At 48.0% G+C, this 113,620-nt stretch overlaps 1 protein-coding gene across 2 annotated transcripts; it reads left to right on the top strand.

Annotated features, from left to right (window-relative positions):
* Window positions 1–19,517: 19,517 nt before the first annotated feature.
* On the top strand, window positions 19,518–102,667 carry PDIA5 (protein disulfide isomerase family A member 5). Of its 2 annotated transcripts, XM_019738984.3 has the most exons (17): window positions 19,518–19,674; window positions 39,913–40,039; window positions 42,923–43,010; window positions 53,260–53,343; window positions 53,599–53,644; window positions 56,854–56,946; window positions 59,886–59,946; window positions 64,920–64,987; window positions 71,640–71,731; window positions 71,823–71,894; window positions 77,845–77,981; window positions 86,839–86,909; window positions 87,458–87,618; window positions 91,247–91,377; window positions 95,437–95,507; window positions 101,909–102,043; window positions 102,441–102,667. In XM_019738984.3, the coding sequence occupies exons 1-17, from the start codon at window positions 19,630–19,632 to the stop codon at window positions 102,519–102,521; spliced, it is 1,563 nt and encodes a 520-aa protein (XP_019594543.2). In that variant the 5' UTR covers window positions 19,518–19,629; the 3' UTR covers window positions 102,522–102,667. The 2 variants fall into 2 exon arrangements, with proteins under 2 accessions (XP_019594543.2, XP_074186943.1); XM_074330842.2 differs by lacking the exons at window positions 19,518–19,674; window positions 42,923–43,010 and having other exon boundaries at window positions 39,912–40,039.
* Window positions 102,668–113,620: the final 10,953 nt, after the last annotated feature.

Below are 113,620 nucleotides of genomic sequence, written 5' to 3'. Positions count from 1 at the left end.
GCCTCAGCCCTGTGGCCAGCCTGTCTGCCACAGTCAGTGCAATGCAAAGTGATGGCTGGGAAGCTGACCGGAGACTGCGTGGCTTGGAGGGACACCCCGGGCTTTGAGGCCACCTATCTCCTACCACTCCTGGCCTGTCTCCACTGAGCCCTAGTTGTGTGACCTTGGGCAAATTCCTTGTCCTTTGTCAATCTTAGTTTTCCCACTTGTAAAGCACAGATAACAGGACCACCTGCCTCAGAACATTATTTTAAAGATGAAAGGGGTTCATGTGAATGTCATGGATGCTTATTGTTTTGTGGATCCACATCCCTTTATCTGCGTATCCCCCTCACTCCACCTTCAAGGTTTCTGGGGTGGTCATCCTATTTGTACCATGACCTCTGTCCCTTGGCCACAGTTGATTGGTCAGAGACACAACACCAACCAAACTGGGCCAACTGGAGTCCTATCCAGGGAAGTTTAGGAACTGAAACAACTGAGAAAGAAGGACTAGTCTCCTACTGTAACTGAGGACAAACAAACTGGACATAAGAAGAGTGCCCTATCTGCAGAGCAGTGAGAAGGTCAGCGGTGAGAAAGAATAAGGAAAAGGAGGAGCCCAAACACCAGCAAGGAAGAGAGGAAGGAACTTTCCCTGGGTCGCCCCACCCCCAGGTCTCCAGCCTCATCCCCGTCAATTCCCAGTGCTTGGATTCCCTTAGGCATCCCATAAACCCCTCTGATGCATCTCCACGTTTGCCCAGCTTAGCAAGCATCCTTTTCTGAAATTAATGACCAACGGAGTCCTTCATAATGCAGCATCTTATCCAACAGAGGGTTCTCACGCAGTCATTCAACAAATATGTCTTAAGTGCCTGCTCTGTGCCAGGCGTGTCCTAGAGGCTGGGATATACAGTGCCCATCCTCATGGAATTTACATTCCCGTGGGGAGGGCAGGCATTTCACAGATAATCACGCTGATAAATACATGATGTAATTCTTGGTTCCTTTCCCTTGCGTTATTAGAAAAAGGCTAAATTATGTCCTATGTAGACACACTCTGGAAGACAGAGGGCATCTTAATGGAGTTAAAGGTCAAGTCCTGGCACTTCAACAGTTAAACTTTCGTCATGTGGAAAATGTAGGCATCCCAACAGTTTATTCCCTCCTGTCAGATGAGTGAGGCATAGCTGTGTATCCCTGGGCCTTACGTTTCCCATCATCACCTTTATTGCTCTCTTTAAATCCTGGGGTTTCAATTTCTCTTCCCATCAGAATGATTCCGCTCATAACAACCCCAGACCTTGCTCCCTGTTATTCTGTAGCCCCAGGCTGGTACATCTACATCATGTAAGAAAGCCATCTGTCCTGAGCGGAGGGCTGCACAGACTCCAAGGAGCTGTGTTGTCACTGATTTATGACTCCTGGTCCTCTGCCTGTTGAGAAAAATCACTTTATCAAGACGAGAAGTCAGTGGTGGGGGTGGAGCAGCGTTTCCTGTTTGGCTCCACACACGGCTGCATATTCCAGAGGCACTTATATTTACAAGTCATCAGGACTGCATGAGAGGGATGTGGGGAGAAATGGCCAAATATTGAACAGAGGTGTGTGATTTGCCTTACATTTATTCAGTTATGTTTTTCAGGATTTGAATGTGGGAGGAGATGGGGAGTGACTTTGATTATAGAAATAAGGAGCAGAGGCAACCTACCTGCGGTCGTTTCAGGGGAGATACTTAGCTGCCTCTTAGGAACTCATTCAATGAATCTGAATGCACTTGGGGTTCACTAGTTTCATCTTCTCATCACCAATATCACGGCTGTCACGTTTCAGAACTGGAAGGTTCTTGAGCATCCTCCTGGTGGAATCCATTGTTTCATAGATGAGGAAACTGAGGTTCAGAACGGAGGAATGATTTATTCGAGGTCATAGTGTAGAATTGGGGCAGGGGCTAAAAACCAGGTCTCCTGGCTTTGGATTCGTTATTATCAGGCCTTTTGTGCTGGATGAAGTGCTGGATGAAGCCTGAAGGGCTAAGTGTTGTCCAGTGGCCTCAGCATGGTATGTGGTCCCTAATATACGGTGCTCTCAGTCTGAGACAGACACGTAAAAAAAATACTCCATATAAGTAGTAATGTAATCATGTTATAAAACCCTGGGAAGTAGGAAAAAGAAAAAATTAGCCCTATCATCCAAATACAATCTCTGTTGGCATTTCGTTCTTTTCCTTTCTAATTTTTTGTGTTTCATTTAGTTTTCTCTGCATGCAGTTGTGACTGTAGTGTATTCGCACAATCTTGTATCCTGTGTTTTCATTTAGCTTTATGGCACAAGCATTTTCCATGTTATTGCTTTGTCTCTATAACTGTAATTTTAATGACTACTTAATTTTCTACTAAATAGATGTACCACAGTTTGCTTGCCCATTCCTGTATCGTTGGACATTTAGGTCTCTGAAGTTTTCCATTAATATAAATAATGCTGCAATGAACATCTCACACATATAGCTTTCCCCCCATATTTATGTAATTTCTCTAGGATAGCTTCCAACAGTGGAATAACTAAGCCAATGATTCTGAACAGTTTTATGGCTCTTGATACATATTGCCAGATTGCCTGCTAAAAGCTTCTTACCAATTTACATGAACAGTTTTGTATAAGAGTCCAAAAGGTGACCAAATGAGAAGTTAACAAGGAATTAAATAAGAACTGCTTCATGTATGCACCACGTATGCATGCTGGGTAAATGCATTCTGGATTGTATGTTCTCAGAGGGTGGACATCAGTAGAAGAAGAACGTAAAGGCACTTAGGCATTATTATCTCCAGAATTCTGGGCTATAGTTCTTGTGGCTGCACAACAGAATCACCTGAAATACTTGGCAAACTGCTGATGTCCTGGGCTGGTCCCCAGAGATTCTGGTTTAATTGGCCTGGGATGCGATCCAGCTCTGAGACTGTAGAAGTTCCCTGGGTGATTCTAATGGGCCAGCCAGCTACGCTGTATGAACCCAGAGGCAGGCGGGGAGGCTGAGGAGGTCAACAGGGGCAAAGACCGTGAGTGATGTTCCCAGACCTACTTCCTCCTCCGCTTCCTGTGCCCCAGGGAGCCCTCAACCCATGGGTGCCGATAAGTCTCCCGCTGCTCCTCCCATCCTGAGGCCGGATGTGCCTGTCTGCGTCCAGCTCCCACAAACCCTGACTTTGAAGACCCAGGGTTTCCTGTGAGGAGGAAATGCTGACAAGCACAGTGCCAGTAGAGTCTCCAAACTGACAGCCTGAGGTACCTTCAAATGTCCAAATTTGAGGGACATTCATAATATGTTCATAACGTGGAGTGTCATGCAGCCATTGAAGAGTTTGTGCTAAAATGAAAAGCTCTTCAAATACTGAATGAAAAAAGCCAGGTGCAGGAGAGATATACAGAATGTTCTGATTCGAAGGTAACAGAACCTGTTGCATCCATATTCACTTGCATAGGCATGAAAGGGTGTCTGAAGAGGTACATAAGGAATGAATAGAAGTGGTGGTCTTAGGAGGATGGGATTAGAGGCATAGGAGTGGGGGAATGAAGGGAAGTTGAACTGTCTACCTCAGGCCCTTCTCTTGTATTGTGCGTCTCAAGCGTGTATTACTTTTAATTTTACTTTGAAAGAATATTATAAGGTTATCTAATAGCAGAGATGCAGAGTAGAGAGACAATAGTAAGAATAATCTTCTACATTCCTCGTAGTACATCTGAATAGTTTCTAAAAGTGCTACCATTATTTCTTTTGAGATGAGTTGAGTCAGTATTTTTCCTGTTGTATAGACAAAGAAACTGAAGCTCAAAGAAGTAAAGAAATAGCAAGGGCTACAGGACCGGTGAGAAGTGGACTGGAGTCCAAGACTCTGACTTCCTGTCTCTGAACCCAGCATCCTTTTTACAATCCATCCGTCAGAAATAAACCCCGGAAGAGCAGCATTCTGATGTTCCAGAAAACACTGATGTCCATTTGCCGTGGGTTTCCCTGCCCCACCCCATACACATGGGAGCCCTGGAAGGGTGCTAGAGCACCTGGCTCCTTGAGGATAGAGCAGGCAAACAGCTAGGTAGCTCACCTTCCAGGAGGTCAATGGTAGAGATGAGGCCCAAGAGGAAAACAGGACAGTCCCCTGAACGTTCTATTGTTATGGCTCCTCTGCTTCCCAGGGTGTGGGTTGAACAGAGGAGAGAGGCAGTCGGAGGGTGAACCAGCTGCACGTGTGTATAGGGAGAGAAGGAAATACAATCATTGATAACTGAAAATGCAGCGTGCAGGATGAAGCTTACCAGAAGCACTTCAGGCAGCCCAGACCCATCATATCCTGGCAGCAAAGGGTTAACCACCAATCACCAGGCAGGAGATGTGGGGGGGGGGGAGAGAGATTCAAACTCCATCAGAGCCCCATAAAACACCACACCTGCAGAGAGAATCTTTTAAAGGTCATTTGTGTACCTAGCTTCCGCTGCACATTCTTCACCTCTCCTCACTAAATCTGGAGTGCTTGGGGGCTTGGGGAGAGACAGGACTTGCTTACCTCTGTGTCCTGTTCAGACCTTGCTGCTGGTGGCATAAAACTCCTCCATAAACCTATACCAAAGTAAATGAAGCAGGCACCATCAAAGATGGTGAAGGCCGATGTCTATTCCATTTCTCTAATTTATTTATAATTTTATACACTTTATAAATTACATATTATAGGATATAAATGTATAATAATATGCTATTGTATTGTATCAAGCTTATAAATGTCTATAAATTTTAATTAATTAATGTGTAAGTAATTTATTATTAAACTTGTGAAAAAGAAGCTCACCGTGACTGTCTCCATTGTACAGATGGAGACCCTGAGTCCTACAGAGGTCAGGGAACTTGCCTGAGGCCACAGCGACTGTAAGGGGACGCCAGGCCAAGCTGGTTGGGTGGACCCAGAGTCTGCTGGCTCTGCCACTGCCCCTACCGCTCTACAAAGACAGTGAGTTTGTAAGAGAGAAAGTGTTAAACCATATTGGTAAGCAGTAGGAGGTTTGCCACAGAAGGACGGACAGGATAGTTAGAGTGGTGCTTTCAGAGGTGGGTTTGATAGGGGAGAATTTGGGGTTATGTAAAGAATGAATCTGCGAGGTGTGTTCATCTGATGGAAAATCTACCAAGCCACACTTAGGATTTGTGCACTTTCTTGTATGTAGGTTATGCTTCAATAACAATTAAATTAAAACGAACGAGCTAGCAAGCAGTCCCTGGGGCTCCTGGGGCTCTCGTACATGCAAGGGTGACCGGTTAATTCTTTTCTTTCCCCATCGAGTGGGAGATGGCAGGTGTTGGCTCCCCTGAAATCTCTCCCTGCTCCACAGTCTCCTCCACTGCCACTCAGCTGTCATCCTCCAATAAAGACCCAAGCAGTTCCTCCTCTCCCTATACTTCCTCACTGGCTTCTTGTTACCTCCAGAATAAATTCCAGATTCCTGGGTAAAGCCGGCCACAGCCTCTGCATAACCAGCTTTCCCATTTAATCTTTCATAGACAAGGTGGCCTATGACCCTGGGTTCTACCATCTGCTGGCCGTGACCTTGTCAGGTCAATGAACATCATTTGTAAAACAGGAGCGATTCTGATATTCTGTGGCTGTGGTGAAGGTAGCAGAGATTATGCACGTGGGAGGCAGAAAAGAGCAGTGGGCACCCAGTTTGCCCTCAGTGAGTGCTTGCTGTCACTTCTCATTCTTCACTTGACTGCGCCGACACCATAGCTGATTTCCTCACCATTCTCTGACCCCTTCTTCCTCCCTCACCCCTACATCTTCTTTACTCATCCAAATTCTGTGTTCTCTCTAGGAGTAACTCAACTGTCACTCCTCCAGGGAGGCTCTTTCTGGCCCCTCTTCCCCTACTATAGAATTTTTCAGTCCTCTGTCACACTCTCCTACCTGTTTGTCTGCCTTTCCACAGGAGCGCCTATTCTGGGACACCTGCTCTGTTGTCCGTGCTTTCACAGGGACATTCTCCCCTGCTATAGTATAAAAATCTGCTGGCTCCTCTCCAGAACCTCCCGGTGAGTGACTGGCATTGTGCAGACTGGGGTGGACAATGCCTCAGATGTTTGTCCAGCAGGTGAGCCAAACATCCCAGCCCTTTCTCTGAGACATGCCCACTGTCTCCAGCAATTGTTTTATGCAGTGTGACTCCCTGACCCCACTGACCCCTCCAGCCACTGTTGATAGGACTCAGGACTCAGGATGAGTAATTGACCCAACGTGGGCTGATCAGAATATCTAGTCCTGGGAATTAGAGTGGGAGGAGACATTTGCTGTTGGTCTGGCTAGCATTGCCCCATCCACTCTGTTAGGGGTTGAATTGTGCCCCCACCCTCCAAAATAATGGGACCTTATTTGAAAATAGAGTCTGTCCAGGTGATCGAGTTAAGATAAGATCGTGAGGGTGGACCCTAATCCAATACAACTGGTATCTTTATAGAAAGAGGAAATCAAGACATGGGGTCAGACACGTACAGAAGAAAGATGATGTGAAAACACAGGAAGAATCTATGTCTACAAGCCAAGAAATAGGTAAGGTTACCAAAAGCTAGGAGGGAGGCCTGGAACAGATGCACTCTCATAGCCCTCACAAGGAACATCCTGCCCACATCTCGCCTTTAGACTTCTATAGTCCAGAACTGAGACAATGAATTTCTGTTCTAAGCCACCCAGTTGGTGGTACTTTGTTGCAGCAGCCCTAGGGAACTATACACGCTCCTTGTGGTGAACTCCTCCTCCCCTCTCAGGCAGGTGGTTCAAGAAGATTATACTCTTCTCTCTTTCCTTGTCATGGCTGCCGTCATCGTCATCATCATGATCGTCATCGCCAACACTTACAGAGCCTCACGCTGTGATAGGCACCATTCTAAGCACTCTAAATTTGATCTTAATCACAATCTGTGAGATGGGTCCTCTTGTCATCCCTATTGTACAGACAAGGCAGAGAAACTGAGGAAACTGAGGCACAGAATGTTTAAATGCCAAGTGTCACACAGCTAATAAGTAACAGAGCCAGGCTTTAAACCCAGGCAGTGTGACTCCAGCGTCTCTGTTCTATCCTCTACCTTTGTCTACTTCCCTCCTACCTAACCCAGGGATGGAGATACGCCCCAAGTTGGATCAATTAGAGGCCACTTGAAGGATTTTTCTTACATTGGAATTTGTGGAGTAGAGCTAATCTTCTCAGGAGGCAAGGTTTGTCAGGTGCCATCAGTGTCCTTTAACGTGTGGAAGGAGCAGGTCTACATTAAGGAAAGAATACTCACAGGCAGAGATGAGAAATGGAGAGATAAGTGACATCCAGTTCCTGTCACCTTCTGTCTAGGAGGCCTAGACCCATCCCTGCTCTTCCCAAAGCTTGTTTATCAGAGCCCATAAATTCTGCTTTTGTCCAGGCTACTTATGTTGGGTGTCCATCATTTGCAAGCAGAAGAGTCCTAAGTAGCACACCTGCAAATTGGAAACAGGGACTGAAAGCCTCCATTCCCACTGGGGAGTGGTCTCTTGAGTGGAGAGGATAAAAATAAACCTTGGCTCCTGTGAGGCAGCCATCTTCTACAAGGGGATGAGTACAGAGAGAGCTGGGATCTGCAGGGGAGATGGAGAATCAGATGTTGAGAAAGGCAGAGAGGGGACGGAGAGAGAACACCATGGAGTCCTGAGAGTTCTCCAGTTCTGAGGCTTGGCTGCCATCTTGCCCTTGGATTCTGTAGGATCCCCCTGTATCCGTGTAATCAACTCCCATTTTCAGTTTAAAGTGGCACATGTTGGTTTCAGTAGGTTGCATGCAAAGAATCATAAATAACACACACGCAGTAGGAACTCAATACTGTTGGATATAATTGAAGGTTTTTAAGCGAAGCGGTAAGTGGGATGGGGACTATTCCTTAGGAATATTGCCCTGGAGCCTGTATGTAGGAGAGATTAGTTGGGTGAGCACAGATGGGAAGCAAGTGTAATAATAAAGAGGTACCCGCAGAAGCCAGTATGAGAGGTGAACAGGGCCTGAATGACCAGAGAGAGACGTGGGGGTACCGAGGGAAAGGACTTGAGGGGGTGCAGCAACTGAAGAGATGTGGGGGTGAAGGAAAAGAGGCTGTCACAGAGCACTGGGCATTTCAGCCTGGTTTCCAGAAGGAAGGATGGTACCATTAGTAGAAGGAGGGAAAGCTGGAGAGAAGATGAACGGGCTCTCACACACTGATGTTAAGCCAGTGACAGAGCTAATTATAGTGACTGAACAGAAAAGAAGTGTGTCCTGGCTTTCAGGAGCGGAGTGGGCTTTAGACGCGGAGGCTGGGGAGTTACCCTCAGCCGAGAGCTGAAGCTGGCAGAGAAGCCAAAGCAGCTGAAAAAGAGAGCACACAGGAAGGAAAGGCAGGAAGCACCTTACTCAGGAAGTGAGGGAATGAAAAACAGAGAAAGAGCGGTCAGAGGTAGGGCAAAACAGCATGTGCAATGTTGAGGAAATCGAGGAAGGAGACAATTTCCCGAAGGGGATGGAGGTGACTGGTGTTCAAAACAGCAGACAGACCACAAGCAGGCCGTTCTCAGGGGCATGAGACAAGGCGATTTAACTCACTGAGGAAGAGATCATGGGAAACCCCCAAGGGAGCAGAGAGTGGATGATGAGGGTAGAAGGCAGATGGCAAGGCTTGGGGAGAGGTGGGCTGTAAGTAATTTAATGCTGCAGCAGTCTGCAGATGCTTTTGCCTTCTCAGGGAGTGGTGAGGATGATTTGACAACTAGGAAAATCTTTGGACAGCCTACTTGAGTGAGAAAGGGGAAGCCTTCAGGACATAACCTGGATGAGCTGGTAAGATCAAAAGAAACCTGAACTACTCTACCTGATAAAGGGGCTGGGGATGAGAGGTTGGGGCTGTGGATTGTGGGTAGAAAGAGATGTGAAGAAGAGGTACTAGCCGGGTGCTTAATTCCAAACAACATAAACTGATCCTGAGTAACTTAAGCAGAAAAAATATTTATTGGAAGGCTTTTTGGTGGCTCACAGAATCCAGAAGTGTATTAGCTATTTATGCTACGTAATAAATTATCCCAAAAGATAGAGGTTAAAAACGACATGTATTTATTATCTCAGAGTTTCTGTGGGTCAGGCATTTGGGAGCAGTTTAACTGGATGGATCTGGCTTGGGGTTTCTCATTGGGTTGTAGTCCAGAGGTCAGGTGGGGCTTCAGTCAGCTAAAGTTTGACTGGGGCTGGAGGTGCTGCTTCCAAGATAATTCACTCATTTGGATGTTGGCAGGAAACCCCGGAAGGAAGGATGGTACCATTAATAGAAGGAGGAGACGGTAGATATTGGAACTATTGGCTATTGGCAGAGGGCGTCAACCCCTCGCATACAGGTCTTTCAATAAGGCTGTGTGAGTGTCCTCATGACATGGTAGCTGGCCTCCCCCAGAGTGAGCGATCCAAGAGAAAGAGTCAGGAAGAAGCTGCAATACCTCTTATGACCTAGTCTTGCAAGTCACACATTGTCACTTCTTCCATATTCTATTCATAAGAAGCGAATCACTAAGTCTAGCCCATCCTTGGGGAGGGAGTTAAGTCCCAGCTCTTGAAGAAAGGAGTGTCAAAGAATTTGTGGACATCTTTTTAAATGAAAACGATCACAGGAAAGTTGGACAACTAGACTTGAAAAAGAGGCTGGAAGCTAGATATCCAGTACCTCTAAGCCAAGGTCACACCGAGGGACAGCAGGTTAGAAGTGGGCACTGTGGGCCCTGCTGCGCAGGCGTGGGTGCCCCTCTTGTACACATTCCCTGCTTTTTGTAGCACTTGCTCCAAACACAAAAATCACTGGCCTAAGTAGCTGGTTGGTTGAGTTGGATCATGGTACTATACCCTGCACAACATGGCGTCTGGGGCTTCAGTAATATGAAGCAGGATCTTGACTCCCACCAAGATCTACATAGTCGCAGACCCCCAAACACATATACCCCACAAGAGCAATGCCCATCACAGAAGGACTCCTGTCTGATTCTCCAATGGGTGTCTGATAATTCAATTCTGACACTGACTCTCAGAGGTAGGGTAGACCCCGTGGGTCATAAGACTGCCCCCACTTCAAATGCCAGCCACAAATGGAGTCCCCAGGAGTCCAGCCAACTATAAGTGTGAGGATTCCCACCATCCTCTGAAGTTCTGGTAATTCACTAGAAAGACTCGCAGAGCACAGGAAAACACATTACTCATGCTTATTGACTTATTAATAAAGGATACCACTCAGAAACAACTATATGGGCTCGGTGTCCGCAGCGAAGGCGTGCAGTGTCCATGCCCTCTCCAGGGGCACCACCTTCCCCGGACATCAATGTGTTCACCCACCCAGAGGCTCTCCTGATCCTTATTGTTCTCAATCTCCGGCTCCCTGTGCCTCCCTGCAAGTGGAGGGGGCTGTGAATTCCACCCTCTAATCAGGTATTTGGTCTTTCTGGTGACAAATCCCATCCAGAAGCTGTCTGGGGCCTCGCCCTGAGTCACTCATTAGAATAAACTCAAGTATAGTCAAAAGAGGCTCTTTATGAATAACAAAGGACACTTCTGTCGCCACTCAGGAAATTCCAAGTGTTTCAGGAGCTCTGGGCCTGGAACCATTGACGGAGACAAATATATTTTTATTGTATCACAGCTCCTGAGAACGGCGATACAGCAGCGTGGTGATGGGTCTGAGGAGAAACCACAGCCATTGGGGACAGAACACCACGGCTTGTAGTATTTATTCCATTTAGGAAACTCACCATTTGTGGTGCTGCCTGATTGTTGCATGATAACATAACTCTCCTTGGTAATCAGTAAACCCTTTAAGAAAACTCTGCTATGTCCTTGCGTTGTGCTTGTTTTGGAGAATGAAAGGAAAGAGGGCCTGCATCGTATTTGTGGCAACACAGGGTGCAGAGAAACCAAAGTGCTACTGAGATTCAAATGCTTCGGTGGAAACCAAATATTGGAGCTCTCACTCCTGAGACTTCCTGGAATCCCATCCCTGACTGTCCCTAAGACTCTCCAGAGATATTTGGTGAGGGAACATGTTGGGCTTCCCGTCATATGTGGGATGAGGTTTTGAGTCATTTAAATAGAACCAATAACAGAAGGACGATCCCACAAGGTAGAAGACATGAAGATATCCTGAATTTTGACACTTGGATTTAAATATAAACTTGAAGTCTTTACTACTGTGAATGTTATTGTTAAAGAAGAAAATGCTGTCATCTGAGATCAACCCTGGATTTGGTTTTAGCCAAAGAGTTTTTTTAATAAGCTAGAGTCTGGGGCCACATAGGTAAAGCCAGTTTGGAGAAATAAGTTCTGAGAGAAAAAGAGAAAGTGAAAAACACAGAGAGGTCAGGGCTGTAATTCTCTAGGAGATCCTCTGACCAAGACCAAGAAGTCAGAATGCATAGTTTTAGGGTGCTATGGTTTCACCCAGGGCCCAGGCTTCTAAAGAGGCCTAAAAGCCAGGAGTGCGTGGCTAGGATGGCTGGGTAGCGCGTGTGTGTGTGTGTGTGTGTGTGTGTGTGTGTGTGTGTGTGTGACGGGGGGGTGATTGCATGGGGAAAATGATTTGTTCTAACCGAAGGCTGAGGGGTTGGCTTGAGGGGCCACAGGTCTAAGCAGCTTGCTAGCTGGAGCCAGGATAGACAGGTGGAAAGGAGGGTGAAACAGACGGCAGAAGGACCAGTGCTGGAGGGCCAAGCAGAAAGTGCTGCACCAACTTGAAAACCAGGGTTTTTCCTGTAATGTCTTCTTTTTTTTTTTTTTTTTTTTTTTTTTTTTTAAGATTTTATTGGGGAAGGGGAACAGGACTTTATTGGGGAACAATGGTCAAATTGTTGTCCTTTCGATCTTAGTTGTGGAGGGTTCTGTTCAGCTTCAAGTTGTTGTTCTTTCAGTCTTAGTTGTGGAGGGCGCAGCTCAGCTCCAGGTCCATTCACTGTTGCTAGTTGCAGGGGGCACAGCCCACCATCCCTTGCGGAAGTCGAACCGGCAACCTTGTGGTTGAGAGGATGCACTCCAACCAACTGAGCCATCCGGGAGCTCAGCGGCAGCTCAGCTCAAGGTGCCGTGTTCAATTTTAGTTGCAGGGGGCGCTGCCCACCATCCCTTGCGGGACTCGAGGAATTGAACTGGCAACCTTGTGGTTGAGAGCCCACTGGCCCATGTGGGAATCGAACCGGCAGCCTTCGGAGCCAGGAGCACGGAGCTCCAACCGCCTGAGCCACCGGGCCGGCCCCTGTAATGTCTTCTTAATGAAATGTCAGAGGGAGGCCCTGCAAATAAGTTTATGATGACATTCAGCCAATGTTCAATAATGACTTACAAATTATTATTCAATAACCAGCCACGCTCTTTTCCAGGCCAGCCAGAGAAACAGGGACTGACAGAGACCCCCTGAAGCTGTCCCTTCTATACCCGTTTTTGGAAGGACATACTCTAACCTAGCTCTGTGAGGATTTGTTTTTGGTCTTACAATTACTTGATCAGCCTGTTCTACTGTTTATCCATCTTAATGTTGAGAAGGCTTCCTTTTCTGTGTTGTCAAAACCCCTTGCTCAAGTTCATTTCAAACATTTAATGTGCTCGTACTATGTGCTAGGCACTAGCCTGACCACAAGGGGATACAAAGATAAACAAGGTCAACCAGATGTGGTCTTCGTCCTCAAGAGTTCACATCTACTGTGTGCGGGTGTGGGGGCGGTGGGGGTGGTGTATGAGGGTTAGGGTGGTTGAGAAACTAGACGCTATAGAAAATTGTAATGTATTGTGAACAGGGCTATCAAAGAAGAGAAAAATATTCATCCAGTACAAATGCTAGCTGGATATTTTGCATGTACAAGTTCATTTAATCCTCATATAACCTTGTGAGGAAAGTATTATTATTCCCATTTTACAGAATGGGGATCTGAAGTCATGTGACTTCTCTAAGGTCACACAGCTAGTAAGTGACAGAGACAGGACTCAAACTCATGCCAGTCTAAGGTCATAGTTCATGTTCTTTCTTTTTGTGGTAAACTTATATAACAAAATTTACCATTTTAACCACCTTTTTTTAAACTGGAGAGTTTTGTTCTTTTGGTTTGTTTTGAAATTTTGACATTTCCCTTTTTATAATGTGAATTTTTTAAAAATTGTGGTAAAATAGACATAACCTAAAATTTGTCATCTTTACCATTTTAGATGTACATTCTGTAGTGTTAAGTACATTTACGTTATTGTACAACCAACCTCCAGAACTCTTTGAATCTTTTGAAACTGAAACTCTGTACCCATTAAATATCAGTTTCCCATTTCCCCCCTTCCCCCAACCCCTGCGACTACCATTCCATTTTTTGTCTCTTATGAATTTGACTATTCTAGGTACTTCGTGTAAGTGGACTCATACAGTATTTGTCTCTTTTGTGACTGGCTTATTTCACTTAGCATAATGTCCTCAAGATGCATCCATGTTACAGCATGTGATAGAATTCCCTTCTTTTTTAAGGTTGAATAATACTCCACTGTATGTATATACCACATTTTATTTATCCATTCCATTTTTTGGCTATTGTGTTACTATGAACATGACTGTACAAATATCTTTTTGAGACCCTATTTTCAATTCTTTTGGATATATACCCAGAGGTGAAATTGCTGGATCACATGGTAATTCTATTTTTAATTTTTTGAGGCACCACCATACGGTTTTACATAGCTGCTGCACCATTTTATGTTGCCACTAAGAGTGCCTAAGGGTTCGAATTTCTCCACATCCTCATCAACACCTGTTACTTTCTCTGTGTGTGTGTGTGTGTGTGTGTGTGTGTGTGTGTGTGTATTTAATAATAGTCATCCGAGTGGGTATGAAATGGCATCTCATTGTGATTCTGATTTGCATTTCCATAATGATTAGTGATATTGAGTATCTTTCCGTGTGCTCATTGGCCATTTTGTATATCTTTTTTGGACAAATTTCTGTTCAAGTTCTTTGGCCACTTTTAATCATTTTTCTTGTTGTTGTTGTTGTAGCTCTTGTTGTTATTGAGTCATAGCAGTTCTTTATATATTCTGGATATTTACCCCTGTCAAAGGAAAATTCTGAAAACTTTATTTGATATGAATATTTAACTGAGTGAGAAACAAGCTGTTCAAGAACAAGGAGAGTTCAAGTTGAAAGTGGTTAAAAACTTGCTTTCAGCAGTTACAGCTCAGTGTATTAAGTATGAATGAGGGAGTACCTTGTTTTCTATTGTGATTGATTAGTAGAAACTTACGTTCCTTTTCATTGCATAAGCTTGCCTGTGTAGCGCTGATTGGCTGGGAAGCTATAAGATTGCATTGACATAAAGAAAGCTGAAGTTTTGTTTAAGGTCGGAGTCAGCATTTTGGGAAAATCAGGACAATTTCAAGTTTTGCTCATGTGACTGTGAGTGTTGGATCTAGGGGTATATTTAAATTGTGGCCTTTGTTTTTTGTTTTTCTTTAGTGCCTCTGATCACATATATGATTCACAAATATATTCTCCCATTCTATGGATTGTTTGTTTCACTCTGTTAATTGTGTTCTTTGATGCATAGAAGTTTTTAATTTTGATGTAGTCCAATTCATCTATTTTTACTTTTGCTTCTTGTGCTTTTGGTTTCATATCTAAGAAATTATTGCCAAATCCAATGTCATGAAGCTTTCCCCGTGTTTTCTTCTAAGAGCTTTATGATTTTAGCTTTTACATTTTAAACTTTGATCCATTTTGAGTTAATTTTTGTGTGTTGTATAAGGTAAGGGTCCAACTTCATCCTTTTGCATTTGGATATCCAGTTTTTCCAACACCATTTGTTGAAAAGACTATCCTCCATTTTTAACTATTTTTACGTATACAGTTCAGTGGTATTAAGTACATTCACATTGTTGTGAATGGTTATCACTACTGTCATTCTCCAGAAAATTTTCATCATCCTACCAAAATTCTGTTCCCATTAAACAATAACTTCTCGTTCTCTTCTCCCCCAGTTCCTGGAAACCACTGTTCTACTTTCTGTGTCTATAAATTTGTCATATTCCATGCTCTTAAGAACCACACAGCACATGGGAAATTGTGGGAGCACAGAGAAGGTACACATAGGCCCAGACTGGTGGGGGTGTTGGTGGGAGAGTGATAAGCCTCAGGACAGGCTTTTGGAGGATGGTGTGGAAGCTGGGTAGGTATCAGCCAATCAAGGGGAGTGTGGGTGGAGTAGGTGGAGCCATAGGCCCGCAGACTTGGTGAGAGGATGCAGAGGCTTATGAGCAGCACACGTGTTTTGGGCACTAGTAGTCACCAGGCTGAGTCCCTGTTTGGTGGGACTAGCTGCTCACCCAGGCGTAGGGATCACGGAATGATTTTCCAGCTGTCTCTTTTTTGGAATTCACCCCTCCTTTCACTTTCCTTATTCAGAGCTGACTCTTCTTCCTTTCCATCTTATTCCTCCTCTTTTTTAAAAATTGTACACTTCTTATTGAAATATAACATATGCACAGCATAATCCATGAAGGTGTGTGATGAAATTTTCACAAAGTGAACACATCCAGGTATCCTGTACTCAAATGGAGTAACAGAACCCCAGCAACCCCAGAGACTCCCTCCAGTGACTACCCATAACCTTCCCTCAAGGTAACCACTACCCTGACTTCTAATAAAATGATCATCTTTGCCCTTTTTGCAACTTCGAATTGTACAGAATTTACTCCTTCATGTCTGGCTTCTTTGGCTCAACATTCCTCTTATTTTATTCTGGCCAATTCTCATCCATGTTTGAATGTCAGAAAATGGTCATTGTGTAGTCCTCATCTCAGCCGGGATGATGAAGAGGAACTGGCTACACAAATACGAGGTGGCGTCACAATTCACAATAAACCGCAGGACAATAAGTTTCACTAGCCTGGCCCATGGGACTGCTGCTGGCAAATGGATGGTTTCCACTGAGGGCTGTAATGGTGGAGGGACAGCACTTGCCCTATGCTTTTCCTCTAATATTTCAAGGAGAGTGACACTTAGAATTGTTAAACATTCCCAGGAGGGCCATCAATCTCATTTTAGCTACTTTAGATTGCAGAGTGAAATGGCTTGTTTTCTTGGCCATTTTTATTTTTCCCTCTCTGTCCCTTGCCCTCTGGTTCTCTGGCTCACAGACGCATGGCTTCCTTCCTTCCTTCCTCTCCCAGAGTCCTTCCCCTCATGGCTATTATATTTCTGCAGAGCTCAGCCCTTCTCCAGACCTAGAAGCTTTTAGCCAGTTGTGGACTGAGGAGATACAAGAGTTACAGTTTCTTTAAGATTAGCTGATTCATCCCACCCTTCATTTCTGGACTTTTAAAATATTGAAATATGATTTACATAATGTACAAATATTAGCATACAGCTCAAATAATTCAGCTAAGTTAATTTTTAAATATGTAGACTGTTATGTAACCATCATTTAATCAAGATAGAATATTTCTGTATTGAGCACCAGAAGGTTTGTTCATACTTTTTCCCCTGTTGATCTCTCCTCCTCCCCCCACCCCTGCCACCATAGTAACCCTTATTTTTCTTCTATCACCATATTGCCTGTTCTTGAACTTGAGATAAATGGAATAATACATATGTACTTTTTTGTGTGTTTGGCTGATTTGGCTCAACATCATGGTTTTGAGATTCATCTATGTTGTTGCGTGTATCTGTAGTTCTTTTCTGTAGAATATGTTATTTATTTATCTATTTTTCATTTCAAGGACATTTGGATTGTTTCCAGTTTTGACAACTGATTTAGTTTGTTAGGGCTGCCATAACAAAGTACCACAGATGGAGTGGTTTAAACAACAGAAATCGACTTTCTTCTGATTGTGGAAGCTAGAAGTTCAAGATCAAGGTATCAGCAGGGTTAATTTCTTCTGAGGACCTTTCTTCTTGGCTTGTAGATAACTGACTTCTCTCTGTATTCTCACATGGCCTTCCCTTTTGTGTGTGTCCTAATGTCCTCTTTTTAGAAGGACAGCAGTCATATTGGATCAGGGCTCATCCTGATTACTTCATTTAACCTTAATTACCTCTTTAAAGGCTTTATCTCTAAATACAGTCACATTCTGAGGTACTGGGGATTAAGATTTCAACATATGAACTTGGGGGTAGAGACACAATTCAGCCTACAACAGCTCCTTTGAATAAAGCTGCTATGAACATGTTTGTACATGTTTTGCACATGTACCATTGTTGTTTGAACCAATACACAGAGAGTACAGTTGCTCTTCCTCCTCACTGGCCACTTCATTTTGCAGATGAGAAACAGAGACCCAGAATGAGAAACAGAGAGGAGGTGAAAGGCCCACTTTCCATATGCAGAGCATGAGCTTGAGGTTGCAGAGCACAGCATACATTGGAAGCCCTGTCCCCAACCTGCTTCAGGAATTTCTGAAACTCCCCAACACATCACCTCATTCAATTTTTCAGTCGTTCATCAAAAAGAGACCTGAGAACCACCTAAGGCTCAGGTCCTGTGCTAGACTCTGAAGTTAGGTGGCAAATAAGAAAGCCACACAACTTAAATTCCAGTTGTAGCAACAGACAATGAACACACACAACTAAGTAATTAATTGTAGAATGTGATAAGTGCTAGGCAAGGAAAAAACAGAACTCAAACTAGAGAATAAAGGGTTTCGGGGTGGAGAAGGTAAAATTTTCTTTTCATGGGTTGCTCTGAAAGGTCTGTCTGAGGGGGGACATATAGGAGAGCCCTAAAGGATTAGGAGGTGCCAGTCAGACCTAGGGACAGGGAAAGTATTGACACAGAGAAAATAAGAATACTAGTGCTGAAGTGAGAGCAGCTCCAGGGGGTGAGGGGGCAGGAAATGATGGTCTGTGTGACTGGATCTGAGTGAACAAGGGCAGAGGAGAGACAGGAGATGAGATCTAGAGAGCCAGGCGCACACCGTGCAGGGCTCACAGGTCATGGGGAGGAGTATGGGTAGAGCGATGGGAAGCCATCGGAGGATTTCAGGGGAGTGACAACCAAGATCCAACTGACATTAACAAATGGATTGTAGGAGTTATGTGAAGGAAGAAGTAGGTAAACGCCTTAGATTTTACCCTTGCCTTGGGGAGACATATTAATGACTTAGATTCAGGAGGTGGCAGAAGAGACATGGTTTGGAGGTAGAACTGACAGGACATGGTAATGGGTTGGATGGGCCTGTTGAAAAGTGAGGTTGAGTCAAGCATGGCTTCTAGGTTTTGAGCTTTGAACCTCTGGAGGGTGAGGAAAGATGTGTCAGTTATAACCTACCAACCCCAGACTGTACACTTCCTTCTCCATCTGATTCCTATATATCTTGAGCCTCAGGATATAGTAGGTATTCAATAAACATTGTTGAATGAATAACTGATTGCATGCATGAATGTTTTAGCACATGGAATGGGTTCAATAAAGTTTTTTCTTTTAAAAATTTTTATTGAAATAAAATTCACACAAAATTAACCATTTTAAAATGTACAATTAGGTGGCATTTAGTACAGTCACAGTATTGTGCAACCATCACTTATGTCTAGTTCCAAACTATTTTCATTACCCCCACTTGTACCCACTGAGCAGTCACTCCCATTCCTTTTTCCCCCCAACCCCAGGCAACCACTAAGTTGCTTTTCATCCCTATGGATTTACCTATTTCTGGATATTTCACATAAATGTAATCATATAATGTGTTGTGTCTGCCTTCTTTCTTAGCATAATATTTTAATAGCATATTTTCAAGGCATCCTCATTGTAGCATGTATTAGTAGCTCATCCTTTTTTATGGATGAATTAATATTCTTTTTCATGGACATACCACATTTTGTTTATCCATTCATCCCTCAATGGACATGAGTTGTTTCTATCTCTTAGCTAGTGTGAACAATGCTGCTATGAATATTGGTATACAAGTATTTGTTTGAATACATGTTTTCAATTCTTTTGTGTATATGACCAGGAGTGGAATTGCTGGGTCATATGGTAATCTATATCTAACTTTTTGGGAAACTGCCAAACTGTCTTCCAACAGCTCAATAAAGTTTTTTTTTAATGAAAAAAGAAAAGGTAGGTGGGAGACTGGGAGGCAGGCATCAAGGCTTTTACAAATATCCTTCACAAGCAGCGCTGGACTCTGCCATTTGCAGGCTGTGTGATCTGGATCAAATTACCTAAGTTCCCTGGGCTGCCTCCTCATCCTCAAAGTGGGGAAAACAAAACTTACCTTTGTGAGCTGAATGAGATCTTGTTTCTAAAGCTCTAGGCACAGAGTAAGCCCCCCAAATTAATTTCAATTTCTTTCCCTTACTCCCCGTATTCCACTCATGCTCCCACGTGGCATTAGAGTCAAGTTCACACCTGCCGGTTCTCCAGCTCAGCCTTACCGCAAACTACAATTCCCAGGGAACACTTCTTTCTGGCCGCCTCTCTCCGCCTGGTGCGCATGCTTTGGCAGACGTGGCACCGGGAACTCAGAGGCGGGGAGCGGCTGGGAAGTGGCGGTGGCATTTGGACCCGGCGGAGCTGTGGGCGCGGGAGCCCGAGTGGAGAGCAGAGTCGGCTGTGGGCAGCGGCGGCGGGGATGGCGCGGGCCGGGCCAGCATGGCTGCTGCTGCTGGCCATCTGGGTGAGGCTGTGGTGCGGGGGTCTGTGCCCGGGCACGTGCGCCCCGGGTGCGGGTCCGTGCTCCCTGCTCCCGGCCCTTTTTGGACGTGCGGGAAGATGCCTCCGGCTACCAGGGTGGGGGCGTACGTGCCCGGCTGGCAGGGGCCCGGTGGTTGCAGTGGAGACAGCCCCTGTGCCCTCCCCGTGAAGCGCTCCGGGGCGCAGGGGCCATAGGTAGCCCCGGGCTCTGGGCGATTTCTGGCAGGGTGCTTGCGACGCGGACACAACTTTGCGGGGGCGCAAGTCATGGGGAGGCCATCGGCTTAGGGCGGGACACCCGCGGGTTGGGGGATGCGCCGCGCCCCAGACTGCGGGCCCTACACCTGTGTGAGTGCGCTGTGGGAGGGGGTGCTTTCCACCTGCACTGCCGGAAGCCTTGTCTTAGGGCCACCTCGTTTTTGGTTTCCACCCTGGGCTGCTAGGACACTGGCAGTCACCACCTGAGTCCCTGCCTGCAGGGACGGCAAGGCGGGCGGGTGGGGTCGTGGCGGAGGAGCTCTACTCCCACACCCTCCTGGGGCTGGCTCCAATCTCGGCCACTTTCTGACTTTGAGTTGCGGGTATCATTGACATGTATCTGACTTAGTCTCCTCATTCATGAAATGGGGACGGTAAAGATACCCCTCTCATAAGATTGTCTGGAGGGTCGGAGGAGGAAGCGCTGTAAACTGCAAAATCATACAAGAGTGGAGGAGGGGTGGGCCAGGGTGCTGGGAGTGGTGGGCTCTCCAAGAGGAGTTCGCTTGGTGTGTGTGTGTGTGTGTGTGTGTGTGTGTGTGTGTGTGTGTGTAAGGGGGTCGCTCCAGGGCATCCCTGGGAGAGGTTGGAATGGGTGTGTCCACAACACCCTCGCTGGGGGTGCAGGGGGGGCGTTGGCACTGGTGTTGCTGTGGGTGTGTGATGGGATAATGTGGCCTCCTTCCACATCTTTACCGTAACTTCTGGTCTCCCTTATTTTAGGACCGTCTTGGCTCCTATTACTCCTGAAGTTTCAGGGAACTTCCTGTTGCTGGCACCCTCTCCAACCCAGATTTTTCCGTTTTTCTTCTGGGTGTGGCAAGGATGCTGGGCAAACATGAGGAGCAAAGGTCCAGTGTGGGTCAAGTTGCTTTACTACTTCCATCTTCCAATACCCTACCCCCTTGGGGTCACCTGTGAGGAGTGGCCTCTATTTTCTGGTTATCTGGATAGGGGAAGCAAGCCCTCTGTCTCCCCAGATCTGACCATTCTCCTTCTGGGAGAGAACCAGGTTGGAGTGGGGCAGTGTAGCTTCACCAGAATCTTTTTGACGATCTGCTTACATTCTGTTCACTGGGGCCAGTTGGCCAGGCAGGACTGCAGGACTATGCAGAGAGGACCATCTCCAGCTTGATTTTTCTATCAAGTCTTTGCAATTGGGCTGTTTTAGGAGGCCCTGCTTTCCTCCTTTTTCCCCTTTCCCCTCCCTCCTGTGACAAAGAGCTGGGGAATCGGACTGGAAAAAAGTTTCCTTCAGCAAACATTTATCAACCACATCGTTGGTCACTGGGTTGAATTTTGGGTGGAGAGCAAAATACACATTGTCCCTACTCTCCTGAGTTGTCCTGGGTGGGGCAGGGGAATCAGTCCTGTGAGCAAATAAAGACAGAACAGCGAGTGCTAATACCTCAAGTGCTGGGAGGCTCCAGTGAAGGCCAGCCATACATTGATTCAGAGGGAAGATCGGCCATGGCTTTCCTTAGACGGTGGGTTGACAGTCTGGAGGGAGTGTGGGAATTAGCTCTTGAGACTGCCCGGTGCCCTCCACCGGGAGGTGTGGAAGAGCTGGTGGCTTTGTCGAGAGCACTAGAACCTGGGAGTCCTCAGCAAGGAATTGACATTTTCTCCTTTCCCCAAGCCCTTGGCTTAGCAGGTGTGAGGCCGAGGTACAGGGTCGGTGGTGAGTGGCTGGTGGACACCAGGGAGGCCTTCTGTAAGTCTAAACTCTGTCCATCTGATACAGGCTCCCAGGTCCTGGGAGTGAATTGAGTTGCTTTGTTCACTCAATGTTTACTGAGGGCTCATTGTGCTCAGGCCTTGACCGGAGGGACATAACGAAGTATAAATGGGTCTACGGAGATTTGTGGACAGGGATGTACACCCACCATGTTTTTTAATAGCAAAAATATGGAAATGGCTTAAGTGCTCAACAGCAGCGGCATGGTTAAATGACTTCTGGCCCTGTCCATAGCATGGAAAGTGATGTTTATAAAGAATGTTTATATTTACTAGAATGCTATGTTGGTTACCAAAATAGTTTGTGATACTCATGCAGAATATCTAAGGACATGGAAAAGTGCTCGGGTGTGATAGGGGAAGAGCAGGCTAAAGCCATATTTCAGGGTGGCTGAGGATTGCTAAGAAAGTGAGGAATCAGCAGTGCATCAAAATGTGAACAGGAATTCTTCTGGAAGGTGGAGCTGTGGATGACTTTTGCTTACTTCTTTGCTTAGGCTTTTCAGTTTTTTCCAAGTTTTCTCCATGAATATATATTCGTTTTTGATCAGGAAAGTTAATAAAGGAATCTTTTTAAGTAGGTTCCTTTGGGGGCTCTCAGCCTTAGGGAAGAATACTGGGGTGGAAAGAGTCACAGTCAGCACTTGGGACAAGTTGGTTCCAGGCCTTTCAGGCTGCCCTCGGGGCCTGCAGCTGGGGGTGACCTCCTGTCTTGTCCCCACCCCTGCGGCTGATGGCCCTTCCTGCTGTCTAGCTCAGCTGTCCCTTCAGCTAACCTTTCCCCAGGGCCATCCATGCTGATTGCCCACAGTCTCCATCCTGTCTTCAAACCTGGAGAGGACCTGTGTCTGCCCCGGCCCAACTGGGTCCAGTGTCGGGCCAAGGCCTGCGGTGGGGCTGTGACAATGTTTTCACGGGTCCACAGACAAACTGGAAAAATAACAGTGCTGAATTCTTTTTTCGTGACTCCAAACATTTTCAGTTTACAAACTTCGTTTTTCTGACGTGATGTTTCTATTTGCAGGGTGGTGGGGTGGTGGGGTGGTGGGGGTGGTTTTATAGTATCCTTTTGAAAAAAAGAAAGTGATGGTATATAGTGATGTTTTAAAAAATATTTTCTTGGTAAAATGTGTTTTTAAATATATAGAACATTACACATATTTAAACATATATTAAAATATATTTTAAAAAATATATTTAAAAAATATATCCGCCAATCTGTGTGATTCAAAAGTCTGAGAACTACTAATCTAACTCAGCTCTCTCGTTTTATAAAAAAAAAAGGGGGGGCATTGAGAGGAAAGGGACTCACTTGAAGCCACCCAGTTTGTAATTGCAGAGCTGGCAGTAGAGCCAGGCTCCTGAATTGTAAGTCAGGGTTCTTCCCACCCCATCTCTGCATTCCCCCCACCCCATCTCCTACCTGTTTCCCTCCTCCCAAAGCACCGCTAGGGTCTTTGCCCCAGTGGAGGCTTGAAGCTCAGAACCTGGTGGGATAGTGGGCGGGGGTGCAGGAAGCAAGAGATGTTTGCCGGTGTTCTCTCCTGCAGGGCTTTTAATGTATGCGTATTCAGGTTTTACACCATTATATAGGCTTTAATAGGCTTCTGTGGGCTGGCCTAGGGACCTAATTGCCATTTATAATGCTGTTTGGAACCTGGAGTGCACTTTTCCCACAGAAATAAACACATTACTGAGGAAGTTTTAAAACAGAACTGGCATATACTCGTAAGTTGGAGCGATGACTAAGTGCTGTATGAGGGGCAAGCTCTGAGTGCTGTGGATTCTGGCGAGGGCCGGGTTGTGGGACACCAGGTGAGCCGAGAAGGGCCCAAGGAGGCCAGGCTCTGGGCTCTGGCAGTGGGGATCCTCCCTGTCCTGTCTGTTTGTGTCCCCAGCACTTAGCCTAGGACTTGGCATGCCGTCATCCCCAGTCTGTCTGATTGAAGGAATTTGTGTTGCAGGCAGAGAAAGGAAGACTCCCAGAAATGTGGGCAATGAGAAGTGATGGGCCAGGCTGGCTGGAAGGAAGGATTTGAGTCTGGAAATGGGGGCATAAGACTGGAAAAGTGGATCGTAAAGAAGCTTAAATGCTTGGCAAAGCTTATGGGACTTGATTTTGTAGGTAATAGAAAGACATGATGAAAGCTGCCCTTTTATTATCAAGATCAGTCAGACCACACTGTGCGCGTAGGGTTTAGGTTGGAGTGGGAGAGACTGGATTAGTTTTCTCAGAACAACACTTTCGTCCTCTTCCTTTCCTCTCTGTTATCTACAAGATAAAGTCAAGTGTGATGCAGTGGGCAGAACACGGGCTTTTAGCCAGCTAGGCACTCAGGAGCTGTGTGACCCGGGGCCCCGCTTCAGTTTTCTTGTTTGTAAATGGTAATAATAATAACCATCTTGCAGGGTTGAAAGGACCACGAGTAATTCAGGAAGCACCCAGCACAGTGCTTGGCACATGGGAGTGCCCAGTAAGTGGGAGCCACAGCAGTCATCTCAAGTTGCTGAAAAAGAGGTGCTGGGAAGCCAGTTAGGAGGAGGCGGAGGCAGTGAATGGCCAGATGGGGGTGTGAATAGAGGCTGTGAGACATGGATTGGGGGGGGGGGGGCTGTGCTGCTGCGATTCTCCCCAGCACAGTTCTTTGAAGCTGGGCTCCAGCCTGGCTCCTTGCCTCCCCACCTCACTTTGCCCCTGTGCTACCTCTGGATGGGAGGGGGGGTGAATTGGGGCTAAGGATTTAAGTGCTGTTTTTCTTCCCTTTCTTCTGAAAGTGGATCCTCTCTTGAGAATGGCGATTCCAACCACACCGCCTCCCTGGAGGGTTCGCCCCAGCATTGTGGTTTTGTTTCTGTAGGGCTCTTGTGTCTGGCTTGGTCATTGTGGTAGGTTTTGGAGGTTGTCGAAGTGACAGTGGGCCAGCGAGTGATGCATCAGATGTAAGGAGAGCCTAAGTTCTCTTATATTACCCAGACTTTGATGGTTTATTTGCCCTTCCACCCCTCTCCCCTTCTTTTTTTCACACCTGGTCACCTGGCATCCTAGGTCCGAGTGGGAGAGAGGAGGAGCTCACCCGTTGCTGGGCTGTTCTGTTCCTCCAGCGTGGCCCATCACGCACCCGACTGGAGCCTGTGGCTGCCCATTAGATCTGTTGATGAGAATTATGACCCACCTGGTACATTTGTTGCAAAGTGTTTCCACATATTTCCCATCTGTGTAGTCGAGTCCCATGTTAACTGGGTGAGATAAGCTGATTAGGTGCTGTTCCCCCTAGAGAAGAATGGGTGGGTGGGCACAGCGGTAGGAGGATGTAGACCATTAGACAAGAGTGGGGGTGTGGCCTGGAAGGCAAGGGGATAGATAGATGGGTTGGGACACAGTAATAGTTCTTAGAGGCTCACCTGAATATTTAAGTGGCCAGGTTGGCAGGTACTATTTTCTGAAATAGTAACACCAGCCATTTTTATGGGGTGTCCACGAAACTTGCTGTTTAGCTCCCTGATGGTCTGAGTAGGGAAGCAGGGGCAGCCAGCTGGGAGTGCTCACTGTTCATCCTTCCCACCTTTCCTGTCACCCTGCCTGCCTAGCTCTCATGTGCTTTTCCCTCTGATAGCTCTACATCCAACAGGGTCTCTTCCCACAAACCAGTTTACGACCACTTCTAAATAATGAGCTTTGCAGTCATGCAGTAGGGGGTTAAACACTCAGTTGAAGTGTGGAGTTAGAATAGCCATTTTGCTTTTTATTCCCCAAGGTTAAAAATACTGAGCCCCCAGTTTGATGTGCTTTCTTTTCCCAGATGGCCTGATGGTGAGCCTGTACCTGGCTTCAGAGTTTCCAACTCATGACAGCTGGCTGGGGAAGGGGTGGAGAATCCATCCCCCCAAAGAATCCCACCATTCTTCCAACCCCTTGGCATGAGCAGATGTCTTTAATTCATGAGCAGATCCTTTAATCCTTGCCTTGGAAGGTATTAATGGAGATCCAGGTCGAGGGCCCTACTCTGGGGCTTAAACATAAAGGTGATTTAGTATCTGAGCCGAGACGTGGGATTGGCTGGAAAGCTCTGCTCTTGGGCCAAGTAGGGCAGGTTCCTGGGGAGCAAACAGGTTTGCTCTCACGAAGGGGTCTCACCTTGCTGGGTCCTGGGCTGAGTGTTGTACATGCCCCTTATTTCAAAGAAAATGGGCCACGATCTGCATGCTCCACGTGCCACAGATGTTCATTCATTTCACAGATCTTTCTTTTATTTTTTAAAACATTTCTTAAGAGTCTTTTATAAGCCAGACATACCACGCTCTAAGGCACGGGGGTCATAGTCATAAATAAGATGGACACCATCCCTTCCTCCCATTACCTAGTGGGACAGCTGCTAATTTATTATTTAATTTAGGTAGAAAGTGCTAGAAGGAAGATGTATAAGGTGATAAGAGAGTGTGTAACAGTGGTTCCTAACTTAGTGCCTGGAGTCAGGAAAGGCTTCTCTGGGGACTTATGGATAATGCTTTTAAATGTATAAAACACTGCATAGGATTACAAAGGAAACCAGTGATACTGAGATACAGTTACCAAAATATAACAAATATGTGATAGAATAATATTTACATTTTAATGAATGTATCATATAAGAAGATCAAGTGGCAGGTTTGCTAATTTCTGTCATTTTAAGTAGTGATTAGCATAAACACTTTCAAGATTTCCGCACCCATTGCAGTATGATGAGAAAAGGTGATTTCTATTAGTGGCACAGTCACAGACACTGCCCGTGTTACTGGAATTTGTTACCTATATTCATAACACAGGGAAGGCTACATTTCAGTTAGAGGTTCATGAAAATAAAGGTGTGATGTTTCCCCATCCAACTTCATAGACCCCAGGGTAAAGAAAAATTATTCAAAAGTTTGGAAGTAAAAGATGATTTAGTGACTTTTTAATGTCATACTAGGGCATTGTCTGAGCTGCCCACCTAAGGGCCATCTGGTGCTCTGGGGAATGTAACTTTGCTTATTATTCTTTAGGACTCATTCTCTGTCAAGTTAGATTAGAGGCAAATCATTTGTTTGGTAGAGAAGAGAGAGTGGAAGGTGATTGCCCTGCAGGACGTTAACCACTTTGATATCTAATTTAGCAATCTTTTATCAGGATTCTTTTTTGTTTTTCCATCAACCACATGCATATTACTTTCTTATACCTTCTTTTTTAAAAATATCTTTTTTTAACCTTTTTTTTTAATGTCCTCTTTGGACATAACTTTGTCATTTTAGTGGGTCCCTTATTAATGAGTTCTGCATCACTTTGAAATATGCTCAGTACCTATTTGTATGAGTGTTAGGTTTTTAACATTTGAGAATTATACTTGCCCCTGGCTTGAGAACTGCTGAGTGAGCAGGCACTCAGAAGGGAGGTCTGAGCTGGTGATGTTAATTTAGGGGTGCTGCCTAGGAGGTGGGTGAGACCCCCGGGGGGAGAGTGGAGAGTGGGAAGAGAAGGTGGATTGAGTGACCCCCGAGGAACTTCAACATTTAAAGGATGAGAAGAGGAGGGTTTACAAAGAAGACGACAGGAAGGGTGGCTGGAGAGGTAAAAGGGGGTGTAAGAGTGTTCGCCAGGGTTCAAGAGGTTGAGCAAAACGAGAACTGGAGGTGCCCGTAGGGTTATTTATGTGGAGGTCATTGTTGAACCCCCACCAACGGTCCTTTTGGTGGTTGGGGAGCAGATCTGAGAGGGCTCAGGAATGGATAGGAGAGAAGGGGAGAGATGGAAAATTCTGGCAGTGACATGCTGTCCGGAGAGGTTTTTAAAAGACGGGCCAGTGGCAGAGGTTTTCCAGTTTGGCTATAGAAGCAAAAGGGAGAGGGTATGTATAAAAATGGATTTTCTTCAAGGATAAGGCCCAGGGATCTGTATGTCTGAACACCTGTACTTCAAGCTGTTGTGCAACTACAAACCAGACAAATTTACAAGTTAACATTAATTTTATGAGGTCGATAGTGTTTGGGCAGCTAAGGTTGCTGCTCTCCACTAAGTGGTGTGGCACCAGTTCTGCGCACGTCGTCAGCCACATACACGAGTGACACTGTGCAGCATCACTTGGCTGAGCATGTGCGTTTTTGCTTTTCTCTGAAGGCACGTGGGGAATTGCGGGCATGCAGGCAGCAGAGGAGAGATGGATCAGGTTGTCACTGCAGCTCTTTGCAGTTGGTCACGTTCAGTAGCCAGATTGGAAGGGAAAGCGGACTTGCTGGCCTCTCGGTCTCGTTCTGGGTGCAGCTGTGTGGAGTGGGAAGGATTCCCATGGACATCAGTGGGGAGAATTCACATTGATGGGCAAAGAGAAGAGCATCAGGTCTGGTCTTGAGTCCCGGTGCTGCCATTTTTAGGCTTCACCCAGGGCGCGTCCCTGAATGCCCCTGAGCCTCAGTGTTCACATCTCTAAAGTGGGGATAGTACCACCTCCCACACGGATTGTTTGTAGTAGTTTTTCCAGCATTTTTACTGTAATGCCTACAAGAACAATTATACATTTTACATAATAACCAAGTACAGATATACATAAATACAACAGATATGTTTCACTGAATACTTAGTTTTGCTACTTGTGGTACATACACACTGGTTTTCTATGTAATGTCATTTAAAAAAATGCCACTGAATTGATTTTTGTGACTCGGCTCTTGGGATGAGGCCTGAAGGGTGGAAAACACTGAGTCTCTCAACTTTAGAGGATTGAATGAGATACTGTGTGAAAGCACGGATGTATGCATGGGTCATGAGCACCCGAGTTGTTATTTTCTTATAAATGATCGGAGCTTGGAGGCACAGTTGGATTTCCGGCTTGGGAATTCACCTGCTCTTCCTGCCTCCCTGCCGCCCAATCCCCGGTTCCCTCTACCAGCTCTTTTTCGTTAGCTCTTGTCATGTGTACACAGGTTGGCAGGGACCCAAAGCCCTCTTGGCTCTCAAAGAGGTTTTTCAAAACATTAAAAACTTGAGAGACTTAAGTCCTGGCTAAATGCACTGCAGTTGCAATTTCAGGATAAGAAAACCAGTTTTTATAAGCTCTCCGTTCAGTTGTCCTGCCCCTGGATTGTCCCTTGTTGACAGCCACATTTGTGCTGTGGGGAATATAAGGGGCAAGAACGGTATTGTGGAGAAGCCACGTACAAAGTGAGCTTTTTAAAGAAAGCAAAATACAAGAAAGGCAGCTGGCTTTGTATTTACAGGAGCAAGCAGCAAGGTGTGCGTGGCGCCAGGAATCTGTCGTCTTTGCTGGAGTCTGTCAGACTTGGGTCTGAGTCACAGCTCTCTTACCTACTTACTGTGTGATGTTGAGCAGGTGTCTTAACTCCTCTTAGTCTCAGTTTTGTTATCTATCAAATGGGTATAATAAAGGAACGATTTTGTTCACTTGCCAAAATAATTAAATTAGATAATCATTTGAACTGCTTCGCTGGCTCTTGGTCACACAGTAAGCATAAGCACTCTGTACTTTGAGCTGTTGTGACGATCACAGGCTAATCCCTACGCCCTGGAATTTAGAAGTAAAGAATCTGCTCTTGGGTTCTATTCCCTTGCCAAGTTCTTTCCCATTTCTCTCTTATTCTTCATAAGCACATTTAGCTCTCTCAGCTGCAGCTGGGGGCCCCACATCCCAGGGCCATGCCAGGCCCCGCTTCTCTGTCGCTCTCTGTCTCTCTGTCTCTCTGTCTCTCTTTCACACACACACACACACACACACTTGCCATTCAGGGACTCATGGTGCTTGTTTTTGTTTGGAAAACTGCTGGGTAGACTTATGAACATTGGCGAGTATTGGTTGTGAAATCTCGGTGTTTAGCCGTGGTGGTTGGTGACAGGTGCTTAAAATTTGCCCTTTGAAGGGGCATAAATTACCCGTATTTTAAAATTAATGTTCTTTTATGTATCTCTCTCTCATCAAGGCTATTCTAGGCACATGTTGCATGAAAAAGACTTTGCAGATTCCATGTAATAGTTCTTATAAAAAACCGCATAATGTCAGGTGAGCAGAGAGGCAGACAGTCAGCTGGAGGTGAGAAGGGCAGATCAGCACACCTCTTAAGAAAGTGCCAGTGAATGCTTGCTGGATGGTGGAGGTTTCCCAGAAAGCCTGTGGCAGGCAGTATTTGGTTGTGTTCTCGGTGTCTCTGTTGGCGTGGGGGCGGGGAGGGTCTTCTTTTTAGGTAAATTTTTTTTCTAACTTATTTTGAAATAATTTTGGACTTATAGAAGCATTACAAGAAGAATACAAAGGATTCCCACCTGCCCTTTACCCAAATTCCACAAATATTAACATTTTATCATATTTGTTTTTATCATACTCTCCCTCTACATATATAAAGTTTACACACATGATGCTCCTTTGCTCCCTAAAAATACTTCAGTATTTCTTAAAAGGCAAGGATATTCTCTTACATAACCATAGTACGTACAGTGATCAAAATCTGGAATGTAGCATTTGGCTCAGGACCCAGTCTAGAAACACAGGTTGAATTTAATTGTCTTAACTCTTTAGTCTCCTTCAATGTGGAGCAGTTTTTCAGTTTTTGTCTTTTGGACTGACACTTTTGAAGACTGTCCCTTAGTTTGGTTTTCGGTGATGTTTCTGTTCAGTGCATTCTGTCAGGTGGCATCTGATTGGATTTGCCCCATTACTAGGGATGTTAACGTTAATCCCTTAGTCAAGGGGGTTTCTGCCAGGTTTTTCCACCATACAGTTATATTTTCTTGTGGGGAGATACTTTGAGGCTGTTACGTATTTCCATGATGGTGGCCAATTGGTGGTAGTTTTTAAAATATTAAATATTAAAATATTAAAATATGTAAATTAATATTAAAATGTCTAGTATAGTGAGTTAGAAAAATAGACATAGGGGAAGAATAAAATCTCTCAAAGGACAAAGCTTCACTTCGATGCGTTTTTTTCTTTCAGTCTTTTTCTGAGCATAATTTTGCATATCGTCATCGTACCATGTATATTTTGAATTCTGTGTTTTAAGACTTAACGTTAAAACAGTATTTCTTTCATTGCACAATCTTTGAGAACATCATTTAAATGGCGGTATTATTCTGTCGAGTGGCTTACTCTAAGTAGCCATTCCCCCACTGTTGAATATTTAGGTTGCTTACAACTCTTGACCCCTATGAGTAGGACCATGTGAGTCACGTCTGTGTCAGAACCTCTGCTAATTTCCTCAGGACAGATTCCCCAAAGCGGAATTACCGAGTCAAGGAGCATAAATACTTTTAAGATACTTGCTAAATTGTGCCAAATGACTTTCCAAACGAATTGTACTAGTTTAGGCTTTTCCCAGCACTGTATGGCAGACGGTGGAGCCCATATTTTAAGAGATTCACTAAGGGTGTTTCTCAACTTTTTTTTTTTTTTTTTAAACTGTGACCCACCAGTCAAGATTTGTGTTGAGATCAATTTCCTGCATTTTGAATAATAAAAGCATAGGTGTTTATTTTCCAAAGTAAATTATAGTTTAATGCAGAACATTAACTGCTCTTTGCAAGCCTGACTCGCTGCTCCCAGCATTGGGGAAGCTCCGAGAATCATGAGCAGGGCTGTGTCGAGCTCTGATCATTCAGGACGGTGAGGGAGTTGAGGGTCCATCTGAGGAATTGGGGTATTTCTTCTATAGACTCCTAAGAGGGAATGTGTTTGCCATCTTCAGACTATGATAGGCTGACAGAATGGCCTGGGAGCGGGAAGGCTTTGAACTTTCTAATGACTAGAGCTATCCAAGATGAAATGGTAGGGACTTCCATGGATTAACATATTTGGTCCCCACAGCCTTCTGGCCCCGCTAGGTTGAGCAGGCTTAGGCAATTTTGAGTCCTCAGCTCTGGGGGACTACCTGGAGGCCGGAGATGTCATGTGAGGACTGTTGCGAGGAGTCCTGTCCTGGGGATCCCACGAGCCCACCTCAAGCCTGTGCACTCCAAGGGATGTCCGGCCTTTCATTCTCCTGCAGTGGTCCCCTTCCGAGTAAGAGCTGAGGCTGTAAGGAAACTGCAGCGTGACTAGCTAATCTTCCTTTCATTTAGGGGTAGCTGTCATCAGGTGACCAAGATACCTGATAAGAACAGGCACAGTGGCACGTGGGTAAATACCGTAGTAGGAACCTAGTAAATCAAACCCTTGATAGTCTCTCTGCCTCCTTTCTTATGACAATTTATCTGAAGTATGATGCATGGTTTGATGCCTCAGACATTTAGACATATCCCAACCGAAGCAGATGTTAATATTTCTTTCTAGTAAAGCTTTTGTTCCAGTAGGTACTCAAGTTCTATTTGTATGTGTGCCAGAAACCCCAGAATGACAATGCCTTTAAAAGATTGTTTATTTCCCTCATGTAGAAGCCTGGAAAGGGGTATTTCAGGGCCATTATATCACTCTATGGTGTCAGGGACCCAGGTACTCTCTTGTTACTCTACATCTTTAGCAATTCCTTTCTCCTCATTATCTCAAGGTGGCTGCTTGAGTTCCAGTCGTCTTATCCAAATTCCAGCTGGCAAGGAGGAGGAGGGAACTAAGACTCTTACCAGGTGTCTCTTAGGGACAGTTCCTAAAAGTTAACACACAACGCTTTTGCTTACATTCCAGGGGCTGGAATTTTGTCACATAGCCACACTTGCTGCAAAGGAGACTGAGAGGTGTGGCTTTTAATATGGGAGGGGTTCCCGTACTCAGAGAAACTCAGTGGTTTCTCCATAAGGTGTAATTACCTCACTGTCCTTCTCTAGTAGTGGTCATGAGAGTAGATTTGCCAAATGTCACAATTGTAAAGGACGTTAGAAACCACGCCGAGCACCTTCATTTACAGAGGAAGAAACTAAGACTTAGAGAAGGAGCGAGGACTTGTCTAAGGTCACACAGCCAGTAAACATCAAAACCTGCACAAAACTTGGATTTCTTGGCTCTTTCCACCAAATCTCCAGCTCTAAATTCTCGGCCAAAGAACTCAAATTCTTTGACCTTACGTTCAGGTCATCTGTTTTTAACATTTTTCCTGGATCCCTTTACCACCAGCTTCTTAAGAGTCTAGGCTTTTAGATCCTGACATTTCAAAACTATTTTGAGCAAAATGTGGGTTATACACCAAATTAAGCTAGTTTCTTCACAGCTCCCAACATAAGAAGGGTATCTTTTTTCAGTTGACAGAGCAAAAAGGTCAAGTCCCACCTCCACCCTTTTTCCTAAATGTTAAACTTCTGTCCTCCAGTCTTCCTCCTGTAGCAAGCTGCTTTAACGTAATTGAGTACCTCTGGCTTCACCATCTGCATCGAATAGTGAGTCTGAAAGGACAGCCTCCCTGGCTGTAGAGAACTTGAGGATGCTGGCATCGCCCCCAGAGATCTGGGGCCTTTTAAAGCTGAGGGTGTCATGTGACAAGGACTGTTCTCCCTATTACTTTCCAGAATTGTACGACTCTTTATCTCTTTAGCCCGGTGGTGGTCGTGGGTGAGCTTAAGTGAAGAGAGAGGAGCTTGTGTGTGTTGTGTGTTAGAGCAAGAGGGAGATGGAAAGGGGCATAGACTCCTGTACACAGCCTAACGGCAACTCGGGGCTAATTGCCCCAGGACCCTTAGAACCAGGGCAGACCACGGGTGCTCTGGGTTTGCAGGAAGCAGAGGGTTAGTGGAAATCCCTGCTGAGACCCTCCTTGCCATGGGATTCTGGAAGATGATGGCTTTTCCTGGCTGCTTTGATGGGTCCTACCTGGGCAGGAGGTGCTCCTTTTTTGGCTTGGGTTGCCTCAAGTTCAGGGAGCTTGTGGGATTGAGAGAAGCAGACCACCACCTCTGGCCAGCAGCTGGGAGACCCAAGCTCTAGTCCTAGCTCTGCTGCTTACCTACTGTGTGACCTTGATAAGTAATTGAGCCCCTCTGAGCCTCAGTTTCCTCCCCTGTACCCATTCATCAGGGGCAAATGGGCACAAAACCTGGATGGAGCGCTCCATGTGTGCCGTAGCCTCTTGTCTGGGTCGCTGTGCAGATGGGTGATTATTCCAGGTTTTATGATGCTGAACGTGTGGACGTGCACACTTCTTCCTGCCTGGATGTGTGTGCTGTTTTGCCTGATTGCAAGCTGGGCCCTGGGGAGGAAGAGGTGGTTCCCATTTTACTGTTGTCCTTGCTCTGTGATTTGTCTCACTAATGGTACTACTAAAGCTAATTACGATTATTACGTGCTTCTGCATGCCAAGCATTATGTTAGGTTCTCTGTGTACTTTTCCCCCCTCGTTTAATCCTCAACCAACCCTGCCAGGCAGGTGTCAGCATTGTCCTCTCCACGTCACAGGTGCGGAAATGATGCTCTGAGATCATTGTGCGCTTCATGATGGCGCCTGGGTTTGACCCTGGGTTTCTGACTCCAGAAGCAGTGCCCTTTCCATGACGTCTGAGGGGCGGGAAAACCACAAAGGGAGCAAACGAGCGTGGGCTGCCAGGCCGGAGGGTGGTTTGTCTGGCAGGCCCTGATATGGGCAGCCGCCTGTTAGGAGAACACTGCAAGGAGTCCGGAAAATGAAGTGGGAACCCAGTTTCCTGCCCCCCATTGCCTCCCGCTGTGGTGGAGTGGAGGTGAGGTTCTGTGCCAGGGACCCTGGGTGCTGCTGGGCTCTGAGGAGTGGGGAGAGGCTTGGGCATGGAAGGGGCTGCTCTGATGGAGGGGTCTGGGGTTCTGAGTGGGGCACAGCACTGTGACAGCGGTTGGGAGCTAAGGGACTGGCACTCTGATGGCAGTGGCACTGCTCTCTGATGCAAGTGGGACCTGGCTTTGGGGTCCTGTGTTCCCCAGTAGCAGAAAAAGGGAGGCCATCCTTCCCAGCGGAGTTCTGCCCTGCACTGGTGGAGTAGTTTATGGGTCTCAGCCTAGCCCATGGGGGCGGCTCATCCTTGATGCAAATCCTGTTAAAGCTGCGGGATGTTGAGCAGAAAGAAAGCAATTATCGGAGCCCGTCAGAAGGAGTTCGCATGGTGAACAGAGCGGATTTTTCCCTCTCCTCTACGGCCAAAGAGAATGACTTAGACTGTAAAGAGCCTGCCAAGCCCAGAAGCACTTCCTTGGCTGGCTCCAAAGGCTTCTGAAGCACCTCTCAGCACTGCCCGGTGTCCCCTGAGGCCGTGACAAAGCAGAGGGTTTGTGCATCATTAACGTTGTTATTGTTGCGGTAGTTATTGTCAAGGTTTGTGGTTCGTGACTTAAGAAATCTGCAGGGAGGCGCTCAGTGCCATCCAAAGCTCACTGGAGCCGCATCTGAAGGAAAGGAAGGAGCCCACACACGGGAAAGGTTACAATAGACTGAAGTGGAGGAGAAAGGAGAATGTTAAGTGGCTGGGAGAGCGTCCCCTTAGGCTTAGGGGAGGGAGGGAATGGCCTCCCTCCTGGCTGTCCCTGCGGTTGCCTGCTAAGGTGAGGGTCTGTGAGAGGCCAGACATGGGCTTTTCATCCTCCCCACTCAGAGATGCTAAGCCTCACATCTTAGCTCTTTGCACCCCAACTCCCTGGGTCCTCCCAGATCCGGCTATCATGACGGTTTTCCTCTCTCACTCCCAAATCTCCAAAGCCTGCCTTTCCTGTGCCCACAGACGTGTGCCATGGAGACAGCCCATCTTTCTCCTGACCCTACTGGGCCACCTGTGCTCCTTCTGTGGCCACCCCAGCTCCTGCGCAGCTGTGCTTTCTCTTCTCAGCACTCTGGCTTCTAAGCCTCCCATGCTGCTAAGATCTTGTGTCCAGTGGACTTGGCCATGGTCTTTGCCTATAGATCAGTCACCTACTTTGTTGTGTGTCTCCTCCGTGGTCTGTGTTGATGCAACACTTCCTAGCCTCTCCTTCCCGACGTTCCTTCTGTCCGTCTTCCTCCCCTCACTGAAGTGTTCCCTCCCTCTGCTTCTCCTTCTGAACCTCGACCCCAGAGACCTCGTTGGCTTTGAGGTTTCCTCCTCCTCTCAAGCCTGGAGGATGCCTGTACTGGGGTGTCTTGTCCACAGGTCCACGCCTGAACATAAGACTAAGGTCTCTGCTGATGCTGCTTTTCAGGTCTTCCATTTGGGGCTATTGTTCCTCACTCCTAGCCCAGAATCCTTGGGGTCATTTTAACTTCTTCTCTCTTCCTGCCTTATATGTGAATAGTCATTGGGTTTTGTTGTTTCTCCCTGAGGCTCTCGGATTGACCCATTTCTTCCCACTTGGACAGTCACCCAGCTCGTCCCTCCACCTCTAGCTTCCTGTTGGCTGCCCCGGCTGAGGTCATGGCCAAATGAATTTCTTGAGCCAGGCTTAGAAGACCCCCAGCCTGACCTCACCTCTCCTACTATGCTCCAGCCCAGACCCTCTCTGACTGCGCTGGGGTCTGTCTGCTGTCACTGGTCCCTTCCAGGTCTCCTGAGAGCTGCCGCAGACTCACTGTGTAACGAGTTCTTAGTGGGTGATCTCTGCAAAGGTCAGGAGTGTGGTAACTTGTGTGCTTTGTCATGTTTATCTGCTGGACAAACATTTTCCTGAAGGCTTTCAAGGGGCCAGACACTGTTCTGGGCCCTGTCCTCCGAGCTCCTAGCCTAGGGGTAGGGTAAGGAGCGGGGAGGAGGCAGGCCCTCCATAAATACCCAGCCGCAGGCATTGCCCATGTGTAAGCCCCAGTGTCAGGCTGGTGATGGTATTCAAGCAGAGTCAGCTTGCCCGGTGTATCTCTGGTGGAGCTTAAGTTCTCTGTTGTGTGAGGGTAGACACTGGGTCCGAGGCTTTGGTGGCTGACTAGAACATGGATTGTGTACTCTGAGGGTTGCCGTTGGCTAGATGGCCTGAGGAATGCACTGGGTTTTATAGGAAGGAAGCTGTGCGTGTGCCGTGGGACTCAGCTCTTGTAGTTTCTGCTGTAGACACGGTGCTCTCTGTGGCCCAGGTGTGTGCCAGCATGCTGCCGGGGCAGGTGGGCACTGGGCTCGCCCTCCCTCCCTTCCCCTTTCCTTCTCCCCAGTTCCAGAAGTGTGGGTGCCTGCCAGTCTCAGGCGCGGGGCAGAGTCCCCAGGTACTGGGCGAGGGCAGTTGTTTTCTTGACTGCAGATTACCTGAGGAGTAAAAACAGAACAGAGTCCACGTGTTTTTCCCACAGATTCTTTTCTTGTTTTTCCTTTAATTATGTGCATTGAGCTATGGACTTTTTAGTCTGAAGTCGATCAGCTCTCTGGGAGCGGTAAATAACATGTAATAATAAAGCAAAATTAACATTTTCGTGAGTTCTCAAGGTGGGCTGCATAAAGGCCGTGGTCTTTAGTAGGCATCGTACACAGCTCTGGCAGGGCAAAGTGAGGGAGAAGTAATTCCTTAACTCCTCCTCCTGGACGGATTTACCCTGGGGAGAAGGAATCTTGAAATCTAATGGCCGATTATATTTAGAAACACTAGAATATGGCCGCATTTCTGTCTTCTACTCTGCTGAGATGGAAATTTGTATTATATATTATGGTAATGATACTATTGGAGTGCTTTATGATTCATAAAGCATGTTCGATAAGTTATCCCATTTCATCCTCACAGCAGTCCCACGAGGGAGGTATTATTATCTCCATGTCAGATGCGAGGCATTAAGCTTCTAGGAGGTTGAGTGATGTTGCTTGGGCTTCTCCGCTACCAAGTGGTAGAGCTCAGGCTCAACTTCAGACTTGTGGCTGCAAAGAGGCAGTGGCCTGAGAGGGCCTGGGGTCAAATAGGGACTGGGCTTCAGGTCCTGGCTCTTTCTTATTAGCTGTGGGACTTTGGCCAGATTATTTAACTGATCAATATGATCAAGCATATTAGATAATCTACAGTTGTCTGTTTTTATTGACCACATTCTCCCATAAGCCTCTGTCCTTGCTCCATTCTGTGCTGGCTGCTCTGTCGGCTGTGGAACAGTTGTCCTGGGCTTCTCATCACCGTCAACGTGGTAATTCTCCTTGCCTCTCCTCCGTTGGAGCCTTTGTTTCTTAGGTTCTATGTCTTTCTTATTTTTTTATTTATTCTTGTTTTGGTAGAGCATGAGTTCCAGTAGCTTCCTATTGTGTTTCCCCGAAAATAAGTCCTAGCCGGACAATCAGCTCTAATGCGTCTTTTGGAGCAAAAATTAATATGAGACCCAGTATTATATTATATCATATCATATCATATCATATCATATCATATCATATCATATCATACCCGGTTTTATGTTAGGTTACATAAGACCCGGTCTTATAGTAAAATAAGATGGGGTCTTATATTAACTTTTGCTCCAAAAGACGCATTAGAGCTGATTGTCCAGCTAGGTCTTATTTTTGGGGAAACAAGGTAGAAAGGGTGCATTGGTGGTAAATTTTTCACATGTGAGATCTTAAGTCTGAGTAAATCTGTACTCACAATTACCAGGTAGTCTGGCTGGTTATAGAAGCCCAGCTGGAAATCACATTGCTTGAGAAGGCAGTGCTTCACTGTCTTCTGGAGTGCCAATGAGCAGTCTGCCCGTTCTGACTCTTGATCTTTCATAGTGTTTTTCTTTTTCTTTGAAACTCAAATCTCCTCTTTGTCAGCAGTGTTCTGAAAGTTTTCAAGATGTACTCTGGTGAGAGTCTTTTTTTATTCTTGATGCCGGGCCCTCTCAACTGGAAGCTCACATCCTTCAATTCTGGGGTGTTTTCTTCAATTATTTCTTTGATAATTCTTTTCCTCTGTTTTCTTCTTTTTCTGTAGTTCCTTTAATTGGCTCTTGCATTTAATGGATCCGTCTTATTTTTCTTATCCTTTAGTTCGTTTTTTGTTTCTTGATCTTTTTGTTTTATTTTCTAGGAGGTTTCTTTTTCCCAATTCTACTTTCAATTCTATTGACATTTTTTATTTCTGTGAGTTTTTCTTTCCAAGAGTTTTTCCTGATTCTCTTTGACCATTCCTTTCTCATAACACTCAATTACTGTTTGATGGATGTACTGTTATTTCTCTGAGAATAATAATAGTTTCGTTGTTTTCTTCTGTTCTTTTTCTTTTCTTTTCAATCTAAGTTTCATCTTTCCCCTGGTTTGTTTTCATCTCTGTCATTTGCTTTAAGGGCTTTCCTCAGGTATCTGATGAACCTTGGCTTTGTCTGTATTAAAGAGCAAGGCATTAGCTCTGTAGGTTGGAGACCCAGTGTAGGAAGGGGTGGAGGGCCCTTGTTTACTTAGAGGGCCTCACAATGGGTATTTGAGTGGGAACGCTACTGTTTCATTGGAGGATCTCCAAGTCACTGTTTTTAGGTTGTTTTTCTGTGCTTCTCAGTTTCTCCAGAGAAAAATTGTCTAATCTCCTGCCTGCGGGAATAAGATGAGCCGCATTCTGAAAAAGGGATGCTGGGGGATGGGCCAGCTCAAGGTTCAGTTTGTAGATGTTCCTTGAATCCCCTGTTTTTTCTCAGGGTCTGACTTCCACCATCTTTGCCTTGTGTCTCCCAGCAGAGCTTTCCTTAGTCAGTTTCTCCACATAGTAACCCCGTGTTTTCTGCCAGCGAGGCAAGGGACTGTTGGCCAGCTGTGTGGGCTGGGTGTGGGGACTTGCTGTGTGACTGCTCCTTATTCAGACTTTACACACACACACACACACACACACACACACACACACGCGCGCGTGCGCGCCCTGCTTTTAGCCAACCCCTCACTGTGCCCACAGAGGTGCCTAGTACCTCTACGTGCAAGGTTTTCAGGGTTCTTGGGGACAGCTGGCTCATTTCTTGTTGGCTGGTCTCCTGAGATCATTGGCTGAGTGCGGAAAGCAGAAGACCCCTCACCCATCCATTCCCATCCTAAACATCAGAGGTGATCATACTTCTCTGTGGGTTGTGTGCTTTGGTGCTCCTAGGTGGGAGGGAGTTTTCACATTGCTTTGGTGTGTGGCATTTGGGGTGCAGTGCAGAGATATCTCGATTGAGTGGGTGGCAAGTGCTTCTATACAGCCCTATAAAGTGCACGAAGCAGAGGGTGACGTGGACACTGGGAGAGGGCTGGGAAGTGTCTTGGGGGGGTGTCTTGGGGTTGGTGACTTGGAGAGGGAATGAAGTGAAAAGGCAGTTACAGTTTTGTGAGAAGGGTACCCTTATCCCGCTGAATGGAGTACATGTGCTCTATGCAGCATGTCCGTGGGCCCCCGTTCTTCCTCGGGCCTGGCCGGGAGTGGGGGCTCAGGCTCACTGCCCGTGGCTCCTTGTCTTCCAGGTGGGCCTGCCGGCGTGGCTGTGCTCCACAAAGGTCTCCTCACTCATCGAGAGGATCTCTGATCCCAAGGACTTGAAAAAACTTCTCAGGACCCGGAATAATGTACTGGTGCTTTACTCCAAATCTGGTGAGTGCCCCGTCTGGCCCTGGGGTCATCCATTGGGGATGGGATGGGACAAGAAGGGAAGCAGAGGTGGGAGGCAGAGGCCTTAGGACCAGGAACCACTCAGAGAGGGTTTGAGGGACACCAGGTTTGTCAGCTTTCCTCAGAAGACAGGGGCAAAGGCACGGAGGGGTGGGAATGCTGCGCTTTTGGATCCCTGAGAGTTCATAGCAGTTCCCTTTTACAAGTATTTCTTAGGAAAAGCCCTTTGGAGTCCCGCAGTCACTCAGGAGGCAGATGGTGTATGTTTGAAGGAGGATAGAGGACAGTGGACCCCAGGAATGGATGTTCCTGGACAGGCACAGGCCAGCCCTACCAGAGCTTACATCACCAGAGCTGTTGATTAACAGCCTGGGCCGGCCTGTCGCCAGCTAACTTGGTCCCAGGCTTGGGGGCATGTCCCCAGGCTGGCAGCTCTGACCCTGCCTGGCCCCCATCTGTTCTGCCCTGGGATTGGAACACGAGACTGAGTTTGCAGTGGCTCTAAGCTCAGGACAGGGCAGCTTTAGTGGGGGTGAGAGCAGCAGCTTGCCTCTTCTGACCTTGGGACTGGGGAGGGCATGGTGGACGGAGAGAGGTTTGCTCGGCTCTTGGCTGCAGCTTTGAACATCTGACTGTCGATGTTTTTCCAGCAGAGTTAAATGTTTTCGCCGTTCCCAAGGATGCCAAGTTCTCTCTGCCCGGAGAATCAACAGCCAGTGGCTGGGCCAGTTCCGGGCACAGCTCTCCTTGCAGCTCATGCTTGACATTCATTGGCACTTGGGGCTGATGGATGTTTTGGACGTGTGTCCCTCCTGAAGCCTGCCTCCTCTAAGCACCCTGGCACTTACAGCTTTTCCCTTTCTGAGGACCTGGCAGATGCTTCCTCAGGTTGTTGGGAGTCCAGCATGTGACTAGCATTTCTCTGCTGTCAAGAATAGGGGGAAACTGAGGCAAGGGAGAAGCAGAGCTGCTGCTGAGGCCTGGGGTGTAGGGCCCCGAATAAGCAGGACTCACCCCTTGAGGACTCGCTGGCGGTTGTCAGCAAGGAGCACATTTGGTTCCTTCGCTGGGTAGTTCCTGTCATCTTGCAAGGACTCTGCAGCACACTCTCATTTGCTCCTTTGCCATGAGGGAGGCAGTGCAGGTTGTCAGATAACATCCAGGTTACAAGTGAGGAAACTGAAGCTGAGAGAGAACAGCTGGCTTGTCTGAGGTCTACCAGCTAGTAGATAATAGAGCTGGTGCCCTGTACCACCTCTGCCTCGTTCTTCTGCTGGAGGGTAGGAAGAAATGTATTAATTCTGCACTGACGGAGGCCTCTGTGACCAGGGAATGATTATGGCAAGTTAGAAAACGGGAAGGTGAGGTCTCTTAGTAGAGGCTTGTGGGGCACGAGGCAGGGCGGGGAGTGTCTTGCTTTCTCTGAAGCCCTCATTTGAGTACTCTCTCAGTCGTTGGCAGTGGAGCTCCCATGCTTCCCGCTTACCAGCTCCTCCCTGCTTTGGTGGGTGGCAACGGGTGATTCTTTTACCTTCCTGCCTCAAGACTTGTGACCATCAGTAGGCTTTCGGAGCAGTGCAATACCCAGGTTTTCTCCCTTCCCATCTTTCCAAGCAGTGCCTCTCTGTCTGCTGCTGAAAGGCAGGGGTAAGGAAGGCTGCTTCATGTTGCTCTTCTTTAGTTTCCCTGCCCCGCCTTCCAGAGCCCATCTGCGTGGTGGAGCCATGGCCTTTCCCACCTCCTCTGGGCCCTCCTCCTGTTGCCCTGGTGGGTTGGGGGGGTTCCTGGCATGGTTCTAGAATGATGCTTTTTGTTCACTTCCATGAAAGGCGCAGCACGCTTTGTATTCACAAACAGCTACCATTATCCACACTAGAAAAGGAGATCTGTGGAAGCAAATAATTCAGACATCATTTCTGTTTGGCTTTGGAATGTATCATATGGTCTTGGGCGGGGGAAGGCAGCAGACTGATGGGCCTTTCAAATGAGCTCATAGGTATGTTAGGGGAAGGTGACACACTGACCACAGCCACGCTGCAGGGGCCCTTGGAGGTTGGCAGGATTGAAATCCTGGCCACAGAGCTTCCATATTGAAGAACCTCTCCTCCTACAGTAGTTTCCAGGTGCTTTCGCCAGACACCTGGACCAACTGAAAACTCTTCCTTTCTTGTGTTCACTCCTTTCTGCCCCAAGGCATAGCCCGCGGTCCTGAAGCTGACCCCCGAGGTACTGCCAGGGCTGGCTCTTCCGCTGTCGTTTCTAGGGAAGTGGGCTGTGAAACGTGTATTGGGCACACTTGGTATTGGTCCACTGGAGACTGGTGTCACACGCCAGCTACATTTCATCCCCAGGTGTCCTGATCCTCTACATGAGTGTGACACACAAGTGAGGGAAGGGTCTGGTCCCTGCCCTCATCAGCTCCCAGGTTGGGCGCTGGGACACAAGTATGGAACTGGCAAACTCGTTCCCTACTTTAGTTATGGAATTGTATATTTGGTTACAGAATTTTTAGAATTCGTCCCAGAAAGGTAATGAGTCTGAGACTGTACTGGCAGTTGACTGTTTGGCTCAGAGATTCTTGGAAGAGGGGGGCGTGACGTGTGGCTTGCAGGACCGGTGAGGTGGGGGTTCTGTGTCTGTGAGGAAGGGCCCGGCAGCATGGCCGGAGCAGGGGTTTCTGAGAAGAGCCAGGCTGTGCTCACAGAACTGTTGAGCACAGGGACAGTGTTTTAACTGGTGCTCAGGACCTCACCCCCTCGGGGACTGGTCTCCTCCTTCCTTCCTTGCCCCTGAGGGAAGACGGCAGGGGTGACCCTGGTGCACTTGGGCACAAATGTTTAATTGTTAATTTTTTATTTTTTACAGAGGCTGCAGCTGAAAGTCATCTCAGGTTATTGTCCACTGTGGCCCAGGCAGTGAAAGGACAAGGCACCATTTGCTGGGTAGATTGTGGGTATGTCCTGGGGACATGGAGCATGTGGCTGGAGGGCAGGGCACTTGGGAGCTTTGGCGAGTGGGGTAGGGAACTGTCCCTGATTAACACTCTGGGAGACAGGAGGTGGTAGAGAGATGCTGCAGGAAGCCCTCTGTAGCAGTCCTGCAGGGTCACCCGTGGACGAGAGACGGGCAGGTTCCGGCTCTCCCTTCTGTCCTTCCCAGCCCCGCCCTCTGCCTCCCTTCTTCCGTGGTGCTTTTACTTCTTACTGTGTCATGTGCCACTTGATTTTGTCCTCCCGGTTGGTAGCACCGGGGGCCTCGTTTTATAGAGCGGGCCTTGATGGCTACAGAGGTAAGGTTGTTTTCAGGGTCACCTGGTGGGCTTGCTTGTGGGGGGGGGTTCTGCAGCAGGAACCTGGGCTTTCCGCCCAGCCCAGGCCTGTAACAGAGGTCTCCACTGCCTGCAGCCCAAAGGGGTGCAATCAGCTGGCCGATCCGACTGTGGCCTTGGCCTCGGAGGTGGCTCCGTTAGAAATGTCAGTCCTGGGCAGGTGGCTTAGTCTTTCTAGCTCTCTCCTCTGACCTGTGCCCCCCCCAAAAAAAATAACCTGTCCTGATGTCAGTGCCCTGAGCTCCTTTTCCTCCTTTCTGATTTCCCTCCTCCTCGACCTTCCTCCTCCAAGAGGCTTTCCTTCAGTGTGAAGGTGGCAGAATCCAGTGCTGGCTCATAGGAGGGAGTCCCAGGAAGTTGGGCTGCTGCTTACTGCGGGGCCGGGCCTCTTGGTGGGGTTCCTCAGGTTCTTTTGAGTTGGGGAGTTGGAGTCCAGAGTGCACCCAGCCGCCTTTCCTTTCAATCGTTAGGAATAATTTCCATGTCTCTATGTTCAGTGCTTTGCTGCGGGGACACACATGGACACACAGGCACACACACACACACGGACACACACACACATACACACAAACACAGATGCACACACAGACACACAGGCGCACACACACGGACACACACATACACACACATGGACATACACGGACACACACACAGAAACACACGGAAAGACACACACGGACACACACACAGACACATACACACACATACACACATGGACAGACACAGACACACATGGACACACAGACAGACACACACAGACACACACATACACACACAGACACACACATATGGACACACACACAGACACACACACACACACACAGACACACACATGGACACACACACAGACACACACACAGACACACACATGGACACACACACAGACACACACACGGACACACACATGGACACATACATACACACAGAGACACACACACATGGACACACACACATGGATACACAGGCACACACACGGACACGTGGACACACACAGGCACACACACGGACACACACACATGGACACACACATACACAGACGGACACACACGTAGACACACACAGGCACACACACACACACCCTTTTCCTATCTTGAGCTCTCAGTTTGGCTCAGACTGGCACAAACAGAAAAGACACACGGATAGTGAATGAACACAAGAGAAAAGGTAGCTAAGAGCAGGTTTGTCCTTTGTGCATTTACTGAACACCAGCTGTATGTAAGGCACTTGCTGTTCTTGACGGATCTCAGCATTTACTTATTCTTTTGACTGAGGACAGGAAATGTCTCTAGAACCACTGTGCCTGGCTACTTCTTACCTGGACTTAGGGTTTATCAGGAGCCTGGGTTTGGGAAGAGGAGGGGAAAGGAGAATTGCACTCAAGAGTATTGCAGTCTGGTTTGTATGGGGAAGAGGTGGGGCTCTGCTGGGAAAAGAGGCAGTTCTTTTCCTGGATGGCCCATCAAGGTCTTTTCAACCTTGAATAGCTGACATTGCGAGTCACCAGCCCTGCCACTACCCTGTGGATTAAGTGAGCTTTTATGGGCTCCACTCCAAGGCAACCTTCTTCCTCTACAATCTGCGTTCCGCTGTTTTGCAAATGAACTTGATGGCCTCAAGCTCCTCCTGCCCGTTGCGATTGGAGAGAGAATTGAAGGAGATTCATATTTTGACAAAGCACTGAATGAGTCCAGGGGCAGGGGTAGCCAAGCAGCCTTTACTGGACGGGCTTGTGTGTATGTGTCTGTGTGCGTGTGCATGCGTGTGAGCTCACACCTGCAGCTTTGTGTAAACACCACCATAATGGAAGAGACTGATCTCTAGACAGGTGGTGAGGTGATAGCCATTGGTTAATTCTAGTTTAGAGTTGGCCTGGAAGAGTTCTTATCTTCCAGTTATGTCTCTGTGTCCCATATTTCGCCAGGAGTATGCTGTGTGACTGGCAGAGCGACAGAGCCTATCAGGGGACAGGGTGCTTTGGACTCTCCAGAGCTGACGACGATGCCAGTTCTGCCCAGCCGATGGAGCCCTGTCGCAGGGAGTTCTTGTGAGGCTTATAGGTGGCAGAAGTGGGCAGGAGAGCTTTGATGTAGTCACCCCATCCACCTGGGTCCACTCAGCAAACATTCCTGAGCACTCACTGTGCGCTGTGAGGTACACACGTGGGTGACGGTGTCCTCAGTGTGCCGGGAGGAGGCAGACACCTAACCAGGTGACCACAATCCAGGTGCAAAGTGCTGTAAATGGAGGCTGTAGGTACAGAGGGGGAGTCACTTAATTCTGCCTTGAAAGGGTGAGAAAACTTCAGAGAGGAGGTAGAGTTCAAGTTGGGGGCGAAGACCTCAGAGTACCAGGCCTTTCCATTGCCCTGGCTTTTGTGCAGGCTGCTCCCGTGGTGTGGGCCCTGAGCACCGCCTGGGGTCGTCTGGCTGGTGGATGTGAAAGCCGCAGTCCCGCTCTGCTCCCCGGACAGGCAGGACTAAATGGGACTGGGGTTCCATGTGAGCGACAGGCTAAGAAGATGAGAAATCAGGACGCGCTGGAGACATGATGTCTGGAGTCAGTAAAAGTGCCAATGGGAGAAGTAATCTGGTGGCTCTTGTGCTGAAATGAAAATCAAGGGGTACCTGAGAGCTTAAAAGGTAACCTAAAGACAAAAAGCTAGATTGTTCCGCTTAGTTGCCACTCAATTTATCCCTCCAGGAGGAAGTATAAACTGAAATGTTAATTAGCTTTTAAAATAGTTTAGATAAGTAGGTGGATTGAGGCGCTCTAATGGATTATGTTGGAAACAGGAATATCTGGGTCCAAGTTTGAAATCAGAGGCAAGGTGTGGCTAAATGTTCCCAGAACAGCCCCAGGGACAGAACTGGGGGCTCTCGTCCCCACAGGCTGGACTGGGTGGCTGTCCACCGTCACACAAGGAGAGCCCCAAGGGCGTGAGCTCCTAGACTTCTGAATGTGCCCCGTGAGTCATTAGGGGCCCCCACCTCCTTAACTCCGGGGCTCCGTGATGACAGCTCTCGCTGTTCTAAATGCATTCAGCCTGTGTTTATGAGTCTGAATGAGCTGTTCTGGGGATGGGCAGAGGCAGCCTCAGGACCGCTTTCTGCTGCTGCCTGCAGTGGAGTGAGTCAGTGGAACAGAGCCAACATCTGCTCACATTTTATCGTGGCTGCCGCTAAATAGCCGGTGGGCAGCCAGAGCGCGCCTCCCCTCCCACGGGCCCTGCTGAGCTTCCCCAGCTCTTGGCCTTTCCAGCTTTGCTTCCTGCCCTGCCAGCAAAGGGTCAGAGGCTGGAAAGCAGGTGCCACGGCTTGGGGTGGGATGACAGGAAGGTCAGGGGTGAACAGACCACTCTGCTTTTCCCCCTTAAACGGCAGGTGAAGGGAAGGGGGGGGGCATCTCAGGGCGAGAGAAGGCTGCTTTGGTGCGAGGCGTTTTGGATGTGTAATGGCAGAGGCCTGGGTCGGAGGGTCAGCTTTGTTATGTACGAGCCCGATGACCTCGATAGGATGGTTATCTTGAGTCTGTTTCCCCACCTGTACATGGGACACTAATACATATTCTGCCGTCTTCCCAGCTGTGTGTTGAGGATCAGGTCAACAAAAGTTCTTTTTAGAATAGAATTTAAATGTGAGAGCCCATGCTGCTATGGTTATTTTCCATCTGGGCAAGATTGTTCAGGGCATTCCAAGAAGCTGGGGGAGCTAGAAATGGTGCGTTTGTTCTTTCCAGGATATAGACAGCTTTTTCTTGGGTGAGGATCCCTTGATTGTTGTGAGGATGCCCCTTAAGAAAGTTCTGGGCGGGAGAGTCCGCCTCAGCTCATGGGTGATTTGCTCTAACCCTGCAGAAGTACAGGGTGCTGTGGATTTTGTAGTACTGCAGGCCAGGCCACTTGGCTTTGAGGCCAGGATCTGATGGTAAATAGCTGTGTGACCTTTGGCAAGTTGCTGCCCCTCTCTGGGCTTCTGTTTAATGTTGTGTGAAACCTGGATTTGGATGTTCCAGGTTGCTCTCATCCGAAATAGCTTGGTTCAGAAAATCCCAGAAGCTGCAAGACTTGGTGTGTGCGTGTAAATATGTGGTGGGAGGGGTCTGTCTTCCTGTCTTTTGGGGGCCTTTCTGTCTTTGTGTCTCTCTCTGTTCTGGGTATCTGCTTCTTATATCTTTCTCCTCTTTCCCTGTGAATGTCCCTCCTCTCTCCCCCTTTGTTTTCTCCCTACGAGTTTTCTGTTGCCTCTTCACTTCTCTGGGCCCTGCTGCCCCATTCTTTTGGTCTTTTTCTTCCTCTCTTTTCTGTGTGGATTTTTCTTTTCCTCTTCTTCTCACATTTCTGGCTGTTTGCTCCCAATCCCTGCATGCGTGCTTGTAGGCACACATAACCCCTCCATGTTGATCTTCCCCCAGACCTCAGGAACTTGTCACTGTGGGATTCAGTGGGGTGTCTGGCTTCTGTCCAGGGATTTGTCAGCTCTCCCTTCCCTTCACTCCACCTCCTGGCTCCGACCACAGAAGCCACGCTCGGGTTGGCTGCTGGTCGTTGTCTGGCTGTTAAGTGGGTTGTGTATGAGGGAGTTGGTATTCCCCTCGTGCCCTGCAGCCTGGCATCAGGACTTGGCCTTGGCGTGGAGTGCTGCTGTCTGGGCAGCTGAGCTGGAGCCAGCAGGTGGGAGCTGTGCCGCGTATGCTAATTCCTGGGGCTGACGCTGCCCTTATCTGTGCGCACTGCTTGCTTTTCCTGGGGGATTAGGGTCATTTCTAACCACATTTTCCTTCTTCCCCGTTCTCTTCCTCCCATCTGCTTTATTTTCCCGGAGCAGTGCTTCCTCTTCAGATCCAAGATTTGTGGCCTGCCAGCGTAGACATAACATATTTTGCAGTCTTATGTTTTCTTCTAAAGAATATTTGAATGTAGCATTTGCTCCTTTATACGTAAGCATGTTTAGCATTACTTACCATGGAATCCAAGAGACTCCCAGAAGAAGTGCTCTGTTGATGTGTGTCTTCAGATACCTCCCAGCACGTTGCCGTGCACTCATTGGGGTGACGTGTCCCCCACTGGGGAGCAGAGCCTTAGAATTGCGGGGCTACGGAGGTGGATGGAGGAGGAGAAGGCACGCTCCTCTCTCTCTGTTCCCATCACTGTTATTAACTGTGCTGCATAATTCATATTTAATATGTGCCTTCTTAAGGGTGGGTACCAAGGAGAATAGCGAGGCCTGGGGGGATCCGTGCTGTATCCAGCAAGTCCCTTCATCACAGAATGCTACCTGACCACCGAGGTCTGTCCAACCTTAAGGGCCAGCTATTCCAGGACTGCTCTCTGTCTCCTGCCTGTGTCCTCCAGCTGTATTCGTTCATGTTGTCCTTGGTACTTGGCACTTAGCAGTCACTCTGACAGTATTTCTTGCTCACTTGCTCCTGGTGGTCTCCCATTTTCAAGTCTCTGAGGTAAGTCCACTTCCTACTTTTCCTCAGGGGTCACAGATCCATCTGCTCAGAATCCCGGCATGTCAGACCTGGCAGATGGGAGAAAGAGATCTAGCCCTTCTGTGATGGGGAAATGGAACTCAGGAAGGCTCGTGAGGCAAGGGCACACAGTGGCCAAGACAGGCTGGGGGCCTTGCCTCCGCTTCTTAGTGTAGTCTGCTTTCTCCTGGCTGCAGGAGGCTGCCTGTGCTCTGTGGGGACATAAGGAGGCCGAGTGGCTGACTGAGGATCTAGTCTGGGGGCTAGGAGAGAGAGGACGGAGGTTCGGGTCTTTTTGGGTCTTGGGGCCTTCTGCTGTATACTCTCAGCCCTCTCGATCTCCTTCCCACCCCCAGTTTGTCCCTTTTCTCTGGACTCCCTATCTTAAAATGCCCTCACAACCTTCGGTCCTGGTGTCTGGCTCCTGGTTTATCTGTCAGGATATAGACAGCCTGCTTTGGTGCTTTAGCAATACTTGACCCTGTAGAGGAATTGAAAGCTCCGTTCGGCTCACGTGGACAACTCCTGCATTTTGCAGCTCAGGAAACCAAGGGCCTCGCCAGAGGTCACAGGCTAGCTAATGGCAAAGCCAAATCTAGAAGCCATCAGTCACTGTAGCTGGCAGTGGCGTCTTCCTCCAGGGAAGGTTTGGTACTTAGGCTGCGACTTCCTGTGCCTCCAGCACCCTGTTTCTTCTCTTTCTTCCTGCTTCCCCCCCTGCTTTCATCCCTGGGTCTGACTCCCACAAGTGGGAGTTGCTAGTATCCCGAATGATTGTTACTGCACGTGATCTCGTAAACACAGCGCAGTGCACCTGCAGTAGCCACTCCGCACTGCAGCCAGCCACCGCACAACAAATGAAAATGAAAGCACCTACGTGCGTGTGTCTGTCTGGGCCCAGGCTGGGAAGGGAAGTGTGTACAGGCCTCTGTAATCTTTTTCTCCACGTGCTCTGTAGAGGAGAGCCAAAGGAGGTGGGATGGGATCGGATGTAGCAGGTCATGGGTGAGTAAACAGACAGAGGGAGGCAGGACTCCAGCATCCCCAGCAGCTAGAGTGGCAGGTGAGGCCTTTTGCATGATGAGTCCACTCCGTGATCCATGGATGGTTTTCTCCCTCCCTTTCCATTCCAGCAAACATCTCCTTTCGCTGCTCACTGCCTGTGTCCCCCTTCCCACCAAGAGCCTCAGTCACTGGCTAGGGAAGGGAAGGAGAGAAGGTGGTAGCCAGTAGATCAATTAATTGTGCTTAATCTCTCAACCCAGATCCTTTTAAGTTCCCGAACTGGGTAATTTCTCTCTCCTTCTTGAACTCTTATGACTTTTATTGTTTGTACTGCACAATTAGTGCAGAAACACACACACACCCTGAGAGACAGACTCATAGGAGGGAGGGGAGCTGATCTCAGAGAGTACTGTCAGGAAGTGTCACCTGGCGGTTTCCTGGAGCTCAGCAGACAGGGCCCAGAAAGCCAGAAGTGCAGAGCCTCCTCCCAACTGACAAGACAGCATCAGTCGTTCCCTCATTTCTTCAGGTGATTTACAGAGTGCCTGCTGCGTGCCAGCTGCGTTGTAACCCTGAAGACACAGCTATGAAGGAAACAAAGCCCTTGCCTTCATGGAGCAAACATTTCTGATGGAGGTGACAGTCAGGGGACACGGTCAGATATGGAGATGTGCTGTGGAGAGAGACCGCAGGGAAGGGAGTGCTGGAGGTGGGAGGCAGAGGCGCTCAGAGGGGACAGGAAGCCATCTGTCCACTGACCCCTTCTGAGAGCGTGTGCATTCCTATTCGTGTGTGTGTGTGCGTGTGTGTGTGTGTGTGTGTGTGTGTGTTTGGAGAGGAGACAATCCTATATAACATAAGGAGGGAAGACGGTTGCACGGAGTCTGCAGCAAGGAATCCTGTGGCAGAGGCAGCTGCGATTGGCTTAGCTGGAGTCGGGGCCAGAGATGTAGGTGGGAGAACTGCTGTGTCCTCCCAGCTCCACTCAGCCAGGGTGGGTGGTTTGGAGCGTTGCTCCGAAGCCTGGTCTGGGCTCACAGGGCGCCTAAGGCTGCAGTGAGACTTTTGCGGAGAGTGGGTTCTGGCAGAGCAGGCGGGGTTGGGATCAGGATGAGTCTGAGCCCTCTCACTCCTCTCTGCTTTGGGAAAGTCACAGGAAGAGGCCACTCGCCAGGCTTGATGGAAGAGAGAGCCAGTGTGGGGTGGCACTTCTCCCTCCAGTGGCTGCCTTGCAGAGCTGAGCGGCCAGCACAGGTGCCTCAGCGTGAGTGGGCCCTTCAGGCACCCCTGCTGGGTGTCAGGGAGGCGCTAAGGGGGGCCATGGTGACTGGGTTCCTGCCCCCGGCACTGTTTGCTGTTGCAGTTGGGTGGATGGTAGGTGGTCACAGCAACGAGTGCGGTAGAACAAAGCTGGACAAGAAAAGTGCCAAGTGAACAGTTGTAAACATCCTGAGTTGAGCCCTCTCTTCTGGGGAATTAACTCAGGCAGGGAAAGGGCACCTCAGACGCAGTTGTTCCCAAACAAACCCGCTGCCTATCTACGTGGCTTCACCACAGGCCAAGCGGGATGGGGCAGACGCAACCTGTAATAGACGTTGTTGGTGGAGGCGCGTACGGCATCTCCACAGGGAGGGCTTTAGGGTAAGAGTTTCCAGCGAGGATGCAGTGGGCTGCCCTTATAGGGGCCTTCTGCTGTATCCTCTCGGCCCTCTGGATCTCCTTCCCACCCCCAGCTTATCCCTTCTCTCTGGACTCCCTACCTTAAAATGCCCTCACCACCATGGGGGAGCAACCATTGCAGTGTCATTGGTCTTCCCTTTCTGAATTCATCACGCATTTCTTGAGGCCCCACTGTGCCAGGCCTGAGGCTGGCAGCTGAGTGGCCACAGTGATGGCTACCACAGGGAGCACTAAATAGGGAGGGAAAGCCCCTGGCCTGGGGGGAGGTGGGGCTTGGGGGCGGCCCTGACAGTGCCTGGCACTCCCCCCTCTGACCCACACACACCCCTCTTGGAAGCCATGCTTCTTGAATTGCAAATTGTGAATTTACACTTAAAATGAGGTCCCACAGTTTTGCTTGTGCACTGATGAGCGTTGCTTTTAGAATTGAGCTGAATGGTTTAATTAGTCCATCTGTTCTGGGGTTGGTGCACAGCTGTGTGAAGCTGACGGCTGTGGAAGGTGGTGAGGTCTGTACACAGGTGGGACATGAAGGCACTTCCCTGAGGTGGCTGTCATACCTGCCGAATGAAGTTTCTCCTGCAGTGTAGGCAGCAGAGAGCAGCTGGGGTGCGGGGTGGGGGGGCAATATATCCTCACTGAGTCTACTCAGATCTGGGGAGTGGGCCCTGAAGCAAAGAGCAAGGCCCTACGTGGCTGGGGTGGCTGGCTGGCTGCCTTTGGCTGGCAGTTGGGCACACTTGGCTGAGTGAGGTTTTGGGGAGTCTCTGAGATCAGGTAAGGTTTCTGAGGGGGCTGGCGTAGGGCCCAGGGGAAGCCAAACCTTGAGATTGGCCAGTGCAGGATGTTGGCATGTGTCAGAATCACCTGGAAGTTTCCTTAAAACACAGTTGCTCAAGTATCCACAGAGTTTTGATTCAATGGGTCTGAGGTGGGGCTGAGAGTTTACTTTTCTGACAGGTTCCTGGCGCTGCTGATATTGCTGGTCCAGGGGCCGTATGTTGAGATCCACTGGTCTAATAGGAGGGAAAGCAGGATTAGATGCGATCATGCATGAGCACTTTGTAAACAGTGAATGGCACCCGACAAACTTTTTTATTAGAATTGCAGACGCTAGCCGTTCCCTGAAGCTTATCCTTTCTCCTTTTGGATTTTGTCGGTACCTGGTCAGCTCTCACAACTCTTTCCACATTGTAGAACATTTTCCTCTGATGTTGGTCCGATGGTATATAGCAGGTGGCATATGGCACACATCAGAACCTGAAAAACCAAAGCTTCTTAGGCCCCAGGCAGAGATTCTGAAGTAATGATCTGGGGAGGGCCAAGGAATCTGTATTTTATAAACTTTCCCATGTGATTCTCATGAGCAGCCAGGAATGGGAACCACTGGTCTCTACTGAGTTTGTTGTTTTTCCTAGAATGGGCGACCCACCCTCTAAGCTTCTGGAGCACTTGCTTTGTCCAGACCGCTCTGTGTTGCCCCTGACGTGTAGTGATACAGCCTCCCCATCTGCTTGCCCTGTCTTGCTTGATCCTCCCATATCCTATTGGTTACTCTCCTTCCAGTTCTCTGAGGACCCATCCACAGTGAGGTCCTCACTTGCTGTTGAGATTCCAAGTTACCTGGCTTATTCTCAGTCTGTCAGCAGATTTTATGCTGCCAACTCCTTTGTGAGGACTCAGGTAACAAATGGTCGCCGACATTTGTGTCTTTCAGTGATGCAGAGAGTAGAAAATTGTGCAAGAAGATGAAAGTTGACCTGAGCCCAAAGGACAAAAAGGTCGAATTATTCCATTACCAGTAAGTACACGTGGTCATTTTCAATTTCCAAGTAAGTGCTGAAAGCTTTCATTGGTATTCTCAGTGAACAGCGATTTTTAGTTAAATCAATTTCAGAATGATTTTTTCCCCCTGTGTTTACAATTATTCCTTTTAAAAAAAAAAATCTTGAAATGTGTTTAATAGCTGAATCTTATTAAGATGCTGCAGGAAACCAAAGGTATGTATCTTCACAACCATTCCTAAAGTTAACACCTTTTTCTCCTCATTTGACAGGGATGGTGCATTTCATACTGAATATAACCGAGCTGTGACATTTAAGGTAAATTTACCTCCCTCATTCTCAGCAGAGCTGGAGTCTGAATGGATGCCAAAAGTCTGGCAGCTTCTCTCTGAGAGAAGGAAGGGCAGAGAGCACAAATAGCTCTTCCGAATGACCTGAGGGATTCTTATCTCCAGAGCATATGTCAGCAGAATATCAGGAAAAGTTTGTAACAGTTAACACAGCGGACGGCCAGCCTTGTTAGTGTGTGACTCTATCAGCAGCCGTCCAGGGAGGCATGTGACGTCACGCCTCTCCCCTCCAAAGGCCTAGGCCTGGGGCTCCCTCTGCTGTGGCTTCAAGCCCTCCTCGTCTTTGCAGCAGTGCCTACAAGTGGCTGCCCTAGGCGGGAAGGGGCTTCTGTGCCCAGGCTAGCACAGCACGCGGACACAGGCAGGTTGGCACCCGTGGCTGATGCAGCTTGTTCCAAATGAGATGCCGATGTCACCGAGACATTCCCTCCTATAAAGCCAATTTAGAGATCTATGGAAAAGCATCGGTGGACATGTGAATAAGTATGGAGATCCTGTGACCTGTCAGTGCTGTCCTGCTATCACAGCCCCACCCTGAGCCCTTCTCCTGCCCCTGGATTCTGCTCCGTCACCATACACATCCCCTTCCTGAAACCAGCCCTCTTTTGCTTCTGGTCCAGGCAGGATTCCCTTGCCCTGGTTGGGGCCACGTATTTCTTTTGTTTCCTACATCTGCTGGGCTCACTCTGATTTTCCTGCTTCTCAGACTACACCCTGTGCTTCTTTCTCTCTTTCTCTCTCCATCTGTATCTCCTTCCATTCCTTCCTGTCTGTCCATCTGTCTGTGCAGGTGTCAGTGCCCCTCTCGCTTGCCGCCCCCCCCACAACCCCCGCCCCCCCAACCTCCCTGGTCATCTCGTGTTTATCCACTAATGTGCTCTTTCTTCAGTTGCTGCATCTTTTACCTGATACAGACTCAGCCTGGTCACTAATCATCGTAACACCCACTTAGACACTTAGAGAAAATTCTGTCTAGAGTTTTCTTAACCCCTCTTATTCTGTGTGAAGACCTCAAATGAAGTCCTTGGAGAGAGCATGTGCTCCCCAGGAATGAGAGTCAGCTGGGTGGGGTGGGGTGGGGTGGGGTGGGGTGGGGTGGGGTGGGGGAGGTGCCTGTGCAGTGATGGAAGGAGGAAGCGGGGGCCTTTGATTTTGTTTTTGGAGGTTGTTTTCAATGTGTGTGTAGCTGGCCCTGCGAGGAGTCTGTCCTAGAATGGTGGCGCCGGGGACAGCAGCTGCTCAGAACTGTAGTATCAGGAAAGGCACGAGGGGGCCTGGTGGCCTGCGCTTGCCTGGGCGGGGGAGGCCGAGTCCTGGCCGGTGTCCACCTCCTTGCAAAGATGAGGTGCGTGGGATCTCATCCTTCTGTGACTTTCGTGTCAATAAGCTAGAGAGGTGGACTGAGCATTGTAGAGGGTCAGAGTCTATTTCGGAGAGAGGGTATATCGTTGTCCCAGGGTCTCCAAAGCCCACAGGGCCATCAGGGACTGGGGTAGAGTCCCTGCAGTTCTCCAGGACGGGGGGATTGGCAGTGCGTCCTCATGACTGCCTGACAGCTTCTGCTTTTCGGCAGGAGTAGCCGAGACGAAGGCCCTCCTTGGTCATCGATTAGTTTTCCTTTCAGCATTTCTCCTGGGCATCTTATCTCCAGAGAGATGGAGGACACCCAGGCAGAGGGAGCACACAGTCTCAGGATCGTGCTCTGGCTGTTGCTGCTGTCATCCTGTACCATTCAGCAGGGTCCTGCTCACAGGGGCTATGCCGTGGCCCCTAAAGAGGCCCGAAGGCCAGAAAAGTGAGGGTAAAGAGTAGGAAACTCAGGAGGGAACTCCTGTTTAAGCAGCCCTCTGCTTGTCAGCAGTCTGTCCAGCCAAATCCTTACTGTTTAAGTGATGAGGACCAGAGGTGCCCAGAAGCCAAAATGCAGCTGGCCCTCCGATGCCCTTCTCCAACGCCCTGTAGCTGTGAGTGTGGTTTCCCAGCCATGAAGTCATCCTAAAGAGCAAGGGACGGGGATCTGGGCCATATTTCTGGGATTCAGAGCTCCCAGAACAGGACAGCTGAGTGTGGGGTCCCAAGTGCTGCTCCCTGCAGACGTTTCCACCCAAGATCTTGTCAGTGAGACCAACTTGGAGAGAACCTATGAATGGGATTATTCAACGTCAATTAAAGAATATCTGAAAATCAGAAGAGTGCTAGTATGAACGTTTCAATTGTTACATGAAAAGAGGCGATTTCTTTCCATTTCCATCCCAAAGTGACTGAAAGGAAAGGGAATGTCTAGTCTGTCGTGGACCAGAGAAGTATGGCAGGTGGGGAGGGGAGGGGAGGGAGGGGAGGGGAGGGGAGGGGGGGGAGGGGAGGGGAGGGGAGGGGAGGGGAGGGGAGGGGAGGGGAGGGAGGGGAGGGGAGGGGAGTGATATGCCCCCTGTTCCCCACCCCGTGTGTGTCTTGCTCAAAGGGAGCAGTGACTTGGGTCAGTTGTCCACGTGACAATGGCCAATTAAACCCTGTACTCTGAAGGTCTTTGTCGGATTTTCGTCCTGGACCTTCTGGACCGTTAGAAGCAGGGCGGTGGGAGAGTCGTCTTCAAGACAAACAGGCGTCCCCAGAGATGCGCCCCCTGCCCTGGCGCTTCCCAGCCTGAGCCCCACAGGGGGATCAGGATTTAACACATTCCCAAACCAGTTTAGATCACGAAATTTCAAGTGGGTTACAAGTAGGCGTGATTACCTGCTTATGTGGTTGACAGTTTTAGTGGCTGCATGAATGTGAAAATGTCTCCTTTGGACACAACTGGAGGCCTTTATTCAAATTGTTCAGAAAGGCTTCCTGGAGGAGATGAGATTTAGTAGAATCATGATTATGTCTCTGGTTCGAATAAGCCAATTAATTGTCTCAAATTGCCTCTTTTCTGGTCCTTGGAGAAGCATAGGTATGGATCAGCTGACCAGTAAGGTGTCATGTGGCTGAAAAATCCTGGTGGGGGTGGTGAGAGTACATTTTTCGGGCCCTTAGCAGTGATGACGTGGGTGATGGAATGGTACACCCCTAAGCGTTTGCCCGTATGCCGCATGCAGTCAGTCCCATTCCAGGCAGGAGAACGGCAGGTTCCCGATTCCCCTACCTCCCTCTTCCTGGCTAAAATGAGTTTTCCCTCTCTCTTCTTTTCCTCAGTCCATACTGGCCTTTCTGAAGGATCCCAAAGGGCCCCCACTGTGGGAGGAAGATCCTGGAGCCAAAGATGTTGTCCACATTGACAGTGAAAAGGTAATTAATCCTCATCAATGCTGATGGACACTGGGAGCTTCCCCTGAGCCGGGTTCTCCTGAGGAGAGACGGCCAAGGAGCCGAGAGATGGGAGTGGCCCCGACCACCTGTGCCAGGGCCCTCGTATCTGATCCTTCCCAGCTCCATGCCGGAACCAACAGCTCACCGGCTGGCTGCCTGAGAGCGTTCTCCATTCTTCACCACCTTATTTAATGTATTTTAATGTGTGTAGGGTTTCCTTAAAGGAATATCAATTTAAATGTCCTCTCCTTATTACATAAACTGGTTGTTGCTAGGATTGGCTGTGTGGTTTTTTGCCTTTCTTTTTTTTTTTAGAGTAATCTGAGAGGTTTGAGTTGGATTTCCAGAGACTTGGGTCAAGTCTCTACAGTTCTGAGTATTGTGTGATTTTGAACAAATTATTTGCCCTCTTAAGCTTCAGTTTTTGGATTTGGCCAGGATGAGGGGGCTGGGGGGCAGTGGAAGGGTGGTTCAGATTATCGTCTCTATGCGACCCTGACCCTCCTTTGGAAGCCTGCCCACCTCACCTGAATGCATCTTCATCCGGGTGTACTTGTGTTTGCACCATGCAAATGTGTGTGCTTTATCTGTTTGGCTCTGCCTTCACAATGGAATGGGCAGGAACTTCTTTGTTACATTTCAAATGGTCTGTGAGGCCAGCAGTGCTTTTTTGTAGATGGAGGGAGAATGTTCTTATCTTGATAACATAAAATGTACCTTTTATCTTCCTCTGCCTCCCCTCTCCTTTCATTGAAAATTATTGACTCTTAATGCTTGTTACCCCAAAAGAAAATGGTGCCACTTATACTTTCTGGAGGAGGGGTCACGTGTGATCATTGTGAGCTAGTCAAGTGGGTCTGGGGTGACTGGAATGAAGGGGCTGGGCATCAACGTGTCTCTGGGATAGAGAGTGCCCGTGTCATCAGCTGGAAGATAAAGCCTTTTTAAAAAGTATGTTGGGGGCCAGTGTCAGGAGGTGGTGGCACCTGCGCCTATAGCGGTGCAAAAAGAGCCTAAATAGATGGTTGCTCCTGTGTAGATTTTGTGATTATGTGTGTTTTTAGCCTCTCTGGACATCGATAGCCTGCCACCTCCCTCAGCCAAGATGCCCATGCCCTCAAACTTTAAGATCGCTCGTCTGTGACTAGAAATATTAAGCAGAAATACTTTTTCACACCTGTAGGCAATCCTCTTGTTATACTTTCTGCTATTTTCTCTCATGTATAAGTGTAGGTACAGTTAGCTGCTTTTCCACTAATAGAATCCCCACATAAAATAACTAAAAGTTCTAAAATGCAATTCATGTTTGTAAGTGTAGAATTCCACCCCTATTGAAAATGACTAATTATCTTTGAATGTAATGTAATATTTGTTACTACTCAGGGTATGAAACCAAATTGCAACAATTGCTACAGTCTCAGAAAAGCTTTTTCTTCTCAGATCTTTTACCAGGTTTTTATCTCCAGGGATTCCAGAAAGATCATTTCCAAAGTGTTTGCATCCTCCACCCCTAGTCAGGGTCAAAGATTGTGGTTACTAATTCTGTCTCAAAATGAATGCCTTATCCCTCTAGTTATGTAAATAAGAGTAAACATTTTCAGAATTTATTATAAAATGTTTTCAATTCCCACAAAATACGTGTAATCTTTATCTAGCTGGAAAATTATAAGTAATACATAGTCATCGTTGAAAATTTAGAAAATATAGCTTATGCATAAAAGAAACAAAAAATCAACCCATTCCTTCCCATTGAGAGATACCCACTGCTGGTATTTTCTGTAGCCTTTCAGGCTTTCAACATAATGCGTACATAAATATTAACGAAACTGTCATTACATGCTATATGCTGTTTTGTAACTTGCTTTTCCCCCCCGCTTAATGTAACATGCACATCTTATTGTGACATTAAATATTCCTCTTCATCGTTTTTAATGATGCAGTGGTATTCCATTGTGCGGGATGTACCATCATCTATTTACCTAATGTCTTGTTGCTGCCAGAAAGCTGCATTTTGAAATTTCCTCTTATTTTCCTTATTACTCAGAAGAGAAAAACATCTAATTTTCTTTTATGGAAACTGGTTAGAGGAGCTCATTTTAATCAAAACATGCTCTGTTGTGGTGCTTCTCCGCAGTCCGTGATGGATTTCCATTTTCCTTAACATCCTTGACTCTCCCTGGAAAAAAAGGGGTCCAGTTCTGCTTGACACTGAAGTGTCTCCATTAGCACTGTTGTGACCTTTGCCTTTTTACATTTATTGCATTTATTTAGCCAATAATTACAGATTGCCTAATAATGTGCCAGGCACTGCTCTAAGGGTTTTACACATACAAATGATCAGTTTAGCTTGTAACCTCCTGGGGGTGGAGGGCATGCCTCGTATCCTATGTGCCTGTATACTGTGGGCTTCCAGGGACATAGATGGTGGCGGAGGGTCCTGGGGCGGGGGGAAAGAGATGAACAGGCAGGGGTTAACCCTGTGTTCCTGTGACGAGCAGATCCCCATCTGGCCAAGGTGGGCCTACCTGAAAACAACCACCCACCACAATACAACCGCTCCGCAGACCTCACAAAGAGGGGCGGCCTGGTTGACAACCTCTTGGGACACAGAAAGCTCTTTGCAGACTTATAATTGTTCAGGTGGAGCCGAAAGCCCACCACAGGGCCTTGGAAATTCCCCAGGGGGCCTCCGTTTTCCCATCTGTAATACGCAAGGGTGGTCTAGAATAGATCTTCTCTGGGCTTCTTTCAGCTCCTGACATGCCATGACTCTGTGCTGTGTCTCCCAATCTCCAAGTCAGACAGTGGGATTTTTGAAGTGCTCAATCCGCTCCTCGCACCACTGTGGGTTCCTAGGGAGGTGGCCCCTCTGTCACTGTGTTGTATGTGACCTGTGGTGTTTTCTGTTTGTGCCTCAGGACTTCAGACGGCTCCTGAAGAAGGAAGACAAGCCACTCCTGATGATGTTTTATGCCCCCTGTGAGTGACATTTTTCCTTCGGGCCAGACATAGTTCAGACTCTTGGCCGGGCAGCCGGGGGTTGTGGGGTGGGGAGACTGGGAACGAGCCCCAGGTCTCTCGCGTAGGACTCTGAATCTTGTCGCTCACCCATTTCACCACCTGTGCCTCTTTCCCTTCATCTTGGCTTTTCATCTGGCTATTCCCCCTCCTGCTTCAACATCAGTGTTTCTCAGTAGAATCAGCATTCCTCTGCCCTCTCTGCCCCGAGGTCCGCCCAGCAACAACATGGTCTCCTCTCAGGTAGCTCTGCTTTCCTCTGCCCCTGTGCCTCCTGGGTGCCTGAAGCCCCTTTCCTGCCATCTGTGTGGCTTGGGCTCGGTGCGCTGTCCAGGGTGCTGCTCACCATCCAGAGCCTGGCCGGCCTCTGGGGCAGCTGCTCCTCCAGCTCTGGCTCCTGCACGCCACTGCTGGCGCCACCTGAGGGGGTGGCGGGATCAGGACTAGGGAGAAAGAGTCCCGGTACTTGGGTCCAGTCTCTGTATGAAGCGGGAGGCCATGGGAATAGCAAAGGATCACTGGGTTCTAATTCCAGGTGTGCCACCACCAGCAAGCGGGGTGAACTTGGATAAGTCTTCACCTCTCTGCACCTCCATTTCCATTTGTGTAAGAGAAGGGGTTGGATCAGAGCAGGGGCCTTCAAACCTTTTTATTGCATTCACAGGATTAAAAATTTTACATTGCCACCCAGTGCAATGTAAATTATATATATGTAATTATATATAAATAAGCTGAAACAAACGTTTCACAAAACCATACGTACTTTTACTGCTTACTATCCACTGTACCACATGTAGTGCACACTGATATTGTCTTTTCTGTTCTGTTTTATTTAAAAGATGTCATTGGTTTTTCCTACTACTTCATAACCCTCTAATAAAGGGTCAGCAAACTATGGCCCATGGGTTGGCTGCCTTTTCTTATAAATTAATTTTTGTTGGAACACAGCCACATCCATTCATTTACACATTGTGTGTGGCTGCTTTCAAGCTCCGACAGCAGAGCTGAGGAGTTGACAATGTGTCCTGCAAAGCCTCAGATATTCCATGTGGACCACCCCTGTGATCTAATGGGTCCCAACCCACAGATTGAAAAGCCCTGGATTAGAGCCTCTGCAAGGCCCTTAGAGCTGTGGTTCTGTGAAGTACATAGTCCCTAAAAGATTGGAAAGAGGGGGTTGTGTGTGGTGGGGGGTGGGTGTGCCCATGTGTGTCCATAGCTCAGATGGGGCTCAGGCTGTGGTACTGGGGTTTTGTTTACTCTTGAAAGCCCACCTCCAGTCCCCCTTCCTGAGAAGTTCTGTGAGCAAAGACCCCTCCCATCCCCATCCTGGTGGCCATGCCTTCCCTGTTGGATGCCCTTCTGTGGGGTTCTGCCTGACTTGGACCTGTGGCTTGTTTACCATGAAAACAGCCTCTCCCAGCCCATGTTGCTCGCTGGCTGAGCCCAACCTGACCTCCCCCCAGACAACTCTCTGGCCCCAGGGGTTTGCCTGCCTATGGACAGAGGCCCTGGCGTCCCCCTTCCTGTGAGATCTGGCTCTACACTTTAACCCTGGGTCATTTTCTCTATTAATGTTCACTGGTTGGTTTCACCCCTTTTTTTTTTTTTTTTAAATTTATTTTTTTAATTAGTTTCAGGTGCACAAGACAAAGCAAAACTTAGACGTTTATCATTTATATCCCTCACACTGTGGGTTTCACCCCTTTTTGTTACTCCTTGGAGGGACCTTACTAACTGCCTGACCACGAATGCTTCATGAATTGTCTGCCTACACAGGATGAGGATGGGTCTCCTTTGGTTTATCTCAGAACCCTTCAGGACTCAACACGTCGGTTAAATGAGACTAAAACAATGTACGGTGGTATACAGTACGTGGCATAAGCATGCAGGTTTCAGTATAATGACACTAGTTATATGGAAACAGTGCTTCAGTGGCAGTTTGCAGCTGAGTGTGGTCATGGCCCCCACCCACTCCCACTCCCCAGGCTGTCTGGCGGTGCCCATCCTACTCATCTCAGTCGGGGGCAGAGATGTAAGGGTGGTGATTATCTTTACATAACAGAAAGCTGGGTAGGAAAAGTTAGATTTCTTGTAGGTGGCCCAGGGCAATTAGTAGTCCGGGAGGCAGGGAGAAAACTCAGAGCTGTGAAGTTCAAACTCGTAGTGGACGGGTCAGATTGGATGGCCTCCTGGGTCCCCAGGTAACCCCAGGATTCTTTTGTTGTTTTTAATGAAACAAAGTTGGGTTTTTATTACAGTCATCCACTCAAGCCTTCATGGCCTTATAATTCAACTTATTCCTGGAACACACAGTAATTCCCAAACTGGGAAGTTTTCTAGGGCTCTGATCCTTTGATAATGTTGGGGGTGAAGGAACCCAAAAGCAGTGGGAGCCTTCAGTTGTGACAAGGAATCTGGGTCCCCAGGACCTACTATTTATTCAGTAAATGTTTGTTGACTGAATTAATGAGAAAATAATAGGCTGATTGCTCTAACCTTGGGGTTTGAGAGGGATAATTAGTCTTATCGTTTCCCCTGCCTCCCAGGTGAATCAGTTGAAAGATAAACTGAGATAGGAATCTCAGTACCAGCTGTATTGTTGGTAAAGTTCAACTGGAAACTGGTTTGGCCGGTAGTTTCCTGTTACTCTTCTATCACCTGCCCCCGCAATACCTTCTTTCCCCAGTACAGCTGGCCTCCACCCGTGGAGATAGCTGGCTGACGCACTACTTGTTTGGAGGGCGTGGGGGATACTGTTGCTGCAGGCTACAGACAGAGCTGGAAGAGAGAGGCCACACATGTAGGAACAGATAATAAATTAAGCTCCTGACTGATGACTGTGGTCCAGTGGGTTTCAGACTCCCCCATCGCGTCAAGTCACTAAGTTAAGAGTGAGTGAAGGGCTGCAAGTGTGCCCCTAATTTTCCCTCCTGGGGAGTGGAGTGACATCCTCTCTTCCCTATGGAAGTGTTTCCCCCAGGGGGCCGGGAGGCAAACCCTCAGGCCTGTGTAGACTGAGCCTCCCCTGCTGGATGCCTGGCTCTACCCGCCCTCCCAGGTGTTGGCTCTGTCCCTCAGCCTATAGGGCAGGTGCTGGCTTCACTCCACAGGTGGGGAAGCTGAGGCTCAGACCTCTTCCATCAGTAGCCCAGGGTCACGCAGGCAGCGCGTGGTCAAGGGAAGATGCTGACCTGGGGCTCCTTCTCCCCAGAGCAAGCTCCTCCCTCTGCCACGCAGCCTCCTGTTGTCCGTCCCTCCTGCTGGCATCCACCTGGGAGAGCACAGGTGTCCAGTGGAGGTGGCATTATCGTCCCTGTTTCCATTCTCCCTTCTGAATCCTCACAGTAGGAACAAAGTCCCTGGACAAGTGTCAGATTCCTTTCTTCATGACTCTTGTGGGGACCCTGTGTGGTGGCAGTTACTAGGGAGAAGCGCTTCTTGTCTTCTGAGGGCAGATACCATGGGGGCGCGTTGCGAGCAGACCTCACAGCTGTGCCTGCTCTCCTGAGTCTCTCTGAGGCTCAGCCTGAACGAATGGCAGGAACTGAAGCCCAGGCATAATATGCTGGTGTGTGTGTGTGTGTCCATCTGTCTGCTAGGCACGACTACCAGGGAGGGGGCCGTGGGCATTTTGAGAGCTTCATGTCAAAATATCCCGCATCGCATCTTGTCCAGTAGGTTTGGTGCTGGGAGGTTCAGGTGGTCCCGGGGGAGTCTGACCTGCTCACAGCTCGCCAGTGTCTAAATCTGGCCCAATGGGTACGAGCACCTCTTTGATCTGTGTTACTCTGCCCACTGTCTGCCAAAGCATTAGCTAAACATGGATTAGAGCTTCTCAGCCTGCCTCTGCGTGGCCCTGTCCCCACTGTGCCGTGCTGAGATGACAGCCAGCCTGACGGGGGGTTCCAGGCAGCTTTGGTGTCCACAGCCTTCAGCTGCATCTCAAAGCCTGTTTTGCAGCAGAGTGGCTGTCAGAAAGAGGAACAGCCTGGCATGTCAGAATTCCTTGCATCCGAGGAAACTGGTGCTGTGTCCTTCAGGATCTAGGCTGATAGGTGGCCTGCTCTGGTTGAAGGAAAGCAATGGGTTTAAATTAAGGTCACTGATGTAGTAGTAGGTGTTTGAGGCCTGGCTGTCTTGGCCCTGAGTCTTGCAAGCCGTGGGGAGGCCTCACCACCCCAGGAGAGGAGTGTGAGCAATGGACCCCAGAACCCCAGAGAGGGTGGAGCCAAAGACATCACAGAATCCTCCGACGTCAGAATTGTCTAATCTGACCCCCATCAGACTGCTACTTGCCAGGAGCAGTAGCCCAGAGAGAGGAGGTGACCTGTCCACGGCCGTCCAGCCAGCAGGGGGAGGAGGAGCACTCCCGTGTTCTGATCCTGGCCTGCCACTCTTCCCATGGGGCTGGAGCCACCTCCAGTCGTTGTGTAATTCTCCTTGTTAATGAAGGAAAAGAGTCCCCAGTCAGTGTAGTTGTGGTTGCACATGTTTCTTCCTAATGGCATCTGATTCAGGTTCATTTGCAGCCCCTGGCTGGGCTGTGCAGGGAGGCTTTTAGCTGTGCAGAAAGGGGGTATTCTCCTGGCACCTCTTCTGGCGCCTTTCATTCCTGTGGAACTCATTGTCAGCTCAGAATTACTCAGTGCTTTGCCCTTCTCCAGCTGTGTCACATGTGCTCAGTTGGTCCCAGGTTTATTAAGTGACTCCTGGGCCATGTCCTGTTTCATGCCATTGAGACGGTAAGGTCTTTGGGGCCCAGGGACTCTGCCTCCAGTTCCTTACGTGTTCCTGGAGTCTGGTTCCATTCTGCGCGCCTGGAAGCTGGGTAAATGTTTGTTGGTCGAGGTCGGCCCGAGGGGAGGGAGGGCAGAGCACAGGGCCCAGCACCCCCTGTAACCGAGTTTGGTTTTTTTCCTGCCTGTGACTAGGGTGCAGCATGTGCAAGAGGATAATGCCACATTTCCAGAAGGCTGCGAGCCAGCTTCGAGGCCACTTTGTAAGTGAGACACCATGGGCCGGGCAGGGCTGGCTGCTTCCTGACTTCTCCCTCTCCCTCCCTGGGGAGATGGTGGGGGTGAGGGGAGGGCAGGTTTTGAAATCATGAGGAGGACTTACCCTCCTGCAGACTCCACTGACCCGGGCATGGGCTTCAGAGACCTGTCCTCAGGGAATGTTGAGAACTCTGTAGAGTTGCTGGGACCCGGAGAGTTTGGCGCCTGTCATAGGACAGTGATGAAATAGCCAGGAAAACAGCAAGAAGTACATGGGGTGTTGCTGGGAGGCCAGCCGCCCAGGGACAGACCATCAGGAGTCCAGAATTACTGGGGCAGGGCTCCAAAGTGGGCCCAGGCTCCCAATGCCAGGAAAGGGGCACGGTGACACCAGTGGTGGCCCAAAGCACAGCAGGTTCATGAGGCAGTCTCCTGCCTGGGCCTGACAGGGTTCCTTGGTTCTTGTGGGAGCCCTGAGCGTGCCTTCAGTGTCTGAAGGGGAGTGTGCAGGGGGTGCGGGGGGAGAGCAGACAGGAGATAAGGTTGTCTCGGGGGTGCCCACCTTTAGGGGACATGAGAGGGAAGAGGAGCCTACAGAGCAGTAGGGGCAACAGGATGGTCAGCGAGGGAGGTGGGGAGGCCGGGCCGTCAGACCTCACGCAGGGCTGAGGATCAGTCACTGATGGTCCACGTCACCTCTGTGTCTCCCCTACCCTGCCGGGTGTGTCTCTTCTGTGCCGTAAGTCTGTCCATTTTTGTACTTAACCCTGAGCCACAGAGGTTTGGGGTTTTTTTGTTTAGTTGTTTTTGGGTTTTTTTGGTGGCAACAGAAAAAGAACTGCTAGCTCCTCTGGGAAAATCCATACACCTTTCATGAAAGGTCATCCAGAGCAGCCATCTCAGTAGGGCCAGCCAAAGGCCCATTAAGGGAGTTCTGAGTCTTAAAACTGCCTCATAATCTTTGTGGATCCAATGAAGTTGGTAATTTGTTCAAAGTCCATTTAAAAAGGTTCCGTGGCAGCACCTGGGCATGCTGACAGCCCTGCTAGATGGCTGCAAGATTGAGTTGCAAAGAACCAGTGCTTTCTCTTTTGACCTCATTCTGGTGGATACCAAGGTCCCGCTTGTTTCTCCCTAATGAATTTTTAGCAACTTGCCTGCAGATGTTTAGCTGTGGGGAACACAAACATTACTGTGGGGAAGTTTCACTTCACATTTTGGGGCCTCAGTAGACGCCGTATTTTAAGATGATTTTGCCTGGAGAAAAGACTTAATTACCCACAGTGTTCTCCCCACATGCACCCACACAGTATACTTAGAAAACTGCTCCTCTCAGCTTCCAAACTTGTGCAGTGGAGGGAGGGTAAACAGCTCGAATCAGATCACAAGTTACCTGGCCGGCCCCTTTGAAGCAGACGAGGTCTTGGTGCCAGTCTCGTGCACCTTGTAGAAGATTCTCACCCCGTGCTGCATTTACATCTTCCTGCCAGACTCAGGCTTCCTACAGGCCGCTCCCGCAGAGCTTGCCCTGGCCACGTACTGCCACGTCTGCCCATCTTTGCTTTTGGTTTAGATCACGTTGTTCACCAGTTGATACTCATTATGATTTTCTCACTGAAATGTGTGCTTCTTGAGCACAGGGGCTGTTGGAATCATGTCTGTTTGTTCATTACAGAGCCTGGGGCCGAGCTCATAGTCGGTACCCAATACGTGCTGATAAATGAACAAATGAGGGTGTGGCTTACTGTTCACGGGTACATTTTAGTTTAAGCTCTATATTGACATTAAAAGCGCTGTGCCTCTTTTTAAAGGAAATCAGAGAGTCAGTTATTAAGGACAGAGACGACATGGGAAGGAAGCTTGTGGGGGGAAGGCCTTCCCTCCTGGCCCTGGGCTCTTTTGCAAGGGTCGCCCTGAACATGACTTGTGTGAAGGGTATGTGCTTCCAAACAACAAACACACAAGCAACTAGAAGAAACAGAACCTGCTTCTCCTGCCTGGGCCCAGGTCAAGAAATAGAAAATGTCAGTCTCCCAATTCCCTAGACAACATTACAGAAAGGTCAGTGGGATTGTCCAGGTACCTGGCGAGCTGGGCCAGTCAAGCTCAGCCTTGGCCAGGTGTTAGGCTTCTGTGTTGTGTAAACGCATCCATTTCCTTCTGTATTTTGGGGTGGGGGTTGTTTTGTTCTGTTTTCCCCTTAGTTTCTTAGGGAAGCACTTTTGTTTTCCTTTGGAAAGTTCTTACCTTTTCCCGGCCCCATACAGGGGGAAGGGCCTGGCCACTGTGGACACCACCCTCTCACTGCAGGAGGCCCCTGGAGGCCCAGGCACATGGTACAGCCACGGCTCCCCAGAAACGGGGCAACCGGAGGTGGGGAGATGGGCTGATAGTCCACAGAAACCAAAACTCGCTCCCTCCCCACCACTGAAACATCAGCTTTAAGCCCGTTTGGCTGACCATGGCTATGGCAAGGGTCAGAAATCTTCCTCTCCTACAGATGCTTGGGAAGTATCCAACGTGATGATGTCATTAAGACGGAAGCCAGGACAGGTCAGGGATGCACCGCCTTGGCCGTTTTCCGAACTCGGATCTGCCTCTTTTCTGCTCTCACGTCTGGTGAATCATCGGTGTTTGTCCCATCTGCCCCTGCTAATTGACATGCTCATCAGCAGCTGTTGCTGCTCCCTGATCAGAGGAGCCCTCAGAACTATCCCGTTCCTGCGTGCCTTCTCTTCCCAGCCTTGCCAGATAGGCGTCCCCAGTGAGTCTCTCGTTAGCCTTGGCCATGATGGACCCTCTGGGCATAAACACCATGAAATGGGTTGGTCATGGTGACAGATTTGTGCAAATCAGACGCTGGTGCTAGCTCTCACTAACTGGCTGGGAGATCGTGGGCAACGAGCCTTGGAGCCTGCATTTTCCCATCTGTGAAATGGGGATGATGATGATGGTGGCCACCCTGCCTTCCTCACTGGGGTGTTGTGAAGAGCAAATGGGCTGGAGTGGGGAGACGGCTCTAGAACCTCCAGACGGTTCACAGATATGGATGATTAACACCCGACTGCTCTGTGCTTACCGTTCCTCCCACGCACTAAAATGGTGGTGCTCCCCAGGTACTGTTTCCATCCTCTTTTCTTTCGTATTAACACATTGCAACAGGGCCTGGCACTGAACTTGCCTTATTTCATTATGGTCTGTCCCTCAGTGATTTTTATCTACCTCCATAGCTTCAACATAATGTCGTTCCATAGAGCCTGAGTCCCTAAGCTCTAGTACCACGTGTCAGACTGCTTGCTTGACATCTTGGTGTGGATTTTTCTCCCTGTGTCCCAAATTCAGGATGTCAAAATAAAGTCCAGTCTCTTTCCATCTTGTAGACTGCCAGCTTTTCATCATGATTTTCCTGAGTACCCCCAGGTTCCACTGCCAACTTGCCCAAGCATCATACATCTCTGCCCTTCAGCCTCTGTGGCCTCCTGCCCACTGTCCTGAGTCAAGCCGTGGGTAACCCACACAGGGTTGCTGCCAAGCACTGCTAACTTGTCTCCCTGCCCTGCACGTTCCCTCTGCAGCCCAATCTCTATGCTTCAGAATATGCAGCTGGGAAACCCTCAGTAGCTCTCTAGCACCTCTTGAGTGAAGTCCTGGTTTCTTAGGCAAAGTGACCTCAGTGAACTCACCCAGCCTTCTCTTACTGCTCCTCTTCTGTGTGTCCCACAGTCCAGTTAAACTAACATGGCCCCCATTTCTGGGGCCTCCATTTTCTCTTCCTGGAACATCTGTGCCAGTCTTACCCTCTTTGGGGCACTGGCTCATGTGCCTCCGGCCTTGTGGCGCTTCCGTGACCATTCCTGTCACAACATGGGCTGAACATGAGGAAGAGCGTGTTGTGCCAAGTGAATGGTCCCAGGCACATGTGGCTCAGTGTCATGTTCTGTGGCTTTAACATCTCTTTAGGCTGAGACCAGTTTTACCTCATTCAACTTCACAAACTCCAAAAAGTAATAGTACGTAGTTGTTCAAAAAATATTTATCTCATTAACTAATGAATGTCCCCAAAGTGGTACAGTAGTGCTACAGAAACTAGGAAAATTGAGAGTTCTTCCCAAGCAAAGGTGGTTTAGACAGGCCACCCATGAAGGTGGGATTTGATTTGCCTTAAAGGACGGCTGAGTCTCGGTGGTAGCTGAGATAATGGGGAGTGGGCATGCTAGGAAAAGGCACTAGAAGACACAAAGTAAGGGCACAGCGGGTGTTCTGAAAATGAGAGCAGAATTGCAGAGTCTCTTAGTATTAATGGAAAGATCTAATGTGTTTTGAGTGTTGTCGATACTTGTATCGTGTTTCCCCAAAAATAAGATATCACCGGACCATCAGCTCTAATGTGTCTTTTGGAGCAAAAATTAATGCAAGACCCGGTCTTATTTTAATAGAATGTAAGACCAGGTGTAATATAATATAATATAATATAATACTGGGTATAATATAATACCGGGTCTTACGTTAATTTTTGCTCCAAAAGACACATTAGAGCTAATGGTCCAGCTAGGTCTTATTTCCAGGGAAACATGGTACTATTTCATTTAATCATCACAGCATCCACAGGACGTGTTTGCAGATGAGGAAACTGAGACACAGAGACACCTGTGACTTATTCAAGAAAATGCATCTACTAAGTAAGGGGTTAGAGTTCAAACCCAGCATCATGACCCTGATCCCACCTCCTGGCCACAGTGGTATATTTCCCGTCTACCATGGTCCAACTTTTTTCCTGTGCAGAAATCTCAGACTCTTTCTTGGGAGAATAAGAAATCGAGACCCTAGCAGGTGTATAATTAAAGGTTTTGTAAGAAAGAAGAATTCAGAAATGAGGTAGGGACCATATGGTCTTTGTGTGTGGAATTCAACTTTTGCCTGTATTCGTGGGCTTGAAAGGTTTTGTGCAGGGAAGTGATAGAATGAAAGAGGAGGGTGTGGAAGATTAATCTTGTAGCGGGTGTGCACTGACACTAGGGAGATCAATTAAACGTAAAAAAAGAACTCTAAAGTAGACAATTATTACTGGGAAAGGCTGCTGAATCAGTCTGGGGAAATGAACAGAATGGCTTTTAGAGGGTTTCAGGGCTTCATGTAAGTTCTATTTCAGGCGCATTTTTCTTGTATTCCTTGCAGCATCCCAAAATGGGCTGGAAGAAAAAACAAAAACAAAAACAAACCAGTGCTGTAGCGAGCATTTATTGTGCACCTGTTGTGTGCCAGGCACTGTGCTAGGCCCTGAAAACAGTTGGAAAGACATATTTAGATGCCTCTAGGGATGGAGCTGCCAGAGGCACAGGTGGCTTCCATCACCGGGAGAATGTGGTAGGAAATAAAGAACTTGAGGAGTATTGAGCCCCAGTTTTGTGCCGAAACCTCTGGCATGGATCATCTCATTCAGTTCTCTTAAGGGTCCTGTGATGGTCTCATCACCCACATCTTCCAAACCAGGAACCTCAGTGAGGGTGAGTTCCTTGCCCAAGGTCGCATACTCCTAAGTGGAAACTGTCTTCTGAATCAAATTCATTGTCTGAGGAAATTACTGGTTCCTTTTTCTCTTTCTATGCGTCCTTATGTATTGTTCAGTAAAATTCAGCTTCCTGGGTTTCTTCTCACTGCTTCTGTAACTGCTCCTGGCTGTTTTGAACTTCCTTTCCCCTCTTCTCTCTGCAGCCCTGCTTTGGGGAACAGCCCTTCCTGGATCTGGCCACGCTGCATTCTCTTGTGAGAACACATTCAAAGTCCTCTTTCTGGGCGCCTGATCCTGCCCCAGAGAAGAAAGTTCTTGCTTCAGGAAAGGCATTGTAGGAGACCCTATTCTGGGTTGTTCTTAGAACTTAGCCCTGTCTTCAGTAACACAGCTACTAAAACTCTCCTTTCCCATACAGGGGTATTGGCTATGTGGACCCCTGCAACCAGAACATGTTCAGACTTTGGAGATGATGGTCAAGTCAGGCTGTAGATGATGGTCAGAAACAGGAAGAGAGAGAGCTGGGGAGACCTAGCAAGGTCTGGAGGGAGGAGAGTTAGGCAGGCGGATCATCATGAGAACCACACACTGTCCTTGGCCACATAAAGCTGTGAGGTCTGAGAACGTCATGCACGAGCCCAGGTGGACAGATTGACGACAGGCCACGAGGTATCCAAGAAGATGTCCAAGGACGTTGTGGAGTGTCTGAGTGGTGATTCCATAGCTTGGGAGTAGAATGCAACCTTAGTTGATGTGGGCAAAGAAAAGGCATCATATGTACTTGGGTGGCAGTGGTCCCGCTCCAGCGTCTGTTTGAATATGGTAGCAAGGCCAGGTTCTCCTTCAACCCCCAGAACTTTGTTTTTGTACTCGGGTGGTTCTTCTTGCACGGCAGGTAAAAGGGAACCCCTGTATGGAGGGCAACACTTGGGCCCAGATGCCGCTTCCAGAGCTGTCGGCCATCATTCCCAGATGGCTTACCTGGCCTTGTTCTCCCGCTGCCCTGGGCTGCACGTCAGTCTGTGGGGCTTTGTCCCGTTCATCATGTCCTCGTCATTTTGGTGGGACAGCTGGACAGGAAGCGCATGGACAATGTGAAGTGTCTGAGGGGCAGAGGATGGACAGGTCTGTTCTCCCTCTGCTCCCAGGTGCTGGCCGGGATGAACATCTACCCCTCAGAATTTGAAAACATCAAGGAGGAGTTCAACGTCCGTGGCTACCCCACCATTTGCTACTTCGAGTAAGTCCCCTGCTTCGCTGCTGGTGCTCACCCCCCCTTGATGGTGTTTGCGTCCCCGGCTGAGCCCACATTGTCTCTCCACGTTTCACAGGAAAGGACGGTTTCTGTTCCAGTATGACAACTATGGGTCCACAGCCGAGGACATTGTGGCCTGGCTGCAGAAGTAAGTTGGGGGTTGGCCTGGGGGTGCGGCTGCCCAGAGGGAGGGGCATCTGCCGGGCCTCAGGGTGGTCCCTGCTCACAGGGCTCTGGCTGAGGGTCTGGCTGGGCTTTGGGGAAGAGAACAAGGAAAGGAAAGGACCTGTTGCGATGCCCATACAGCTGTTTCCGAGTTTCGCCTGGGTGAGGGGAGCGATCGCTATGATTTTAGGACGCAGATGTCAAGAGGATTTGGTATGAGTCTGCTTGTGATGACGGCACTTCAAATAGATGTTTTCTGCATACTCTCTGTCTTACGGGTAGAGGTGTTTCTCACCCAGGATGTCCGCTTTGAGCGCGGTTTCACTGCAGGTCTCTCTGAAAATAAAATTGTCAATTGAACGCTTATTTCAGACATAACACTGTGTTAGGTGCTGTGTGGCTAAGAAATAGTCCAGTGCCTTAGGTTTGCAGAGCACTTTGCCCTTCACCTGCACTCCCCACAGACATTGCTTCATCCTGTTTTGTAATGTGATTAGATCCTTCTAACCCAAACCACCCCTCACCTGGAGGCCCCTCCCTGCTCAGCGTCTGATTTTGGCATGATGGTTGGACCCTGACTGGCGTCTTGGATGGGGAGTCTGTCTCCCTCATGCCCGGAGCTGGGTCAGGGCCACCTACTGGAAGCCTCCGCAAGCCATCCCAGGTGACCACTCACCCGGCTCGCTTTACATTTGGCCTGGCATCAGTTTATCACTTACCAGTCACTGCCAGCGTATGATTATTTGTGCATAGTTCTTGGAATAGTAACAGCTAACATTTTCAGGGCTCCACTTGGTGGCTGACACTGTTCTAAGCACCTTATGTGGATTCTCATGCAACCTTCAGAACAGCTCTATAAGGAAGATGTTATTATTACCCTTATTTGATGAATGAGGTAACTGCGCACAGCGGTGGAGTAGCTTGTCCCACCTGGCAGCAGCTCCACCGTCCAGATTCGCTCTCTTGAGTTCTGCTCAGAGCCCCTTCCCCTTCCTCCAGTTGCCAGCGTGGTGGATATTTATTAACATCATCAGTGGGTCACAGGCTTAAAGAATTTGTTATCCAAAGATGTGGAGGTTGAAAATGTGTATTTCTAGAATGGGAAAGGATGAATTTTGTACCAAAAAAAAAAACCCACCAGAAAAAAACTGTTAGATTCTAGAAGTTGAAACTCTCAGTCTTCTGTCAGTTTCCGAGGGCCCAGGAGATAAAACACAGTGAGAGCACATGTTTGCATAGCATCTTTTATTTCTTGGGGTCATTTCACATCTCTTTCCCCATGTATTTCCTCATTTGCAGCCCCTGCCCAGGAAGGCAGCTCCCCATTATCACGTATTCATTGTCTGAACCTGGGCCTTCTGCTCCCTATCTGCCTTTTTCCTTTGATAATAAGCATGTCCTCTCCTCCAGCCAGGCAGAGCTCACTCTGCTTTGGGAGAAGCTTTCAACAAATAGCAATCTCATTTGTCACCAGAGCATAAAATCTGTCTGCTTCCCTCCCCTTCTTTAACCTTTTCTGGTTTCAAAATACACTCAGATATTTCTGGAAGGATAAGGTTTGTTTTTTTAAAAAAGTGTTGAGAATTGCTTACTCACTGTCGACAAGGGGAACACATCTGAGAGGTTATTATCTCCTCCTGTGGCCGGCCGTCTGTCCCCCACCCCGGCTCTCAGCACACCGCCACCCCTCACCGGCCTTGGCTCTGCCTGTCCAAAACCCAGGGCTGCCTCCCAATCTCTGTCCTGGGCTGTTGCCTCCCCACTTCCCACCGCCATCTTCCTCCCTCTCCTCACCCACCTTGTTAGCAGCTTGCAGTTCACCCTGGGTCTCCAAGCTGAGAAGCTTGGTGGGAAAACTCCAGGGAAGGGAAGACAGCACCTGTGTCTCCCTGGGCAGCCCCTCCAGAGCCACCCGGCCACCTGATCACTGTGTCGGGGACATACGTGTGAGGGCAGCTCCTCCAAAGACATGGTTACAGCTTGCTCCCCCAGCGCTGCCGGGCAAGGACCCCGCCCGAAGGCCCCCCACTGAGCTGCCTCATCCTCTACCCCATCAAGAGCTAGCAATGCCACTGTGCTGCCAAGTGGCTTAATTTTTTAAAAACAGATTTTAAGACTATTCAGGTGAGGTATGTTATTATAGAAAAACTCAAAAATATAGTTAAACAAAAATGCCTCCACCCTCATTGCCCAAAGATAATGTGTTGTGATATTTTGGCGAATTTCCTCCTGGATACCCAGCTCTGTGTGCTAGAGTTTTAAGTCTTTACCAGATTTCCCCCAAATGCTGGTGGGTAGCAGTGACCCACCTTTCCGGCCTCCCTGTGCTGCTCCCCTGGGCCTCTCCATTGCTCACGGCTTATGGCAGCCCGGGGGAGAGGATGAGGGTGGATCCAGCCTCCCTAATTCTCCGGATGACTTGCAGAAGCTCAGGAGAGAGGAGTCCAGATCTCACCCTCTGACAAGTGACCCTGGCTGGTGGGCACGGTGAGAGGCCGGGCGGGGCGTCCCTGGTGTCAAGTGTGCAAGGACTGTGGGGTACACTGACCATTGAGGCAGTTGTGTCCTCTTGTGTTCCTGACGGCTGCATTTCTCATTCCCCTCTCCGCAGATTTCATGCTACTGAATTGGGCATGGCAGGTAGAATGTGCAGAAGTAGCAATCCCACCTAGCTATCCATTCCTGCCTGTGTATTTTTACACTAACCAGAAGCAGGCTGAAAACAAACACAGAGTTTTCTTGTAAGGCTTAGAGTTGTATCTTTTCATCCGTGGCAGAGGCATCTGCCTGAGGCAAGCATCTGCTTTGTACGAAGGAGCCCCTCAACTCCGAGTGGCAGGATGGGAAGGGGATGTCAGAATCAGGGAGTCTGCCCCCAGCAGTTCCCTTTCATGTTTGCGTCACCTCTAGGATAGATGGAGTTACCTCAGTCCCACTTAAACCCCTCAGAGAACAGGGCTGTGGCTCATTTGGAGGCTACCCATTCAGATTTGAATGAATTTTATAATTTAGGTTATGAATGATATCTAGGAATATTTGGGTGGTACTTTCTACATTTGCAAAGTACTGTCTCACGTTCATTATCTCACTCGGTGTACCTGAGAGGTAGATTTTTAAAAAGCTCACAAATATACTGTTCTGTAGATGTTTTAAGTTAGGTTGGTTCCCTAAGCCCCTAGAGGTGGAAAATGGAGGAACTAAGACTCAAACCCAGGTCTTCTGACTCTCAGTTCAGCTCACTGTCCTGCCCCTCTGCTGTAGCTAGAAGGTTCTTACTTCTCGTGAGCTGAAGTTTTTCCCTGGAGCTTCCAGTTGTTGGTGTTGGTTCTCCTTTATAGAAAATAAATCATGTCTCTTCCTGATGCAGTCTGAGATACTGTAGGATCGCTATTCCCCAGAGCTTCTCTTCTCCAGGTTAAACACCTCCGGTTCCTTGAACCATTCTTTGCTCATTCCACCATTTCTTCAAAAAGCATTTATTGGGTATCTGCTGTGTGTTAGGTGTAGGAGGTCCAGAGATAAGAGGGAGCCCCAGTTTTAAGGAGTGAGACAGTAAAAAGCATAATTCGGTAATAGTGTTTGGCCTCAGACTTCTTCTAATCGATCCCTCCCTTTCCAGTAAGTCTTACCACTATGCCCAGCTCTGCAGTCCTCTCCCGAAAGTAAACTTCCTGTCGTCTGCTGGGTGGGAGAGGGGTGCTTACCTGGCTGCTCAAGTGGGAGCCAGGCTCTGAGGGCCCAGCGGCTCTCAGTCCCAGGCCACAGCCCCGCTGCGAGGACGTGGGGCCTGTGGGGCCTTTGGCGCCTGAGCCCCGCACAGCACGTCGCTGCGCTTCTGCAGCTCTCGCACCTTCTCTGCACCCAGTACTTAGGTGTCTGCCCTCTGTTTGTTGGTACGTCATTTTTCTAGCTTCTAAAATTGCAAAGACTTTTTTCCCCCCTCTCTTTATTGTCTTCTTTCCTCTTCTTTTTGCTCCTGTGGCTTCATACTTAAAAAAAAAAAAAATACCCCTGTCGTGTTGTATTAGTAGTTATGGAGTGTGTTCTCCAGCTAGAAGTTTCTCAGGCGTTTTCATATGCTTGTACTGCTGCTAAACCATGGCTTCTCTATTCAGTGTGTATGCTCTTGCTGGATTTTTAAAAGTTACTTTAATATTTGAATAGGTTCCAGTCACATAATTAAAAATATACTTAAAAATTATACATTGCAAAGTCTCGCTTCCACTTGTTTCCTTCATCCAATTCTCCCTCCCACCCCCTGGGGGTAATAACTTTGATTAGCTTCTTTATGCAGATGCAAGCAGATGTGAGTATATATATTTTATTTATCTGTCCTGAATTTGCTAGCACTGTTATGTGCATCCCAGCAGACAGTCCACATCCGTGTGTGGAGCTTTCTTGTTCTTTGCCATGCTCTGCCCTCTCTTGTGTGGAGGGACTGCCGTGTATCTAACCATCTCCTGCCAATGGACACGGGGTTATTTTCAGTCTCTGCCATGACAAAGCATCTACAATGAATACCTTTGAATGCACATACTTTTGATGTGTGCAGGTGTATTGTAAAGATAAATTCCCTGAAGTGGAATTGGTGGTGTTTTGAGGGGTTGGTGTTTTGACCCAAGTCTAGGAGCCCAGGTTTCCTTCTGTTAGGCTGGGACCATTGTCTGGCTGGTGACTCATTCTGGAGCTCGGTTTTTGCCACCACCGGGTCTGATGTTGGTTGTACTACGGCTGAGCGTGATTTGCCATCTCCCCGCGGCATCCCACTGCTTGGGACAGGGTGTCTAAGGCTGCCAGCAGGGCCCAGTCAGAAGCACCAGAGAGGGCTTCTGAGGTGCTGTACACTCAGGCCCTGCTGTGAGGGTGGCGGGTGCCACTGTGGGGGCCACGTGGGGGCGGTGGATTCCATAGTGTCAGCCACACCGCTCTCATGAATTCTCAGCCCTGGCTGCTGGAACTTGACATTTTTCTCTATTGTAGGTTTTTCAAAAGCAGGAAGCAATGGTTGTCTTTTCACATTTGTCATCCTAAAGGGTTTTTTCAAAGCAGCAATTAAGGTGTTGGTGGCAGTAAAGCAGCAGGGAGTTTGTGTCGCTGGCAGGCTTGTCCTCAACTTTGGAGGGAGAGAGGGCGCCTGCCAGCCTCCCTGCTCAGACAGCTGGTGACGTACATACCAGCACCTCGGTGATCCTAGACGGGAGCAGACTCCAGTGAAGCTAGGCAGCTTCCTGAGGTTTTGCAGCCCACAGTGGTGCAGTCGAGATTTGAACAGACTTCAAGCGGCTCTTGCTGCTCCAGCACTCTGTCTCTGGGAGAACTAGATAACTTTGTTCCTGGTCTCTAGGAAGCATTTGTGATGTAATGGAGACGCTTTCATACGGAGGGTACCCCAGCCTTGTTTCCCTTGGCCCTACTCTTCCTCATCGTGACCTCCCCCCACACTGGGCACCCATGTGACAGCCTCGCTTTCCTCCTCACTCCCACGCACACCCCCTCCTCTCTAGTCGTCCCTCTCCCCCCTCCCTGCCCTGTGGGGCACTACTAAACACAACAGGGAGCTTTCCAAAGGTCACTGTCCACTCTTCTATTTATTCTTGTCAGTTTGCTGAAAATTGGAAAGAGACTGAAAGCTCACAAACCCCCAGATTCCTGGGAAGCAGTGAGATTTCCCGAGCTGCCTAGAGAGCTGTAGCTAAACGCCACTGTTTGTGATGGGATATTTGGCTAAGCACTTCTCTGGGGCTTTGAGGGGACAGTGAGGTGAGCAGGGCCAGACCACTCACCCCTCTGCTCCTCCACCAGGGGGGGATCCTGGTGAGCCCCTGAAGCCGGCCGCGCCGCGCCGGTGGGGCTTCATGCCAGGGGGCTGGATTTTGTAAGGGCTGCTCAGGCCCGGGGCTTGCTCTGAGCTCTGCCTGTTTTTGGTCTTCCAGTCCGCAGCCGCCACAGCCCCAGGTCCCCGAGACTCCCTGGGCAGATGAGGGCGGCTCCGTTTATCACCTGACCGACGAAGACTTTGACCAGTTTGTGAAGGAACACTCCTCTGTCCTCGTCATGTTCCACGCCCCATGTGAGTGGAGCCTTGCCCCTCCCCACCACAGCCTCCTTCCCGCAGCGTAGGCCGGGCACTGCTCTGCGACGCTAGTCCAGTGAGCACTTGCTTGTCAGATGCCTCCTCAGTGCCAGGGATGCCCTGGGGCCGGGTGAGGTCCCCGCCCTCACAGTGCACACAGGCCCCCTGCGTCACTGTCCGAAAGGCACACAGGTGGCCCTCAGCTCAACCTGGGGCACAAGCCGCTTCCTCCACGTCAACATGAGTCAGGAAATGCAAACGGATTTCCCAGAATTGGAGGAATTAGGACCGGAGGGGCCCTGAGATATTGCCTAGAACGTTAATCACCCCTCATCTTACAGGTGGGGAAACTGAGGCCCCGAGAGGGGCTATATGTTACTCAGCAGCTGAGAGGACACAGTGAGACCAGGGCTGGAGCCTCAGAGCCCCCCAACACCTGGGATGCCTTCCTTCTGCTGCACTGGGGTTGATCACAGCCTGAATAGAGCAGCCACAATGGATCACGGAAGGAAAATGGGTGGAGCTGTAAAATGTGTTTGCAGTATGGCTGAAAGGCTTGTAGCTCAGGATTTGTCTAGGCCAGTGTCCTCCCCGTTCCCATGGAGAATGGAATTGATTGAAATTCATTTCCAAGAGGGAGAAGGCTACTCCTGGAAAGGATGGTGTGAAAGTAAAGGGATGACCGCTCGGGGCACAGAGCTCCTGGAGAGCGCAGGTCCTCAGCCTCCTGGGACAGGGTGCATGTGTGGGGGGTGCTTTTCTCTTCTAGCTTCTCACCAGCTCCTTGGGCCTGATGGCGAGTAAGAGATTGTGGAGGAGGGAAAAAAGCAAAAAATGACTACAGATCAGTGTCATCATCGTTCAGCGCCTGGCAGCATATTCAGTGACAAGAATATACAGAGGGTGCCCAAAAATGTATACACATTTTAAGAAGGAAAAAATTATATTAAAATTGCAATACTCAATATATACCAATACCAAAGATGAATACAAGTCATGTGTACACATTTTGGGGGCACCCCTAATGTTATTAACCATCTTAAGTCATAGAGGTCCTATGCTCACCATTTTGCATCACCCTATAGTGACAAGGTAGCTTCCCATGGGGTCATCTCCTTTCATTCACCTGACACAGTGTCACAAAGAGAATGCGATTAGCCTCATTTTACAGATAAGGGGACCGACACACAGAGAAGTGGCACAAATTGTCCCCTGCTCTTGAGTCCTGTACTGCTGATGCCTGGTCTGTCCGCCCTTCCCTGCCTCACAGCACCCCATGGGTGTGGTCGGGCGGGACTTATTCCTCAGTGGGTTACTGCGGGGGATTTCCCCAACTCCTTTTTTCTTATAAGTGCCAAATTCTTAGGAGAATCCAAAGGAAAAGTATTCCCTATGGCCCTCCTCCTGAATTCTAGAAAACTGACCAAAAAAACCCCCCTAAGTTTTAAAGAGCTTCCTGAATAAGGGGCAATGACAGTTAGGGCCGTGGGAGCAGGTCACCCCCAGGCATGCTAGGGCCTCTGGAAGGGCGTCCCTGTGGTTGGGGTACCTGGAAAACGGCCAGCCAGGCACCACTGCAGTGTTTTCTCTAGCTGAAATGTGCTCTCCCGGCCAGTCTCAGAGTTGCTGATAGAAGCAAGTCTTGTAGGAAGTTATATTCAATCTAGAGCTGAAATCACCCTGCCTGCATTTCTGGCCCTGCTGTAAAGGCGGATACTGGCTGGCTGTTTTCTGTCTCCCCTGGGAACCTCACCCCTATGTGTCTGTCCTTCCAGTCTGCCTCAAGAGCCAGGCTTTCCCCCCAACCCCCACCCCACTCCTCTCCTGGATGAGTGCAGTGGTTTGAGCAGTGGTTTGTGGTTTATGTGTCACAGCATGAAGAGTATTCGTCCCCTTTGATGAATCCTATAAATTATCCAAAAACACGTACCAGATAGCTTGGAATCGTTTAATCATTGTTTATTAAGCCCTTTCTTTTTAAGAACCCTGGTTGCAAACTAGAAGTGTTTTGAAGTCTTTCATAATCTCAGGTTGTGAGCAATCCATTGTAGTAGCTGATGCTTGTAGGATCTGGGGGCCAGGAGCCTGGCTACGGGGTCTCTCCTTTCCCTCCCCCTTATAATGTATTCTCTTTCCTCCCTGAACCAGAAGGAGCTGGCTCATCACTTCTGCTCCCAGCCCAAGTCCCTTATGGGCATAGAGGAAGGGCTTAATGAATGAGAAAAGGAACAAATGAAGTTGTGCTAGGGCTAAATTAGAGAATGAGGACGAGAAACCAGATGGCAGCTTTTGTTTTCCCCATTAGTCATTGTTACTGACAAATGTTACCTGCTCTGTGTGGAGCCCTGTTGAGGGGGCTCTGATTTCAAACTTAGCAAATGGAGCTGTCAGAGTCTCCTCTTGGTGGGTGTTTGCCAGTCAGGGACCCCGCGTTCTCTGATGTGTCTGCCAGGCCCCTGGCTGTGCCCGTGTGTGCACGAGCGGGTTTATTTCTGCTGGACTGGCAGAGTGAGAGGGATCGGGGCCAACGCATGAGGTGATGCTTCCTGATGAACCAACCGCTGGTTAAAGTTCCCATCATATGGGAGTGGCTGTGCATCGACTAATCTCTCTGAACACAGTCTGTAGCCTGGGAAAGGATGGAGTGCATGTGGCTTAGAGAGAATTTGGAGCCCAGGAGGGGTGAACTGAGAGCAGAGAGCTCCTAGCTGCCAAGCTGTATATCGTGCCAGCTGTTCCAGAGAACCCACAGTGAGCAGGAAGCCACTTTTGCAGTGTCTGAGGGACCCAGAGAAAAGGACAGATGTCAGGAGGCCAGAGACTGGCAGTGCTGTCCCAGGTTTCCCAGGTGCAGAAAAGGTGAATTCTGGAAATCAGAATATTATAGGTGTCAATCCCAGGCCAAATAGAGAGTGGTTTAGAAACACACCATTTTGAAGACTTAGAAAAATTAGTTGGGCTCTGTCAACGTGAAAGACCATGGATTCTGCTAAGGATTGCCAGATGTGCTTGGTTTGTTTCTTGGAATAGGATTGGTAGGTTGATGAATTTGCATGTCTTTTTTTTTTTTTGCCACATGGGGCCAGTTTATTGAAGTTAAATACCTCTCTCTCTCTCTTTCTCTCTCTCTCTCTCTCTCGTCCACTTTTCCATAAAGAAAATTAAAACACACACACATCGCATATCTTTCTTTTATCAAAAGTGAGTAATTTTTTCTTGACTTCAATGGGGAGAGCGGGGCAGGATGGAGCCACCCTGAGGGGGGTACCCCCTTGGTGCTCTTACTGTGAGTCTGGCCTGGTTCTTTCTAGAGGATGGTACTTGTTTTTTAATCAGCAATTTTGTAGTAACTATAAAAAGCAAGACATGCTTCCAAATCTGCAAGGGTTAGAGAGTTGGAAGCGGATAACTAGATAAAATATCGAACAATTGCATCAAGATTTTAAAGGATCCCAACAGACTGAAATACTGGGGCTGAAACTAAAAGGCTGAATTAGTTTTTGTGGTGTTTTGCTAATCAGAAAGGAATGCATGTACATTTTATCAAGGAATAAAAAAGTATAGAGGAGAAAGGTAAACATTATTCCTGATACTCTCAGAGAGAGCCCCGGTCTCTCTGCAGAGTAATTTCTATGCACAGCGCAAGTGTTCCATGTTTGTTTCTTTTATGGTCCCACTTTGAAAAGCCAGAAAACACAGGGTGTTCAGCTTTCCTCCTGACCTGTGCCGACCACAGCTGGGTGTTCCCTGGTACCCGTAGGTCCCAGGGCAAGTCACAGGGTTCTCTGTCTGGAAACTTCACGGGTGTCTGAGGAGCCATACTCCTGGTTCTTGGCATGAAAGGGCATGGGCCTGGCTGTAATTATTAAATACCTCCTCCAATTGGCTCCCTGCTTCTTTTCCCTCTTTCCCAGCTTTCCTGCCACTTACTTTCCCCCTCAGCCGCTCACCTCTCCTCACCTGCCTTCATTTGTGCCCCAGCTGGAGTTGCTGGAAACCCCACACACATTCTTCAGCAGCCTGCATTGTCATTGAGCAAATAGCATCGGTTCAGCCACAGGGCTGGGGCCCTTCTCCATAGGTTAGCTCCAGTCCTGCCCCAGATCACACAAGGGAACAGGGGGAGCTGAGAGATTTAAAGCAGGTTTGTCCCGTGGTCCCCACCCTGCAGGAGGGGCTGGTTCTCCTGAGCAGGCCAGTCTGATGCAGCCGTGGGCCGAGTGGGGCATTTGCCCTGTGGTGCAAGGAAAGAGCCTGGGCCCCCTCTCTCTCCAGGCTTAGCACTTCCCCCTTTGTCGTCCACCTCAGTGGGGGCGTGGTGTGGGTGTGGGAGGCTGCGGTCCCAGGCCCAGCTCTCTGATCCCACAGAGGACAAAGATAGTATCTGGAAAGGGCCTGGCAGCAGGACACTCACTGCTGCTCCTTGATGCCTTTGCTTCTTTCTGCAGCGTCCTGAAGGAGAGGTCACATTATATGTCGTCACTCCTCTTCTCCTGTCCCCGTCTGTTTTGCTGCAATAACATCTACCTGCTCCTCCCTCTCGATGTAACTCCAGCCCTGCATTAAGCTGGGAAGGACACGATGCCACGACCTTACCCCCTCTTGTGGGGATGATAAAAGGAACAAAGTGAGAGGTCCCAGGGAGCACGTCCCTGAGGAGCAGCTTGTCTCCCACACGGGTGCTGAGGGGCAGGGAATCTAAAAACGAAGCTGCCAGGGAACCAGAGCCCCCTCTCCTGCCCTTTTTCCAGGGCCCCAGGGGCCAGCCAGCAGCTCTGCCCTGGTCTTCCCCCTTTCCTTGGCAACAGGCCCAGATGAGATGTTTTCTATGCCACCACCTGCAGGAATGTGCTGTGCCCGGCCTGCCTTCCAGGAGCTCAGCTGTCCATCCAGTGGCAGGTCCTGTCAGAGTCGGGGCTTTTGTGCTGCTTTCCTTCTTTCTGTCTTATTCTCATAGTAATGTGTGATCTTTATAGAAAACCCGGAGTATAGAAGAGTATAAATGATGGAAGCAAAAATGACCTATAATCCCATTATCCTCAGGGAACCACTTTTCACTTTTTGGCATCGTTCTTGCTAGTTTTTTTTCCTCTTATGCACTTGTTTCAACTTTTATTTTTTAAAGTACCAGTTAAATTATCTTTTTTTTTTTTTCTGACGTGTGTATAGATTTGTGTAACTATCACGCCATGCAATCACGTTTTAAGAATAATATTAACATTCTTATTGGCAGTGCAAGGTCCAAGGGATGCATAGGAATACAGTGCAGACAGGGCGAGTCCCAGCTCCCCACTCTGCTGACTGCTGTTAACAGTTGGTGTATACGTCTCCTTCTGTGCTTCTACCTAGGTAACACGGGTTTTGTTTTTGTTTTTTACACAAGTAGGATCATTCCCTCTTCATTTTTCTGTGATTTGCTTTTTCTCACTTACCCGTAGGTCTTGAAGATGTTTTCATATAAATATAGATGTTGGCATATAAATCTACCTCAATTTTTTTCGTCACTGAATAGTGTTTTATAATTTAGAGATGCTATAAACTTTAAACCATTACCCTATTGATAGACTTTTGTCTCTGGTGTTTCGTTATTCGGACAATGCAGTGAGCATTTGTAAACATATATTTGGGAACATGTCTAAATATTTATGACTATTCTGGAAAGTGACATTGCTGGGCCATGGGGTAAGTGTGCTTGAGTTTTGATAGGTCCTGCCACCTTGCCCTCCAAAAAGGTGTCAACACACCTGACGGCATGTGACAGAACCTGCATCCTCGCCAGCCCTGGATACTGCTGTTGGCCTTTCTGTCCCTGCTGAACTGGGCAAAAGGGCAGCTTGTCCGCAGCGCCCTGGCCTCCGGAAAAGTTGGGTATCCTTTCTTGTGATAATCAACTTTCCACATTCCTTCTGTGAGTCACCTGCTCATACTCTTTACTGGTTTTTCTACTGGGAGGTTTGTCTCTTGCTTCTTGACCTAGAACTCTCTAGTTATGGATGTTAATCTTTATCTGTTAGCCGTGTTCTAGCTGTTCTCTGTTAGTCTGTTGCTTGCTTTAACTTTCTTCAGGGTGCCTTTCATTGTACAAAAGCTTTACTTTTTTTTTTTCTTTTTTCTTTTTGTAGTCAAAGAATAGCTAGAATATTTATTGAGCACTTACAAGTGCGTGGATCAGGCATTGTTCTAAGCACTTTCCACATGTTAACTAATTTAATCTTCACAACAAATCCTGTGAAGTGTATGTTAAGGTTTATCTTCATTTTACAGATTAGGAAGGGGAGGCACCAAGGGGTTGAGAAACTTGTGAAAGGCCACATAGCCAAAAGGGGGAGCCAAGATGAAACCCCAGGCAATCCTGGAGGCCGCACGTCACCGCTGAGCCTTCTGCAAGCCTGCCTTTTCCCATCCCAACCTCTGGGATTCATGGGTTGCTTGGGAAATACAGCCCTAGGATATAAAAATAATACCCTAGGTTTTGTTACAATATTTTGTTTCATTTTGCTCTTTAATTCATCTGGACTTTTCATTTGTTTATTGGGCCAGGTGGGAGGAAGGGATTTAATTTTATTTCTTTAAGTCCCTTTTTCTGTACCTTTTCTTTTACAGTTTTCTTAACATTGTCTTATGTTATTAAAAATTCTTTTTGGTACATGCTTTTTGTGGTCACATAATATTCCATTGTATAATGACACCATAAATTACTCACCCAGCACCATAATATTGAAGGTTTGCGTTATTTACTGTATTCCCCAGTTATAAATCATGCTGTAGCGAGCTTTTTCATACATCAATATTTGTCCACATGTCAGATTATTTCCTTAGGATAAAAGCCTGAAAGAGAAATTTTAAAAGCTCATTATCCACTTTTTATACTAACATAACAGAAGAAAAAAAACCCAAATGTCTCTTCGTACAAGAAGAGGGCTGGGTGACGGATGGAGGCATCCGTCAGTGTGTGAGTTTGCCCCAGAGTGTCTGTGAGTGTCTACAAGTCAGCTTTGGTGTGTATACAGCTGGAAGCCTCAGAAAAACTGAGGTGTCTGGGGAGGGCATTCATGGTATTAAGACGTTAGTGTTTCTGCTTATGTCTGTGGGAGCCCCACCTCCCTGGCATGCCGCAGGCCAACATCCAGGAAATTCCAGGCTCTCCAGAGTCCAAGATACCAGGAAGCTTTCCAAATTAATCTGGTCCCCTGGAAAATTCTGCTTCCAGGATCCAGGAAAGTCTCCATAGCTGCTCTGTAATAAAATCAAAAGTATAATTGAAGATAATGGAATCCAGAGGAACCTAAAGGCTTGGGGTTGATGGGAGGCCAGCATTCCCACAGCCAGAAAACAGTGTGATTGAGGAGTTGATGCGTAGCCTCTGTGCCAGGTCATGAAAATCAGCGTAAGCGCACTTACACAGATGATAAAAACCCAACAAGGAGGTCGGGCGATAAAACTTAATGGCCTGTCAAATCACAATCAGGACACTAAAACGCAGCAGGCTAGAGTTCTGCTCCTGAGTATAACTCGCCTCCTCTGGCTCTCCTGCAGCCCAAGCAGCCAGGATATCCTGCCAGCTAGGCCCAGGAGGCTGGGGCTGGGGTCAAGGCCGGCAGCTCCCCAGAACAGGCTGGTGCCAGCGAGGGAGAGCTTTCTCCTCCTCAGTGCCTGGCCAGTCTCCTCATCGTAAACTGTTTACAGAAGGTTATTGCTTAGCCTTAGTATCTTGTTCAGGAAGTAGAGGGACCGATGCTAGAAGCAAAAACCATAACAGTATCAAGAGAACTCGAGGGTATGTGTGGAAAACTTGATAACAACATCCATAGGTGTTGGAGATTTCCAGTGACATTTGTGAGACCTAGTAAAGGGCAGGGGAAATGTATAATTGGTGGTGTGGAGGGCGGGGTACGTGCACAGTAGCTGGTTTGGCCACCAGTTATACTAAATAGAGATGTTTAATCAAACAAGCAACTGTTTGGGTACAAGGCAAGACTTGCCGCCAAAGAATTTAGTCCAGTTAAACCTTGTATGCACAGGTGTCAACCTGAATATAGAGCCATGAAGTTCATTCATTCAGAAAATGTGTGGAACGCCATCCTTGGTGCCAGGGATGTGGTGGTGAGCTGGACAGCCAGCTAAGCCTGTCCAGAGGTAGTCCAGTGGGGGAATGGGCAGGAAACAAGTAAGCCAATTACTCCAGCTGTTATGAGTACAACTGAGAAAATAAACGGTATCGGAAGAGAGTGTGGTGGGGTGAGGCCCCTTTGGGTGAGGTGGTCAGGAAATTTCTCTGTGGAAGTGAAATTGGAGCTAAAGCCCGAACGAAGTGAAGGGGTCAGCCATGCAAAGACCTGGGGGGAGATCGTGTTCCAGGCACCAGTGGTAAGAGCCCTGAGGTCGACCTGAGCTTGGCGTGAGAGGAGAACAGAAGTGGGGACCACAGGCTGCATGCAGGGTACCGGGCAGGATGGTGTGGGGCTGTGGCCGGGGTAGGGAGTTTGGGCTTTGATCTACCTGCCATGGGTATGTTTTAACCAAGGGCATTTGATCTGATTTATGTTTTGAAAAGATGTCCTGGCTGCTCCTAAACATCAGAAGACAGCACTATAACAGTCACAGGGCAGTACAGGATGAAATGCCATAGAAATATATGAATCGGAAGTATTTTGCGAGTAGAAAAGAAATAGGTGTGTCAGTGGGCTGAGCCTCCCCAGTGGATTAGGCAAACGATTTCTTTTCTCCTGAGCTGGTGTTCATTCTTCTTTTCTCCCGGGTACCCCTGGTGTCTGGGCTGTCTTACAGAGGCATGCAGGGACTTCATCAGAGCCTCCGTGCCATGGGAATGGCTTCTCTTGATTTCTTCCCACAGGGTGTGGACACTGTAAGAAAATGAAGCCAGAGTTTGAGAGTGCCGCGGAAGTCCTCCACGGAGAAGCAGGCGTAAGCATCCTTTCCTTAATGTCCCCCCGCTCTTCTCTTCTAAAGCATCAGTGACATGAATCGTTACAATGACTTTCCGCTGCCAGCTCTGCGGCAGCTCTCCCAGTCCCTGGAGGTCTGTGGTACTTCTGTGTCTCCGAGTAGATATGTCTTAGGTGGGGCCCCTGCTAGCGATGGAGAGGTACAGAGAGACAGTGGGGTCATGTTCCCATGCCCATCCAACGACCTCCATCAGGTCACGGCTCTGGGCTGAGCCCCAAGATTCTCCCTCTTTTTTCTGGGACCCTGGCTATTGGGAAGTGCCGCAACCTACCCGGACTGCTTGATGGGGCAGATGTAAAAGCCTAGTCTCACCCCGTAAATCCGTAAATGAGAATGCCAGTGTTCAGTCATTCCCTAGGATGTATGGGCCCAGGGCCAGCCACCCCCCAGCCCCCAGGGAATCCCAGCAGGTCCAGGGTGGGTCGGGGGCTGTCATCTGGGCTCCTTTGTTTCGCCAGCACTGTGTCTGAGGCTGTCATGCATGGTTGGCCTCTCCCCCATCCCAGAGCTCTGGTGTCCTTGCAGCTGTCGATGCCACTGTCAACAAGGCCCTGGCAGAAAGATTCCACATCTCCGAGTTTCCTACTCTGAAATATTTTAAGAGTGGAGAGAAATACGCAGTGCCCGTGCTCAGAACAAAGAAGAACTTTCTTGAGTGGATGCGAAAGTAAGTCTGGTGGTCTTGATGGTATCTGTTGACTCCTGGCTGCCGGCTGTCGGCCACTGGAGACAGCTTTGAAGAGGTGAAGGAAACCGTGGGGGCTGCTGTCCTTGGCTCAGGGCCACAGGAGCCAAGAGAGGTTTGACTGCCCCAGCCCTAAAGCCATCTGTGGTGTGCCGACCCCGTGTCCTCGTCCAGCAGGGCACACTGGTAGCCTTTCTGGGTATAGTTTCAGCAGCTTTAGTCAGCCATGTGTTTCCTTTTTCATACAGGACCCCCTTTCCCGATGTCTTAGCCCCAGGTTTCATCACCTGCACTTGATTCCATCCCCTTTGAGCAAGTGAAGCAAATCCAGAGCTGGACTCATTTGGGCCCACGTTTGCTGGTGCGTGACTGGGCCTCTGGTAGTGTCCCTAGTGCAGCCTGTGGTGTTTTGGGGTTGAGAAGAAAGACTTCAAAGCGCTCCCCCAGCCTTCATATTAGTTTGCTCCGGCTGCCACAACAAGGAACACAGACGGGGTGGCTTAACAGCGGTTTATTTTCTCACAATTCTGGAGACCAGAAGTGCAAGATAAGATGTCAGCAGGGTGGGTTTCTTCTGAGGCCTGTCTCCTTGGCCATCTTCCTGTGTCCTTACATGGTCCTCCCTCTGTGGCTGTATCCTCATCTCCTTTCGTAAAAGGACACCAGTGAGACTGGATTAGGCCTCACCCTGAGGACCTCCTTGGAACTTAATTACCTCTCTAAAGACCCTATCTCCAAATGCAGTCTCGTTCTGAGGTACCGGGGATTAAGATTTCAACATAAGAATTTGGGGGGGAGCGGGAGACATCATTTATAGCCCATAATAGCCTGCAAGTCCAGAGAAACTGAGTAGACTTGTGATTACTGACCCAAGGACCCCTACTCACTCAAGGACTTTGAAACATGCAGTTCTTAGCATTTCTCCCTCCTGTGAGGGGGTGAGAAGACATATTCAAGCCTTTGCAGAGGTCCCTGGTATGTGGTGTAATGATGCCCGTGTGAGAACCAAGACTTTAGAGTCACAAAGTGACAACAGAACTGTGCCAAACAGCAGCGTCTCAATTGAGTTGCTTTGTTAGGACATTGGTCCTCAAACTTGGATGTACCCAAGCATCGCCTGGTGTTGAAGTGCTTATTTAGAGCTGATTCTGGGGCTGCAATCCCTGAAGTGTGAATGGGACCCTCAGCCATAGTGTTCTGAGAAACACCAGCTTTTGGAATGGGAGCAAAGTTCCCATGAGGTTCAGGAGAGGCTCCAGGCAAGAGGTGAGTGGGCTGGCGAGGTCCTGGGCTCTGCTCTTCCCGCTGTCCTGCTCGTCACTAGGGGTGGCTTCTAAGAGTAGCCAGGCCTTTGTCTTAGAGACCAGAAGGAAGTGCTGGTTCTCCTCCAAAACAGATGAGGCGTTCACTCCTCTGGCCCTTCTGACGCAGAAGCAGGTTGCTATTTACACTCACCTCCAGCCTCTCTCTGGGGCCTTGCTGGTTCACTGCGAGGGATTGAATAGGCTGTGGGGGTTCAGGCAAGATCCTTGGTGCTTGCGCATGTGGGCAGAGAGCCGAGGGGATCGGGCATTCGTCATTGCTAATCTCTGCTCCAGAGGCCTGGACACGAATAGCGAGCATGAGGGTCTCTGTCCTTTCTGTACGCATTCGTCCCACTGAGTGCCTGAAAAGCACGGAGGGTGAGAGCGTGGACTTTGGGGTCCAAGAGACTGCACTCAGATGGGGACCCCCAGCCTGTTGCTTGACCCTGCTAAGCCCCAGTTTCCTATCTGCATATTGGAGACCATTCTTTTCCCAAAGACTTGTCTGGAGAATTAGACTATCATGTTTAGCATGGCGCGTGGTGGGGAAATACAGAAAGGAAGCTGTTTTTATTTTTGATGCCAGCTGTCATTCGGAGCTATAACTGACAGCATCACCGCATAAGTGGTAATACCTTCCCAGCTCTTGCAGAATGTTTTTCTATCTGTTTCCCCATTTCATTCTCAGATCCTCCTGAGGTCAGAGTTTTCGTTCCTATTTCCTTAAAAAGAAGCCAAGGTTCAGAGAGGTTAAGGACCTTGCCCAGGGACAAATAATTCTTTGGGGAGCTTGGAAGAGACCCTTCAGGCAGAGCGTGCCTCGCAGATGGCTCTGATACGGAGAGTTGAGGTTTGCCACCTAGAAGGAGGTGAGCAGACCATGTTAGGTGAGGCTGATGGTGTTTCCAGGCTTGTTCACAAATGGCTGCACTGTGGGTAACAGACATGCCTGCCAGCAGGCCAGCCTGGGAAGGCAGGATTCAGAGAGAGGGCAGAGCAGAAAATTCAGGTCAGCGGTGTCCACTACAGAGCCAGAGTTTATGACAGGGGACCTGGAGGGCAAAGAAAAGAGAGGAAGACACGAAGGCTGGGAGGGGCCAGTCTTGGTCAGAGCAGGGGTGACATTAACCCAAATGGAGAAGTTGGGAGATGTGGCGGGGGGCGGGGGGGAGGTAATATGTTCTAGGTCTTGTTAGGATCGGCGTGACCGTGGCACCTCCAGGTGGAAATACCTGGAAAACACCTGGAAATAGGGGCTCAGACTCCAGGGATTATGGAAGCTATGGGGGTTATGGAAGCTATTCGGGTGGATGAGATCTTTTGAGAATTGCTATGGGGCTCAGAGAGAGAACTAGACAAAGGGCTGTCGTGAAGTTGGGGAAGTGACACTGTAGGCTCTCTGTAGAGGTGGCTCAGTTCGGCCAGTCAGAAGCCAGGTGATGGAAAGCCAGGCAAAGGAAAGCGTGCAGGGGAGGGTGTGTCGGCACTGGGGCAGACTACTCCCCAGAGACACTTCTCAGAGAAGGGAGAGAGGAGTGTGCTTGTAGAGAAGGGGACAAAGGCAACAAAGGCTTTTAAAAGACCCTGGATTTCTATACTTTTGTGAGGCAGGTTGGAAGGAAGCAGCAGACAGAAAAAGAATGAAAATTATAAACAGTTATTGAATGCCTGTCATTTATGGGAGTATATAAGCTCTCAGCAACTGTTACTTGCTTGACTGACTAGGTGCTTCACATACAGTGTGTCTGCTCTTTATACGGATCCTAGGAGGTAGGTTTCAGTTTACTCATTTAACAGAAAAGAAAATGGAAGCTCAGAAGGGTTTAGTAACTTACCTCAGATGACACAGCTAGTAAGTAACCTGGATTTGAACCCAGACCCGCCTTGCTTCTTAGCCCACGTTCTCTCCACAAGAACAAAGTCTCAGGAGCAGAAGATAATGGAGGGCGCTTCAGGGTCCCAGAAGAGACAAGAGGGAAGGGGAAGGGAGTTTCCATGCCCATAGCAAGGAGGTGACGGCCCACACCTGGAGAGTTTGCCCTGCCCCAAACGGGGCTCGGGTCTTCCACACCTTCACAAAATGGCTTCTTACTTAATAGGCTCCTCAAAAGGAATTAGAAGATCTTTGCTGATGCTCCAGATTTGTTCATGTTTCAACTGAGGTTTTAAGTTAAATTTTAGAGAGGATGCAAAGTGACTTTTTTCTCTCGTGCTCTCCTGAGTGGGGGTGGGGGGAGGTAGAAGCACTTGCGTTTTCAGGAGCCTCTCCTTATGACTGTCTCCCCTCCATCCCTGACTTCCTGCAGCCCCGAGTCCCCCCCACCTCCAGAGCCCACCTGGGAAGAACAGCAGACCAGCGTGTTGCATCTGGTGGGGGACAACTTCCGGGAGACCCTGAAGAAGAAGAAACACACCTTGGTCATGTTCTATGCCCCTTGTAAGTAGCTGGTGTGCTCACAGAGGGCCGAGGTGGAGGGATGGGCCTGACGTAGCCAAGTCGATCCCCCCAGGACCTGGGCAGCTGCAGGTTGACTCTGGACTCATCTCTGTTGTGAGCAAGGCTCCCCAGTTTCCTTCCAGGCTTGAAGTCCCTCAAAACCCAGGGCTTCCTTCAATCAGCCATGTTAGGTTCTCTCCGTCTTTCTGGGGAGCCTGGCTCCCGTCAGTCCTAGAATCCTCTGCTTCTGTTTGTGGCAGGGACCTGCAGTATAATTATTCAGTCTCTTCTCGTCCTTGGAATCTTCCAGGCTGCCTGCCTCCCACGCGGCCACTTCCTTCCACCCCTCAGCTCCCTACATCCCTCCAGACACTGACTTCACCTTCAAATCTCGGAACTTAGCAGCTTGGAATTAGCTTTCCCAAGTGGCTTTGAAGCCAGTGGTTTTGAAGCTGTGGTAAAAGCAGTCACATTCGTTGGGGGCTCCCGAGATCAGCGATCAGCTTTAATCAAAGCTTAAGTTGAGAAAGTGACACGCCTGCTAACATTGGTGTTTGTGACCTCGGGTTTTGTGTATTCCCATTTTGAAGTTAATTGATACTTCAAAGGAAAGGCTCTTGATTTTCCCACTCTTCTGTTGCCCTTCTCTCTCTCTCTCCCCCCCGGTTATATATATCTCAACTTAATGGAGTGGGGATAATAAAACTGTGCTCTAGAGAAGCCTGGCAATTCAACCTAGTCATAAACCTGCTGGGTTGTAGCCAACCCTCCTGTTTGCTCCCCTCTGCCCTCACTTTTCAAGTGTCAATAGTCTGTCATGTCTCTCCTCAGGTCTCACTGTCTGGAAGGGGGTCGCCGCCTGGCCCTGCCATCCCCCAGCCTCTGACCCCGACCCTCAGGCAGCCAACACATCCCTCTGTTTTTGCCTTTTCTTCTCCAAGTAGGACTTGTGCTGTCTCAGTTCCTTATAAAGCTTCTTGCTGTCCTCATCTGTCCTTAGAGTATGTCAAAAAGACTTGACAGGATTATAAGAGGTTAACATCTTCCTTCTGGGCAGAGTCGGGGATACAAGACTGAGACCCAAGAGATGCAATACCTGACTTGACGAAGGCCGCAACGAGTTAGTGACAGAGCCCTGCCCAAAGCCTGGGCTGGTGCTGTCCCTTTTTGCCACAGACACTATTTGAGAGGAAGAGCTTTCTCAGCAGCGATGGAGAACCTGGCCATAGAAGTGGGAGTTCCTAACCAGCTGCTGGGTGCAGTTTAGAAAGTCCAGACAACTACTTTCTGTTGGAAATGCCCCTCTCTTTACCCCTAGACACTGCAATGGGGACTCCTACCCTGCTGGGGTACCAAAGACCTCCTATAAACCCCAGTTGTGTGCTAGGTGGTGTCCTGGGCCCAGGACACGAGGGAAGGAGGCGTGGCAAGAAATAACTTTAAATGCCGTCCATTCAGGGCTTGGCTCCTAGGGGCTTCCGTCTCCCTTACTGCACTTTCCTGTCTTGGAACCCTTCTGCAGACTCCGTAAGAGTCTGGGTTAATCAGGGTTAAAGGGTTTTGGGGGGTGGGGAACTACACAAAGTCAAACAAATCTTTTAAAAATGTTTTAATAATAAAAATAATACATACTTTTTATAACATATAGTATATAATGTGTACTTACGCTTGTTTATATATAAAGACTCTAAACACGACAGAAAGGTTAAACGTCTGCTGAATATAGCTATAAGCAAAAGCTGACCTCTGTATTTCTCCCACCGTCTCTACCCCCCACAGCCCACCCCCCAGTTTCCACACAGATCTTCCTCCTGCTGTTCCACTGCCCTCTCCTGTGCCAAGCCCCACTCTGCTCTGAACGGTCTGGCCTGCTTAGGCCAGCTTTGCGGAGTCTCTGGAATTGGAATTTTCTGTCCTGTCCTCAGTCTTTGTTTCTCCCTCCCCCCTGTGGGGAGCTTCTTTGGTGTCCTGCTACCCAGAGGTGATGCCTTTTTAAAAAAGAGCCCAAATTTTAAAATGATGCTTTTTCTGGCCCATCTGACACCTCTGGGCAACATCTTCATGCCCTTTCTAAAACAGCCTCCGCTCTGGTTATTCATCCACTGTGCTCTTTCTTTCGGATAATGAGAAAATTAGATGCAACAGAAGGCTGTTAATCTGAGACCTCAAGACTTTAAATTGATGGTAACAGGCATTTGCACGAGGCTGATAGGTACCTTTATACTTTCAGTGAGCAAAGAGACTAGGATGGAAAAATTAATAGTGACACCAGATTTGGGGGAAGAGGGCAGCCTGATGCTATTAGTGGGCACACATACCACTCAGGAGCTCTGTCGGTGCCATGGGGCATGCTTTGAAGAGCCTGGTCAACCAGCACATACCCTATACTCTTTAAATGTTTTAAAAACTGTATATTGTCATTCCTTTCATGAATTTGAGCTATTCTTCCCTCTTGTTAGGTCACATTAGTGAAGTGTTCTTATACTTGCCATTGAGGCAAGGGAAAAATCATCTGTGACTATCTGCCATGAATTAGGGTGTACCAGGCACTTTGTCTCATTTCGTTCTGATATAGCCCATGACCAGCTGAGCTGTCTTCTCTTCTCCTGGGTCAGATGTTGGAAGAACCCCTTTGAGCCCCCTCCCCATGACCGTCCACACAGTGCTGGGGCCAGCAGGCCAGTCTGCCAGCCAGGTCACATGGGTGGGCCTGCCCCTCTCAGGAACCGGCTCAAGTGCTAACTCAGATTCAAGTTGTAGCTTAGTCTTAATTTGGTTTCAGAAAACCTTTGGAAATACCAGTCGTTGTTATCTTATCTTAAAAAGAGAGGAAGCAGATGAGCAAAGCCGTTTCTGTTGCCTGCCGTGGCTTTCCCAAGGCCGAGGGAGGGCCAGAGGCCTGGCGGGACTGTATGTCAGAAAGTTGGCTGGAGCCAGGTCTCCCCACAGGGCATGTAGCCTGTCCCACCTGTGTTTTGGTCAGAATTTTCATTATCACAGTCAGGGAAATGGTCTCCTCAAAGCAGTTCTGTTCTCTTGGCAGTTGTGTTCAGTGTCTGGGGAATGGTTGTGAGAGGAGGTGGGCTTGGGTTTTCATCTGCTAGCGCTGAGGGAAGGGCCTTGCCAGCAGGTCTTGGCCACCGCGGCCCACGGCTTCCCAGGCTCTCTCCTCAGCGCATGTTGCCCTGGATTCACTGGGACAGGAGGAAAAAGTGGCCCCACATGGGTGCCAGCCAGTGCCTGAGAGGCTGTCGTCAGAGCCACAGGGGCTCAGGGTGGCACATGGAACAAGAGAAAGAATGGCATGCACCACTGTCATATCCAGGCCTGCAGAGTCCCAGGTCCTCATCCACTCTGATGGCCTCTTCCTTGGGTCGTAGCCTGGCTTGGGCTTTCCCGTTCCCATATCTGAGGTTCAGGTTGATTGTAGAGCAGAGGGTAGAAGGACAGGGTGAGGCCTGGGGCTCTGGTTTGGGTGCTTGGTCTGGGGCAGGGCTGGGGGTTGCTCAGAATACGGAAGTTAGTAAGTAGCAAATTATGAGCCTCAGGGCTCAGGCAGGGTGGTTGGTCCTGGTCCACGCCTTTCCCAGTCCCACTTTCTTAGTCATCACATGGAGAGATTTGCCATTGTCACTGGGGCAAGAGAAGGCCCAGAGAATCCTGAGCACGCACCTGCCTCTGCTAAGCCCAAAGCTCCCTCTATACCTAGATCAGGCTCTTCCAGCCCTGAGGTCTGTAGGAGACTGTCTCCCCCACCTCAGCCTCTTAGTTTGGGTGTAGGATGGGAGGTTCCTGGGTAGCAGTGGGCCTGCTGCTTGCCCAGGGATTCCCTCCGAAGCTCTCATGCCTACAGCAGACACACAGGATGGTGGTTTCAGGGGCGGGGTTGATGCATGGACCATGACAATGGGATGTGCTGGGGGTGTGGGGTCAGATGAACCCGCACAATCTGTTGGGTGGAGAGAAGCTTCTGGAAAGGCCCCTCCGGAGGGTCCAGGAAGGGCCCCTGGCTCTGTAGCCTCCCCCTCATGTACAACATTCTCTCCCCATCTCATGCAGGGTGCCCACACTGTAAGAAGGTCATTCCACACTTTACTGCCACTGCTGACGTCTTCAGAGATGACCGAAAGGTAAGGAAAACCCTCTTCATCTCTTATCCTGCCCCTAACTTCGCCCTATCACCGATTCCCACCCCTTCCTCCTTTTCATTCAGTCCCCTCACCAAATAGGATCTGCTGAGACCGGGGGATTCCTGGGAACTGGGATGTTCTTTTTTCGTAAGCAAGATAGAAGGGGCTGAATGTATGCTTCAAAATCAACTGAAAGGGATACAGTGGCCCTTTCTTGGTGGAGGGGCCTGTCACGGCTCAGTGTGTGTGGTAAAGGGATCATCTGTTTGTTTTTTCAGAGCTTGAATCTTTCTGTAGTAGAATTTGTAGTCATGCATTACTTATATAATTAAAAATACAAATTAAAAAATCCAACAGCAGTTGACTGTATGCACCAGGGTGGAGGAGAGCAGACTGTGTCTGCGGAGCCTCCTCGAGCCTGAGCGAAAGATTCCTGCACAGGCCAACTGATGAAGCATAAAATTAACAAGCTAGAGCTGCAGATCGGATTAGAGTGCGAGAGGGGAGGCCCCCAGGCCTGTCCTCCACGCACGTCCCCTAGCAGCCACGGCAGTGCAAGCCACCACCCGGTGAGGGCAGTGTGTGATTCCGGCAGCCAAGGAGTCGAGTGGCTGGGAGAAGACCCCAGAACTCAAGCTGGTGCGGCGTGCTTGCTCCTAACCTATGTGATCTGGGAGAAGTCGTGTCAACTCTCCAGGCCTTGAGTGCCCTTCTCTGTAAAGCTGGGATTCTGGTGTACATGCGCACAAAGACCATTCCTGGCCTGGGATAATGTCTTAGGAACCTGTCCCCTGACAGGCCCCAGAAACACACCCACATGCGCCAATCCAAAGTCATATACGTCTCTGCCATGATACCTTATTTTCCTGGGTGGAATCCTCAGGCACAGCGAGGCCAGGCTGGCCACAGATGCCAGAGCACCGTGAGTTGGCCCTGCAGGAGTGGCAGTGATGGCATGGGGAGAGCTGTCAGAGGAAACCAGGCTGGAGCACAGGCATATGTGTAGAGTGTGGGGACACACTGGGGAGTCTGACCCCAGGACCCTGCCCTAGACTCAGGGAGACCCGTCGTCACCCACTAGCCCTGGCCATGCCTTTGAGGCACCCTTCACCCGTCCAGGAAGGGAGTATAAGGACCAGAAATGTTTTTCTCCTCCGCCTGCCACTTGGCCTACATTGAGAGGGGCATGGCGAGAAGGGGCTTCCCGTCTTCCGTCCCCTCACCACTCAGTCTGCTTCTGCCACTAGGGCCTGTGCATATGACGGGGCGGCTGCTGCCTCTCTGGGAGCTCCAGGAAGGTCCAGCATAGCCCGGGCTGCCCGTCCCTGCAGGGCTTCCTCCCAATCCAGGCGTCGGGTGGTATAGGGAGGCCTTTGCTCCCTGGTGCCAGGACTGGACTAGCAGTCTCTCCAGGTCAGCTCCCATCATGCCTCCCCCAGTGCACTCTGGTCTGGACAGACAGGAAAGTGACGGAGGTGAGGCCTCTCCCTGCCCGCCTGGCTGCTCAGGTCTCCATGGCTCAGGAGTCTGTGAAGGGATCACGTCAGTCTCAACGAGGCCAGGCTGTCTGTGCCCATAGTAAGCAGCTGAGCGTCAGCTCTCGTCTTCCCCTCTCCCCTCTGCTGATGCACAGGGGCCCCATTTTCATGGTGACCCCTTCCTCCTCTGAGACACTAATACACCTTTGCTTAATTGTCTTAACTTGGGCCAGTAATGCTGCTGGCCTTTTCCTGGGTCATTCCCTCTGTCTCTCCTTCCAGCTCCCTTGATTCCAAGCCAGGGATCACCCTCACTGAACTTCTCTGTCCTGGGTCTGGCAGCTGGCAGGTCTGGGCTGCCTGGAGGTAGCTCTCAGTAACCAGGGAAGCATTCTGTTTCTGCATCCTGGGTGACTAAAGTTACTGATGCCACACTGCTGGGTGCCATCCTGGGACTATCAAATCAGACTCTCTGGGGCATGGTTCCAGGAACTGTGATTTGTAAGAGGTGGCTCTTGTGCTGGCCTCAGGCTGGTGTTTGGGGACCGCTGGCCTGTCCAGCTCTCTCCTTCCGCTCATGAGGGATCCAAGGCCTAGTGAGGAGCTGTGGGATGCCCAGTGGGTCATTGCAGCCGGCCTGGGTCTCTTGACATCCCATGCTGCCACCTCTTAGCTGGAATTGTATTTTTTTCCACCCAGAGCCAGGCCCCATTCCTTCCTTAATCAATATGCAGTTGGTTGCTCACCTCCATTTTCATAGCCAAAGTCAATATTAGCTCCTGCAGAGATTTATTTTACTGAATCAATAAAGCCGCATGAGGCAGCTCATATTTTAGCTGGGGAGCCTCCACCCCCTCCCAGGAACTTACTGGGGGACATTAGCAGTTGACATGCTGTGGGGGAAAGAGCTGCACATGGCTCGTGTTGGAACAGACAGCATTGTGGAAGGGGCCATGGAGAGCAAGGATTCCAGGTACAGGGTTGGTGGACGCAGGCAGGGTTCAGGTGACCCCTGGGCTGCAGGGAGGGGCTGTCTCACTGCACATCAAGGTATCTGCAGCTGGGGCTGGGGTGGGGGCAGGGCCTGCAGTGCAGCTGTTGTTCTGGTGTGAAGGTCATCCGCTGGGGGCCCTGAGGCAGCAGGAGTCCCTCCTCTGTGATTGGCCCAGAGGCTACAGAACTCTGGTCTTGTTGTATAAAGTCCTCCCGTTTACAAAATGGTCTGCCCATCAGAGGGCAAACTCCCTGAGGGCAGGCACCTCATTTGTCCTTGAATTCTCTTGTCTTGATTCCTGAGCCCTCTGTAAATGTTGACTGAATGAAGGAACAGTAATATATTTGAGATTTCCTGAGAGTTTCTCTCCCATTCATACTTTAAAAGCATTATTTCATGTTATCCTCACAGGAGCTTAGTCAACTATGTGTTGTTACTCTCCCATTCAATCTCCCTGAGGAGATTGAATCTTAGGGTAAATGACCAGCCCAGAGTTACCCAGCTGGAAAGGGGTTGCATCGGAATCGAATAGACAGGCGCTGTCAGAGTTCTCCCAGAAGCCAGTGGGGGCCTGGAACTCACTCCCATGCAGGGGGTTTATTTGGGAGGTGATCTCAGGAAGCTGCCAAGGGAGAAGATGGAGGAAGGAAGACCAGACAAGGAAGGAAGCAAACCACATGCATTTATGAGCAGTTTGCCACCTGGGTAACGACTGCCTCTGGAGACCTCGCCAGGGACAGAGCTGTCCTCTTAAAGGCTGAGGAAGCCGTGTTCCTGAGCCCTGTCTGTCGCTGTCCTTGCTCCTTGCTCTCTGCAGCCAGGAATTGTAGATGTCAGTGGCAAGTGCTGGGCCAAGGGAACACAGCAGCCAACTACCATGAAACACATCTAGAAGTTAGAGGTATACGTTCGGTGCTGTGGGTAAGTCAGTACAAATCGTGAGTGGGTGTGGAGGGGACAGGCACATAGGTGAAATTGGGAGATGAGAAGGTTTTTTTTGCTGCCTTCTTCCCAAGAGTCTACGCCACTTCCTTTAGAGAGGGCCGCACTTGACTGCTTATGGAAACTGAGTATGGACAAGGGGCCTCTGCAGCTAGAAGTAGCCCTCTGTGTGTGCAGCTGGCAGCTTGTTTAGGTGATTCAGAATAAGTACACATTTTTAATTTAGTAGATTTATAAAATCATACACTACATTTCCCACAGCTCCAGGGCATGTATACAAATTAAATTCACAATTTAAGGCGGATGCAGGGAGAGCAGCCGCCCAGAGCAATGCTCATCAGATACTTCTACGGCATAGCAGGGGCACACTGGCCGCTGGCTGAGGGCCGGATGCAGATGGCTGCCTGGCGTGCAACGTCTCCCCTGGGCCGGGCCCCTTTGAGCCTGCCCTGAGACACAGAACCCACAGGACAGCCAGAGGAGCATCTGCCTCACATTTCTAGATAAGTTTTTTTCAGAAAGTGCTTTTGAGGGTGAGCTGGGGTTCTCAGAAGCCTGCAGAGGCCAGCCTGCTGGCCTGATGGATCAAACTCCATGTGGACGCCAGCAAAGGGCAAGCTGAACCTGCCTGAAGGAGACAGCTACCCCTCTGGTCCAGCCGGGTGTTGTCGGTGAGAATGCAGGACAAGGACCGTGAAATCTGGTTATAAAGAGAAGCTGGCCAGCCACTTTTATATAAAAATCTTCTGGCTCTTTTTTTAGGTTGGCAGCTAATTCAGATTCTTTTTTTTTTTTTTTTTTTAATTTTATGTGGGCCAAGTAGAACAGGACTGAGAGCCAGATATGGATTGTGTGCAATGAGTTTGCAAACTCTGTTCCATAAAGTCTTACTATAGAGAACGTTGTTCTATAGCTGAAGAGATAGAAGGGAAGCGTGAGGGTGGGTGAGGGAGGGCGGATGTCGGACATAGGTGACCAGAGTGCAGGCCATACCTCGCTCTTCACTGTCCATCCTGCTGCTCCCGGAACAGTAGCCCTGCTCACTGGGGCACAAGTAAGTGACTGGTCAGTGTGACTGTTGGTGGCCGGCAGGGCTTTCCTGCCTGGAAAGGGGTCCTCAGTTCAAATGTGAATAAGCAGCAGCTGAAGAACTGTGTGAATTGTGGTTATTCAACAATTCAAGCTGTGGTAATAGTTCGGTCTGAATTCCTTCATGGGCTCCGGCCCTCAGACACACCATGGGCGTTCTCTCAGGTCCTGGCGTGGCTGTGCTTCTGTCTGCGTGCTCTCCACACAGCTGGCTGACTCCTCAGGTCTCAGATCAGATACGTCCTGAGAAAGGCCTCCTTAGCCATCCTGGCAAAAGCAGCCCCTCTAGTTATTGTCTAATCAAATCACCCCTTTTAAATATCTTCAGAGGATTCACTGGGCTCTAAAATGATCTCACTTATTACGCATCTTTCTGCAGTAAGAATGGCATTCACTGGATAACTGAACTTTGTCAAGGTCACCCTGTACCCCTAGCAGGACTGATACATACTGCCTCTCAGCAGATTCAGCCCTCCCCTCTTTTATGATGCTTTTTATGTACTGGGTGTTGCCATTACTTGACCCTCTCCCCTCCTTTGCTGCTTTGTGACCCTGAACAGGGGAAAAGTTCCCTGGTGTCTGCTTTATACCCACTTATTTTGAAATAATAAGGAAAAACTACCCAGCATGTGGAATTTGTAAGATGGGCAAGAAGAGGCCAACGGCCAATTTGGGAACCTCGTTTTGACTGAAAACTCTTTTCTTCGGTCATGATGAACTCTTTCCCAGTTTCTGGACTGTGCCCCCTTGGTTGGAAATTTCTTTGCCTCCTCCTTCAGGCCTTGGCAAACCATGCAGTTGCTCCATTCCCCTGGACTCTCTTGGCACCCAGGACCATCTCCATCATACGTCCTGTCATGCCTTGGAATTGTCTCTTTATCCGATTCCCTGAGCAGCTGCTGAGCTCCTAGTGGGGAAAGAGCTGTGTATGGGGCCAGTAGGAGTGATTATAACAGCAGCTGACATTTACTGACTGTGCCAGGCCCTGTGCCTCTATTGACCTGACTATAATTCTCTTACTCAGTCTGCATAATATCCTGGTAACGGAGGTGGTGTTGTCATCCCCATTTTATAGATGAGAAAATTGAGGTACCAAGAGGCTAGCTAATTTTCTTTAAGTCTTAATATGTAGCCCAGCCAAGATTTGCACTCAAGAAATTTCAAAGCTCTTGTCCTTAACCTTGGAACTACATTGCCTCCCAAACAGATATTCAGGGAGTATGAGTTGATGAATGAATGAATTCTGCAGTGCCTCCCAGAAAGCATCACAAAATTGGTGGTGTTTACAGCTGCTTTCAAGTCACAATTTGTTTGATGGTCATTATAAAATCATCCCTTAGTGTCCTCGGGAAATTGGTTCCAGGACACCCCCCCACACACACACAGACACCAAAATCTGAGGATGCTCAAGTCCCTTATATAAAATGGCGTAGTATTTGCGTGTAACCTGTATTGGCATATAGGCTACAGCAGGGTGTGTCTACGCATCATGCATGTGGAGTCAGCATAGTGTTCCGCATGTGGCATATTCAAGTTTCGCTTTTTGGAACTTTCTGTGTTGTGTTTTTTTTTTCCTAGTATTTTTGTTTTGCACTTGGTAGGCTCTGGAGATGAAACCTGCAAATACAGAGGGCTGACTATACTCTTGATTTTAAAGGGTAGTCTGAGGGTACTCCAAGATGAGTCCCCAAACTTTACCCATCTGCCTTGGAAATCAAACGCAAGCACCGTCAGTCTCAAGGGAGCTCCAGGTTGGGGATGCTTTGCTTCAGCTGCCCCTGCTATGGACGAGAGAGCTCCCAGCAAGCACGTGGCACGGTCCAGTCTGTGCAGAGGGTCCAGGCCTCAGCTCTCAGACTGGAGACCCCTGTGCTGACCCTCCCTTTCTTCACCCATAGATCGCCTGCGCTGCTGTGGATTGTGTCAGAGATAAGAACCAGGACTTGTGTCAGCAGGAGGCCATCAAGGGCTACCCCACTTTTCACTACTACCACTACGGGAAATTTGTAGAAAAATACGACAGCGATCGGACGGTGAGTTGGGGCGAGAAATCTGCCCTGAGCTCTTTCTGCTGATGGCCAGGGAAACAGCCACTGAGGGGTCAGCCCAGGGAGACTTCCAGAAGCCACAGAACTCAGCTGGCCTGTCAGAGCTGCAAAGGCGAGGAGAGATTCTCAAGGGGTTGTCACAGAAGTCCTGTCCTCAGAGCCAGGGTGGCTTCCTGGGTGCAGGAGTTTCCTCACCTGCTTCTCAGGGCTTCTCTGTGGGCAAGCGGACCATCACCAGCTGCCCCACCGCCCACCCCGTTCTGTCTGCCTCTCTGTCTCAGTGAGCAGAGGAGGGTTAAGGAAGGGGGGAGTGAGGGAGAGAATGCATATCCGTATCTGGTTCAAGTTCCTTTTGTTCTCTTTCTCCTCGCCTTCCCTACAGGAATTGGGATTTACCAATTTTATTCGAACTCTCCGGGAGGGAGACCACGAGAGACTAGGGAAGAAGAAGGATGAGTTGTGATTTCTGCCTCAGAGAAAGCTTTTCCATTACACTGTGAATGATACTGTTTTGTTGTTCTTTCTGAATTTCCACGTGTCTGAAGACAAAGTTTTTTATAGCCACTGTGGCCGTTTTGTACAATTTTGAAATAAAATGAATCCAGTTGTTTGGTGGTGTGGGTTATTTCCACAGAGCCTGTGCTAACAAAGATGGATACTCGTGTTCTCCCTCATTCGATGGCCCCTTCTGGGAGGTGGAGAACTGCAGTCCAGTGTCGTCCACGTGGAAGACACTCATGAGGCCAGGTGGGTGGCATGGGGCACTGGCCCCTATCCATCATCACATGGAAATTGGACCATAAAATATCCTGTTGGAAAATGACTAGTATAGTGTTGAGAGGAAATACATTAAGATGATGAGGGAAAATGGGATGCTGAGCAAACAGTGACTAAGCATTAGCTTTTCTGGATCGTCGTGGTTTCAGTCTTGGTGTGTTTTCCCGGAACTCATTTACATATTTCTCTTGCTCCAACTGATTCCGTCTTCTCTTCTCTGCAGTCCCTCCCTGCTCACCCTGTAAAGAAAAGTCTCCACTTGAGGGAGGAGTGCAGTGGTCAAGCCCAGGCTCCCAGGGGCGTCTAGAATGGAGTGGAGGATGGGATTTTGCGCAGCTGCTTGCTCTGTACACTGTCAGGAAGGGGCAGCTTGGGGGACACGGTGGCGTAGTCTCTGCAGGTACTGGGCCTATTAACCAGCTCCCTCCCCACCACAGTAACCTTCACACCACATTCTCCACAGACAGTGCCACCCCAGGCCCCACTCTGCTCCGACACCTCAGTCTGCCTCCTGCCTCTATGGGTCTCTTTCCTGACCGTCTTTCCCAGCAGTCCTGCTTTCTGTATCCCTGAGAGACCAACACCCAGCCCTGTGCCCAGTGTTGCCGCCAGAGCCAGAGTACCCCATGCCGTGTCCCCTCGGGTATTTCCACGGGGAGTAGGACAGCCTCGTTCAGGCTGCTTTGACTTTAGTTGTGAGCAGCCATCCTAGTACTTGGCAGCGCACTTTGGTGGCCTTCTTGGGGAGTTGGCCTGCGGGAATGTACAGCCCTGTTTTGGGAACTGGCCTCCTCCCTCGTAGCCTCTGTCCTTCCTGCTGCTGGGTCCATGGAGAGGAAGATCAGAGCTGCAGAGTTCCTCGTGGTGTGTTGATGAGTTGCCATCACCCACGACTCTGAAGTGAGACCAAAAGTTTTGAGAGCTTTTGTGTTGTGCAGTGTCCCGACTTCCCAACTGACTCCCCTGTCAGTTCAACGTTCTTTTTTGCCCCCAAGCACCCACTTCTTTAGCAAGCCCCCTCCCCCAGTAAAATTACACATGAGGAAAAAAGAACATGCCCAAAATAAATAACTCAGCAACCCCATTTAGCGAGGAGTGCCTCGGCTTAACTCTAGGCAGCTGTGCTTCCTGTGTGGCCAGGGCCTAGAGTTCCCGAGTCCCCACAGAGTGGTGCAGAAGTTGGCTGAGAATCTGGCTGATGAGCTCACCAGAGGTGTCACCACAGTGAGATGACAGGCCAACCTCAGGTCCACAGCACCGGAGGTGGTGCCCAGCCAGGACTAGAGAAGGAAGGAAGATGCCTGACGGCCAGGCTTCAGGAGCAGACGTAATGCCCCTCAGCAGCCACCATGCCAGGTGCAGCATTGACCAGCAGGGGGAGCTAGGATCTGCAGTACCTGGTGTGGAACTAGAATAGGTCCCTTCTCCCTGGCTGGCACTGCACGACAAAGTGAATCTTTGTCCACGCCTTGTGTGCAAGGGAGGAGGGGAGCTCTGAAAGACTGGGCATTTACCTAGAGAGTCATCCTAGAGTTACCTGAAGAGAACTTCCAGCTGATTGGATCAGACTGAGATCACCACTTAATAGGAAAACACATTTTTCTGTGTGTAAATAGGCACAGTGTGAATACACAACTCCTACATGCCTGATAAAATGCAGTACCCAGTCCTGCATACAAGAGTCCAGGTGACACCTAACCATGAATCCCTCATTCCAGATCTTATAAGATATAGCTCAGTTAATCTAATCCAAGATTGCAGGCTCACTGTCAACAAAAAACATCAAAACGTTTTCACATCGCTCATGGAAAAGACTAACCCTTGATAGTTAATTTTCATTGAATATTCTTCACTTTGATAAATGCAGAAAAGCATGCAGAAGAAAACAATCACTCAAAATAACCCTGCTAGTCATCAATTACTATTGAATACTTTAGTATATAGGCCATATTTTTTATCACACACAAATGAAATCACTCAGTATTTTATAAGTTTTAAAAAATTTACAAAATATTTGAACATTGTTTTTGTATCATTAGGTGTTCTTCCTCAATGCAGTTTTTAAAGACTGTATAGCAGATTGTCTTGGCACTATTCACATTTTGGGACAGATAATTTTTTGTTGTGGGTGGGGGCTTTCCTGTACATTGTAAGATTTTTAACTGTATCTCTGGCCTCTACCCCCTAAATGCCAGTATTACCTCCTTCCCCCACAGGCTGTGACAACCAAAAGTGTCTCCAGACTTTGCCAAATGTCCCTTGTGGGGGCAAAGGCACTCCCAGCTTTGAACCATTGCCATGTAGTACTTCATCCTATGCAAGTACCATCATTTACTTACAAATCTGTATTATTAGATATATATGTTATTGATAGTTATTCCTGACCATAAATAATACTGGGATGGACATCTCTGATTGGGTTATTTTACATAATTTACACATTTTCAGAAATGGCTTTCTGGGCCAAAGAATATGCTTATTTTTAAGGCCTGTGATATATGTTGTCAATTTTCCTTCAGCTGGGTGCCTACTTATACTCTTACCAAGAGTATGTGAAATTACCTGTTTTTCTAAACTCCTGCTAGCTCTGGGAATTATAATTTTTAAAAATCTTTGCAAAACTTTTTATGTAATTTAAAGACAGTTATTCTAGTTACATTTTATCTTGAAAATTCATTTTTGCTTTAGTCTGCCAAGGCATTTTAGCTTCTGTTTCTATCTCTGGCAAGTTTTCTGTTTTTAATTTCATGTCATTTGCAAATTTGATAAGAATTAAAACTTTGTAAAAGATAGAGTGTAGCCTAGAATCTTGTAGCAGGCCTATAGGAAATTCCTGTCAATCCAGTAGTACAGCATCCCTGTGAACAGTCATTTAGCAACTTTCTAATCCACTCAATTGTCCCAGCATCTGACTCATATTTTCCAACCTTTCCTGAAAGATCCAATGAAAGATGTTATCAAATGTTTTGTTGTGGTCTGGACATACTGGGTCTATCACATTCCTCTGATGAATCAATCTAAATAACCCTGTGAAAGAATGATAATCCTTTACTTGTGCACTACCCTTTACAGTTTTTAGACCCATTTCATTCAATGCTCACACAACCCCATGATGTTGTGATGCGGAAGGTGAGGTTCCAGGAGGTTAGGTAACTTGTCCAAAGTCACAGAGGTGGTAAGTGGCGGAACTCAGAGGCAACACAGGGTTCCCTCCTTTCTCCCATGATTAAGACTTAGATGGTGATGCTGTCTTTGGGTGATTGTTGCTTCCTTTTCAAGTCCTCACTAATTGTTATTGTACTAAACAGCATAATGCCTGCTTAATAAGTCTTTTCTTTCCTGGATTATGACTTAGCCAGTTCTTACATTCTTTCAGGATCCTGGGGAGAGATTTGTCTGAGTCCAAAAAATCTAAAATTGTTTAGAGCAAGCTTGAAACTTTCCTTCAAACTCTTAACAATATTGATTTTTTTTAAATGTTGATTTTATTACATATCTTCTCTGTAAAAAAAAAGCAACAAATACCTAACTAAAATCTAAATACAGAGGGTGCCAAAAAAAGTATACACATTTTAAGAAAGGAAAACTGTATTAAAATTGTAATACTCAATATATACTGATAACAAAAGATGAATATAAGTCATAACGTTTGACTTCTGCAATTACAAGAGGTGCTAAAAGTGGTTACCATTAGCGTCCAGATACTTCTGTTATGGCTAACTATTGCTTAAGCACAACGCTGACCAAAGTGTCCACTTGTGTATGTGTATAATATATAAATATATATAATATATATTATATTTAATATATATTATATATAATATATATTATGTATATTACAATATATGAGAGAGAAAGAGAAACTCACTTTCTGCCCTACAGTTTCATGCTCCACAAATAACCACTGTGAAGTTTGGTGTAAATTCTTCCAAGCATTTTGTTTTGGTTTTTGTTCATGAACAAATGTGTAGTTATGTTTCTTATACATGTGTGTATGTATGTGTGTACATGTACGTATGTGCATATATAGATATATGGATTTAAAAAACTCCCACTTCAAGATCACATATAAATTTATTTGTATTTATCCTGGTATTTTCAAATACATCTTAAATTTATTTTGATAGAAGGAATGACAAAGGAATCCAGTTCTTTGTTTTTCAAAATGGTTAGCCACTTGCCCCAACACCATTTGTCTTTTTCCACTTTTTCTGTAAAGTAAATATCAAAATGTGTTTGGATGTCATACTTTCTGCCCTGTTCCATTTATCTATTCCCATTTTATTTTATTTTTTATTCCCATTTTAATTTTTTTTTTTTTTAATTTTTAGAATTTTCCTGGCTATTTTTGCATATTTTTTCAGTTAAACATTTTGCCTTAGATTTCAGGTCTTTCCGATCAGAGATCAGGCTCTCCTTTTCAGTACAATGCTCATTCTCTTTGACAAAGTAAACAGAAATAAAAATTGTAGTGTTCACTTTTTTTTCTCATCCATCAACATTACGTAGTTGGCTCTGAGCAGTGAGCTCAGATCTTCCTTGAGCCTCTTATTCTGGACTTAATTATTAATTAAAGCAGCCCTTTCTGTAGGTTTTTGTTGCGAGGCTCAGCCATCTGGGCTTTCCAGCCACTCTCCTGCAAAGTCGCACATGTGCCCTCCTTGTTCCTATGCTCCCCTCCCATGCAATCCCCATTAGATTCATATATGTATGTCTTCCTTTTCTTATCACTGACATCACCTCCAATTGCGAAGCCCAACAACACATTTTCTAGAACTTCCTCATCCTCGTGGGCTACATCTCCTACTCTGAGTACGTGCTTTAGCTTAGAGGGAGGACATTCTTTCTATGATAGTCACCTTCACCACCCCCCTCCGCCCCCCGAGACTCCAGCTGCCCACCTGTCTCAAGCCCTAGTTCTCCCATGATGAGGAAAAGGAAGGAAGGCTGTCACCACCAGCATCTTGTCTTTGGAAACTGATAACACTAAGGACTGAATTCCCTGCAATCACCAGAATTTTCTGCTACTTCACTCTCTGGAAAAAGGCTAGATCAACATCCTTGCCCATCCTTTCCCAGGTGCAGTGGTTCTCAGTCCTGGTTGCATGATTAACCACCTGGGGAGCTTTAAAAACTACCAAGGCCAGGGTCTCACCCCAAAACAACTAAACCAGAATCTCTCAGAATGGTGCCCTGGCATTAAGTTTCAAAAGCTCTCCAGGTTGTCCTAATGTGCAGCTGGAGTTAAAACCAGCGGGCTGAGTACTGCACGCCTCACCGATATGCAGTGCTGAGCCTACCTATGTATGTATATGGAAGCAAGGCTAGAAACACTTGGAAAAATCAGGGGAAAGAAGTTTTTCCAACAACATTATTTTTCAAAATGTTTGAATTTTTTTTTTTAGGACTAAGTAATTAAGTTGCTTGTGACCTCTTGCTCCCTTTAACTCTCCTGAAAATTGTTTCTAAAAAACATGTAATAGGAAGTTGTATGTGTAAATCTGCCCACATTATCACTGCAATACAGGATCCATGCAGCAAAAATATCTTGGCTCTAAGACTCTAAGGCAGCAAAATAAGTTACAGCAACAAACCTCCATATTTGTCCAGACATAGAATGAGCAGCCCATGCAGAACACGATGGTTCAAACGCTGCCACATCACTGGGTGTTCAGCTTGGCATCTAGGCTGGGAGTCGGCCAAGCAAATGGCTCCTCTCACAGGATGCTAAAGCCTCAACAAACTCAGACTTTAATTCCTGTCATCTTCTGACTGCTTTCAAACCTTCCGCTTTCTGCAGCATGGAAAGAAATTGGTCTGGGCTTCAAAATACTTCCAACAGGAAATAAACGAACATATGAAAGCATAGAGGGGCTTATCAGAATGCAAGCAGACACTGGGTTTCAGAAGTTGAAAAATGTTGAAAAATAAAAGGTATCTGAAGAAGGTAAATTGCTGATAGCCATTCTCAGAGAATGGAGGGAACCAAACTCTATCAGCCAGAGGGGGCAGGGGTGGGAGGGGGTTGTTCAGCTGCATGAGGGGGCAGTAGAATTTGGGGATATAACTTTTTGCCATATGTGTATTTGACCTGCTCTCTTGCTTTCAGACCGCTTTCAGATGTACTTGGCGCCTTCAAATCCTAAACCTGCCTAGAATTCTCTGATGTGAATCTGCTTCTGGGCTTTTCCCCCGGCCAGGTGGGGCTTCTGATCTGCTGAGCCGCTGACAGTCTAAGGACTGCCACCTAACACCATTCTTCCCTTAAGAGTTACATCTCCCAGCCTTCCTCACAGAGCGCTGCCAGCCGTAGATCTGCGATTTGTGAGGACTGAAGCTTATGCAATTTAGGGCCTCCTTTAAGAAAAAGAATACAAAATTAGGGACAAAGGCAAATAATAACAAAGGAGGAGAAGTGGAACAGAGAAAGGGCTTTCCCTCATTTTGATTCAAATAACTGCCCACCTTCAGAGCTTCCTACATATAGTCCTACAATAATACATTAATGAGAATGTGAGTGGGGGAAAAAAAATCCAAAATTGAGTGGCGAGTAAATGGGTATCATTTCATAACATTCTGATGGGCTCTTTTAAAAATCAGTGAAGAAAAAATTATATTCTGAGATTGCCCCAAATGCCTTCTTTACTCCAGTTTTTCAAGAGAGGTATCTGAATCGGGATAGTCATGATTTGACTTCATTGTGCATTAATTCCAGTAGGTGGTATTTGACCGTAATGCAAATAACGGGACACATTCTTGTGGTCCCCGAGAACTACCTGGGTAATGGAATAATAATGATAATTAGGACACATGAATCCACCTTCTCACTATAAAATAGAAGTAGTTAGTATTCATTGAGTACAGCATGTGAATGAATAATCAGATAAAAGAAAAGTACTTCGTGAAGGCACAAAAACACTTAATGAAAAATCCTTTAATGTATATTTTTGTAGCACAATGAAATTAAAATGTGAGTTAGTTTTAAAATTCATAGCTTATTTAAAAGAACTACCTGGGGCTTATTGCCTACATATAAAATTATTTTAAAAACAGAAATAAGGACTATATTATAAATGGAGGGAATTCAAAGTTCCTCTTTGCTAGTATACACACTGATATGTGAAAATGATTTTAATTAGAGATAATTAAAATAATAGGCTACTATATTTAAAATAATTACGTACTAAAAGATGTCTACAAAATAAGGGGAACTGGCTATAAAATTTTAACATGAGCGATATCAAGACATACTAATACCTTATCTAAATGATTTTTTTTTTAACTAATCTGTCTTTCACCCTATTTATCCTTCTGCCTAGCGGGGGAAAAAACCTCATGAATATACAGACCCTGATTCAGCAGGTACAGAAGAAATTTACTGTATCTCTACGGCAAAGTTATAAACATAAATTTATCATTGAAATAAAATTTGAAAGTCACGGATCCCCAGAAATATAAATTTATATTCATATATCTATAAAAAAAGATAGCTACATACTTAATATATGACAGCTCTGACTGTTCCTCGCATTAATAATTAACTTAAAAGGAAATAAAACTAGAAAGTCCCACCTATGAAGAGATGTTTAACTTAAGAGTAATAAAATGAAATGCAAATTAAACAAGGACCCTTTTTCCCAGATTAATTAACAAAATATTTTTTAAATAATGGTACCCAAAGCGTCATCATCAATCATCACCAATAGCATTTTAAAGTGAAATTTTAACTTAATTTGAAATAACATTCAAACCTTTTGGAATGTAATCTGGCAATATATCATTAAGAGGCACACAAAAAATTGTAACTTTAAACTTAGTTATAACTTTAAATTCCAGTTTTAGGAATATACCCTAAGGAAGTAACTCCAAGTGTGGAAACAGCTATAAGGAAGAAAATATTCATCAATGCATTGCTCATAATAGGGAAAAAAAAGAAAGGGAGGGGAGAGAAGGCACTGAAAAGATGCCAAATATCTAAGGAAAGAATAGTTTTGTAAATTATAGTACATTAATTTAATATGTTCTGTATCTGATAAGGGACTTTTATCCAGAATATATAAGGAACTCTTATAATTCAACAATAAAAAGACAAATAACCCAATTTTGTAAATGGACAAAGGACTTAAATAGACATTTCTCCAAAAAAAGATGTACAAATGACCAACAAGCACTTGAAAAGACGCTCAACATCACTAGTCATTAAGGAAATGCAATTCAAAACAACAGTGAGATATCACTTCACACCCACTAGATTGGCTATAATGAAAGACAGACAGCAACTAATGTTGGTGAGGATGTGGAACAATTGGAACCCTCATTCACTGCAGTGGAAATGTAAAATGGTGCACCTGCTTTGGAAAACAGTTTGGAAATTGCTCAAAAAATTTAACATGGAGTTACCATATGAGTCAACAATTCCACTCCTCGGAGAAATGAAAATGTATTCCTACACAAAAACATATACGAATGTTCAAAGCAGCATTGTATGTAATAGCCCAAAAGTGGGAACAACCCAAGTGGCCATTGACAGATGAATAAATAAGAAGTAGTATATACATACCATGGAATATTCTTCAATAGAATGAAGGTATGATACAAGCTACAACATGGATGAACTTTGAATACATCATGCTAAATGAAAGAAGACAGTCACAAAAAAACGTATGATTCCATTTATATGAAACATCCAAAACAGGCAAATCTATAGGGATAGAAAGTAGATTAGTTGTTGCCCAGAGCTAGGAGGTAGGAAAGTGGGGAAATGGATATGGAGCTTCTTTTTGGAATGATTAAACTATTTTAGAATTAGATGGTAGTGATGATTGCACAATTCTGTGTAGATAGTAAAATCCATTGACTCCATATGCTTTAAATCAGGGGCGTCCAAACTGCGGCCCACAGGCCAACTGCGGCCCATGATCCATTGTTAATTGGCCCGTAGCAAATTCCAAAAATATATTTAGTTCACTTAAATAAACCAGGTGAGGCAATACGTACTTCACCTCGAGTGAGTGGCCCGGCTGTTTGTGTATTTTACCACATATGGCCCTTCATGAAAAACATTGAAAAAAGTTTGGACACCCCTGCTTTAAATGAATGGATTATATGTTATGTGAATTACATTTCAACAAAGGAGTTAAAAAAAATACATCTCTCAAGGGTATGGAAAAAAGGCTTGAAGGAAATACAGCAATAAATTAATAATGGTTACCTCTCGATACAAGAATGACAGGTGATTGTCATTTTCTTCCTTTTTTGGGTATTAACCAGTATTCATAATGGACGTTGTCTAATAAAGTGTGTCAATAATTACTGTTATGTGTCATCAGAGGGCCAGTGAGGCAGAGCTGCCAGGCACTTACGTGAGTTCTGTTGCAGACACACCTTAGTCACAGTCCTTGCTCCTGGTGGCTATTAACTTGTCTGACCTTGGGCAAGTCACCTAACCTCTCTCTGCCTTAGTTTCTTCTTCTGCACCAAGGACCTCATGATGATTTCTCCACACTGGGTTGTTTTGAGCATTAATGTAGAAAGTTTGTGTAAGTGCAAAGCACAGTGCTTGGAGTATGGCAAACTCAATAAATGCAAGTTGGTGATAGGAGCCAAGATAGTAGTGGTATTAATACCAGTGGCAGTAGAAATGAGGGATCCAAAATTAATGCCAAAAAAGGTTAAGAACTGCCCTTCTTGGTTGCAAGGCCCTCTCTGTGCAGATAGGTCAGTTGTTGTAAGTGAAGAGGGCAAGGAGGGCACCTCCCCAGCTCACAGGACGTTTGCAAAAAATGTTGAGAGAAGTATTCTTTTGGTTTTCTGTGCATTTTGAATTCCTAATACTGGTTATTTTTTCTCTTGGCTTTGTGAAGGCCAGAGCAAGGCCAAGCAGTAGTATTTTTTTCAGTGTTGCTGCTACATGCAGTTAATTCCTTCCTTTTCTTTCTTTTTAAAACTCACATCCAAATAAATGGTTGGCTTTTACATTCTTTTCCAGCTAAATGAAATTATGTTGGGTTCAAAAATTACATTTTGAGAGATACAGAGCAATGGACCTTACTGGAATATGAAATTATTCATCACTATCAGATCTGTCCTACCAGGAGCATCATAAATTCTGCAAACGATTTTACTGAACTTTCTCACAACAAGGGAAAAATTAGGCAGAATTTTTGCCTTTTTCACACTTAGATTTGATGTCAGGATCCAGTTGAAGATCAGGATTAGCTGTCTTAGTGGTTTGTGTTTTGCATCTATAAATCAGTGGTCACTTAGCATTGCCTATTGCCACAGCCTCAATAGGTGGCAGTTTTGATTTCTTCTATAATTTCCCTGATACCAATTGTTTGGTAGGGACAGCATGGTGCTTTCCTCATTCTGTTTGGTCTTCTTGGGCACTCAGGAAGACCATGTTTCCCAGTCTTCCTTGGTATGTTGTGGGGTCCGTGATTGGCTCCCCAGTGAAATGAGAGGGAGCCAGGTAAGCCACCCTCAGTTTGGCTCTTAAAATATCCTGTATGACACTCCAACCCCCTCTTCTCTTGGATGCCCTATGTTCTAGAGGATGGAACCAAAATCCCTGAGTCCCCATTTGGAAAGGAGCTGCTGAGAAAGCGCCCAAGATACCACACTGTGTCATGAATGATAAATACATCTTTATTGGGTTAAGCCTGTCCTGTCTTGTCTAAACAAACTGCATTTAACACAGAAATCCCCAAATTCTCCCATAAGAGGGTTGGTGTCACATCACATTAACCATGAATAATTTTGATATATATATTCTGCTTTCAGTAA

This window comes from Rhinolophus sinicus, chromosome 17 (genome assembly GCF_057876585.1).
Source record: "Rhinolophus sinicus isolate RSI-liver-muscle chromosome 17, RSI-T2T, whole genome shotgun sequence".
Taxonomy (NCBI): Eukaryota; Metazoa; Chordata; class Mammalia; order Chiroptera; family Rhinolophidae; genus Rhinolophus; species Rhinolophus sinicus.
This window is presented reverse-complemented; position numbering and strand designations above follow the sequence as displayed.

Coding starts and splice junctions, on each gene's coding strand:
- PDIA5 (XM_019738984.3), top strand. CDS start 19,630: ATGGCGCGGGCCGGGCCAGCATGGCTGCTGCTGCTGGCCATCTGG. Junction 53,344..53,598: donor GTCGAATTATTCCATTACCA/GTAAGTACACGT, acceptor CTCATTTGACAG/GGATGGTGCATTTCATACTG. Junction 91,378..95,436: donor GGTCATGTTCTATGCCCCTT/GTAAGTAGCTGG, acceptor CATCTCATGCAG/GGTGCCCACACTGTAAGAAG.